We start from the raw sequence: 142,380 nt of genomic DNA, 5'->3' as shown, positions 1-142,380 counted from the left end.
TTCTTGTGCAAGAGCTCAAGCAAAGAGATATAAGGTTCAGATGGGAGATCCCAGCTGGGTTGAGCTTCATGTATGATGGCAAAAGATACTGTTTGAGTAATGTGAAGCAAGCGCATGATTTTTATAATAATGTCTTGGAAGTAACCCCATCAACACTTCTGGAAGCTGCAGAGGGATCTGGAGAAGGAGAACATCAAGAGGATGAAGATGCACAGATAGACGAGAAGGGTACAGGAGGAGTTCAAGCTGCAACTCTTTTGGATGATCTTAGAGAACAGAGGGTGACGCGTGCTGCCTTAAAACGCTCAAAAAAGAAAAAAAAAATAAGACCAGTAGAAATCTATGGAACTTCCACAAAATATTTATAGTTAAGTGGTTGTGTTTTTTAAAAAAAAAAAAAAAAAGTTTTGGGATGCTATGTATGGTAATAGATTTTTTTTTTTTTAATTTGGAATTAATGGACAACTTACTACAGAGGAAGAGGAAGAAAGTTCTGTGGGTTAATGTGGGTTAATTTGTGTAAGAACTATTTATTAATGTGCAAATGAGAATATGTTAAGGTAATAGTGAATTGTGGAAGAACATAGATGGGAATGATGCTAGTTTTTTTTATTTTAGTTTTTTATATATATTTAGTATTATTAAGGATTGGTTTACTATATACAAGCTAGAGAGTGATGGATTTTAGAGTTTATAATTGTTAGTATATGATTGTTTATGATTGCCTTTTAGATATATACCTTGTATTTTGCTCTGGGAAGTCGGGGGGGGAGGGGGGAGGAGGGGAAGTGGAGGGGGGGAGGTAGGGGAGGGAGGAGGGGGAGGGGGAGGGGGGGAGATAGGGGGGAGGTAGGGAGGGGAGGAGGGAGGGGGAAGGGTTTTTTTTTTAAAGGAAAATTGTATTTTATAAAACTTTTCAATAAAAAAAAAAAGAAAGAAAAGGAAGAGATATTTTTCAGTACGTTAAGATTTTCCTCAACGATGAAAATTCTGAAACTATATAGATAAAAACCAGATTTTTATCTCTGGGTATAAAAAACAAGGTCTTTGGTTACGCAATCAATAGCATTTTTTAAACGTTTTGCGTAATATTTATCAGTTATTTTATTTGTTAAAATGCTTTATCTAATGCCAAATATTAGATTATATTTTGGCCCTTTGGATGTAAATAAATGTATTGTAAACTCAAGTAAAAAAAATATCTTCCAGTTAGGCTTTTCCCTTCTCCCACTTTCTTTTTTGGGCAGTAGGAAGAGTAAGAAACAATGGGAACCCCCTCCCTCATGCAGATGAGTGACCTAAAGGGAAGAACAGTTAGACTTCTAACACATTTCTGCCAATGACAGAAATGAATACCATAATAATACTACCTTCAGCAAGCACAACTAGGCATTGTGCTAGCTGAGGTGGTTAAGGCTCTTACGGTGTCTAAATATCTTGCCAGGACCAGATTTGGGAAACATGAATCAAACTTTTTATTGCTACAATGCATTTACAATCAGGAATAAAATCACTGTTTTCATGGTGATGTAAACACCACAAGACAGTATGCTATCCTCAGAATTTCATTCTCCATCTGAGCAGATTTTGTGTCAGAATCATCCTACTAAAATATAACCAGATACCGCAGTCCTACTGTATTCTTCGATGGAGTTGATTAAAAAAGGGAAGGATGGCAAATGGTTATAAAAAAGCAGCTCACAACTTCTTTTATGGAACCTCTTGCGTCATCTCCAAAACCTTGACAGGCACCATGTAGGCAAACCATTTAAATGGGTGTTTTGTTTTAACTTACCTTGCCATGCTCCATCAACAGTGTTGCATTTCCCTATTTCTTCTCTGGGAAAACTTCATCCATCAGAGGAAAGTTTTTCGGTCAAAACTTAAATTTAATCCTGGGATGAAACAGGTCCAGATAATCTTTTTCATCCCATAATGTCTAAACCTGATCTATCACTCTCTTTTCCAAGACTTTATCCAAAAGAACACATTTGCACCTGGCCCACAGTTATTATAATTTGCCAAAACCATAGTTTTCCTTAAGACTATTTCAGCGGGTGGGGAACTCTAATCCTCTTAATGCTTCCAGTTAGTGTGGCTAACTAATAAGGGATAATGGGGATTATATCTCAGCAACATCTAGAGGGCCACATTTTTCCCATCCTTGGCCTAGAAAATATCATAAGTCTGGTTTCAGCAGAAATTACCGTATTTTCCGGCGTATAAGACGACTTTTTAACCCATGAAAATCATCTCAAAAGTTGGGGGGTCGTCTTATATGCCCAGTCGTCTTATACGCTGGAAAATCAGCGAGCCCGGGAAGGCACGCCCTCCCCTCTCACTGTGGAGGAAGCAGGGCAGGCTGGCGTCTGGCGGGAGCCGGCAGGGCAGTCCTGTGCACGTGCATGCTCCCCAGCTGTTAAGGAGCACTCCTTAGCAGCCGGGGAGTGCGCGCGTGTGCAGGACTGCCCTGCCGGCTCCCGCCCGACGCTCTTCCCTCTTGAGGCAGCATCCCTGAGGACTCCTTAGGAGCCGGGGAGTGATGCTGCCTCAAGAGGGAAGAGCGTTGGGCGGGAGCCGGCAGGGCAGTCCTGCACACGCGCGCACTCCCCGGCTGCTAAGGAGTGCTCCTTAACAGCTGGGGAGCGCGCACGTCCGCAGGACTGCCCTGCCGGCTCCCACCAGACGCCAGCCTGCCCTGCTTCCTCCACAGTGAGAGGGGAGGGCGTGAATTCCCGGGCTCGCTGATTTTCCGGCGTATAAGACGAAAAATCTTGAAAATCATCTCAAAAGTTGGGGGGTCGTCTTATACGCCCAGTCGTCGTATACGCCGGAAAATACGGTAAATGAACTCAGAACATCTCTGGTTAATACAGAGAGAAAAGACCAGAGATTTACTGCCTCTAGCATTCAAGTATGTTGGGAAATCAAAAGACAAAAGTCCTGTTTATCTTTGAGTGTAAATGCAAATAAAGTTCATGTATCTATTTTTGAAAAGACTATTTTTCCCAGTTCAGGAAGATGTCCATGAACTGCCAATTTTTCCTAATTTACTAGACACTTCTATATTCCTTATCCAGGAACTTTGTTGTTGATTCTGGCTATAATTCAGTGCTAAGCTTCACATTCAGAAAACAAGTCCTCCTGTGCCTCTTCTGGAAATAACAGATTAGTCTATTAGATAAAATTAGAATGAAAAAAAAAATATTTTAAGTAGAATTTTTTTCCCCTAGTGGGGAAGCTATTACACAACCACTTGTTCTTCAAATAAGCTTTCAAGGCAGTTTTGGGGTTAAAAAAATATATTGAGTTACATTTGCATGCCCTGGGGTCTAGTCTCTCGTTTCAGCTTAGTCAGTTAAAACCTAACACAGGTAATAAGGTGTTATTGCATACATAAATCTCTGTTGCAAATCTGTTAATGCATATTGTCACTTACTTTCTCCATTCACTACACAATTCCATATACCGTATTCCTCTAAGATACAGTAGTGCATTGTGCCGTTAAGATTTTCTGAATAGCTTGCTTCCTTATACATTTTCTTTTCCAGTTAGAGGGAGACCTGGTTTATAATTTTACAATAAATTGTTTTTGCCGGTAATTTCCCCTTTGGGCCATGTCAGCACTCCTGTATTGGACTAGGAGGCACTTTACTAATTAACACTGCATGCCCTCATTTTTTGCCCCCTTTTTTTCCTTTGGGAATTGCTATTATGTGCCCACTTATGAGTTATTAGGTGTAGGAAAGAATGACCACATGCATCATTGATCAATGTGTATTCAAACCAAACCCTCACAGGAATGCTTGAACAAGCTGGGTATGTTTAGCCTACAGGTTAAGGAGACACATGATAGAGGCAAAGTACTATCCTGTAGAAAAGAGATAAGATGCTCAGTGTGAAATTCCAAGTCCTCATGTTCCTTCCCAAAGCCTGGAAGCCTATCCAAATGTTATTGCTGATTTAAAAAAAGAATGAGAGAAGATAAAAATAATTGAATGCCTAAGGAGAAATTGTTAATTGTATTAATTTAATGGGTTTGACCTCACCCAACTTTTTTTTGTCTTAGTCCTAACTTGCTTAAACGTGTATGTGACAATCAAGGTGGCAAAGATGATGGCTTTCTGCAGAAAGTTGTGAAATGCAGCAGAGATGTTCCCCAGAATACAGTGTATTTATTATTATTTTTTTCACGATAGCCAGGCTGCGTTGTCAACTCATGAAAGGAAACCAAGTTCTTTCGTAAGACATTCAGTCCAGAGAGTGAAGAAAAAGTCTAAGAGGCAAATGATTGACTTCTCCATCCAAACATTTAGCTGCTTTTATGGGGGAGAAGATGGCCAGATCTCCATTGGGCAGTGCCAATTTGTTTATCACTCTGCCGATCTAAAGGGAAGAATCATCAGAAAGAAGACAATCTGAGCAAGCTGAAATCAGAGATGACAGATTTTATGAGGTGTTTGCTGTGAAGTTCAGACTAAATATCTAGCAGCTAATAATGAATGGGAGGCAACTTTAAAAAGTAGCAGTTATGAAGTTTTACAAAATACATCTTTCTTTAGTTATCAGTCATTCTTTCAGACACTTGTTACCAAAGAGATGCATTTCACTTGTCAAATAATAACACAAAGACTGCGAAAAGGTTTGAGTATCATCGCCCAGGAGATGAAATATCATCTGTGTTCAAAATTTCGTGTAGATCTGATAAAATCTGCTTCAGACTGATTGGCAGGACATTAAAAGAAAACTCCACGACTCAGGGCCCAACCTGTCCTGATGAAAAGACATTAAAGATAAGAGGTGACAAACCAACACTAATCTGATGCTTATGTGGAGGGGAAATAAGCCCCTTGGTTTGATGTTGCTCCAAATAAAATAATTCCGTTAAAAGGTTCTTCTTTTTCTTTCTGAGTTTTAAACCCTAGTCTTTAGGGTTACCCTAAAGCAGGGAGGGCTCCAGACAGTCTCATGCCGGGATTGTTGTACCTTGAATTGACACCATCCGTAATTTCCAAATACACAGATGTTTAACTTTCAGAAAAGGCCCTCTGATATTTATGGATGGTTTTGAACCCAACTGCATATTTCTAGTGCAACTCCTGTCATTCTGATTCTCTCCACTCTCGTTGCATAGATGTAAAATACAGGTGGCTCTGGGAGAAAGGTAGTATTAGGGCAGCTTACCTTGCCACAATGGTGAAGTGCAACTCTCAAATATCATAACCAGTGATAAAGGTTGTGATGGCGAACCTTTTAGAGACCAAACTACAACACAAAACCCACTTATTTATCGCCAGGTGCTGGGTGGGATATGGTCCACTGGGTGGGTGTGGCTGTGGTGGTCATGGAAGACTGGGTGGGTGTGGCCAAAGTGGGTGTGGTCACCTCGATGTTGCTCGTGGGGAGAGATGCCTGTGGGGGCCAGGCAGGGTTGGGGGAGATCCAGGGGGTCACTGGCAGGTGGATTCCTGTTGGGTGAAGCGAGGCGAAGCAGGGCAGGGGCGCCATTGCCGCAGGGCAAGGTGAGGCAGGGGCTGGGCAGTTGCTGCCTGATACCATCAGCCCTCGCACATAGCCGTCAGTGAGCACATGAGGGCCAACAGTGTCCGTCAGCAGCCACAGCCTGCTGGCTCCTCGAATGGCCTGGGGCTCCGCAGGCCACCACCAGGAATTCAGAGAAGCCACCTCTGAGCTGGACAGCTGGCTGACAGCTGAGGAGGCGATGCAGTGGGTCATGCCCGGGAAAAGGAGAGCATGTGAGGCCAGGAGGGATGGGAAGGGACCGGGGGGGAGGGAAACCAGCTCTGCCAGGATGCATCCGGCCACGTGGGACCTCGGGCGGATGGTTGAAAAGGGATGGTTGCCATCTCCGGGACACGGCACATGTGCCCACAAAGAAGGCTTTGAGTGCCGCCTCTGGTTCGCCACCACTGTATGACATTGTATTTTGGCAACTTCTGTAAGCACATTCTCATTATAGATGAAAGAAAGGTGAACACAGGTATCGTGGACTAGGAAGATCATAATTTGTTAAATTTGTGCACTGCCTGATCCCCCTGTATTTAAATCCACCTCAGCCAAGAAAGCTCACTGGATGAATTTTGGCCAGTCATCATCCCTCAGTCCAACTTACTCCACACAGTTAATTGTAAAGAAATGTTTAAGAAGTGAATAAATGTCACTTTTTGCTCCTGGAGGAAAAGTTGAGCATGATATCTGACAAATCAATAAACATTGCAGAAAAACAAAAATTGGAAAGTAGCACCTTCAGGCATTTTTTTTTACAGATGAGAAATGATCTTGGAAATATTTTTTAAAAAATGCTTATGGGGATGCATGGATATGGTTCTATGGTTAGAACAAGAATGCTGGCCTAACGTGGCACATTCTGGTTGCAGTTCCCTGCATTTCAATGTATTCTCAGCATGCTGGAGCAATTAGGAGAATCTGTACATATCCCATTCATTCCTTTTGCCACATACTATGCATTACTTCTTTCCATTTTATTGACAGCTATTTTGTTATCTTTACCTCGCAATGAAAGGGTCTAATAAATCAGACCTGGTCACAAGATGGTATTGCAAACCTGTTCTAAGTGATGACAAGGATTTTACTTTTGAAAATGGGCGAATATTTTCCTCTCTGCTCTAATTTGAAGAAGCACATGTATGTACATATAACCTGGGTGCAGTTGCAGCTAATAGCAGACTTGGAAGTACCCCACTACACCTCTGGTTTACACCTGCATTCAAGCATCTGCAAGACACTAGCAAAATTAGCTTTATATTGTATGCCTACATATATTTTAAATGTTTTCCGTTGTCCTCATGAACATTTTAGGAACAGAAAAATAAATTGTGCTGATTAACATTTGGTGGTGCAGGTTTGCTTATAAAACACTTCGAAGATAATATGACTCAGAAAGAAGTAGACAACAAGAGTAAAAATTAAAAGACAGGATATAATCCTTAGAATAAATTTGACTTGGGAATTATTTTATAGTTTAAAAGATATAATACCTAGCACTCTGGAGTGCAAGTTCACAAAGGGAAAATTTATGCTTATTAATTTAGGAAAGCTTTCCCTTACTCAGTCTTTCTAGGCCTCTGGAAACAGATTTTTAGAAGATCATATGTTCAACAGTAGAAGTTCAAAGAACTTTATAGCTGCAGAGGGAGGGATATAAATTGAAGAAAGTGGAAGATGGTAATAATACTGTTCATTCTGCTAGCACTGCAGATCAATTTATTTTCATGTGCACAGAGTAATTGCATTTGGTTTTTATTTTAGTAGCCCTTCCTGTAGCATGGATTCTTGTTATTCTGCAGGTACACTTTTAACACAGTTTAATCCTAAACTGCAGTCAGGTATGCCTTCCTGTAATCATCCCCCTATATATTTCTTTTGTCTCCATACTATTGTTCCATTGTTTACCCTTTCTTCCATCTGTCTTTTTAAAAATCTGTTTGCAGAGACAAGGTTCTATTTTAATTTCATATAGTTGTTGCTTTCTGATATTTTGCTTGGTGAACATAATATAATAAAGTATCACTTTCATACAAAAATAGTAATCATTTGCCATATAAATATTGAGAGGACTGAGTGCCTCAAAGCCAGAAAAAAAACCCAGCCAAATACCTGTTGATTCAAAAAGTCAGGAGAAAAAGGCTGTGAATCAAAATTCTAATGTATGTTTGCATGCCCGTGTTTTTCCTGTATACTGAAATAGACATATCTCAGTGTAAATGTCCTCATTTTTGTTTGCAATTAAATGGAAGGGGGAGGAGGGAGGGAGGGAGGGAGGGAGGGAGGGAGAGAGAGAGAGAGAGAGAGAGAGAGAGAGAGAGAGAGAGAGAGAGAGAGAGAGAGAGAGAGAGAGAGAGAGATTGTCACACTGTTGTGTGGAGAACTAGGAATTTCAGCTGTGCCAGTGTGTCTGGATATGTAGTACAGGGGTCCCTACCCCCGGGTTGTGGCCTAGGATCGGGCAGGGCCCCATTCAGAATTATACCATGGAAGCAGTGGGTAAGTGCGTTGTGAGGTGTTCTCACAATGAACCGTTAAAGGTGCTTCCAAGCAAAGGCATCACACAGAGATGCAATCATATTAGCTTTATTCATGATAGATCAAAAAGAAAGAAATACTTGGCATGAAAGCATTCATGCCTGCATGTGAGAGAGAAATAAAATAAAAGAAAACAAGCTAGCATTACATGGCTAAACTAGAGGTTAGGAGTAGAGGTAGAACTAAGAACTGGAGAATAGAAACTAGAACAAAGAGCAGCCCCTCGTGCAGAGGTATTTATGGGGGGTCTTGGTCCCTCCCTGACCATAAAACACTCTCACCAATGGGGCTGTGGGTCCGAGACCCTTGGCTCATCAGTGGAAGCAAAGAAGCCTCTTTGCCTCCATCTGATGACCCTTTTGGGGAACTGCCAATGGCTGGCACTAATCATCTAACAATTCCCCTTCTTGCCAGCCAATGACAGGGACCAGTGAATGTATGTAAGGGGTGAGCAGGTGTCATAGACATGCATGAAAACATTCAGAAGGCCAAACACAAACGCTTACACAGAAGGTTGTGCCGGTCAATGGGAACAGGCTTGGTAAACAGATCAGCTATCTGGTCAGCTGTATTACAGTGCTCAACATGTATAAAACCCTTTTTGGTAAGCTGCCTGACATTTTTATAGCGTATGTCTATATGGCGAGATCTGGAGCCTACTGCATAAGCCTCCGAGATTGCAATTGCGGCAGTGTTGTCCTCTAGAATTTGGATGGGCAGAGGGGGAGATGCCCAGATGCTTGTTATCAGCTCATTGAACCAAGTCAAATCATTGGCCGTGTCTGACAGGCTGGCATATTCAGCCTCGGCCGTGGAGCAAGAAATAAATTTTTGCTGCCTAACATGCCAATGTATTGGGCAGCCATTTAGCAATATGAGGAAACCGGAAGTGCTCCGGCTAGTTTTAGTGTCGCCAGCCCAGTCTGCATCTGAGTAAGCGGAGAGCTGGGCCGTCTTCCCCTTCTCTGGTTCTAGCATAAGGAGAGCATCAGCTGTGCCCTTAAGGTATCTAAGCACCCTTTTAACAGCAGTCCAGTGGAATTCCTTTGGGTGTTCCACATGCCTGGACAATAGATTCACAGCTAAAGCTATGTCAGGTCTGCTCCAATTGCTGATGTATAGCAAGGAGCCAATCACAGATCTGTAAAGCGTGTTATCTGTGAACTCAGGACCGTCCTTATGGGTGTGGTTGTAAAAGTCGCTTTGCATTGGGCTATGCGTAGGATTAGATTCTGTCATTTTGCATTTGGCCAGTAATTCCTCTATCTTTTCTTTTTGAGATAGAGCGAACCCCCCTTTAGTGGCCAAAATATGCACACCCAAGTACTTGTCAATCCGCCCCAAAGACTTCAGAGTAAATTTTTCTTCCAGGGCCTTGGCAAATTCATCACACCCTTTCTTGTTAGGCCCTACATATAATAGGTCGTCCACATAAACTAACACCCGTTCTGTGATTCCCTTGGAATTGCGTGTGAAAACACTTTGATCTGCATGAGTTGTGGTGAAACCAACTTGTTCTAAACTCTTTCTAAGACAGTCATACCATAATTTCCCTGACTGCTTGAGTCCATATAACCCTTTGTGGAGCAACCATGTATTTCCCCCTTCTTGCTGGTAGCCAGGTGGGGCCCTCACTTAGATCTGCCGGTCCAAGTTGGCGTGGAGGTAAGCCGTCTGGATGTCGAATTGGAAGACTTCTTCTCCCAGAGTGGCTGCAGTCACAAGGGCGGCCTTGACGCTCTCTGCCCGGACGGTTGGAGAGTAAGTCTCCGAGTAGTCCTCCATGTAACGCTGAGCGAAGCCCTGGGCTACCAAACGGGCCTTATATAGGTAGAGGCCATTGGCAAGTGGTTTGGCTTTGTAAACCCACCTTGTGCCAATGACTTTCCTCTCCTTTGGTGGTTGCTGGGGGGTGAAGACTTTAAGTTGTTTTAAGCTCTGCATTTCCTTCTCCATCGCGAGCTGCCATTTCTCTTGCTCTTCGATGGGTAGCTCCTGGATGTCAGAGAAGGATTTTGGGGTGACCACAACGCTGTTGACAGACGCGATGTGGCCAATGTCAATTCTCTTTGGCGGGACCCCTTTGTTGGACCGCTTTGACCTCCTTACCTTCTGCCACTCACCGCTCTTTTCTTCCGCGGGTCTCTGAGGTGTCGCAGGGGGTGAAGACGGCGTGTCTTCCTCCATGGGACTGGACGCATCTTTGTCTTGTTCCTCACTTTCGTCGGTGGCAGGGTACGAGGTTGCCTCTGGTGATGTCACGGTCGGTGTGTCCTTGCTGGGTCGGTTGGCGTATGGGCTCAGATCATTTGAGTGGATCTGAGTCCAATTGGAGTCCTCTTCGAAAGAGGCAGATTGGGAAGTCACAGGCCTGCCCCCTTCTCCCAGGAAACGATAGGCCTTGGAGCCAGGAGCATAGCCCAAGAACCTTAGTCTCTGAGAAACAGATTTCCCCTTCTTCCACAGCTGCTTGGGGATGTGTACCGATGCATAGGAACCAAACATGCGCAAATGTCCCAGGTTTGGTTTCCTACCGTGAACCAGGAAATATGGGGTCTGGTTCACAACATTGCTCCAGGTGCGGTTTAAGGTGTAATTGGCATAATGGACCGCCTCTCCCCAGTATGATTCTGCGACACCCGCGTCTGCAATCAGACTACGCATCATGGTTTGCAGGATTCCATTCCTTTTCTCAGCTACACCATTCTGCGAAGGGGTGAACGGTGCAGTTAGAAAATGGCGGATGCCCTTACGCCTTACCCAGTCCTGGAACTTCTGAGACATGAACTCAGCCCCGCGATCGCTCTGCAATTGTGCGATCTTGGTCTTGTACTGGGTCTCTACGAAGTTGTACAGTGACTTTATGGCGTCAAAGGCTTCAGATTTTTCTGCGAGAGTATACACGTGACCATAATGTGAAAAATCATCAACGGCAGTGAGAAAATACCTTTTCTTTCCTAGGGATGGAGTAAAAGGCCCAACCAAATCAACATGTACTAGTTGGTATGGGTATTGAGTCTTACGGGATGACACCTTTGGTATAGGGGCAGCCTTCCTCTTTGTTTTCTTGCAAATGGCACAGTCCAGAAACACGTCACAGTCCTTGAGATGGACTCCCTCAGCAAATTCTCCCATCTTTTTAACTACAGGGAAGCTTGCATGTCCTAGCCTTCTGTGCATGAGGTGGACGCACTTATTGTGAATTGGCTTCCCCATTGACACTCTCTTGGCTCTGGTTGCCTTGAGTGGTGCTGTAGCTGCCTGCTGAGATTCAGGCTCCTTGCCCACACTGCCCTTGGAAAGCCTTGGGGCAGGCTGTGGTGGCTTGGGAGAAAAATATGGTAAGCCGTTTAGGATTGTAATATTTCCAATGACCCTCTGGTCCCGGGTGACATGACCTCCCCCCTTGCGAAATAAGACTTCCACTTTGTCATCGTCACACAATTTGGTAATGCTTAAAAGGTTGTTGGCTATGGAAGGGGCGTGCAAGACACCTTCTACTTTTCCAAGTCCAGGTACAGAAACAAACCCCTCCCCAACAACTGAAGCAGTATCACCGTTTGCAACCTTGACAGATGAGTTAATTTTCTTTAACCTTTTAAAACCTTGACTCATATTAGTAATGTGAGAAGAAGCTCCAGAGTCCAGTAACCATAAGTCAGTGGAGCTATCAGCCTTTGTTGTGGGGGTGAGGGAACAAGTATGCAGTGAATTTCCCTTGCCCCTGCCACGCCCCCTTCCTTGCCCCTTGCCCCTTACTTGATTGGGACCACGTTTAGGGGGTTGATGTTGATGGGGGCAGTCTTTCTTGAGGTGCTCCTCAGAGCCACAGATGAAACACTTAAGTAGAGCATTAATTTGCTCTGAGTTGTGGCGCCCCCTTCTGGCTTGCTGAGTGGTGACTCTGGCGTATTCTCCAGCATCCCGTCTCCTTCTATCTTCTTCGATCAGTCTCCCTGTGAGGTAGGACAGATTTAAGTCTTCCCTCTTGACCGCTTCGAGTGAAACAATGAAATTTCTCCAACTCCTGTCTAGAGAAGTAAAGATTATGGAGAGCATGTTCACATCAGTTACGGGAAAATCTCGGGAAATCAATTCTGCCCTGAGTGCCTTTAATTTTGCAAGATGTTCAGGCATGCTGGCACCAAACTTCAGTTTGGTTGTATAAAGCTCAGTTGTATATCTGGTGATGGAACCAATGGTATCGCTGTTGAATAAATTGTATAATAATTTCCAGACCTGAGCAGCTCTGAGACCGTCTGGGATGCTGGGGAACAAGTTATTGTCCAGCGAACTGAGTAGAGCAGAATAAGCCTGCAAGTGTAGCTGCTCTTCTTGACGTCCCCATGGGGGAGGGGGTGGTTTTCGAACCATTTGTAGAATCCCATTCTTTAAGAGATATAGCTGTATATCTTTACTCCAACTGCTGTAATTTTCTCCCCCCAGTTGTAGTTTTTTAAAATCTCTAGGAAGATCTGTGGCTAGAAACTCAGACCCATATTCAAAAAAATCTGAGACGTCCATTGATGTAAACGGGAGCGGAAAAGTGGTGGTTCCTTCAGTGAAAGGGGTCCCTCTAGTGGTCGAGGAGGGAATCCTTTCTTGATTATTTAGTAACTCCAGATGGGCGTGCCCGGAAACCATGTGATCCGGGGGAGGGCGTTGTTCAGGGTTTCTCCCTTCTTCCCATGAGGCATTGGGGGGGCGGAGCCCAGATTTACCAGCCCGGAGTTGCTTCAATGAATCCTCCCGAGAATTAAAGCCACATGGATTTTCATCATTGCCTGTTTTGCCCTGAGGAGCCCATTGCTGGTCCTGAAGACCTGAAGAGAAGGTGGGAGGCCGCGGGGGTTGATTGTTGGGAGGCTGCAGGCTGGATTCCCCCCGGCAGTTGGGCCCTGGGGAGAGGATGGGAGGCCTAGGGGGGGTGGGCACCCCCAATGTCTGTTTGGCCGCTGTCTTGCTGGCCTCTGAGGCAGTGGCCAGAGCTTGCATGGCTGTCTGGAGAGCCGTTGTAACAGTTTTGGTTGGACAGACATCATTGTCATCATAACACTTTAGGCTTTGTGGTGGGGAGAACTCAGGATTTTGCATGCTGTTGTGGCCGGAAGCCAGGGATTGCATGTCATTTCTGCTGTATGCCAGGGACTGCTGGCTATTTTGGTTGGATGCCAGGGACTGCTGGCTTTCCAGACTTAAAAAAATCAAGTCTTTGTTAGATTTAGTGGGGGCCGCCATCTTGTTTCCTGTGCCAGACCACGTGGGCAGAGCCATCTTGTTTCCACTTGCCCCAGGAAGCTGTAGCTCACGGCTGGGCGGGGGGGGTTCGCGCCAAAAGCCCTGGGGTCCCGGGGTCACTAAGGATGGCGGGCGCCATATTTGGAGGCCTCGTGGCCGTTAGGGAAAGACTCACCAGGGTTTCTGAGGCTTCCTGCGGGGTTTCCCGGGCCGCCCCCCCTTTCTCCTGCATTGCAAAGATCTCTTTAAGCAGCTCTTCACGTTCCTGTGCAGTCAGCTTACTCACGCGGCGTTTGGTTTCAGCCAGGTCCGTCTCTGCAGCATCTGAGCAGTCTTGGACAGTCTGCAAACCTTGTATGCTCTCCTCTGTGGCATTCAGTTGTAGAGAGGCATGTGAAGGAGTCCTAGACGCTCTGCTGGATCCTCTGATGGGATGAAGGCCATCCGCGGTTTCATCTGCAGCTGAGGTTGCATCAGGGGCTGTTGATCTTGATTGAAGACTTCTGGTCACAATCTGGGACCTCCGGCCATCCATTTCAGTTTCAGATCTAGGCGTCTTACTGCTATCTGCAAGCTTGGAAGCTTTTCTTTAAACCATCCTCTGCTACCAACTTGTGAGGTGTTCTCACAATGAATCGTTAAAGGTGCTTCCAAGCAAAGGCATCACACAGAGATGCAATCATATTAGCTTTATTCATGATAGATCAAAAAGAAAGAAATACTTGGCATGAAAGCATTCATGCCTGCATGTGAGAGAGAAATAAAATAAAAGAAAACAAGCTAGCATTACATGGCTAAACTAGAGGTTAGGAGTAGAGGTAGAACTAAGAACTGGAGAATAGAAACTAGAACAAAGAGCAGCCCCTCGTGCAGAGGTATTTATGGGGGGTCTTGGTCCCTCCCTGACCATAAAACATTCTCACCAATGGGGCTGTGGGTCCGAGACCCTTGGCTCATCAGTGGAAGCAAAGAAGCCTCTTTGCCTCCATCTGATGACCCTTTTGGGGAACTGCTAATCATCTAACAATTGTGAATGTAGTTTCTGTTGTGATTCAGTGTGAGCCTGTGCTCCCAGCAGCTGAGTCCAATGAATCTGAGGAGGAGGAGGAGGGGTTTGGAGAGTCTTTGGTGTCAGAGGGAGGCTCTGATGCACTGCAGGACTCTCAGCCTGGCCCCTCCAGTCATGTTCCTCATGAGGCTCAGCTGTGTGAGTACGAGGTGTCGGACTCAGAAGAGTCACAGCTGAATCTGTTCAGAGATGGTAGAAGCAGAAGGCAATCCAGCAGAGCAAAGCAGAGAAAATCAATGAGGCAACTCAGTGAGAGGAGGAGAAGGCAGTGAGAAGACACGCCTTGGGACTGACAATAAAAGGAGAAGGTGTGGGTGGGGCTGGTTGCTGAAGGCAACTGTTTGGAGACATTCTAAGGGAATCCTGGTCTGTTCTTGATACTTGTGTTTAACTCTTGTTTGTTGACTCGTTTGATATTTTGATTCATTTATTGAAAGAAATATTCTGTTGCTTTTTTGTTTGAACTGTAAATAAATTTGGGTTGGGTTTTTCCAGCCTATTGACTGTAAAAAGGAAAATGGGGATGTCCCTGACACAAAAACAGGGCCGGTCGTAGGCTGGAACAGAACAGTTTCATTTGTGCAAGTGGCAGGTGTGGGTGCCCTCCACTTGCACAAATAGAGCTGTATGTGTACCTCACCTACCACTCACACAGAACAATCTGCTCCCCACCCCCACTGGTCTGCAAAGCCGGGAAGATTGGGGACCACTGATGTAGTGGAACCCAGTGAAGACATAAATGCTACTAAAAATTGCCCAATCTGATTTTTGTCCTGCTGTTCATTTGGCATTCCCAAGCAATGCTATGCCTTGAAAGAATCAAATAAAAGGGTATTTAAACCTCTTCTACACTCTTTAAGACCCTTTCCTGTAGATACCCCTAACTAGGAATCCTGAGGATATCCTTCTAAAGAATACCATAGAATTGTGTTGCTTCAGTTGGTGGGTCTTGCCCAGATATAGTGCCAAATTCGTATTATAGGGATTCTACAAAGCATAATGGGACTATGTTGCATAATAAAGAACTGATTTAAAGGAGGTAAGAGGATGATGTGGCATAATAAAAAAAACAAATGATAATATAAATGAAGACAAAGGCTATCTCTCCTGTGTCTCAAAAGAGGATACAGAAACATTATGTTTCTAGAATGTGCATCAAGAAGACCAATGTGATGTTTTAAATTTATTCTTATCAGTTGTGCTGCCTTTTTCAGTGTTATACAATTGATTTTTTAAAAAATTTAAATGGTATTAAAATGTTTTCAAAATAATGTAACTATGGTCACTCCCAGTCAGTATGACTTAGAAAGGCGTTTTTATAAGCAACAGATGTGACAGAGGGTGGAGATCTAAAATTTATAATATCTTGGTGCCAGCAGCCAGCTGATTTCATCTGACCTAGAAACCTAAGCTGGTGGGGCCTGTTAAGTATCTAGACAGGAGAAAACCAGTAAATCCCAAGGCTATAAATTAGGCCAGGGATAGGCAACCTTGGCTCTTTTATGACTTGTGGACCTCAACACCCAGAATTCCTCAGCCAGCTATGTTGACTCAGGAATTCTGGGAGTTGAAGTCCACAAGTCATAAAAGAGCCAAGGTTGCCCACCCCTGGGTTAGACTAAGAAGTCAAAACAGACTTCCCACAAGACTTCCCAATGACAAACCTCTTCTGCTTTATTGCTAAGAACTCAACATGGATGTTGAACTTGACTTGAAAGACATTACTTTCCTCAATACACAAGTAAGAGATGACTCTACAGATGTGCATCACCAGAGGGACAACACTGAAATCAAACTGATTTTCTCTGCAAGCAAAGATTGTTGTTGTTAGCTGCGAAGTCGTGTCCGACCCATCGCGACCCTATGGACAACATTCCTCCAGGCCTTCCTGTCCTCTACCATCTTCTGGAATCCATTTAAGCTCACGCCTACTGCTTCAGTGACTCCATCCAGCCACCTCATTCTCTGTTGTCCCCTTCTTCTATTGCCCTCGATCTTTCCCAGCATTAGGCTCTTCTCCAGTGAGTCATTCCTTCTCATTAGGTGGCCAAAGTATTTGAGTTTTAGCTTCAGGATCTGGCCTTCGAAAGAGCAGTCAGGATTGATCTCCTCTAGGACTGACCAGTTTGATCGCCTTGCAGTCCAAGGGACTCGCAGGAGTCTTCTCCAGCACCATAGTTCAAAGGCCTCAATTCTTTGGCGCTCAGCCTTTCTTATGGTCCAACTTTCACTGCCATACATTGCAACTGGGAAGACCATAGCCTTGACTATACGCAAGCAAAGATACCTAATCTTTTTTTCAATCAGCAAAAACAAAGCAAGATACTGATTCTTTCTTGCAAAATAGACAAAGTAGACCACAACCTATTTCTTGGTAAACTAAAAAAATGTGGAATAGACAGCATTAACCCCAGATGGATTTGTAACTGCCTGACCAACCGTACTCAATAAGTAGTCCTTAATGTTATTATATCTACATGGAGGGAAGTTAGCAGTGGGGTACCACAATGTTCCATCTTAGGCCCCGTACTCTTCAATATCTTCAAAAATGACAGATTAGGGAATAGAAGGGGAACTCAATGAATTTACAGAAGACACTAAGCTGGCAGAAATAGCCAACACCCTTGAAAACAAGCTGAGGATCCATTGACCAACTTGAACAATGGACCCTTTCCAACAACATGAAATTTAATGTGGAGGAAAGCAAGGTTTTACAACTAGCCAGGAAAAATCAAAGATACAAGTACAGATTAGGTGAAACCTGGCTCAAAAACAGTAACTGTGTGAGAGAACTTGGAGTCCTAGTGGACAATCACTTAAACATGAGCCAGCAGTGTGCGTCAGCAGCCAAAAAAGCTGATACAATCATTGGTTGTATAAACAGAGGCATAGAATCAAAATCACGTGAAGTATTAGTACCACTTTATAAATACTTAGTAGGACCACACTTGGAATATTGCACCCAGTTTTGGTCACCACATTACAAAAAAGATGTTGAGACTTTGGCAAAAGTGCAAAGGGGAACAACTAAGATAATTAAGGGCCTGGAGACAAAAACATATGAAGAATGGTTTCAGGAATTGGGGATGGCCAGTCCAGAGAAAAGAAGGACTAGAGGTGGTATAATAGGAGTATTTCTATATTTAAGGGGCTGCCACAAAGAAGAGGGGGGTCAACTTATTTTCCAAAGCACCAGAAGGCAAGACAAGAAACAATGGATGAAAACTAATCAAGGAGAGAAGCAATTTGGAATTAAAGAGAAACTTCCTAACAGTGAGAACAATTAACCAGTGGAACAGCTTGCCTTCAGAAGTTGTGGGTGCTTCAACACTGGAGGTTTTAAAGAAAAGACTGAATAACCACCTATCTGAAATGGTATAGGGTCTTTTGCTTGAGCAGAGGGTTGGACTAGAAGATCTCCAAGGTCCCTTCCAGCTCTATTCTGATTGAAAATTATAACATCAAATAAGAACATAAATGAAACTAGCAGACTAACAGGACACGACCTCATTTTATAATTCTGTGAAGGTAAAGAACAGAATTAATGGATCAGATCTGATAAACAGCATGCCTAAAGAACTCTGGACTGAAACATGGACATGATAAAAGACCAAGAAGGCAAAGTTCTAATGGGGAGAGAAGATAGACATGGTGCGAATATAAAGGACATGGCCATTTGTTTGGGGATTCTTTAATTAGGGTTCCTCTACTGAGCTTCTCATATGAGGAAATGGTGAACTGACATTGCACAGATCAGCAAGAAACAATGGCAGAAAATGGCAGCTAGATGTTGGATCTAGATTGCTGAAATCTCTCTGGAGAAAGGAGAGAACTTCAAGATTGCCTACACATATTCCGTATATATTTTATGTGAATAGATGGCAGGGTTTTTGTGGCTTATAGCAATCAGCTGGAAGTTGTAGGATTTCATCATGCATTATTAACATAGCCTTCATGGATCCAAGGTTCAACCAAACCTCACTTCTTAATCACTTTGGATTTTACTTTTCTTTACTTTTCAATTTCTTTTTAAAGATTGAGAACCTTCAGTACTGCAAGCTTTATCATATTCATTGGTTGTGCTTTTTCTTTAATCCTTTAAGAAAGAAAAAAAATTACAAGTTTAAGTTTTTTTGTTTTTTTACAAAATCTTTTTAGGAATATATAGCAAAAAATGTTTCCAATGTTAATTTTAGAAAGTTTTAAATGTATTAAGGGTTTAGATGGATTTGAATTAAAACTCTGAAGTTAGTTAAAATTCTTCTCATGAGATACTTTCTATGTTTACATCTGAATAACTGACAAAGTAACTTTGAAAGTTCATCACTAGAGGGCACCAGAAAAAAATAAATGCATCAATGGACCGACAGAGATTTATCTATGGTTTTGGGGCACAAAAAATAATTAGAAAGTTATCTGCTATGATACTGGATGGTGTTGTGGAAGAGAAACAACATTTTACCAAATAAAACTGAAATTGATCTAAATGTGAATTTAAAAATAAATAACCAGATTGAAAAAGATGACAGACTGGATGCACAAAAAGATGAACTGTAGGATATACAAGTCAAATTGGGTGATGTTTTAAGAATTTAAAGGGATATACAAATTCTAAACCACAAGATTGATGAGAATAACTTTCTATTTGCAAAGGGATTTGATAAAGCTGTCAATGATTTGGGGGAAAAAGACCATGAAAACAGGAAAAGTGATGTGGATAACCTCTTCATACTGGATCTACAAAAGGGGCTTGTTAAAGTTGCCAAAGATTTTTTGAGAGGAAACAAAGACAGCATAAAAAGAAAAGTTTGGATACTATCTGAGGAAACTAGATTGTTCTGAGAAAGGGGAAAAATACAGAATTAGTTCACTTGATCAAGATTAAAACAGATGGATTGCTATTTCTGAAAATGCTTAATGGCTATATGTGGACTAGGCCTAAATGATGAAGTGTCAAGATTGAATTGGTACAATGCCTGTTAGCTTCATCATTTTGTCAAAGAAAATGGCGGAGGGAATGGAATGCCAAGAAGCCGTTCATGACCGTAAGAGCCTGCAACACGCCAAGGTCATTGCTGCAGGTGCTCGATGGAGAAGTGAACTGTTCCCGTAACAAACCTAAATATTACTATTGGACAATGTGAACACCTGGTGGGTGGGTAGCGGGAATCTTATGTTTAACTAAGTAAGTCACACGGGAAACCTCAGAGTTGTTTTCACTTCTTCAGGTCTGAGATGTTGTACCCAAATAAAGTTATGCCTGCTGGGCCTTGTCTTGGGGATTCCTTTTGTTGGGTTCACTAGTCTGATTGTTGACATGAAGTTTTAAAGGTTTTGTTTATTTCAAGAATAAGATGGGAATTTGTTGAATGTAAAAGGTAAGATTACAAGTTTGTTTAGTGAATGTTCAAAGTTACAACATCACTGAAAAAAGTGACTTATGACTGTTTTTCAGACTTACAAGCTTTGCAGCATCTCCATGGTCATGTGATCAAAATTCAGACACTTGGCAAATGATTCATATTTATGACAGTTGTAGTGTCCCGGGATCATGTGATCACCTGTTGTGACCTTCTGACAGGCAAAGTCAATGAGGAAACCAGATTAACTTAACAAACATGTTATTAACTGAGCAACTGCAGTGATTCATTTAACAGCTGTGGCAAGAAAAGTTGTAAAATTGGGCAAAACTCATTAACAAATGTCTCACTTTGCAACAGAAATTTTGGGCTCAATTGTGGCCATAAGTCAAGGACTATGTGTAGCTGTTAGTATCTTCAGCTGGCTAATCCTTTCAATCCAGAAATATCCAAAGCATAGCAAGATGCTGACTTCCATTGTTTGAAGTTACAGTGTTACTAAAAAAGGTTTGTTATAACCAGTCCTTGCAAATGGTCATATAATCAAAATTTGGGTGCTTGGCAACCGGAAATTCTAGTCCCTTCCAGATCAGTGTGAAGTGAGTGGTAGGTTATTTCAAAGCATCATGTTTGTGAAACTCCATCTTATGATACTTATCCATAATCAGCATTAACCAATTATTAGCTTTGGGCTTGCTGCCATTTGATTTAAAATGTCATATCAAATCCTCTGTTGACACAATTGAAATTATGTTATAATAAAAATAAAATGAAGCAAAATGAGGTTCTTACTGCATTGGGAATTCAATCACTGTTCGCAATATGTCCTTGTTTAATAGCAAGAGCCTACTTTTAAGAAACATAAAATTCAAAAGGAATCCACATCGTTTCATTGTGGCTGGTAGGGTTATTTCAAACTCAAAACAAACTGGTTTGAATGCAGAACACCTCACTTGGTATATAAAACAGCTGTTTTGAGTGCATTATGGATATTCAACTCTTGACACAGAATGTTCTGAATTCCAATTGTTTTGAAAGACTACATACACCCATTATCTGTATTTTATGCTGACAACCTGCTTTGAGTTGTAGAGCTTCACAGCGATCACATGGAAATAAATGAAGGTGTTCAAAAGTACATTGGGACCAATCCTCAATGCAAGAAGTCAGAGACTGAAAGTGATAGATAACTGTCTGACAACATCATTATTTCACAAGTTAAATTGTGTACTATACTCAGTGCTTTTTTTGTAAAAGAAAAAGGTGCCGGAACTCACACATGTCATACAACCCGCCTTGCCTACCCTACAAGGTTCCATCCCAAAAAAGTGCCGGAACTCCGTTCTGAGTGTTCTATGAGAAAAAAAAGCCCTGACTATACTTATTTGACAGATTTCAATACACACTATCTATACTTTATAATAGGCACACTTTTACAGCCAGTGACTGTACTTTTAAAGAGTATTATTATTTTACCTACTGAGGGCCAAGCTACGATTGTTTCACTTTGAAGGTTGAATAGGATTTTTTTTTATTTATACATAACATAGTGCAGACAGATGTTTACATTACATTTGTGAGAAAAGATTCTCATGAAGACATCAAATTCAGGAATGTCTCCAAAATGGGCTTCATTGTAAACAGTGACTTAAGACTTACTAGCAGCAATTTAGGCCAGCTTACATACTAATTTCTGGGCCATAAAAGTATGAAACGGATTTATAGGAACTGCATAACTGCCTACATCATAAAGGTTTTCTTAATAAAGGTTGTTAAATCTACGTACCTTGTTTCCTTTGGTAGTAAAAAAAAATGAGAGTGATTTTATTCTTTATGGAATAGACTTTCCTTTAGGGTTTTCAAAGTGTATAATTTTTTTTTACTAATTGTGGCCCTGCGAAGCAAAGTCATGAAAATATGTACTGCAAACATCTCCTTGAAGTGCAGGTCTCTGAAGTCAAACCTGTACCATACAAATGAATTCTCAAGAAAAATCAGACCATATTATAGAATGTCATGCAAAATGAATAAAATGTATTTTCAGTGTCACCCCCCCCTTTTTTTAATTACTCAAAATAAATTATTTCCTACATTCTATCTACAGCGTTCCGTGCGCCTTTGGCGTCTAGTCATGCCGGCCACATGACCACGGAGACGTCCTCGGACAAGCTCTGGCTCTTCGGCTTTGAAACGGAGATGAGCACCGGCCCCTAGAGTCGGAAACGACTAGCACGCATGTGCAGGGGAACCTTTACCTTTACCTATCTACAGTTTAAAATGTCTTCCGAAACAGAAGACCACTTGAGAGTTTTCTGGCAGACCTGGCCCAACAATAAGTTCCTGGATCTTGTCTCAGAATTGTTATTGGATTTCCCAAATCGTTTATTTCTGGGTGACTTCAATTTAGTAGCGGAAGATTCTTCTTCCTTAGTTGAGGAGTTTATGACTCCTATGGTGACACATGCATTTGTCGTAGGTAATTTAGTCCCAATAAATGGGGGAGGGTACAGACTTGAACTGGCTTTTATTTTACAGCAGATGAAATGCGATCTGAAGGTAGAGGAATTAACTTTTATCTTTGGCCATGGTCAGTTCTGTTTTCTCATCAGATTATGGATCTCAGTAGCCTTGACCTCCTTCAAGGGCAGTGGATCGATTAGATTGGCCTCGAGTGTCTAACAAATCCAAGTGACAATTTAGCAGAATGTTCTGGCTCATATCTGGTTAATCTGTAGAATATGAAGGTGGTCAATGTGCTGGACTTAATTGCGCCACTGAGGTAGGGGTCTGCTGTGCCTGGATCCCATGAGGCCTCTTGATTGTCTAAGAAGTTGGAGAGCAATGAAACTGCTGAAAGAGCATCTAGGGCAAGAGGAGAGAAGGAAAAAAGTAGATGCGGCCAATTCATGTCTGAGATTATATGGTGGGGACACCAGTGACAAAGCATAAATTTTGTCCTTGCACATTTTGTCTTCAGATGCCCACCAGGTGGCATTATTTAGAGTAATCTGAACCTTTTAAGGAAGCAAGAATAAAATGCCTACATTTTCTTGGGATGAATTTGCAATTTTAAAAAACATAAGACTCACTTGTATGTCCCAGAACTGAACAGCAGCTGGACAGAGTGAATTGGGGGAACTTACAAGATGGACAATGACATATATAGTATATACAAAACCAATAAGGAAATAGGGAACGAAATCGAATGTTTCTGGATACAAGAAATATTGTGATGGGGATGAGAGACATCTTTCCTTGGCAGCTTATGCACAAATGTCCAATCCTTAAAGGTCAGTATTAAATGGATTTCCCCCCCCCAATAACTCGGAAAGGAAGAAAGATAAGGAGTCATAGGAACACCTCTTCATTAGTGCTCTCCAGCTGCATTTACTCAGTGAGTTTCTTAGTTCTCCTATTGCTGAGGACTCAGACTATTGTTTAGTGGGTCCGACGCAAGGAAGAGACACCAGCCGGTGTGTGAGTTCAGCTTTTTATTGGAAGGGGGGTAGTGAAACTGGGGACTGAGGGTTACCTGGCCTCCTTAAATGCCTAGCCAGGTAAGCTGCCAGCCAATGGGGTTGGCCCTAGGTTTCCCGCCGAAACTGGGTTTCCCGCCAAAACCGTTGAGGCCAACGCCCCCTAGTGGCTGTTGCTATGCAGGTGCCTGCATACATAACGCAGACTACTTCAATGGGTGAGTATTAAACAAACTGCTCCTTTGTCTGATTCTGGATTAAACTATTCAGGTGAAGTTAGCTGGCTCTTCCAACCTATAAAACCCAAATCAGCAGAGCTGCTTCAAGAATCATGAAAAACTGGGCTTCTAAAGTCCAAGAAGCCAATGCACCTCATGGATTTCATTCATTTGTGGAAAGCCCAGCAAGTTACTTGGGGTTATATTACATATCCATCTCAATGGGGGACTCTGAGAGGCTGTTTCCTACATGAGATCACTCTGGCTGGGCTCAAGTCCAGTGGGGAGGGGAGGAGCAGCCTGACTTTATGAAGCTTAAAGAAGTTTCTTTCTAAGAAAAACCCAAAATACTGGCAAGAGAGAAAGAAGGCTCTCTGGATTCCTGTTGATTGACTCTCATTATGGATAGTGATGAGAAAGTGGCCTGGGGGAGACCAAGAGCAAGCTCAAGTTAAGAGATTTTCCTTCTCATCTGCTAAAAGGTTTCTGCCCTGAAATAACAGTCTTATTAGTTCAGGTAATTATATCTTGGGGAAAAATATAAAATAAATAAAAAGGCAAGGAAGGTTATTTCCTTTTGATTGACAAAGAAGTTTCTAGCAAGAGTAGATGAATCACTGACGAGCTGGTGCTAATTGCTCTGATTAACAAAAGCAACTGGCTCTGGAAGAATTTATGGCTCCGAGAATGTTATCTTGATAAATCTTGTATAAATTCACCAGGAGCCAGCATTTAATTGTACAAATGGAAGGGGGTGGGTGGGTAGCGGATGTTTACACAAGTTTAGTTTAGGAAGGTCATGCTTGGGTCCCTTTTAATATAATCTCTAATTACTACAGTTGCCCCTAGACAGAGTGGCACTGAAAAGACTCCCGAAAAGTATCTTGTTTTCTTCAAAGTGGAATAATTTTTTTGCAACTAGACTTTGCTAGCTAAATTAGGGGTACAACGGAGAAAAGAAGGAACAAATTGTTATGTCGGGTTCGCGGATCGATGAGACGCAGGCGTGGGCGTGTGTAATAATCTTTATTGGGGTAGCGTAGTCAGAACTGAAGGAACAATGGTTACCTGGGCATGCTTTATACCTGCCCAGGTGAATGCCTGACCAATAGGTTTGAACCCTGGTTTCCCGCCGGCCAGACAGCCAATCCCTTTAAATCCGGCTTTCCCGCCACACGTAGTTCCTGCGCAGAGCTTTCCAGCTCCGCCCCGCCTGATGCGGCAGCTACACATGTATGCAAGCCAGCATACACTACACAAATAGTATAATACTCAGTGGTTACATTTGTATGTATATTAAAGTACAGCTTAATTTTACAAGAATGGATCTAGAAACCCCCCTAGACTCTGTGACCTACCTTAGAGTAGATTTGAGAAGATGGAAAAAAAACTGTTTTCTCTTTAGATTAAGCAGTTTAGCTGAGTAATTTTAACTGTAATTGTTAAGTCCGGAATGACGAGCGTAGACAGCGAGGTTGGACAAGAGAACGTTTATTGAATGCACATGGGTCAACTGGCTAGCAGCCATTGGGCCCCAGCTTATATACTAAGGTGCCTTTAAACATAACCAATCCCCGGCCCGGAATCTCCTGCCGGGAATGTAACAACCAATAACTGCACCAGGTTTTCCCGCCTAGAGAAACCACTCCCATTAACTATGGACACAACAGTAATAAGGAAAAAAAAGCTAGCTTTATAAAGTATGGTTTGTTTTTATCAACTATAGCTAAAATAATTAACACTCTTACACAGATACTGAAGCTGATAGGATGAAACACAATATTGGCATTGCGTGGGGTATTTGTTACGGGAAAAGGAGAACCTGAAGATTCATACTAGTCCCTTTTTGCAAACCAGTTGTTTCATGTGGAGTAAGTAAATACAATACAAGCTATCACTGTGCAAAAGTCATGAGAGAGAGAGAGAGAGAGAGAGAGAGAGAGAGAGAGAGAGAGAGAGAGAGAGAGAATACAACAGGAACTGCATCACAGGAACAATAGATATGACTCATAAGAGTAGCAATGTAACACAGGAAACAAATACAATAGAGATGAATGATAGAGCTGCATATAAGGTAAACATAACACCCCTAACACCAGTTGTCCCAATTCTTAGCCTGGGTAGCAAAATCACTGGGTGTCTTAGTGGTGGAAAATCTAGAAGTACAAAACACAACACTGAGGAGAAAGAAGCACATCAGTTGCAAGATCCTTCGTTGTCCACAAGAAAGAGAAACCCTGAACAATGGGGAAGCAAAGGTTTTTTTGTAGCTGTTGAGACAGCAAGAAGGAAAATCTTAGGCATCTGATTGGCTAGTGAGTTTGGGGAAGCTTGGGCAGATCCTTGTTCTTGCACCTGGGGTTATTTTTCTATGGCTAGGCAAAACTCTGCTTTCAGGAGCAGCAGCAGAACTGGGGAAGTCTCATCGCTAAGGAGAAGGAATCTTGAGGCAATCTGGTTGATTGAGGATGGAATATTGGAGTTTTAAACCTGCTCTTTTTCCCCCCTCTGTGTGTGTGTGTGTGTATTCACACCTTTGAGTCAGTTTTGACTCCTGGTGAAGAGCTGGGACAAGTCCCTGCAGTCTTCTTCTATTTAGAAGTGGTTTGTTGTTGCCTGCTTCCTAAGGTTGAGAGTGAGGGACTGCCCACTGAACCAAAGTTTATCTCCTCTGGTACTGTTTTACTAGTACCCTGTAGCATTCTGTAGATTCACCAACTAAACACACAACAATGAGGATAGCTGTAGTTGCTATATCACCAAAAAAAGAGATAAACTTAACCTTTCTATAGGAAGTTACTATAGTCGCCTAAATATCTAGTGCCACAGAAAAGGCAAACTTTTTTTGCCTCATCAGGGGAAAAAAAAGGTGTGCTGCTGAGGTGTTGATCTATGACAAGTATCTTCAAACTTGGCCCTTTTATGAGTTGTGGACTTCAACTCCCAGAATGCCTCAGCCAGGCACACTGGCTGAGGAATTCTGGGCATTGAAGTCCACAAGTCATAAAAAGACCAAGTTTGAAGACCCCTGATCTATGACATACAATACATATTAATTCAGAGCAGGAAAATAGTTTTCAGTTTCTAACCTGTCATAGTAGAGGTAGAGGCTGATGGGACCCACTTCATCAACATAGGAGAAATGTCTGCCCTATTGCTTTCCCTTTAAAGGAAAAATGGAGATTGGGTAATGTAGTTCTTGAGAGTGATCCAATGAGGAAATGAATAAGAAGCCTAAAGCCTTCTCTTTCCCCCAAATCATTGAATCAGCCACCAGCTGTTCTAAGGGTCGTTGAACAGCACAGTAAAGCAGAGGAAAGAAATTCTGAAATTTGAGTGACAGGGTGTACAGTGGTGGTCCAACATCCTGATCAGGATAGAGGCAGCTAAGCAGATGGTTAACTCTAGTGTAAGTTTTCTCAAGAGTAAGGCCATCTGCAAATGTAGCTGCCACACATGCTATACCCAAATGTGTCTCAAAGGGAACTGATGCTGGTATCTTATGACATTTATGTCGTTGTACATTTGGAATCTATGCACTCTGCTTGCATCCTTTTTTCTGTAATAAACACAGCTGCTGACAGTTTTCTGAACTTTGCAAATTGTGTACATTCCAAACCTCTGACGGTCAGGCCAAGATTGTAAAAAGCTGGTCTTGAATTTCAAGACACTGCCTATGAAACTCCCATGGGTTATCTGTCATAAACTCGGGATAACTTTTGAAGTGAATAGGGTATCTTTATTAGAATCAGTGTTACAAAAATGCTGAAGTGAAAAGCACAAATAATCTATTTTGATTTAAAAAAATTGCCAATCCTCAAATTCCTTTAGTTTAATGACAAGTAAATAATGGCTGCAAAGTTTGAGGTAAACCAGTCCAAGTGTAACTCTGTTTCATTAACATTGAATATTATTGCAGATAACTTCTATTCCAAATGACACAGCAATAGCAGTAATTGCCAACCTATAAATTGTAGTTTGAAGATCATAGTGCAAGAAATATAGAGAATTAACAGTTTCCCTGTCCGGTTGTGATCAACTCAAAGGGGTGGTGCTCATCTCTGATTCATAGCCAAGGGAGCCTGTGTTGTCTGAAAGACATTTCCATCATCATATGGCCAGCATGAAAACCTCGAACGCAGTAACCGTTCCCACCAAAGAATCTACTCGCATTTGCATGCTTTCAAACTGCTAAGTTTGAACTGCTAGGGGAGAATGAAATCTCATCTGATTGTACGATGCTTGGATCTCAAACCCAGGCTGTCGACTTTCCAGCTGACAAAGCATCTTAACTGCTGAGCCACTGCGCCACCCGCTAAGAAATAGGAGTACAAAACCTGATTTTTAATTCAACCATGAATACATTGCACAGGAGTTAAATTTAGCCTATGTAAGATTTCTATTGGCGGCCCCCAGGGGGAGGGCGTTCTCTGTGGGCGCGCCAGACCTATGGAACCACTTGCCGGTTGAGCTCCGGATGGCCCCCGACCTTCGCTCCTTCCGGCGCGATTTAAAAACTTATTTATTTGAACAATCTGGCCTGGTTTGATGGGTTTAGGGTTGGATCTAATTTTAACATAGTTTTAAGCATTGTATTATATTGGGCTTGATTTATTTAATTCTTTTAACTTCTTTTAACTTTTGTATTTATATTTTGATATTTATTGCCCTGTACACCGCCCTGAGTCCTTCGGGAGAAGGGCGGTATAAAAATTTAATAAATAAATAAATAAATATTTCTTGTGCATGCAGTTCACTACAGAAGCACTTCATAGCAGCCTCCTGAATCATGGCATTGCGGTTACCGTACAAAGGGTATTGGGAATACTTCTACTTGGGTTCTGTAGTCAGGAGACAGAATCCAGAGTTAGCATGAGCTGTTCATGATAACTGGCTGCAAGCAGGAGGAAGGATGCAACAGGACAGCTTATTTTATTGGCTTACTTATGGTCAAGCATCTTATTTTCTCTTCCTTCCTTTTAATTCCAGGTGGCAGAGAAACATGTCTTCGTTAATTTAGTTTGGCTCTCTATCTCTCACTGAAGGGTGCTCAATCAATGATTCAGCCAAGGTCTAATCCTTGTAGTTACATCTTGTGCTTATTTTCTCCCCATTCTTTCCCCATTTCTCTTCAATGGCAATGCGCTCGGAAGAGTCTACTTCTGCTTATGCCTGCCGAGACAATATCAGAGCCTGAGTGGTTCCACCAAAATTTTAAGTAGATGTAGCTCCCTGATGCCTCCAGAGTGTGCAGACAAGCAATTTAATAGCTTCCTGAAATTTATCTCCAAAAGTTTTACAAAGCCATAAACTTGAGAGTGTGGAGGGTATACGGGTGAGCATGCACAAAGATTTTAATGATTTTTTTTCTTTTGAGAACAATATAAAAATGTCTAGCTATAGAATTACTTTGGGAAAAGGAAAAAAAATAAAAGAACAAGGAAAGGCAACAATTAAACCCATAATTCAAAATGAAACAAATGTTACCCGCTTGACTAAATCCTTGGTTTTCAGAACAAATAGAGTTATATAATTGCAGGGGTGGGGGGAAGAGAGCCGGTTTGGCACCAGGCTTGAACCCAGGAGATGAGTTCTAATCTCACCTTAAGCATGAAAGCTGGCTGGGTGACTTTGGGCCAGTCAATCTCTCTCAGGCCAACCCTGTAAAAAAAATAGTAAAGCAGGATAAAATAAAAAATAAAAAAAATTGTTAGGACAGATCCTCTTGCTTTCCTGCTCTAATGCCAAGTGGACCTGCCCTCTTCTGGCTGCTTTTCCTTTTCAGAGCATTAAAAAAAATATTTAAGGGACAGCTCAGTGATTTGACTAAATATTTAGAAGCTGGATAGGATTGGATAGGATCGTGTGAAAGCAGCTGATGTCTGATACCTACACAGTGGTACCTTGGTACTCAACTGCTTTGAAACTCATCAAATTTGGTACTCGATACATTTTAAGGCAAAAAAATTGTCCCAGTACTCATTTTTGGTACTCAGTGCACAAGCTAGAACTTGGTGATGTGACTCACTATATTATTCCTTATGAGAAAAATCTGTTTGGTACTCATCGTTTTTTGGTACTCATTACACCTCCTGCAATCAATTAACGATGAGAGTTCTGCGAGTCCCTTGGACTGCAAGGCGATCAAACCGGTCAGTCCTAGAGGAGATCAACCCTGACTGCTCTTTAGAAGGCCAGATCCTGAAGCTAAAACTCAAATACTTTGGCCACCTAATGAGAAGGAAGGACTCACTGGAGAAGAGCCTAATGCTGGGAAAGATCGAGGGCAATAGAAGAAAGGGACGACAGAGAATGAGGTGGCTGGATGGAGTCATTGAAACAGTAGGCGTGAGCTTAGATGGACTCCAGAAGATGGTAGAGGACAGGAAGGCCTGGAGGAATATTGTCCAGAGGGTCGCGATGGGTCGGACACGACTTCGCAGCTAACAACTGTATTCGGAAAGAAGAGTTTGATTTATTCAGTCTTTTTAGCCTATTGCCCTAGGGGACGCTGTAGAGCCACATCAACACACAACTTTCTCTTTGCAGAGTTGGGAAAGTGCAGCGGCTGGAAGAAGATAGAAAAAAAAAAGTCTTCTATGGGTAAAATGCTTGGACATTAGTCTTCTGATGGCTCACACTTAAAACAGGTCCACGTTATAAAATGATCTGCACCCTTAAACATAACCCCCAGTTTCCAATAACGTTTTAGTTTTTGCAGGAATAGCAACTTAATGCCAGATGAAAAAGACATGGAAAAGAGAAACTTAATCATATTTTTTAAATAAGAGTTTGGGGTAATTTGTCCAGCTTCCGGAAGCACTGATTCGATTATATCAATCAAATAAAATCAATCAAATAGCATGATTTCCGGTAGCGTTCTTGCTGCGTCACCAGAGAAAGGTTAGCGTAACCACATGGCAGCAATTCCTAGATCGCCCGGAAGCTGAGATCTGGTAGCCCTAAGTTATAGACAAGCCAAAAGCAACGGCTTGAGTCAAGCCCAGACCACAAACGTGGAAGCTGTGGAGAGGCTCATCACGCAGACCATAAAGCAGCGTATCCTCCAGCCACATCCCAGGACCAGATCGCCCTATAGCAGGGGTCGGCAACCTCGGCTCTTTTATGACTCGTGGACTTCAACTCCCAGAATTCCTGAGACAGCATAGCTGGCTCAGGAATTCTGGGAGTTGAAGTCCACGAGTCATAAAAGAGCCGAGGTTGCCGACCCCTGCCCTATAGCTACGGATGAAGCACAGTGGGGGGGGGACTAAACAGATGGATGCTTTTTCATTGGCTGGCTACGGCGACAATAATCTTTTGTCCCGCCTTGCAAGTTGCGAGGGAACTTTTCTCCCCCCCCCCGCCGCCTCGTGCTTCCTTCTGCGTCGATTGATTGGTTAGAATTTCTGTGAGACGCAGGCGCCGACGCGGCCCTCGCGCTAACTGCGGAGGGGGAAAATCGTCTCATTCGGCGTTCAGTTGGAAGAGGAAGAGGAAGAGGTTTCGCCGCCGCCGCCCCTCCCAATAGAGCAATGACGTTCAAGCGGAGCCGAGATCGTTTCTACAGTACTCGCTGCTGTGGTTGTTGTCATGTCCGCACCGGTACTATCATTTTGGGGACCTGGTATATGGTAAGAGTAATATAACAGGAGAGGTTAGGGAGGGGAGGGGAGGGGGGAGTGTTTGGGGTTTTTTACGCATGCGCGGCTAAAATGAGGCTAAAGAGGGAAGAGGGGTGAGTCGCTGAGCTGCGTTTCCTATGACGCATGCGCTTCCTCCGGTTTTTTTTTTATTTTGGGGTGTTTTTTCCCCCGCACTTTTAGGGAGAAATTCCAGGCTTTCTATCAATAAGTTGGTAGAAATAGAGGGAGGCGGTTTTTTCTTAAAGTTGATGCTGAAGTGTTACCGTGTCAATTTTCAGTAGCCTGTTAAATATGTTTTAATTTTTAACTAGTTAATTTATTTTGGGGCTGTTATTTAATTCGTTTTTAATTTTTGTATTGTTGTTTTTTATTGTTGTAAGCCGCCCTGAGTCCTTTGGGAGATAGGGCGGCATATAAGTCCCAAAAATAAATAAATAAATAAATAAATAAATAAATAAACTTCCAGTATTACATTCAGCCCGGGAGGAGACACGAGGCTGGTTCCAGGCAGTAATAACTGCTTCCTTGAAGGATACCCATCTTCCCCGCTGCCTTGAAGGAGGCGGTGGTGAGACCCTTCCTCAAGAAGCCTGCCCTGGGCCGGCTGTTTTAATTAACTATCGTCTGGTTTCCAACCTCCGCTTTCTTGCGAAGGTGGTTGAGAGCATAGTGGCGCATCAGCTTCCTCTGTTCCTGGAGGAAACTGATTATCTGGATCCGTACCAATTGGGTTTCAGACCCGGGTACAGCATGGAGACGGCATTGGTCGCGCTGATGAATGATCTCTGGCGGGCTCGGGACAGGGGTTGTTCCTCTGTCCTAGTCCTATTAGATCTCTCAGCGGCTTTTGATACCATCGACCATGGTATCCTACTGCGGCGTCTCAGGGGGTTGGGAGTGGGAGGCACCGTTTTACGGTGGTTCTCCTATCTCCTGGGCTGCCCGCAGTCGGTGTTGACAGGGCAGAGATCCGCCCCGAGGCCTCTCGTTTATGGAGTTCCTCAGGGGTCGGTTCTCTCTCCCCTCCTGTTCAACATCTATATGAAGCTGCTGGGCGAGATCATTCGTGGTTTCGGGGTGGGGTGTCATCAATATGCTGATGATACCCAACTTTTTTTCTCCACCCCGAACCAACTTAGTGATGCCCTGCCATTATGTCCCATTGCCTGGAGGCGGTCCAGGTCTGGATGGGGAGAAACAAGCTTCGTCTCAATCCTGCCAAGACTATTGGCTGTGCATAATGGCATCTCGGATTAACCAGACTATTCCATCTTTAACGATGGGGAGTGAGGTGTTACCCCCCCCGTTGATAGGGCTCGCAAGTTGGGCGGCGTCCTGGATTCACGGCTCAATTTTGAAGATCACATAGTATCCGTGACCAGAGGGGCTTTTGCCCAGATTCACCTGGTGCGCCAGTTGCGACCCTATCTGGACTGAGATTCCCTATGCACAGTCACCCATGCACTCGTGACCTCCTGGTTGGACTACTGCAACGCTCTCTATATGGGGCTGCCCTCGAGGACCACTCAGAGGCTTCAGCTGGTGCAGAATGCTGCTGCACGAGTTGTGATGGGGGTTTCCCGATACTCCCATGTAACACCTCTACTCCGCAAGCTACATTGGCTTTCGGTTGCCTTCCAGGTGAGATTCAAGGTGCTGGTGATGACCTATAAAGCCCTAAATGGCTTGGGTCCGGGATATTTGAGGGAACACCTACTGCTGGCATCAAGTTCCCTTCGTCCTGTGCACTCCCACTTGGAGGGCCTTCTCAGGGTGCCGCCTGTAAAAGACTGCTGGCGGATAACACCCAGGGGGAGGGCCTTCTCAGTGGGTGCACCTGCCCTTTGGAACCAGCTGCCCGTGGAGCTTAGGACTGCCCCCAACCTTCGGTCATTCCGCCAGGACCTGAAGACCTGGCTCTTTGAGCTTTCTGGCCTAGGCTGAGAGGTTTTTTTTTCCCCCCTCAGGGATCAAATTTAATTATTTTAACTGTTTTTAACTCTTGTATTGTTTTAAAATACTTTATAAACTGCCCTGACTCCTACAAGAAAAGGGCGGTATATAAATTCAATAAACTTAAACATTCAGATGCTGCAAGTACTTCGGAGAAGGACACGGGATTACAGACTAACTGGACAGTGACTGTAAAGTTTTAACTCTGCTCTTGTATGAAAAGGGGAAGGTGAATTGTATGTGTGTGACTTGCAGGGAGATGCAGCAAGAATTGTGTATTTTGGGGAGTGGATTTTGAATTCAGTGAACTCCAGATGCCATTTCTTGCTTCTTGAACCACCTGTTCACCAATTTTGGAGTCTCTCTTGCCCCTGTCTTAATGCTGCTTACTTTCAAGTGCTGGATGATATAAAATGCTGTGATGAAAGCTTTATGTAGTTCAATATTCTGTTTCCCAGACAGGTTAATTAAATGCTTCTAGAAAACCTGTAGGTAGGAAGTGAACAGCCATCCTTCTCTGATGCTTCTCAACAACTCATATTTAGTGGCATGCTATCTCTGAATCTTAATATTCCAGGTGGTTTTTAGTATACGCTTACAAAAACTTGTTTGCCTCTCTTTAACATTTGGCTTATTGCTCCTTGCCACTTCTTGCTGCAAAAATTACCTACTTGGGAATATATTAAAAGGGGGGGTGCTTTAGTTAATGAAAATATACACGAAAAGAAACCATACAGGCAGTCCTTGCTTACCAGTGGTAATTGAGACCAGGAACTCCTCCACTAAGGCCCAGTGTCATGTGATTGCACCAGATTATGGCAGCAGTTCTGGCAGTCCCAGTTGGCATTACCATTGGCAATCTCCTGACATCTTCCCTATTGACTTTGTAGTGCCAATGGTGTTTTTTTTCTAAAGGCAATTTGACTTTGTTTTTCCTTAAAGACACTTCGCTTCTCATCCAAGAAGCTTCTTCAGTTCTGACTTCAGAAGTGAAGAAGCTTCTTGGATGAGAAACAAAATGTCTTCAAGGAAAAACAAAGTTCAGTTGCCTTTTGAAAAAGCATCTTTGGGACAACTATGATCTGGATGGGTGAGAATCTCCATAGATATTGACTTTGTATTGCTACTTATTGGTGTGTAGTTAACATTTAGGTTTATATTTAGGTATATACTGGGATGCTTTTTGTAAACAAAAATTAAGAGCTTATAAATAATGAGGCAAATCAATATAAGAATAAAACATTTCAAAAGATTGCTTTTTAAAATGGGCCTGAAATAAAGGAAAACAAATTGGCAACATATTTGCTAACCTAATATACTTCAGGACTGAAGTAGCAAGTCTAATTCTGGTTTATGAAATTCTAGGTGGGAGCACCTGGCTGATCATATTTGCGTTCAAGTTAACCAGGGTCAGGTTTGCTTAATACTTGGATGAGAGGTTATTGATAAGTACAAAATGGTAGGCTAGAATGGGAAGTTAAAAAAAATAAGTAGCAGAAAACCTAGAGTTTAGTTAAGAAAACTTCATGGATATTATTCATGAGGTCACCAGGACTCAAGCTCAACTGAAATTAGCTTTAATCTATGACCCTGCATGTGGTATATTTACATAAATTTGCATTGATTTTATTCCAGTTTATATGAGGAAAAGTTGATTTTAAGTTTTTTAAAAAGTATATATGGCAAAGTGATAATGAAATATAATTTTATAATAAGTTTTGCACATAATTAAGTTTATAAATTATATCATGATTTATAATTCTGTGGACTCACAACAGACTGACAGTTCTTGGAGGAAGTTGAATGAAAGGAAGCTGAATCAATTTTCAGTATAACTACTTTTCCTTCATAAGAACAATTTAAAAGCTTTGTTTAGAAGTTAGTGTTGGCCTGTATTCAGCTTAATACCTTATGTTCCCTTTTCTTTAGTAGGGGTTTGGATTTACATACTGACTAGGAGGAGCTATTTAGGCAGTGGAACAATTCCCATGCAGCAGATTTCTGAATTGCTTTTGTATTCCCCTAGTTAGTATGTCTGAAAGATAAAATCTTACTACAGCAGCTAATCATCTATGAATTCCTAAATGTTTAATCCATTGACTAGTACTAGTTCCTGTGAGATCCACATAGTCCATCTTGCTACTCTTCCAAATTTAGTGCAACAGAGACCAAGAGACCCTAAACAGGGGTCTTCAAACCTGGCCCTTTTATGACTTGTGGGCTTCAACTCCCAGAATTCCTCAGCCAGCGTGCCTGTCTGAGGAATTCTGGGAGTTGAAGTCCACAAGTCATAAAAGGGCCAAGTTTGAAGACCCCTGTCCTAGAAATTTGTGCTGCTTCAGAGATCTTCATTAGCTGTTCCATTTCAGTCCTATTGATAATAGAATCTGAAGAGAGTTCATCCTTGCAATAGTTCTTACAGACTAGAAGAAAAGTAAAAAACAGCTCTATAGATTAAACAGATGCATAAAGAACTATATTATTTTAAAATGAGTAGTCCTTATGGTATCAAAATGGATATATTGAACACATCTGAATGAGTTATCTGTGATACTTTCAGTGATTAAGCTGACAGCTTCCCACAAGGATGAAAATAGCTGTAGGAAAGTTTGAAATCAATTTTTGTTCTCATTCTTTGTTTTAGTTTGGTGATCACTTTTACATCAGGAGAAGAATTTATAATTGTCCAAATTTGAATCTGTGGTCTGTGTAGATCAGGGGTGTCAAACTGTCGGCCCTTGGGCTGGATGCGTCACACGGAAACCACACCTACCCTATTGCCGGCAATGGCAAAACTTGTCATGTGATGTCACGACATGTCTGGTGTAGATAAAGCTTTGTATTCTCTTTAATACAAAGACTAAAATACTGGTATTATGTGCCATTCTTGTAGATTACTAAATTAACTAAAGGTAAAACATTTAATTGCTATGAATACAAACTTTAGATAGTATTCTGTCTAGAATTTCATTCCTGAGCAATAGATTTTCCTATTTATAGAAAAACCTCTATATAGTACATGGAAAGGCAGTTCTAAAATACTGCAGTATCAAAAATTTTAAATGTAATTAAATTTTAAATCTTTTCTCTAAACTCTGTTTCAGAAAACTCTAGTCTGCTTTTGTATTTGTTATAGTTTGAATCACTGCAAGTAAGGTTATACTAAATGGAAATTTTGTAATACAAAATTTTTATTTAGATTTCTTTTCCATGTGGAGATTCAATACTTCTGTATTATGTGGTAGTGTTGGCTACGAAGATTGTTGCAGGTCTTATGTAATTGGGTTTAATTACAGTATTTTAAACAAATGTTTTAGTACTTGACAATTTTTGAACATTTCCTGAATATATTTAATGTCTTTGCTTACAATCCTAATGTAATAAATTCAGTGATGTTTATATAATAATGAAGAAAGAGAATGAGCATTTTAAAGCTATTAGCTTTCCATCCCTCAGGACAAAATAGTCTTTAAGTAGCTTTATAGTGGCAGCTGAAAAATGAAAAAAAAATTAATCTATGATCTTTTGTCTTGATCTGGGAAGTTGTAATAACAAATGAGAGATATCTCTGATAGATAAAATGTGGAGAGAAGAGTTCATTGGTTGCTGGTAATACACATCACATAATACTTTCATGAGGCATTTTTGTTTGTGTTACAGATTATAATAAAATCTTTAAGCTTAAATTAAGCTAACTAAATCTTAATTAAATGCTGTAAAAGAATCCTGTAGACTATTATAAAACCATGTGTCATGTCTTTATGCAATCACTTCTCAATTATATGTTCTGAAAAATTTGGCTTTATCATTTCTAGAATATATTGTATTCTGTACGTGTGGACTAAACTAAATCCTTTGAATTTTCTATGGAATATGTTTAAAAAATTATCCATATTGACTTTTGAAAGCTTACCTTTAATTTTAAAACAATTGAAATTTACAGGAAGGGAGAGAAGTTAACAATGACAATTTTTTCAAAATTTTAAATGTTGGGTATGTTACTATTTTTGCATGGATTGCAAGAACGAGAAAATTTTGCTCTTTTTTAAAGCTGTTGATGTAAATATTACTTTATCATATTTGGTTTGAAAATACAATTCAAATAACTCCTATTGCAAGAGTTACCTGCAAATCTCTTTTTGCTTAGTGTATTACTTTTAATTTTCTTTACCTTAAACAGCATAAATGCAAATTTATAGCTATGATGGGTTGCATTTTTATGATTGCTAGCTGCTTTGAGCCCTTCATGAAACAAGGGCTGCAGGACCAAGGCACTGATAAAAAGTTAAGAAGGTCGTTCCCACGGATTGGCAATGACTTCTTTTTTCTTTTCTTTTTTCATCCTGTGTTTACGGAATTAATTTTTAGGGTTTTTTTATTTTTAAAGTATATTTAGGATTATTGAGGGATTCCTCTACAGTTTCCATGAATTTCTTTTCTCAGGATTGTAAATAATTGTGCTACTTGATTTGCAGCCATTCTAATCTGATCTTTGCCAAAGCCACAGTGGAATTTAGGCACAACATATTAATCACAGTCCAATTTTATTTATATTTAATACAGTAAAAGGGGTATGATGTTATTTTAAATATGCATGTATTATACATAGGATGGCATGGTAATTTAAAATCTCAGTAAATCCCCTCTTCTAAGTGATCCCCAATAAAAGATAATTAGACCATATGATTTTCATTGTTGTTGATACTGGAGTGTTTTATGAGGGGGCTGTGGCTGGCTGAATCCCAGCAGAATCCTTTTCCCTCCATCAGCTTGATTGAAATAGTAACTGGGAAAAAAGGGTAGATGATCTTAATTGATTTAATGAGGCGGGGCAAGTGAACACAGGAAGAACACATGATTTGGAAAAGAGACTCCCTGTCTTTTCCATATTATACAGGTAATACACATTAATATGTTAAGTCATCAGTCCTGATATTACCTTTTGTTGTTTTGGGTGCCTTTGAGTCATTGTTGACTTTGGACAACTGTTCCACTGTAGTTTTTTTTTGATAAGGTTCTTCAGAAGTGGTTTGCCATTGCCTGCTCCCTAGGGCTGTCAAAGAGTGATTGGCCTAAGGCAGGGGTGTCAAACTCAATTTCATTGAGGGCCGCATCAGCATTGCGGTTGCCCTCAAGGGGCCGGGTGGGTATGGCCACGGTGGGCGTGGCCTACTGGGTGGGCATGGCTAGAGTACGTATGGCCTACTGGGTGGGCATGGCCAGCTCTACATCCTTCGCATCAAGGGTGCCTATGGGGGCCTGGGCAGCAGTGGGACAGATCTGAGGGTCTCTGGCAGAAGGAGGGTCTCTGGGCCAGGGCCAAGGCAGTGGGGGCCATTCCCTCACTGTTTCCAGGATGGCTTCGTGGGCCACATGAAACCACTTCACGGGCCGGATCTGGCCCCCCGGGCCTTGTGTTTGACATGTCTGGCCTAAGGTGACCTAACTAGCTTTATGCCTAAGGCAGGACTAGAAATGTCTCCTAGTTTCTACCCTTATCCCTTAACTGCTGCACCAGACAGGCTCTGAGTTGATATTGCCTTAGCCTTTCCTTCCTTCCCTCTCTCCCTCCCTTTGAATAAACAAGTCCACTAAGGAATAAGGTTTTTTCCATCTTCAGCAAAAGCTATGTTTACTGTGGTCTCTGAAAAGGGGCCTGTATGGTCTCTACTGCAGTCTCTGTGTATGTATAGAAAAGTTAGTAAATGCATCATTTGACAATGCACATTTACAACTATTCTTGCAATCAACAGAATCTTAAAGCTTGAACTATGTTATAAGAGGAAATATGCCGGCTGGAATTCTGAACTTTTTTAACTTAAACATTGAACTGTCTTAAACTAACAATAGTTTGTTTTATTTATAAATAAATCTAAAGGATTTATATGTATATGTATATTTTGCAGGTGGTGAATTTGTTGATGGGTATTTTACTGACAGTTGAAGTGACTCATCCCAATACTGTGTCATCTGTAGATATCCAGTATGAGGTTATTGGAAACTATTATTCCTCTGAGAGGGTTGCTGGTAGGTATACGTTTTAAAGGAGTAACATTTGACTATTTCAAGATATATGTATTAGGAAAAAGTACTTAAAATAGTCCAGCAATTTTTACATTTGTGAGGTAAAACCAAGGAAACATCTTGGTTGTGGTTTGGCTTACTGGTAAAACCATAATTTGAGTATGTCATTTAACCATTGCTTGCTAGTAGAAAGGGTCATTTCCAGTGCCAGATAACAATGCAAAAATTGAAATAATTTCTATAATGCCAACTCCTGCCTGTACAACTGCGATACAGGTGGTCCTCACTTAATGACTATTTGTTCAATGACTTTATGAAGTTACAATGGCACTGAATGAATGGCAGTTACGACTGGTCCCTGAAGTGAAGACCGTTGCAGCAAAATTCAGTTTTTTTAACGACATCCCAATACTAACCAGTGCACCAAATCCTTACAATCGCTAGTTCTTATTCTAGTTCATTTAATTGCTGAATTAGATGTATCATTGCATTCCGCTAGCATGCAATGCAGGTGGTTTTCAATTTGTTTTTATTGCTAAAGGAATTTTTAATATTTTTCCCCCCACCAGAAAATGCCTGCGTTCTCTTTGCCATCTCGCTCCTCATGTTTACAATCAGTGCTATGTTGGTGTATGGAGCAATTACTGTAAGTTTTACTTGAATGATTCTAATTTCTCATTATTGGTTTTCCTCTTCAAAGAGTAAGATGTTATTCTCGTTTTGCATTTTTAGCATCGTGTCAGTTGGCTGATTCCATTCTTTTGTTACCAACTCTTTGACTTTGTTCTCGGCTGTCTCATGGCTATAAGTTCTCTGACTTATTTGCCAAGGATAAAAGAGTACCTGGATCAACTAGTAAGTGTCCATGACAATAATTTTAACTGAGTGATAGGAGGCATTGTAGTGAGTTATGCACAATTCATAAGCTTAACAAGATCACATGTACTGGATGAGATAAAGGATATGTGGCATTCTTAGCTCTTAATCCCACTACATCTTACATTTTTAGAATTTCTTCTCTTTGAAACTAGCCAGGAGAATTAGTTGTCCTAACTCCAGGCTGGCAGAGATGGCAGACCCAGTCTGTACTCCTTGGGGAAGTAGAGACCTCCATAGAAAGTTTTTCTCTAGATGCAGGTGACATCTATTCCTGGCAGAAATACCAGTTATGGTAAATATGCACCCACAGAATGTTCTACTGGTATGCCTGAGATTTCTGGGAAATATGAGGTCTTTAAAATGGAGGATCTTGCTGTTGTAGAGGCAGTTGTGCTGCATAATTGAAACTTTAAAGAATATCTCTGTCTGTATAAGTTGTGTCTTGAAATCTGAGAGAAATATCCGTTTCTTTAACTGGAACAAACATTTTTTTGGGATCCTCATAGTTCACGGCCTCTGCTTCACTGCTGCTTCTTCTTTCCAGATGAGGTTATGCCATATTGAGCTCTGTGACCTCAGTTAAATCTGCCTCCTGGGGTTTAAAGATGAGGAATTCTTGTAACAGTTGCAAGCTGTGATGATAGTGTGCAGAAATGTTCCTCTGCCTCCATCTGCTTTGCTTCACAACAAAATAGCGTTTTTTGTTTTGGACTGATTTTCACAGGTTTTTCTGGATATCCAAGAACCTGATAGTGATATCTTTTTGTAATACTTTATTACTGTTCCTTTTTTCTAGCCAGAATTCCCGTACAAAGATGACCTCCTTGCTCTTGATTCAAGCTGTCTTCTGTTCTTTGTCCTATTGTTCTTTGTTTGGATCATTATTGTAAAGGTCAGTTTGGGGATGTTTTAAAGTGAACCTCTTTTAAAGGGATATGAATTTCTTATCCATGTCTTAGTAATTAAAATTAAAGCATATGATTTGAGTTTCTTGGCTATTCTTCCTGTTCACTTGTCGGAGTGGTTGTTTAGTTCTCTTCCCTGTAGTTCTTTAACTCTACTGTGAGTTCAGTTATGATTGGTTAAATGTTTCTGTTCACTCTTTCACATATTTATTTTATTTATAGCCACTGTTTTGTCTTCCACATAGACATTATGCCAGTGGTGGCATTTTTTCCCCCAGCTAAGCTGAAGGTATTAAGATATTTTCTGATGTATTTGGAGGATCTTGAACTGCTACCAATTTAGGGTGGCACTGATTTGAATAGAGTAGAAAAAGGTTATTTATATTGTCAAATAGTTATATATTTTGTGCCTCTGAAGATGCTGTAATTCACAAATCTTCTGCTCTTTTTTTCCCCTTGCAGGCCTATCTAATTAATTGTGTCTGGAACTGTTATAAATATATTTGCAATAGAAATGTGCCTGAAATAGCTGTCTACCCAGCATTTGAAGCACCCCCACAGGTAAATGATTTATGAAATTAAACTAAGCTAATTTCTAATTTTAATCATTAGGACTATGATTATGGATATGTATTTCATCTGAACCAGCTTCATTTCTAATATACATTTTAATATATACTGCTCAAAAATGAACACTTAAACAACACAATGTACTGTATTTAATAGTAGGATGTCTTATTTTCTGTTCCCTTTATTTTTTTGAGCAGTATACATTCATTTCTAATATATACTTTAATATACATTCATTTCTAATACACACTCAAAGAGTTGCGTACATGAGATGGGCAATCATAATACATTTATCCATGTTATGCAATTATACAATTATCCTTTAATGGATAAATGCAAATTTATCCTTTAAAGCTTCCAGTTGGACATTTTAACCCAGATTTCCTTAGTTTGAATTTCAATCTTGGGTGACTTTGACATATTTTATTGGACATATAAAGGTGGTTTACAATTGTCTGGGGGTTTTTAATCTGTATCCTGAGTATTTCCTAGTTGTCTTCCATCCAAATCCTAATCAAGCTCAGTAATTTAGCATCTGTCCTCTATTTTGAGCTTTACATACAATTAACCAGAACAGGATTATTAATTCAAATTTAGTAGAATGGCTCAGCCTGTAAGATGGCAGGTTAAAAGGTGTTCAACCACGTCTCCCAGAATTGCTGTGAATTTTCACATCTTGGCCTCTTGCTTGGTGGGGAAGCAGCTTGGTGGTTTGCACTGCCATTGTCTGTCTTCCTCATCTGACATCCTCATTGCTCATATCAATATGTCCGTGAGAGAGGATTTTCGCATGTTCTGATGATAAAAAAAAGTTCAAAAAGTGTAGTAATTTCAATCATGTGTATTCCTAGTTATATAGCTTAGCCTCTGTGTGACCAGAAGAATCGGTCTTTCCTTCCCTCCTTGGGAGATAGACCAATCTTGCTGCAAATAAACAAAAACTTTAGTTTAAAATAAAGATGAAATATAAAGATCATTTTAAAACCTTTAAGTAGAAAAAAAGAGAATAAATTCTAGACCAGTTCAGTGCTGCAAAAAAGCTTCTTGAGAGAACCATGCCAAAAAATGTGATCTGGGCAAATCACAAAGTGTCAGAAGTATGCTACAAATGGCCTGTCTGGTCAAAATGAGACTGGATAGATATTTCAAATTGATATTTAAAGCTTACAGGAAAATGTGATTTTCAAATGGATAAAAAGCTGTAAGGGGTTTTTTTCCCCCCCAAAGAAAATAAAAGGGTTGGGTTAACAATAAAGATGAATTGGGAAACTTATGCAAATTTCTGGATTAAATCTTTTATCTCTTTTTAATGAAACTAAAGAAAAAACAGTTTTCTGCTTCAAGATTCCTGGGTTGCTTCTGCTTCTTGGGAGCTCCTGAATTGCTTTCCTCAGAAGCTCTTGGGGAGATGGAAGCCCCTGTCCCCTTCCTCTGTCTTTTTTTTTCCTCCTCCTCCAGTTTCCCATGCTTTTAAAATGACCGTCGTTTTTTCCCCCGCTATAGCTTCAGCAGAAGAAGGTTGCTCTGCATGTGAGGCAGAGGCATATCTCACTCAAGGGTATATGTGTTCTGTCTAAGCCTGTAATCAGCATAGAGGGAGTGTCTGCTGTGAATGTTTGAGCTTGTTAACTGGCGAGGAAGCTACATTTGCCACAAGAGAGAGACATCAAGGCATCTCTTTTAAAAAAAAGAAAATGTTTAGAAGTGCAACTGAAATACACATATGCTCCAGAGCAATGCATTTATTTGAAATTCACCAATGAGATGAAGTTCTTTCAATTCTGTACAGTTTTGGGAGCTATTTCAATTGTAATCTGTGCTTACCACTACTCAAGACGGTTGTTGGCAATAGAAAAACACTTGGGTTCTAACTCATACTGCGTATACATAAAAGCACCGATTTGGAATAACAAAGCAATTCATTCAGTAGTTTAATATTAGTTTTAATTTAATTTCTGGAGGCAATTTGCTGCTGAGAAAAGACTGTTACTGAAACATTTTATGAGATACCATGAAAATGGTTTATTACTATTACAAATATTTTAGTTAATGGTATATTGGGTCAATCAATAAAATAACTAATAATCTGTTTTTTTTCTCTTACAGTATGTTTTGCCATCTTATGAAATGGCGGTGAAAATGCCAGAAAAGGAACCGCCACCTCCTTACATTCCTGCCTGAAGCAGCCAAATTTCTAGCAAAATAACACTATACCTTCATTTTTTATATTGTACGATTGCTTAAATATTCAGGGTTTTAGGAGCAACCGTGTGAGGTTAAGAGGCATTTGATATAATCTTAGTAAACAAAGTTCATAAGGAGTGATTTTTCTTCCCTGTTGCTAGCTTTAATTTTATTGATCTTCTTAATTCTTGCTGTTTGGCTTTATTTTTCAATTTCTGCTTCTGGATACAACTCCAATTCTGTGGATTTGTAATTTCGTTTTGCTTCAAGAAACGTTTATTAAGTTAAGCAAGTTCTGGATATTACACATTTAGAAAATCAAGCATCTTGCAAGTATAGATTAGTTCTGAAGAACAATCATATCAATAGCAAGATTTTTTTTCTTTTTTTTAGTGTGGGAAAATTAGTTCCTGTGTGGTGCACTATTGCATATATGTATTTACCTGTATTATGTTAGTTTTTACTGTGTTATCCCTATGCCTTGAAACAATATTTTGGAAGTTGGAATTTTAATAGTTTGACATTTTTTGTCATATTGGTATGAATGCCAGAAAAGGACACTACTTTTGTCATTTGCTTGCTTCAAATCTGTATGTATTTTCATCTTTGTTTATAAAAGATGCTTTAATAAATCTTTAAGAAAATAATTTGAGGGATTGTTTATGGTACATACTATAGTCATCTGGGTTAATTACTTTTTACATTTTTGTTGAAGTAACAGTTCAGTCAAGACCTGAAATACAATTATAAAACTTAGTGAACTGACCTTTCTGTTGCGATGAGCGACTGATCAGGGTTCTGGCCTCAACTCTTAGAGCCCCGTAACAGGGGTGAGAATTTAGAGGGACCCTCGCAAGGGTGAACACCTTGAATATGGAAGGATCTTGCCCTTTGTCACCGACCCAGTGTGCCGGAAGTTCCGACGGTCACACTTGGGAACTGCGATGATTTAAAGGCAGAGTCCTAGGGCAAACTGAGGCACCAACACAAGTTTGCTCAAGGTGAGGGAGCACGGAAGTGCCCGGGGTGGATGGTGTGCCCCCTGAACAGCTCCACAAACCCTCCTTTTATTAGGCTGTTTCATTTGGGAGGGGGAAAGTACACATGAGGAATTAACATAAAGGAAAACATAACTCATTGCATACATCTGCTAATGAACATATGTGAGGTCAAAGGAAAACATAACTCATTGCATACATCTGCTAATGAACATATGTGAGGTCAAAGGAAACAATAAAACATAGTTTATGCTAACAGAGAACTGATAATGAAGGTAAAGGCCATTACAGGAAACAATAATGCATAGCTATTTTATACAAATGTTGACAAGGGTTGTAAAGCAAGGACAAATACAGGAGACAGGTCTTGTTATAAATGAAGCAGGGGGCATAGGTTTATCACAGGAATGCAGACTTCATAATTATAATTGGGGAAAGGCAGAGGTATTATCTTGAAGCAAGGACAATTACAGGAGACAGGAAGCCATATCATAAAACAAGTCTTAGTGTAAAGAGATTTATCACTACAACTCAAGAATGCAAAACTGTATAACTTTTAATATAGAAATTAAAAGGGTCTTTTGTAGGTAGAGGAAAGCAGATTTTACACTTGCAGAAATATTATCACTGGAGACAGGAAGGGAGAACCTTGTAATTTTTAATATAGGAATAAAAAAGGTCTTTTGTAGGTCTGGGATATCTACAACTCCTCTTTTTCTGTTTTTAAAGCCAATTACTGAGAAGGCCCCTCAAAATCCAGAACTTTCTCTTCTAGGATACTTGCGCTGGAAAAAGAGAAATCCTCCGATACCTCCTGAGCCTGCGTCAATGTTCTTTTCAAAGAGTGTTGGTGTGAGGGTGCATCAGTCTCTGGGTCAGAAGTGAATTCTAAAAGAGGATGTTTGTATTCACTGTCAACAGTGTTTTTCATCAACAGAATGTCATCGCTAATGCTGCTCAACCTTCGTTGTAGAAAATTTAAAAGTTTACCCATGATACATGGGCCAATTGCACATGCAAGTAGTAATAAAATTAAAGGACCAGCTATAGCTGAGAAAAGGGTGGTCAGCCAGGGAGAAAAGTTAAACATTCCTTGATACCAAGTATGATGCTGGGAGCGTTCCCCTTCTCTGTCTTTCAATCGTTTGTTTAATTCTGCCATGGAGTCAAGCACAATCAAAGAAATACTGTTAGTAATACTTCTGATAAAAATAGGCAAGACACAAGGTAAAATAATACATCCTAATACAATCATACTAATAAAAGCTACAATAGCTTGTAAACCAGATAATTTGGGAAACCAGGAGCTAAGTAATTCCTGAAAGTTGAAACCATTTCAAGTTTGGACAGGAACATGAGCTACAGAGTTCACATAGATGATGATGGTAGACTCGTTGTTAACACCAGGTTGTTCCTTCTGGGTCCATGCGATGGGCAAAAACAGTGTGAAAAGAGTCATTTTTGACTGGAACCAATGTCAAAGGTGTGAGAGAACAGGATGGGATAGCTGGTGAAGTGGAGTTGACGTCTGGGGTAAGCTTTCAGATGGAATTGTGTTTTAGTGGCAACAGTCAGTGGTGTTAAAGCTGAAAAAAGTCACAAACCATGCTGTCATCTTTAATGGGTTCTGCAGTTGTGTTTGTGGAGGCATGATACGGATGAACATGGCGACCAGGGATCCACAGCACTTTGTCTGGCAGTTGAGCAGCTGCGTAGCCTCTTCCCCAAGTGAGAAGGTCTGTAGGGCCTTTCCAAGTTAGGTCTGGAAGTTGGCGATACCACACCTGTGGCTTAGGGAGATCTGAAGAAGAAGAAGAAGAAAAATGCTGCTCTGCAGCTGTGGTTAAGAGATGGCCAGTGAAGTTTGAAAAGTTCAGAGTGTAGAGGCAAAGATTAAGACTTTCTTGCATTGCTGGGAGGTTGGGGTTTCGTTTTCCCCTGTTCTGATTTTTATAGTGATCTAAAGCATGTTTCAAGGTTTGGTTAACCCTTTCCACCAAGGCTTGGCCTTGGCTATTATATGGAATTCCGAATTTGTGTGTTATTTGCCAATGATGACAAAATTTTGCCATGGCTTGACTGCTGTAGGCAGGGCCATTATCTGGTTTGAGTTCTTTTGGACATCCCAGCACTGCAAAGGTCCGAATACAATGATTGATTACATGTTTGGTGGCTTCTCCCCTTAGGGGGGTGGCCATGATGAGCCAAACTGCTTTTGCAAAGCTTTGGAATTTTGATGAAAATATGAATGACTTTCCCAGGGGGTGAGGGGTTGCAAAGAACAGGCTGAAGGTCCGGAGGCAGCCTGATCTGGAACATTGTTTCCCTCTTGCAAAAAACCTGGAAAAGGCTGATGACTACGAATGTGAGCAACAAAAATAGGATGTTGGCGTTCAAAAAGCAAATTTTGCAAGGTTAAAAAAAGTTGTAACAAATCTGGTTGAATGGAGGGGGATAAATAAGATCCATAAATCACTTGAATTGTGTGATAAACATAAAAGCTATCCACAATAAGATTCAAAGGTTGAAAGGAAAAAAGTTGACAAGCAAAAATTGAAGCAGCCAGTTCAGCTTTTTGAGCTGACCGCTGGCGTGTTGTTTGCTTGGTTAGTGCGAACAATTTGCATTGCAAACGATAATCGGGTGGTGGGTGGCAAGAAACCTTGCCATGCCAATCAGCTAAGGAAAATTGCAATTCACTCGAGGTTTGAAAAAATGAGTCCCAAATTTGCAAAGACATAGGCACAAAAAGAGTGTCTATCTCCAGCCCAATCAAGGCTTTCGTTCGGTGACAGATTTTAAAAATCAATTGAGCTAATTGTGCTTCTCTGGTTAAAATAGAAACTTTGGGCGTGTGGGATAAATGAATCCACTCAAAATTTTCAATTGGTTAGCACGTTGAACAATAGCAACAATAAATAGTCCAGGCGTGTTTAAAATAATAGCAGCAAAAGGAACATCTGACTCCCATCATGCAACATCCACCTCTCACTTTCTTGTACTTCCCATGTTTCTCCCTATCCATATTTCTATAGTACATTCTTGTTCCTTCAGCATTCTAAGGGTTGTGTTAAGGCATACAATTCATGCATGCAATTCACAAATCTGTGCAAACCAACTTAAAAACCACTTTTCTGTTTCTCCCTTCTATTATCTATTCATTCACTGCCCTTCTGCCATTCTGGCCTAACTTCTGTCTTTTCTGCTTCCAGCTTCTATCAACTTTTGCATGAGCCAACTGTTTCCCTTAGCTATTAATCAATCCTCTACATTAATCATATTTGGAGTCAGTGTATATGTTCCTCCTTTCCTGTATTAACAATCTCAGAGCCTGTTGTAAGGTATAAAATCCACAGGCTAGTGCTGATTAAGGGAGGGAAATTCTCCCAGATATCACCTTCTATCAATGTGTCCTGCACACAAAAACATCAAAAACAAGAAAACAAAAACAAAAAACAACTCCACAAAAAGACCAGAGTAATGTCTTTTGGGTGATGTTTAACTAAAACTCAAAGAATTCAAAAAACTTGTCCAACAAAGAATCTCTCCTCTTTCGAGTAAAAAAAATTGCAAGCTGAAACTGCAAGAGTGGGCATCAAGTTTCACATCCACCCCCCTTTCTCAGACTGGAATTCTAAGCAGAGAAAAAAAAATGGTTAAAAGGACCAGCCACCCCCCCTCCTTCTGGCTGTCTCTCCCTTTCTCATTCTTAAAGTAACAGAGCGAGGTTGGGGGGGAGTAAAAGAAACTTTTCAAAAATCTCACCACCAAAAAAATAAAAAATAAAAATAGTTTGCTCTCCTTTACATGCATTTTCTCTCACACATCATCCATGGCTTTTACAACAATAAAATCTGTAGTTTACTGTTCCTTTCACAGCTTGGGACGGGGTGGGGGGTGGTAGCTGGGCTTTACATATCAGCAAATTAACTCATTCACTTCCATTCTGACTGCTTGCATAAACAATTTCACATACAAAAATTTCATTTCATACTTTCTCCAGACAAACCATACATTACAAAAATTCCATTTCATACTTTCTCCAGACAAACCATACATTATTAAATAAGGCCTTTTTGTTTGGTGTTATCAGAGAGGATTTTGACCCTCTTCCAAGTCTTGGAAATAACACAGAACAACACAGACAGACATATATACACAGATACTATTAAAACAACATTTATTTAGACATATGGCTTGTCCTACGAGAGGTGAGAAAAATCATGAGTTGATTCCAACCGAACATGGTTTCTATAGGGCCCTTTAACCATCTCCTATTTTTCCCACCATTCCAAGTCCAAGCTTAATGTTCCAAATGTCCATATATATATACATATATATATATATACATACACATAAAACAAAACAAAACACACATATCAATTTGGGGTTTAAGGCCAAAACAATAGTCCAAAAAGCTAGATTAAAAGAAAAAGATAGAAGAAAAACTTGATTTTATTTCTTTGATTTTTCTTTTCTTTAGGTTTACAACAACAACTACTTTCCTATTCTTTGATTTGGTAGACCAGAATTGTCAAATTAGTTTGGCTGGGAGCCTACAATGGGAAGCTAGACCCCAGAAAACTCCAGGCAGTTGAATTCAACAGGCGCGCCCCTGGACTTTACTGAGAACAGCTCGCCCCAAGAGGCTCTTTCAAGCCCCACATAAGCCAATTTTAACAGGAGTTCATTTTGGGCATATTCATTGTCTATTTGCCTTGTTTTTTCTTCCTGCAATCTATCCACAAAGTCTGAATAAGCCTGATTGGGATCTTGATAAAATTTGCAAAAGACATTTCAGCTTTTCCGTGAGGATATCTTGTGGAAAGCTGCTAAAGCCCCTTCAAATTAAAAGCCTCCCTTGGGCTTTGAGCCTGTTGGTCATTAGTAATGAATTGTCCTGTGCCAAATAATTGATCCCTATTTACTCCTTGAGGTAATCCAGCAAGAATTTTTCTCTATTTCTTTTTTATTTATATTCAGATTCCCAAACAAGATATTGTGATAGAGTAGCTTACCTATACTCATTAAAAATCCTTGCACATAGTTGATGAAGTCATGATGCAAGGGTGGATTGGTGAACCTCCGGCTGCTGGTGGCGGCAAAAAATTAACAGGAGAACAAGATGACAAATCTTCCTCATAAGGAGGGGGAGGCGGAGAAACTGAAAAGGCTTAATGAAAAAGAGAATCATTAAGAGGAAAAGAAATGTCCCGAAGGCATGAGCTGTAAGCATAGAGTGAACAAAAGGTGCTCCTTGAGTGAGGAGAGAGATTTGGAGAAGGAGGAGGAGGGAAGGGGGGAGGGGGGGTTTAGAAATGGCAAGAAGCTCAGAGGCTTTTTCCTCTTTGTCAGAAGGAGAGACAGGCACAGCAGGGCAAAGAGTAGAAGGAAGATTCTCCGGAGACAGAGCAGAGGGCGGGACATGCACAGCAATAGGAGGAAGTTTCTCTGATTTTTCATAGGGTGGGGGCGGCATGGATGAAGGCAGAAGATCAGAAGAGTGATCAAGAGGTTTAGAGATAGAAGATGTTAGATCTAAAGGAGATGGCAAGAGTTTTAATGCTGCCATCACGGCTTGCCATGCAGACAGAATGTCAGCATGCACCCTGGGATGATTGTGAAAATATTTACCTAGCTTTTCCCAGGTTATAACAGACAAAGTGCCTGACTCTGGATAAGCCAGACAATTTTTGTTAATATATCGTAAAAGTTTTGTTAAAAGTCTCTTTCCTACAGGATGGACCATGGTGCCATTGTGTTTTTGAACAAAATTAGCCTTCTGCATTATATTAAAAAGTTCGTCCCTATGACCTGACAAAACTTTGAAAGGTGATGAGCCCGTTACTCACGAGTAAAGCCTTCTCCGAGGTGCATGAGAACAGGAATGCAGGTAGCACACCCCTAGACAGGAGTCGTACTATGGAGTTGAAGCTGAGCGATCCAACGGACGAGCCCCCAGTTGTTGCGATGAGCGACTGATCAGGGTTCTGGCCTCAACTCTTAGAGCCCCGTAACAGGGGTGAGAATTTAGAGGGACCCTCGCAAGGGTGAACACCTTGAATATGGAAGGATCTTGCCCTTTGTCACCGACCCAGTGTGCCGGAAGTTCCGACGGTCACACTTGGGAACTGCGATGATTTAAAGGCAGAGTCCTAGGGCAAACTGAGGCACCAACACAAGTTTGCTCAAGGTGAGGGAGCACGGAAGTGCCCGGGGTGGATGGTGTGCCCCCTGAACAGCTCCACAAACCCTCCTTTTATTAGGCTGTTTCATTTGGGAGGGGGAAAGTACACATGAGGAATTAACATAAAGGAAAACATAACTCATTGCATACATCTGCTAATGAACATATGTGAGGTCAAAGGAAACAATAAAACATAGTTTATGCTAACAGAGAACTGATAATGAAGAGGGTAAAGGCCATTACAGGAAACAATAATGCATAGCTATTTTATACAAATGTTGACAAGGGTTGTAAAGCAAGGACAAATACAGGAGACAGGTCTTGTTATAAATGAAGCAGGGGGCATAGGTTTATCACAGGAATGCAGACTTCATAATTATAATTGGGGAAAGGCAGAGGTATTATCTTGAAGCAAGGACAATTACAGGAGACAGGAAGCCATATCATAAAACAAGTCTTCTTAGTGTAAAGAGATTTATCACTACAACTCAAGAATGCAAAACTGTATAACTTTTAATATAGAAATTAAAAGGGTCTTTTGTAGGTAGAGGAAAGCAGATTTTACACTTGCAGAAATATTATCACTGGAGACAGGAAGGGAGAACCTTGTAATTTTTAATATAGGAATAAAAAAGGTCTTTTGTAGGTCTGGGATATCTACACCTTTCTTTTTTTCCTCTTCCCGCAATTTCAGTTTAATTAAACTGCAGTAACATTAACGATGGCGGCACTTTAAGGGTAGGATAAGAAGATAACAAAACAGGCTAAATACCTATCAAATATTGAAGCAACAAGTTGCTAAGGAAAAACTATTCTCAGAAAATATTAAACAAGGAATTGCTCTTATATTATTAAGGTTGTATTAAGTTTTTCAAGAAAAGACTGGACAATTACTTGAGCCTTGGTGGAGCAGTGGGCTAATGCCTCCTTAAGTAACACCAGCTGTCTGCAATTAGTGCAGGTTCGCATCCCACCAGGCTCAAGGTTGACTCAGCCTTCCATCCTTCCGAGGTAGGTAAAATGAGGACCCAGATTGTTGGGGGCAATAAGCTGACTTTGTAATAATGCCCCTTGGGGGGGCGCGAAAGCCCTAATAAGCAGGCATTAACATAGAATGAAGGCTATTGCTAAGCACATTGGTTTGTGCTTAAAAATTGTAAGCCGCCCTGAGTCTTCGGAGAAGGACGGGATATAAATGGGATTTAAAAAAAATTATTTGTCCAGGATGGTTTGAGAATGGGTAGATACATTAGAAGACCTCTGAAGATTCGAACCCTATGGTTCTATGATAACAATATATTTTAACTAGAGGTCATTGTCACCAGGGGGGTAATCTAGAGATGGCTCCAACTTTAGTAATTCAGTGTTTACTTACTTGAAATCATGAATTTGGTTGGATTGTTATTTTAGTACGTAGGATTTTAAGGATATGGTTGGGGTGCTTCAGATTTTAATGCAAAAAGTTGTTGATTGTTTATGGTACAGATATAAGTCTTCTGTAAGTTAAATGACAATTATCTTTTTTTATCAGTTGAAGCCAGCTGGGTGATTTGGGTCCATTTACCTACCTCACAAGGGATGCAGTGGCTCAGTGGGTTAGGACACTGAGCTTGTCGATCAGAAGGTCGGCAGTTTGGCGGGTCAAATCCCGAGTGCCGCGTAACAGAGTGAGCGCCTGTTACTCGTCCCAGCTTCTGCCAACCTAGCAGTTCTAAAGCACGTAAAAATGCAAGTAGAAAAATAGGGACCACTACGGTGGGAAGGTAACAGCGTTCCGTGCGCCTTTGGCATTAGTCATGCCGGCCACATGACCACAGAGACGTCCTTGGAGAATTGCTGGCCCTTTGGCTTTGAAACGGAGATGAGCACCGGCCCATAGAGTTGTAAACGACTAGCACGCATGTACCTTTACCTTTACCTACCTCACAGAGTTGTTCTGGGAAAATTAGGAGGTGAGAGCATTTTGTTTAGGACCTTCTGTTGTACAAAAATGAAGGCTAGTAATAAAGAAAAATCATTGTGTAATATTAGGAATTTTAAACAAAATCTTGTTGACAAGAGGGTAAAGGAAATGTCAGACATATTTGTAGAAAAAGATATCACTGATGCTTAGTGATGGATCTATAAGCCCAGGAAAACATGAACTGCCACTTCTGTTATTTTCTATAGTTCTGAAGTCCAAGAATAAGGATGTACTGGCCCATACTGACACACTGAGCAAAACATTTTTACTGCTTAGAAGTTTACTAAGACGAAGTAATGGACATCAAAACAGGGTTTTCTCAATTCTTATAAAAACGGAAAATTGAATTCATTAACAAATACAGTTTGGTAAGACTTGGTTAGTCTTGGTATACATGATTTCAGAGTTTTAAAAAAGCTGCTTCCTTTGACAAAATCTCTGGTTTTTATCTACATTATATATCAAATGCAATCATTTCCAAAGTTGTCATGGCATGCTATGAAATACTATATTTTGGGGATAATAACAATTAAAAATAGAATTCAAACTCTTATATGCAATTCCTGTATCATCTATCTGAGTCTTTGACATACAGGTAGTCCTTGACTTAACATTCATTTAGTGACCGTTGAAAGTTAGTGGCACTGAAAAAAAGTGACATGACCGTTTTTCACATGAACAATGCAGCACCCCATGATCACGTGATCAAAATTTGGATGCTTGGCAACTGGTTCATATTTATGACAGTTGCTGTGTCCCAGGATCAAGGGATCCCCTTTTGCAACCTCACAAGCAAAGTCAATAGGGAAGCCAGATTCACTTAACAACCATGTTACTAATTTAACAACTGCAGTGATTCACTTAACAACTATGTCAAGAAAGGCATAAAATGGGGAAAATGTATTTAACTGTCTCACTTAGCAACAAAAATTTTGAGCTCAATTGTAATTTGAGGAATACCCGTATATATGATATTACATAGCCCCAGGTTTTGTCATAACACAACAATATCGCTTCAATACAATTGTTTTTAGTACTTAAGCACAAATATTGGACCAATGGTTCTTGGGAACCTATGCTCAGCAGCTAATAATGTTTGATTTATTTTCCAGACCCAGGACAGCACATAAGAGAAGAATTTGTGTTTTTTTCACAAAATAACAGTCGCCCTGGGTTTCCACATATCTTTGTATAAGCAATCCTGGCTTAACAGTGGTAATTAGGACTGGCTAGAACAGGGGTCTTCAAACTTGGCCCTTTTATGACCTGTGGACTTCTACTCCCATAATTCCTCAGCCAGCGTGCCTGGCTGAGGAATTCTGGGAGTTGAAGTCCACAAGTCATAAAAGGGCCAAGTTTGAAGACCCCTGGGCTAGAATGTCACTAAGTGTCACTGTCACGTGCTGATTTCTGACAGCAGTTGCAGCAACCCAGTAACCATTGTTAGGGGAATCCTGTGAAGTGTCTCATGGTCATGATTGTCATTTGTGACCTGCTGGCTTTCCCACTGACTCTGCTTGTTAGAAGTCAGTAATGAAGATCACAAATGGTTTTCATGTGTCTTATGAGATACAGTGCAAATGCAGTCAGGTTGCCAAACGCGTAAATGGTACATTGAGGTACTGTAATGCAGTACAGGTAGTCCTTGACTTACAGTAATTCGTTTAATGATCATTCAAAGTTACAACAGCATTGAAAATGTGACTTATGACCATTTTTCAGTTACGGTCTTTGCAGTATCCCCATGATCATATGATCAAAATTCAGATGCTTGGCAACTGGTTCATATTTATGACCACTGCTGTGTCTCAAGGTCATGTGATCACCTTTTGTGATCTGACAAGCAAAGTCAATGGGGAAGCCAGATTCATTTAACAACTTTACTAACTTAACTGCAGTGATTCACTTAACAACTGTGGCAAGAAAGGTAAAATGGGGCAAAACTCACTTAACAAATGTCTTACTTAAGAACATAAATTTTTAACAAATTGTCTTAAATTGAAGACTACCTATATAAAGTAATTTCATTTTTTATTGTTAGCTGCCAAAAAATCTGCAAGGCTGTGTCCAGGAAGTCACCAGGAATTGAATTACTCAAGAAAAACTCTGTGTCTGTGTCCCTATGTATAATTCAGAAATCATGGAATATTGAAATTAGTGCTTTTTGTACTAATAAAAAAGTTCTTTACATTTTATCCATTATTTGATTTTATGTCACATACGCTGCTTTATAATTAACTCAAGGTAGTGAACATACATAATACAGGTTGTCCTCAACTTACCACAATTGAGCCCAGAATTTCTGTTGCTGAGACATTTGTTAAATAGGTTTTGCCTGATTTTATGAACTTTCTTAAGTGAATCACTGCAGTTAAGTTAATAACCCGGTTGTTAAGTGAATTTGGCTTCCCCATTGACTTTGCTTATCAGAAAGTAGCAAAAGGTGATCAGATGACCTTGGGACACTGCAACGGTCATAAATATAAACCAATGCCAAGTGTCCGAATTTTGATCCCCTGATCAAGGGTATATGATAACCTTTATTGTCATTTTTTTACTGTGGGCACAACGGCACACATCAAAAATGAAATTTAGTTGCCCGCTCTCCAAGTGAAACATACATGACATACACCTAAACATACTATATACAACATATGTATAGACCCATGCCCCTACATACATATAACAAATATTAAATACTGTCCCATCTTGAATATATAATGGAAAGAGGAAGCTTGAGAAGTTCACAAGGATAAATGCTGTATGGAGTGAACCTATGGCTGAATCTGGATGTTCTGCTGCGGATACCACGAAGCCTTCTCCTCCCAGAAGGTAGCAAGGAAAACAGGTCACATAGAGGATGTGTAGTGTCCCAGATAATCTTACGGTATGCTGCAAAAGTCGTAACTCTGAAAAACTCCAGTCACTTTTGAGTGCTGTTGTAACTTTGAACGGCCATTAAACCAACTGTTGTAAGTTGAGGACTACCTGTACACCTTGCTCCTGTTGTAAGTTGAGGACTACCTGTACACAAGCCTGTGAAGTGGGTTAGGCTGAGAGAGACTGGTCTGAAATCACCCAGCCAGCTTTCCTACTTAAAGTCAGTCTTCTGGTCCCCAGGTCAGCACCTTAATGATTGAATCAAACTGGTTCTCATATTAATATTTTAATTTAATAATTTTAATAATGAATTATTCTTTTATTATACTTTCAATGGAAACACCCTTTTAACAACAGCCGGCTGAAGCTTTTTTTTTGTTTTTGTTTACATAGTATCAACGCAAATAAAACAACGGATTTTTGCACGTTACAACATACGTTTGTAAACTCGGGGCGGGGGTTAAGCATCTTGCGTGGACATGGTATCCATCACAAGCAGGATGATTAACCCTTTCCTGGCAAACCAGAGTCATTCCCAATTTCTTTTCAGGAACACGGGTGGCAGTCAAGAGCTTTTGGACTCAATCTTTGAAAAAGCCGCTAACCTTTCTCCAATTTAGGCATACCACAAGTCACACTTCATCTGCAAAGTGACTAGAATGAAGGCCTCCAATCATACTAATTTTTTTTTAAAAAACATATATTCACATAGCCAGGGGTAGGCAACCTTGGCTCTTATTATGACTCATGCATGGACTTCAACTCCCAGAAGGCTCAGGAATTCTGGGAGTTGAAGTCCACGAGTCATACAAGAGCCGAAGCTGCCTACCCCTCTGTCCTTTTTCTCCTCAAATCACGGCAGTCCGTTCTCGGTTCGGTTTTCCTCCACGCACAAATAACCCAGATGGAGTTTCAGTTGCTGCTCTCAAGCCGCCTCGTGCCTGGCCGGAGGCAGCCGCCTTTCCCAGCTTCCAGCCCGACCTGGCTCGTCTGAAAACCTCCGAGGACCTTTCCTCTGAATAAATCTATCAACCGGAGCTTGCGGGCGTCACGTGTCGTCCTTACGGTTATTAGGCAGGGCTGCCCAAGCCAGTAGGAGGGAGGCTCCGATGTCTCTATGACTCGTGGACTTCAACTCCCAGAATTCCTCAGCCAGGCACGCTGTCTGAGGAACTCTGGGAGTTGAAGTCCACGAGTCATAAAAGGGCCAAGTTTGAAGACCCCCCTGCTCTAAAGTCTCGCTTTGGACGGAAGCGGAGGCGCAGGACGGGCAGCTGAGGAGCTTCCCGGTCGTCCTCTAGGAAGAAGCATGGCTGGAGATGCGAGGATCGAAACCGCCGCGGACTTGCTAGCGGCAGCCCACGAGCACTTCCAAGGGCTGCGGCACGAGAGGGCGGAGGAGCTCTACAGCCAATACGTTCAGCACTGCGCGTGCTCCGACACGAGGTGATTCAGTGCAGGGATACGACGCGGATCCCAATCTGAAAGAGCGGCGAATATCTGTAGCTCGGGTGTAGGATGCGGGGTGGGGGGGTGGGAAGGCTCGTTCTCCGAGCTTGTGGATTCGTTTCCGGAACGTTTCGTTACCAGGCTAGGTAAAATCTTCAGCGGAGTTTACGGCGCCTTAAAATTTTTTTTATTTTTTTTTATTTTATTTTAATTCCATTTATATCCCGCCCTTCTCCGAAGACTCAGGGCGGCTTACAAGCTTAGCAGTAGCCTTCATTCTATGCATATGCCTGCTTATTAGGGCTTTCACACACACCCCCAAGCGGCATTATTACAAAGTCAGCTTAATTGCCCCCAACAATCTGGGTCCTCATTTTACCTACCTCGGAAGGATGGAAGGCTGAGTCAACCTTGAGCCTGGTGGGACGCGAACCTGCGCTAATTGCAGGCAGCTGGTGTTACTGTGTTATTCCGCTGAAGATGTTACCTAGCCTGGTTAGAAACGTTTCGGGAACCAACCTACAAGTTCCGGAGAACGAACCTTCGCCCTCCTTCCAGTCTTGAGCTCATCGTGGCGGTGGAGTTCTTGCCGAGTTGCTTTGAGCTCCATTGCTTGTCGGAGTGATTGGTCGATTATATGCCCTCGAGGCGTTCTCGACTCCCAGCGACCACACAGATAGATCTTCTCCAGGGCGATCCCTCATTGCCTGACCTGTTCTTTCGGGTCTGCCAAAGGTGCGCTCGGCGTTGAGTGCAATAATTGAGTCCATCCAGCTTGTTGGCTGGCTCCTCTTCTTCACTTTCCTTCCATCATTCCCGTCATTGGAGCCTTTTCCAGAGAGCTGGGTCTGAAGCAGGATGATGGGAGCCCTGGTCCTTTTGCCAGAATGGCAGGGGTTTTTATAACACAGCTGAGAAAGCGAAACAGCAATATATTAAAAGATGAAGATGTATGAGTTTCTGTATTCTGAAAGGGGAATCCTCATAAGTGGAGATGGATAGAGATTTGGGGGTGTGTGGGGGTGAACCAAACAGCAACCAGGTGCTCAGTGTAATGTTTTACAACAGGTGTGTCCAATCCTTGGGCTGCTTGTGGCCTTGGCCAGCTAGTAACTTGGTCCCACAAGATTCTAAACTTTTAACATTAAGTGATTTTATATTATGAAACTATATTACATGTTTTATATGCAGCCCAAGACAATTCCTCTTCACTCAGTGTGGCCCAAGCCAGCCAAAAGGTTGGACATCCATGCTTTACAGCATTTTACCAACCTCTGTCCCCCAGGCCTCCCCATGGCCCCCTTGCTGCCTGAAGAATTGTAGAAGGCTAGCCTGTGAGTGTAGGTTATCCCAAACGAGGAATCCTGTGGTAGTACAGTATCTTTTCAGAGTAACAAAATGTTCTTTCTTGAATAATAATAATAATAATAATAATAATAATAATAATAATAATAATAATAATGTTGGAAGGGACCTTGGAGGTCATCTAGCCCAACCCCCTGCTCAGGCAGGAAACCCTATACCATTTCGGACAAATGGCTGTCCAGTCTCTTCTTAAAAACTTCCAGTGTTGGAGCATTCACCACTTCTGGAGGCAGGTTGTTCCACTGGTTAATTGTTCTAACTGTCAGGAAGTTTCTCCTTAGTTCTAGGTTGCTTCTCTCCTTGATTAGTTTCCATCCATTGCTTTTTGTCCTGCCTTTGGGCGCTTTGGAGAATAGCTTGAGTCCCTCCTCTTTGTGGTGCTAACTTTAATTCCAATTGCAATAGCACTTAGACTTATATACCCCCTGATAGTACTTTACAGTTTTCTCTAAGCAGTTTATAGAGTCAGCATATTGCCCCAACCATCTGGGTCCTCATGTTACCAACGTGGGAAGGATGGAAGGCTGAGTCAACCTTGAGCCGGTGAGAATCGAACTGCTGGCAGTCAGCAGAGTTAGCCTACAATACTGTATTCTAACGACTGCGCTATTACTTTCATGCAAAGATTTTTGGTAGGATAAAGAGTAGTGGTAATGTGATGACTGTATTGTGCTATATGCGGCATGCTAATGTTAGGGACAATATCTCTTTTACCGGTCTACTATAGACAGCGTCCTCTCGTATGGTATTGTGGTTTGGTATGCTGGTCTGACAGCCGCGGATAGGAAAGTATTACAGAGGGTGGTGAGCACAGCACAAGACATTGTGGGCTATCCCCTGACACCACTGGATGACATCGCCAGGGCTTGCTGCCTTGGAAGAGAGAGGAAGATTCTCAGGGACAACTCACACCCTGGTCAGTACCTGTTTACTCTCTTACCATCGGGTAGGAGATATAGGAGTATAGCCAGCCGTACCAACAGGCTGAAGAACAGCTTTTATCCATGGGCTGTCAGGCTTTTGAATTGGAAATAATTTTATAAACTTTATGCATAATTGACTTGCGAGGCCGGTGCATTGTGCAATTAGCTCACATGGTGTAATAAGATGGAGGGTTTGTGTCACTGTAAGTTGGGGGTGGGGGCACAAAGGGAGGCTCAGTCAATCTCAGTGTATACATGGTTGTGCTTTGACAGTAAAGGTTCATTCATGACTACCTGCACTTTTTGGCTAGAATGCCATGCACACAACCAAAGCTCAGTTTTATCCCAAGCATGCTCATATTATTCTGTACAACCTAGGATTTCGAATTTAGAGGCCACTTTGCAAACCCAAATCCTACTAAGTTGCGTGAATTGTACTGAGCCGTCCCTGAGAAATTATTTGATTTTATCTCAAAGAGCATTCCATATTATACTATGCTTATTATGGTAATGAAAAAAAAATGTAAATGAGAAGATTACAGGTAGTCATTGACTTAAGATCACAATTGAACCCAAAATTTCTGTTGCTAAGCAAGACAACTGTTAAGTGAGTTTTGCTCCAATTTATGATCTTTCTTGCCACAATTAAGTGAATCACTGCAGTTGCTAAGTTAGTAAATTAAGTAAAGCAGGCTTCCCCATAGACTTTGCTTGTCAGATGGTCGCAAAAGATGATCATGTGACCCTGGGACACTGCAGCTGTCATAAATATGTGCCAGTTCCAAGTGTCCAAGTTTTGATCACCTGACTGTGGGGATGCTGCAATGGTCATGTGAAAAACAGTTAAGTCATTTTTTCCCCAGTTCTGTAGTAACTGTACAGTCACTAAACAAATGGTTGTACTGTAGGTCAAGGACTACCAGTATAATAATCTTTTTTCTTTTTCCTTTAAGCAAACATCTTCACCATGATCTGGCAACAGCACTTAACAACAGAGGACAAATTAAATATTTCAGAGTTGAATTCTATGAAGCTATGGATGATTATACGTCAGCTATACAAGCACAACCAGATTTTGAAATCCCTTATTATAACAGAGGATTAATATTGTATAGGCTAGGTATGTACATAACCTTTTCTTTGATATTTATAATCATTATAGTTGTTTTGTAATTGCTTTGACTATTTTCTCTTTAATAGAGCTTTGTAAATGTATTCCTTTCAGAAAACCTATTTCTTTCTCTTTTTGTTTTTTTTTTGAGAGAGAGAGAGAGAGAGAGAGAGAGAGAGAGAGAGAGAGAGAGAGAGAGAGAGAGAGAGAGAGAGATCCGTATTAAGATTACTGGGAAGTTCTTGAGAAATTGTATAAGTGTTTTATTTACTATATATATATTAAAACATTTTATGTTTATGCTTCCCACAAAATATCTCAAGTTTGCAAGACATAAAAATAACAAAACCTTTTAAGTTAAAACCATTAACAAAAATGTGTACATTAAAAGTTGATGGAAAGGCCTACATTCATCATCATCATCATCATCATCATCATCATCATCATAGTTGGAAGGGACCTTGGAGGTCATCTAGTCCAACCCTCTGCTCAGGCAGGAAACCCTATACCATTTCAGACAAATGGCTGCCCAGTCTCTTCTTAAAAACTTCCAGTGTTGGAGCATTCACAGCTTCTGGAGGCAGGTTGTTCCACTGGTTAATTGTTCTAACTGTCAGGAAGTTTCTCCTTAGTTCTAGGTTGCTCCTCTCCTTGATTAGTTTCCATCCGTTGCTTCTTGTCCTGCCTTCAGGCACTTTGGAGAATAGCTTGACTCCCTCCTCTTTGTGGCAGCCCCTGAGATATTGGAACACTGCTATCATGAAAAGGCCTAGGTGAAAATACAGGTTTCCAGGAGTGCCTAATTACTAGGATAGGGAGAGCAACCTTTCAAAAGAAGGAAGTTCATCTGTGCATAGTCCATGATGATAATTTGCAAATAGTGATACTCAGTGCTTTTTTTGTAAAAGAAAAAGTTGCGGGAACTCACACATGTCATACAACCCACCTTGCGTACCCTACAAGGTTCCCTTCAAAAATGGTGCCAGAATACTGTTGTTGGTATTCCCTAGATGATTTTAATCATAGTATAGGTGAATAACACTGAACGTGATCTATAGTACTGTAGATATCCATTGTCTTCAAGCTTAATGTTTGACTTATGTGAATGCACATTGATACTGACCAACTCCTGTTCTATGAATGTACATTCAGAGTATTGAGTAATGAATCTTGTTGCTATTACCTGTCCTTTCTTTAAGTATCAGAGTTCCACAGAATATAGTACAGTAAGTAGCAAAACTTGCCATAGCATCATAAAAAAGAGAGGATGTGCCCCCTATTTTCGAGATGCTGTTTTCAAAATATATAAATTTAATGTAAACATAAAAGCCCAAGATCTAAAACAATGTTTGCAAATTAAATATTTATTCCTCTGATGAGTGATTATAGCAATAAATTTAAAAATAAATGGGTAGAAATTTCCTAATGGAAAGATTTAATACTATTATACTGCAATCATGATTAACATTATTTACTTCCTTTTCTTTCATAAGTACAATATTTTATAGAAATTACATCGTTGGGTTATTAGCCTAATCCTAAAATTCTTATTTCATATTCATTCCATGGAATCGCCTTAGATTTTAGAGGTGGTAGAGGAACTGTTGTTTGGAAAACAAGTTCATGATGAGCAAAGAAATTGTTTAGTTGTTTGTATTACAGGAAAGTTGCATACAAGTTAGTGAGCAGTTAAATATTGCTTTGGAAATAAAAAATACTACTATGTTAGAAAAATAAAAGATGTCTATAAGAATTTTTATGTTTATTCTTTGACGTGCACATATAAAACCTCTTCCAAGCATGCACAGTCATGAAGAGATTAAGATAATAATCTATGTTAAAAGAAATGTGAAATATAGATTTCACAATTCTTTTAAGTGTTAGAAAAGCATACACACCTTTGTGCTTTGCTCTTTCAATAATCTGATCCACTTTTCAGGAAAACTGCTGGAGGCCGAAAAATTAGGACTTAGTTCATTGCTATGTTTAATCAAAAATTGTGCTCTGCTCAATTGGGCCTACTTCTTAGTAAATCTAAAATGTGTTAGCCTGAATAATGTAATAATACAGTTTGTTTTACTCTTTTTATGTATAAAATAACGTAAAACCATCCCTTGTTTCCCTTTCATATGCAGGATTCTTTGATGAGGCCTTGAAGGATTTCAGGAAGGTGTTAGAGCTAAATCCCAAATTTGAAGATGCTTCTTTGAGTTTAAGGCAGACTCTCCTTGACAAAGAAAGCAAGTTAAGAAGAGGTTATTGAAGTCCAGTGTGTAGACAAAACAGGTTGTGAGATTGGAATATTTGGTAAAGATGTAAATTTCCTGGGGTGAGGGGTAAGGATGTTAACCTCAGTTTTGAATAGATCAATTTCCATGCAAAGTAATCCTCAAGATGTCAAACATTTGGCACGACTACTTACAGCACTTGTATTAAAGCTGATTTTAATTACATGAAGATTTATTCTGTAGTTTGGTGTTTTGTATATTGGCATGTTATATAAAACAAATTTCCTTGATAACCGGCTACTTCCTCATTAGAATATTACACTCCATTAATAAGCAATATCAACGATATGAATTAGTGCAGAACTTCTACATATTAACATTGGTAATTCCCCATAATACCTAATCATATTGATTGGTTTCAAAAATATATCATTTTTATAAGCAATTAGATTTGTATGTAATATATTAAGCTTTCTGCTCTCACAGCATTATGGACTGGTGTTCTCACTGTATTCTCATTATTGAAATTAGGCTGAGAGATGATGGATTATGTAATATGTGCACACTCAACTCTAAATGTGAGATCTTATCATATCTGGTGTGATGAAATAAATTTGTGTAACCTCAATAGTTCAATGAAAAATTAAACTTTTTTTGAAAGGCACATACTTGTGTGAAAACCTTGTAGTAGCAGATTTTAAATCTCATATATGACCAACTTAAAAAATTGTATCTTCTGTTTTTAATTCATGAAGCTTTTATTATTAGGAAGTTAGCATGAAACATATTTTAACAATCCCAAGTAAAGCTGGCCATGGTAAGTAGAATTCCATGGTTATACCTGTAGGAAAGAAAAAAATATATAGTTAGTTTATTATAGATGCCAGTGCTTGTAAGGTAAACAAATGGATGCCCTACACCAGGGGTGTCAAACTCACAATGTCAGATGACATGTCGTGACATATTGCAACTTTTTTTCCATTGCCAACAATGGGGTGGGTATGGTTTTGCTGTGACACATCCGGCCTGTGGGCCGGCAGTTTGACATCTGTGCCCTACACTTTTGTCCTTGTGCAAGATCTATTCTCCCAAACTCGGTGATTAACGTATAGCTATTGTTATTAGTTGCAAAGTCGTGTCCGACCCATCGTGACCCCATGGACAATGTTCCTCCAGGCCTCCCTGTCCTCTACCATCTTCTGGAGTCCATTTAGGCTCACACCTACTGCTTCAGTGACTCCATCCAGCCATCTCATTCTCTGTCGTCTCCTTCTTCTATTGCCCTTAATCTTTCCCAGCATTAGGCTCTTCTCCAGTGAGTCCTTCCTTCTCATTAGGTGGCCAAAGTATTTGAGTTTTAGCTTCAGGATCTGGCCTTCTAAAGAGCAGTCAGGGTTGATCTCCTCTAGGACTGACTGGTTTCATCGCCTTGCAGTCCAAGGGACTCGCAGGAGTCTTCTCCAGCACCATATAGATTGCTTAATCAACACTTTGCAACTCTTAACTCAGATTTCTGTTTCAAGGTAAGTACTGACGTTCAAATGTTCCTTGTAAACCAGTGGCTTAAAAACTTTGCTAGAGCTAGCAATCGTTTTAAAGGAAGCTGTAAGAAAGATATCCCCTATCTCCCTATTTCCTCAGGGGACTTCCTTGGGTAATAGTAAGAAGTACAAGGCTAACTGAGCAGTCATCTGGGGATGTGCTACCACATCAAGTAAGAGCTGCACAGAATGCCAAATCATTTGCAGGAGTGGCCTTTGATTAGGTTACTCCCTGATATTTCAGTTTTCTGATACTGCAAACTAAAGTATGGGGTACCAACAGTATTACAATTTCATGCTATCCTCCTGTGAAGTTTAGTCCTTTGTTTGCTAAGGATTTAAGTAGATCTTTAAGTTTTCAGTGAATGAATCCTTTGGCTGAATATTATTTTAATAAATAGTGGCTTGTTCCTGTATTAAAAGGGATTTACTTACATCACTGTCTTTGTGTGGGAACTTATTAAAGCAGAGATGTCAAACTTGTGACGTCGCGCGACGTATCGGAACTTTTTCCCCATTGCCAGCAATGGGGTAGGCACGGTTTCTTTGTGACGCGTCCGGCTCGTGGGCCGGCAGTTTGACACCCCTGTATTAAAGCATTTCCTAATCTAAAATCATATTATTGCATTGTTTCATATAAAAATAAACAATAATTGAGAAGTTGTATTTGTAGAGGAGAAAGTTGAAGACTATTTTTATGCACTCCACTAATTTCCTCCCTGACATTATTCTGTGGATTCTATTAAACATGTATTTAATAAACTTGAAACTTCCAACACTGATTTTTTTTTAAAAAAAACTAGAAAACAATTATACATTATACAGTGTGAAACATATTTTAACACTCCCAATACACATACACCTATTACATATTACTATAAGAAAATGATACTGGGAAATGCAAAAATTATATAATAGCAGTTTTTTACAAACAAAAGATAAGGGGTTTTTTTTAGGACCACGGGAGTTATACTAAATTTATCAACAGGTTACATTACTAATTTTATATAACTTATTGCTTGATGAAATTGTTGCCTTATAAAAGCAAGGAAGACACCTGACTCTGATGATTTTTTTAGTGCATTGGTGTAAAAAGTACCCTGGTTTGTTATCTCTTGCTTTACTAGAAGTACATTATAAAACTGTTTCAGATAAATCCTTTCCTTTTGGTTTTAGTTTAATTTAGTCTACTTTTAATGGGGCAATATTGCACTTATTCCTGAAGAGGATAAGGATTCCTAATTATTTTACCTATTTCTTTGATAAATGTGGAAGCTATGATTTTAAAAATTGCATTGGTCCTAGACTGCAGGATGTTCTTCCATCTAAGAATCCTGAGTTTTCTGACAATATCTGATTTTTAACTGATGTTATTGCTCAAACTCAGATCGAATGTATCAACTTTCATTTCTTGGGACATAGGGAAAGAGTGATATGGTTTCTTGAAAGTTTTTGAGGTGGGATTGTAACATATTTTGGATTCCCTTGAAACTATTAATTTTGTACTGAATTTATTCAGCCCCTAAATCATGGTTTATTATTGATGGCATACCTCTTCTCAGGAATAACATTGCTGTTATGTGTTGAACTAAGAATACTTAAATGCATCTATGATCACTGCAATATTATTCTACACAATTACATCAGTGATGAGAGTCTAGTCCAGCAGTCTTGATTCCACTAGCATTCACTTCAGTTTTTATAATCATTTTCAGCCCCCAAACCTACCTTATTTCTTGTGATGTCCAGTTCTTTAAATTGCTCAGGCTGAAGGAGAAAGACTGGTCCAACTACTACATAACCATGATGGTTAGGGTAAATTTCAGAATGCTGATCTAAAGCATTGTAAGAAGTATTGGTTAAGTATCCATTGAATAAACAGGTAGCAAGTAGGAACTTGCAGTATACAATGAACTCGCAATGTATTAGTAACCACTCTATTAATGGAGTGGTTTTCATTGGAAAACTTACCAATTATTGTTCCAGGAGGGCATAGTTTACAGGGAAGTCCGCTACTAGGCACATGGAGGCAAGTGCCAATATTTGCTGTGCAGTGCAAATATATCTAAATAGGGATTAAAAAGATATATAAGGAACAGAACCTTTATTAGAAGTCCTATAAGATTATGTGAATAAAATTTAGCAAGCTGAACTCCAATTGTTCTTATATTCTATGTAACTGATTCATGAAAAAATACCTTCAAGAAGAAAAGTTAGAATAGCTTGGATTTTAAACTCACTTTCCAATAAATATTTAGAGTAGCAATATATGAAATGCCAGCATTTTACCACTTAAAAGCAAAAGAGGTGGTGACATCCTTGAGCACATAGATGATCAGAGAAAGATGTTGTACTTAGAAATTTGCACATGGTGTTAAACTAGGACTTTGTACTTGGCTTCGCTGTATGAATCTGTAGTGATCTTTTCTATTTTAACTCAACATTAGTAATTTATTTGCACTATACATAATCATTTTCACTTGTTTTTAACGTTTAAGATTGCTTAGTGTCTATAAATGGAAGCAGTTTGATTTCCATAGATATTTAACACAATGACCACTGCAAACTGATTCATGTGATTTGGTCCGTGTTTTTTTTTTTTTTTTATTATTATTATTATTATTATTATTATTATTATTATTATTATTATTATTTTAATCCCATTTATATCCCGCCCTTCTCCGAAGACTCAGGGCGGCTTACAATTTAAGCACAAACCAATGTGCTTAGCAATAGCCTTCATTCTATGTATATGCCTGCTTATTAGGGCTTTTGGCCCTCCCCCAAGCGGCATTATTACAAAGTCAGCTTATTGCCCCCAACAGTCTGGGTCCTCATTTTACCTACCTCGGAAGGATGGAAGGCTGAGTCAACCTTGAGCCTGGTGGGATGCGAACCTGCACTAATTGCAGACAGCTGGTGTTACTTAAGGAGGCATTAGCCCACTTAGCTGATAACCAGGGGCAAACTTTTGCTACTGACACCTGTGCGATGTCTGATTGTGCACTTATGTCCTTATATCTCTGTGCAATCCAAGATCGAATCTGCCTAAGATCATGCTGCTGCCAGTTTAACGGAATACCAAAACTAGATATCTGCTTCAGAACTCTTGATAACCAATTATTTTTGTTACTTGAAATAATCTGATCCATTAGTGCTAGCTTAGGTAACCTCCCTTCTTCCATCTCGAATATTCTTAGCTAATAATAAATGGTCTGACAATTAATGTAGAGAAATCAAAGGTAATGATATTTAGCAGGCAACAAAAGATGAGGAGATGGGTTTTAAATGGCAGAAGAATAGAACAAGTTCAGTCATTTACCTATTTAGGGTTAGTATTCCAGACAAATGGTAAATGGGTTAGATCAGTAATACCTCTGTCAGAGGAAGAGTCAGATTCTGTATCCTCACTCTTTTGAAGTGATTGGGATATTTTATTCGATTGCTTGCAGTTACCGGAGAAAAGATCACAGATCCATGGCTTTTGGTTTCACATCTATTTGGTAGGATGAGAAAATCCCCGTTGTTATATAGATTTAACCAAAATAATTACAGATAATTCTGGAGTGTTACTTGCCCATCTGCAATAAAGTTCCAGTGAGGAATGCTGATTTCTTCAGATTGTGTCATCCAGCAGTTTTCCAAAAATAGCTCAACATTAGGAGCTTCGTCTTTTAATTCTACTTCAAAAAATAGAGGTTCCCACAAACCCTTGAAAACTAGTGAATGAGACTTATAGGCTTCTGTGAAGGTTTCATCTAGGTTGAGGAAAAAAAAGGGAGGGTAATGATAGATTTTTGAAACAATACATAATTTTAAACTTACGATTTTCACATTTAGAAGAGTCTTACCTTTGAACATATTTGCCTGGATATTTAGAACTTGTCTTGTCCTTGTAAGGCCTGTGGGAAAAAATTATAATGGCTCTCGTAACAGCAGACAGATATTCGTAAGTTGTACATTTAAGAAAATTACCTACCTTTGCTATTAGGCCAAGACATCATTGTGCCAGAACCAAAAGGTAAGGTTCTAGATGAGGAACCGTAGAACATAGCACTTTGCATCAAGGTCTCTTTAATCGGATAGTAGCACAAGACAGTCAGTCTGCAATAAAATATATATTTTAAATTCCTGCACTTAAACTGAAATCAGCTGCGATTGAGTTATTTTTTTACCTGTATTCTGGATCTCTTGTGATAATTGGTCGATTTTGTACTGGAAGAGTTTCTTTTTCAAAGGATATTTCATTTTCATAAATAAGGTGTTCATCATTAAACTGTATCAAGAGAAGAAGTGGTATCAAAACTTAATATACTTGATGAAAAAGTCACCTCTTGTTTCTTTCTGGGCAGCCTTTTCTCAGTTCCTTACCATTAAGGAAGTGCCACAAGTAGAAACTTGAAATTGAAATAAAGCTTGGTTCTTCGTATACTCTCGAGGTTTACAAATGTTGTTCTTCAATCTTGTTTTGCCCATGTCAATGGATGGAACGGTCTTCATGTGAGCCAGTACGATTATGGTTCCATTAGGATAGCACACTGAAAAAAATAGAAGACAATGAATTAGATCACAAAACACCTTGCTTAAAAGAGGCTATTCTCAACTAAGAACAGACCTTACCTATGAATTCTGAGGACTTAAAATTACACCTAACGGAAAAGGTATTCAAGGTCTCTAGAGTGGCCATTTTCTTCAAGTCCAGATCAAATCTAGCTTGGATTCTCTCAAAGGACACTTCCTTAAAAAAAAATAAAAAATAAACAGAAGCATATTTTAAGGATAATGTTTGTTTTGAAATAGCTTAATTGAAATGGCTGTGTTTTGAAATTACTAAATGACAACGTATTTTAGAAAGATGTGGGCAATCTGAGGGCTGCATTTCTTTTCATTCATTTCCCTTTAGGGGAAAACAAGGTACTTATCCAGCAATGCAGTGTTGTTATTGAGAGTTGGGCGGCATAAAATTTGAAAATAAATAAATAATGTAACTGGCCAGATGGGACAGACTCTATTTGGCTTTGGAGTGTGTGTGTGTGTGTGTGGGGGGGGAATGGCCAGAGGATTTGCTTTGTAGTGGCTTAACGTATCTGTTTCCACTCTTCTTTTTTGCTAAAGTGGCCTCTGCTCTTGTCTAAAGGTCCCCCTTTCCTGAATTCAGCTATTTCTATGGAAAATGAATGGTCATTTTCTGCATTATTTTAGCTTGTACGATCAATTTGTGTTAAGGTTTTAAAGAATTCATTCAATTCTTGGCTGCTAATTGTGAGGACACTTCCATTAATGGGAAAGAATGCTTTAAATGCCGACCCCTGTGGATGCGCATGGTGCAAATCTTTTCCACTCAAGTTTATTAAAATGCAAATTAATATAACTAACTGAAACCTTATAATCAGTTCATTTTTCTACAATTGTGTAACGTTAGAAGTATCATACTGTCAGTACTGTATCTTGGCACAGGTGTTTACTTAAAGAAACCATGTTTCACTACGAGGAGGGGTAAAAAATGAAAGAGTGACTTACTACGCACACACACACACACACACACACACACACACAGAGAGAGAGAGAGAGAGAGAGAGAGAGAGAGAGAGGTAGCCCTCGACTTATGACCACAATTGAGTCCAGAATCTATGTTCCTAAATGAAAAATTTGTTAAGTGAGTTTTGCCCCATTTTACAACTTTTCTTACTGCATTTCTTAACTGAATCACTGCAGTTATTAAATTAATAATACTGTTGTTAAGTGAATCTGGCTTTCCTATTGACTTTTCTTGTTACAAAGTCACAAAAGATGATCACATGACCCCGAGACACTGCAACCGTCATGAACCAGTTGTCAAGCATCCAAATGTAAATCATGTGACCATGGGGATGCTGCAACAATCGTAAGTGTGAAAAATGATCATCAGCCACTTTTTTCAATGCCGTTGTAACTTCAAATGGTCATTAAATGAACTGTTGTAAGTCGAGGACTATATCTATATCTATATCTATCTATCTATCTATCTATCTATCTATCTATCTATATGTGGATCTTTGGTCATTCGGGTTTTTTCCCGCGTAGAATTGAAGGTGTAAGAGCAACGTTTCGACGGAATCACATCTGGCCAGGTGCCACTACTTGTAATATATACCTCATAGATTATTCCAGGAGCAAAAAGAGGCACTTGCAATAGTAGATGAGTATCATTTTTAGTGATAAAATATCCATTTGTATGGGCAGTGATATCATTCAAAAGTGCATTGCCTACATACAGAACCCAGTATTGAAATAGGCCTGCAGTGGTAACATCTAAATATATATTCTCTTTGTCACAGTATCCAATGCCTTGTGGTAATTCTGTAGAAAATAAAATAAAATTAAATCACATTAAAATAACCCTACAAAAATATTCCTTTAACAGGTTTTTTTTTAAAAAAGACTTAAAAACATGGTTGTACTACAATTCCATAACTGGTAAGCTGATAAAATTTTGGAATACTTTGGTCTTTAGCTAATAGTTTAGATCATGATCAAACTCCAGTGTACTGGAACAAGAGACCACCATGCTTGTTAAAGAACCAGAGCCAAAATGAAGATACTCACACAGCAAAAAATTTAGAAGTAGGCTGAACGTTGTAGTTCTGAGTTTGATAGAAGATCATAGTATTTGTAACCATTATTATATAGTTTGAACATTTTGCCTAAACATTGCAATTAAATTGTTATTTCAAAACAAACCTTAGGCATTTTTTTTCATGTTCTCATTTAGATAGTCTCCATACAGACTTCATTGCTCCCAATGGTTCAATTCTTGAAATAGCCTTCTGTCCACTGTGGCTAAAAGTTAAGCCAGCTATCTAAAAAGTCACTGATAGGCCAATACTGTCAGTCAACTTACGGACATCTGCCATTATGCATTCGACGTCTGCAGGATGATGATACAGCCTCTCTTCAGGACCCACGGTCAGAGTGTAGATTACTTGGAGGTGATATCTAGTTTCATTTATGTTCATATACTTAAAACAACAAATTAAAACCATGAAATCTAACAGCATTTGGCAGCATTCTTTTAACGGAAACTATGTTTAGGACGAAACCTATTACCCAGGCTTGTCTTCTAATCTTTACACAGGCTTCTATCATAACTAGGGTTATGTTGGTTAATGGGATAAAATACAGGATTTGTTCTTCCTAAACGTATTATTTTTACTCGGGAATGGAATGTCTATCTCATAGCAGGCCTGTATTTGATGTGATTATAAGGTTGATATTCTCGTGTCCAAGCCCCCTCCCAAAGGGAAAACAAGAGGCTGCACCAGGAGCTATTTGGCTTCCCGAAAAGCCAGTACAAAAATGGCCATCAAGGCAGAGACCTCCAGTTAGAGGGAAAGTGGTGATCTTGCAGCAAACGAACTCGAGCCCTGCAGGTTGCCAGTCTCCTAAAAGCTCCTTTTCCATGCACGTGAGAACCTCTGCCAAAATAAGCTGGGGAAACACTACTTTCAAGCCAAGACATCTTAGTTCAGTTTCAGTTGCCCTCAGCAAAGGGCTAATATCAATTATGGAGGTTACAGAGTGAGGTCATGTCCTCAGCAAACTATATGGGGCATCTTTATGCCCCATAGTAACTAGGAGGTGTAAACGGGATATTAAACAGAATGTTTTTTAATATATATTTTTTCCACAGAAGTATCTTACTTCTTTTAGGACGTTGGGATCATCAAAAGGCACTTCCAGTTCAAAGCCTCTTGTTCCATTCAGAAAGGGAACAGCAGAGATCCTGTAGCCATTTTGCTCTGCTTCCTTGAGAGAGAAAGTCACATCTCCTATTTTAAGAGTCACCAGGTTGACATCAGGAAGGAAGACACCCAGGAATATATCAAATATCCGTGTTTCTGGAACTGTATCTATGTAACCAGGAGGGAAATTGTTATTGGCAAACTTAGAAACACAAGAACTTGGTTATTCCCTGGAAATGATGCTTTTATAATTTACCCTTTGAAAGTAAAGCTGAATAAATGGTTTGCTACTAATGTTCCTTTTTTGGGGGGGGGAATGGATTGAAAAAAGCACCTCTCAACCTATTTGTTTGCAGTTCTGAAACTCAAAGGCTATAAGCTCTCTGTAAACTTTGTTTAAAGCCAAGGTTAGACCTGCATATTTAACTAACAGGACACAATGACTTGGTGGTTAAAGATGCTAAATTTGTCAGCTGGAAAGTTGACAGCTGGAGTTCGAGACCCAAGCACCACACAAAAGGGTGAGCTCCCATCCTTAATGCAGCTCCTGCCCACCTAACGGTTCGAAAGCATGCAAATGCGAGTAGATAAATAGGCACCACTTCAGTGAGAAGGTAACAGTTTTCTGTGGGCCTCAGTTATAGAGTGCCACATGATTACAGAAATCTGTTTGGCAACACTGGCTCCCTCAGCTTAGGAAACAGAGATGAGCACTGCTCCTTTGAGTTGGACGCAACTGGAAAGGAGAAACCTTTCCTTTATCTTTATTTATTCAAGCCCTTTAATTATTTTAATGGCTTTGCTAAATTTCTAAAAGGAAACACAAAATCTATTCCTAATTGGGCAACAAACTGTATACGTTCATTACAGTAACAACATCAGCACCTCTTCTTTAGACTGACAAGCAGGCTCCTGCTGTCTGATTTTATATGCAACCACACACACTTACTATTGATTACTATTGGTATTCGAGGCAGGAAGGGTATAGTAATTGGTTTAATCACTAGGTACTTGGTGAGCTGCCAATCTCTATCTGTCCAAGAATGTTCCATCAATAGATCAATACTATAGGTCACTCCATAGACACTATTAGACACTGTGCTCTGAGAAAAAGACAGATTAGAACTATTAAGTGATGTTATATATAAACAACTTTAATAAGTTCATACTGTGTTCCAATATGTTACCTTTCATATCACACACTTTCCCTGATATTCCCCTCTAAACCATATCTATAAAATAGAGCTTCTATTTACCTGAAGTCTGCCTCTAGGGGCTCCAATTGGGATAGTTATTCCAATGTGTGTAATGTTATGTTCCAATGTGTAGTTGAAGTTCTCAGGGTACTCTATTTTTTCTCCGTTAATTCCCATTGATACTTTAAGGGATCTGAAAGTGGATTCTTGAAGGACCAGTCTATGGTTAATCATTGGTATAGTCCATATCAGAGAAGTATCTGTGAAGCTGGTACCATCTGTTGATTTACAGCACTTGTAAGTTTCAGATCATTGCTAAACAAAGATCAAGACTGCATATTACTGTCATCAGGCAATATTATAACATTTATGAGCCACCTGGCTAGACTCCTTGTACACAAGCTGCCAAGTTCTCATTTTAAGATTTATTATTTCAATGTACAAATTCTTTTTTGTGCACTTGCAGGTATAATTGGCAGAAAACATTGCTTGCTAGAAGGTCTGGATTGCATGAACATCCAATACCTTCCCTCCCCAAATAAGCCATGAATTTTCATGGTAAGAGGAGAAAAATACTTGCCAACTGGGCATGATACAGTTGTGTCGATCAGCAGAAGTAGCCATCTTTGCCTGTACCTGGACATGGAACTTATTGTGCTCATTGTGACCCCATTAACCTGTGAAAAATTCATGGTGAAAGTTTTACTTGACCAGCTGAAGAATGAGATACCTTATAACATCTCTCTTTTGGCTGGAGGGGGGAACAAATTACCACTGTATTTTGAGTTTCATTTGTAGAGTATGGGGAGCGAAGGAACACTCTCGCCAGTGTGTTATTGAAGCTGTAGCCTAATTTGTCAGCATCTCTTACTCCTGTTGTTTTTATGCCTGATGAAGAATAGAACATCAAACTCCACATCTGATACATAACCTTTTGTGCCTAGAAGAGAAGAAAAAAAAATCAAAGACAGTAAGAATTTTTAAACTGCAGAATGGCAAAAAAAAGATTATTTGACAAGCATGCAAAATTCTGCAGTTTCCTTCCATAAGGGTTAGAAGTTGTCAGTTTTGTGAGGTAGTCTAGACAAGATGCCCACCCAGAAATACTAGCTCTAACTTTATTGTAAGGTTGCATTAACAGAATCTTGCTCGTCTGAAAGTACCTCTCTTCCCCCCTTTCCTTTACAGTTCAAGAAACTAAGGGGGGGCGGGTTCCCTTCTGAGATGTTTGCTATGCCCTATTGCTTCTGCAGAAGGGACGCGGTGGCTCAGTGGGTTAGGACGCTGAGCCTGTCGATCAGAAGGTCGGCAGTTTGGTGGGTCAAATCCCGAGTGCCGCGTAACAGAGTGAGAGCCTGTTACTCGTCCCAACTTCTGCCAACCTAGCAGTTCGAAAGTACATAAAAATGCAAGTAGAAAAATAGGGATCACTACGGTGGGAAGGTAACAGCGTTCCGTGCGCCTTTGGCATCTAGTCATGCCGGCCACATGACCATGGAGACGTCCTCGGACAAGCGCTGGCTCTTCGGCTTTGAAACGGAGATGAGCACCGGCCCCTAGAGTCAGAAATGACTAGCATGCATGTGCGGGGGAACCTTTACCTTTACCTATTGCTTCTGCAAGCTAAGCCACCTCTTTATCTGATTGTCTAGTCCAGGGGTCCTCAACCTTGGCATCTTTAAGACTTGTGGACTTCAACTTCCAGAATTCCTCAGCCAGCAAAGTCCACAAGTCTTAAAGTTGCCAAGGTTGAGGACCCCTGGTCTAGTATGTGGCTCTTCCTCCTGCCTCTCAAAGTCATCCCTACATAACATTATAGAAGTTAAAAGGAGTCAGCAGATTCTTTCTTTTAGCCCTAATATTTTGGATGAGGTCAGCCTTTGACCAATTGGTGACTTAATGCATTAGTACTGAAATCCCTGGAAGTTACAGCTAACGCGGTCAATTTAGAAGTTTAATTTCCAAATCTTCCTGTCTTTGTTCTCCAACTGTTTTACGGTATCTAAAAGACGAAATCTTCTAAAACTTCCTGTAGTCTGGGCTGAGCCTCTCTTATCTTCTGCACATTTCCTTTAATGGCCAGTTGGCCAGATTCTTGTAGATAGCTTAAGTCTGCAGTAAATCCGTATACTCATTTGAACTGCTTGAATCTCCTTTTCCTGGGCACTTGACACTTCCTCTTTGGAAAGACAAGAGCTATCTGATGGCTTTAGTATCTTCAGATTAACAGTATAATTTTAAAAGAATTATAAAGAGAAGGAGAACACTGGGAGACTTGACTGGATTTCCAAAAAATTGTAGCACAAAATCGGAAGCATTTCGTAGGCTTTATTTATAAACAATTGATAAAATGTGACTTAAAAACTGGTAAAGTTAAAGATCAGAACGTTAAACTGGGGCAGAATTTAGATATAATTAATGTCACAACGAGAATTTCAGTGCAATAATTAATATTAAATCGCATTAAATATTTTATTAAGAGAAAATTGGTATAAAAATGTTTTTCTACAGATACTTTACTCCAAATATTGATTGCTAAAATGGACAGTATGTTTTCTAGAAATCATTGCAAATGTAATGAGCAGATTCAATCATTTTCCATATTTGGCAGCAATGGTGTAAAAGTCAACAATTTTGGAAAATGATGTATTATGAAATGAAACGAATTCTAAAAGCTTTTCATTCTAATTTTTTTTAAAAAAACCACACAAATATTACTAAATTTTATACTTCCACAAGGCATACCAAAGAAGCTTTGAACATTGTATAAATGTGAAGCTTTTTTGGAAAGTATGTAAAGTTGATTTTGCAGAAGAATGGATAAGTTGTGGGATTATATTGTGATGTCCACAATAAATTTGCACTTCAAAAATAAATCTAACAATAGAATTTAAATCAAATTGTAAGCCATTTTGGAATAATTCTGTATATGAGCTTGTATCATATACAAAATTTGGGTTTCTCTCAACTTCCCTCCGCCCAGTACGCTCCCACAGAGAGGGCCTCCTCAGGGTGCCACCGGTCAAAGAATGCCGACTGGTGGCCCCCAGGGGGAGGGCATTCTCTGTGGGCACACCGGATTTATGGAACCATCTTCCGGTCGAGCTCCGGACGGCGCCTGATCTCCGCTCCTTCCGGCGCGATCTTAAAACCCACCTTTTTGAACAAGCCGGCCTGACCTGATGGGATGGGGTTGGGTTTTATAAATTGGCTTTAACTTTTAATCTGTACTAATTTATTATGGGCATCACTGTTTAATTACTTTTTTAATAATTTTTAATTTTTGTATCTTGTTTTTATTATGTATTGCCCTGTTCACCGCCCTGAGTCCTTCGGGAGAAGGGCGGTATACAAATTAAATTAATAAATAAATAATAAATAAATAAATAAATATTTTAACTTTAAATAATCTACTAAATAAATAAGACCCTTCACTTTGTACAGACAGTACTGCAGTTCCCAACTGTATTTTATGATTTATACTATAATTATTACTGTTGACATTTGTATATTACTCAGTTTTTAACCAGAGCCTACAGCATTTAAAACAATGTAATGTATTTAGTTCTGCAAAACCAATGAAATATTGAACATTCTTATTTAACAAATGTAGCCCTATTTAGTTTTTATGATGCTTGTGAATTCTTTCTGGTTTCTTTTTTGTTGTTGTTGTTCAGCTTGCCCCCCCCCACTTTATTTAAAAATAATTGAGAAAAATAAAATTTAAGAAACAAGAAAAAGTAGAAATGCTTACAGTACCAGGGAAAATAACTAGTACTGGGCAGTATAAAGTATGGGCAGCATAGATTTTTCTATGCAATCCTGATAGTAAACTGCTAGACTTCTAATCCACAACTGGGAGGGGGATACTATTTAGAAGCCTTTTAAATATAATTTAAAAGAATCAGTTTGTTTCTGTTTATAAATTACCTACTGATTGAGGAAGGTATTTAATTAAATAATATTCCTACTATACCTCTGGTAGCGCTGACATCCGTTCTGCTGTGTCAGCGTCTGAAATCCCTGGGACTTCAGTCTTTACTGATACCTTGAAATGGAATGAAGCATTTTTCAATAGAGAATCCAGCAGGGTTATTAGAAAATCCAAACTTGTTCTAATTCTTGTTGTTTTAGAGAATTCAAATTATGAATGTTTTTCTATTCTCTTTTAAAGTAGAAAGGAAAAAAAACCTATCTGCCCAACCATTAGATGTAAGACGATCACTAGTAAAAACAGAGCCAGTGAATCGTTGTCCTGGGGACATTTTGTTTTCAACAGATTGCCTATATTCTTAATGGGCATACTGCATTTTGACCCATGTCTTACCTCCATGTAATTCTCTTCACACAAAATTTCCCTCGGAGCCCATGAGAAGTAGGAGCAATGCATGGGATGCTGGTAAACTGTAGCTGTCCGCAGGTCTTCAAATAATGATACTTTGACGTGTACAGTGAGAGAGAACCTTTCATCTTTCTGCAATCATTGAAAAAGCATCTGTAATGTCACTGGGGGGAGCGCCATATTTAGCAATGGGGAATGCTTCCTGCCACAAAGTTCTTGAGAAAGTCAGCATTTAAATCAGGGGTGTCCAACATTGGCGACTTTATGACTTGTGGACTTCAACTCCCAGAATTCCCCAGCTAGCCTACCCCCAGCCATTCTGGGAGTTGAAGTCCACAGTTCTTAAAGTTGCCAAGGTTGAATACCCCCAATTTAGATACTTAAAGGCTTGTTAGCTTGTACCTAATGGTATCTAATTATCTTATTAATAAATGCATTGGTGGGAGGAGAGAGATGTCATTCCCATTGTAGCCTCCCCTCCACCTTCAAATCTATAGGACTGCTCAAAAAAAATTCTGGGACTGAGAAACATAAAGGAGAAGTTCTGTGGTAGAAATAGTAGTTTACTCTAGCTATTTGGATTGAACCCATTGCATTTTAGATTGCTTTGGTTACTGTAACATGCCTTTTCATGCATGAGGGGGCTGATATGCAACCTTTACACAAATCTGTCATAATCAGCAGATACTGATCCTCCACTGTAGCACAATGCTCTGTGTTCTCTTGTAAAACAGGTCAAATAATTGCTTTTTTCAAGCATGTTTTCAAGCCTGTGTTTTCAGCTTTCCCCATCACCACCACTAGTGACCAAAGCTGAGTTAGCACAAAAAATTAAAACACAACATAAATTAAAATCTTTTCATAAAAACAAATTCCCAACAGACCCTAATTTCATTAGCCCAAAAATCATTCTATGCAGTCCTGCATAAATAATACACTGGCACCCTTGATTCTTTTCCTGTGTATATATCTGCTGTAGATCAGCAAATTGATCTCTAGAATGTACTATATTTACTGTAGGATTATTTTTTTTTGCTGTTGTTCAGTTGTGTCCGATTCTCAGAGAGTGCCTGAGCAAATCTTTGCAGGTTTCTTGGCAAGTTTTTCCCCCCAGAAATGATTTACCCTTGCCTCCTTCCTGAGAGAAAGTGACTGGTTCAAGGTCACCCAACTGGCTTTGTTCCTAAGGTGGGACTCAAATTCATGGTGTCCTGGATTCTAACCTGATGCCTTAACCCGGGGGTGTCAAACTCGCCACATCACGTGATGGGCGCAGCTTCAGTATGATGAAACTGGCAAGCAGGCCAGCAGTTTGACATCTCTGCCTTAACCACTACATCCAACTGACTCTTGCCTTTGGGATAGGAATTCACAAAAATAATAAAGTTGTCAATCACATCCATTAATTTAATTTTCCTATCTACATGTCTGTGTGGGGCTCTGATACAACAAAAACTGCCTCTCTGCAGCATACTTGCTGTTTAATGATCCAAGGGGGCCTCATATTCTTAAAATAGCAGGAGGTAAGAAAGCCAAAAATAAAAACCACAGATGCTATGTCTCATCATTAGTTGCAGATAACTAGTTTGGATCTCAGCTCTGTTTAACTGTATTCAATCTAATAAATTCAGCCTTTGTATTCCCTTTTCTAGCTCCCTTCAGTGCTAGAGATCCTGACATTGTCCAAATGTCACCTCAGCAGACACCTCAGTTTAAAGTAAGAGATTGTAAAACAATTTTGTATAAAAACAATCCAAAGAATCTCTATTCTCTGACTGTTTTATGTGTTTATCTGTCATGCAGACTATTGCTTTATTTATGCTTACCAATGCTTAGAAGGTGTTAGGTTTTTCTCTTCTGGGGATGACACCTAACAGAATATTACTTGGGCTCACCTCATTTATAACATGACAGCCAAGGAAAGAAGCCCGGAAGATAGGATTTCCCCACACATCCTTCGACAGAGTATAGCCACAACGAGCTCCCAACATCTGGTCCACTAAGAATGGAACACCGGATGGGTCTAGAAGCATAGAAAAGAGTTATCTTATGGATAAGCTACCATGGTAGCCAGCCTAACCAACAAGATGAGAAACAGCATGTTTTTCAATGGATAGGAGAAAAAAATGTGGTTCTCCAGGTGGTACAGAATGATAAGTCTCAATATCTTCCACCATCGATTATTATGATTCATTGGGAGTTATGGTTCAGGAACACCTGAGATTCATAGACTTCTTATACTTGCTTCATGGAATTTGATTAGCTACCTATTCGTTAGTGCAGGGGTGTGCCCATGCCATTGCCGGCAATGGAAAAACCATCCTGATACGTTGCGCAACATCATGTGATGTCAAGAGTTTAACATGTCTGCCTTAATGTTTCAAGACATTCTTTAAATACTGACTTAAAATACTACACTGATTTTTTTCTCGCTTAAAATATTATAGGTAGTCCTTGTTTAACGACCACTCATTCAGCAAATGTCAAAATTACAACAAGTCCTTGTAGTTCCAGCCGTTGCATCATCCTCAGTCATGTGATCACGATTTGTGTGCTTGGGAACCAGCTTGCAATTACAGGATCCTGCTGTCATGTGACCATTTGCAACATTCACTGTGGCCTTCTAACAAGCAAAACCAGTGGGAAAGCTGGCAGGAGGTTACAAATGGCAATCACATGATATTGTGTTAACTGCATGGAATTCACTTAACAACCAGGAACCAACCAGAACTGAGGCAACTGCCATTGTAGGTCAGCACAGTCAGGTGATATTTTGTTTGGCAATGGAGATGCTGGTCCCAGTTATTAATGGTAAGTGGGGATTTACTTTAAACACCCTTAGTTCCTGTTTTATTGCTGTTTGGTCACTACATAAGGCAAGCCATTTCCCAAAAATAAATCTATGTTTTAAGATCATAGATTATATTTCTATGTGTTTCACTATTCACTACCAGTTTAGAGTTTGACCGTGTTAATTCCAGAGCTCTGTACCCCCATGGCATAACTAATAATTCCTGCAGTGGCCTCAGCAAATGGAGAATGACAATAGGCATGCAGTGATGTCAATATACAAATCCCAGGTTTAGACTAGTGTCCCAGCATCTGATCCAAGGAGATAAGTCACAATACTTATGTTAAGTCTTTTCCACATTTATGACCAAAGACGCTCCTCAAATTAGCATGATCTATCTAAACAGTTTCACACTAACCTTCATTTCAATAAAACTTTAATTTGAAAATATCAAGTTCTTGTTAAGTTGCAAGTACAGGCAGTATTTTGTTTAACATCTCAGATAGCTCACCAATGACTTCTATCTTGAAAAATTTCTTCTGAAGAAAGGACTTGTTTAGCTTCATCCAAAATATGCTGGAGAAGCAGGTACTTTCTATAAAATCTAGAAAGGGGTTGAGAAAAATTAGTTATAAAAGTCATAATCTGGTCACAACGTGTTAATTCTCCAGTTTCTAAAGTTCTAAAAAGTTGGCTGAAAGCTGAAAGATACGGTTGCGTAAGGCCACATCCCAGAGTTGAATGTGGTTACAACTGGAAACAGAGTAGAGTGGTCTTCCCTGATTCTAAGGGCTGCAGACTGTTCAGGGACATAAATGGTGTACCTATGCAGCTCACAGTTCTCTCCTCTAGCAAGGGAGAATAATTGGGGCAGGTCTCAGAAATTTTTATTTTAATTTTTAATCCCATTTACCGGTATACCATTTATTTATTTGTCAATTAGCTTTTGTGTCCCCTGAATATTGTCAAGTGCCTCATGTTGACTAGTAGTAGCCCTGCTCCCGATTTAAGTTAGGAAACTGTAGACACTACTTGGAGTTCACCAACCTGGAGAACTTACTGCTTCTTGCATCCAACCTATTTCACACTGCAGTAAAAGAAGCATCAGCAAAATTCTGCACGAGAGAGAAAGAATGCATGTTTGTGTGTGCATACACATGTATAGCTATATCCCCACATCATGTACAGACACAGATACATAGGTCTACAATCAAATAAAAGAAAAAGAAAAATGTCCTGCTAAAACCACTTTACCTGCAAAATGGCTTCTCTACTGTCCCCATGCTTTTACCAGATCCTAGTCAAGCAAAGAACAGTACACTCAATACTCTAAATTCCTTTAGCAGCACAGCTCCTTCCTACCACAAAACAGACAATGGAAAAGAGACAACCTGGAGGAAAATAAAGAAAGCGTCCTCTTTTATCACAAAGAAGGGGAAAAAATGTTATATCTGTAAATTAGGGGCAGGTGTTCTTGCAGCCATTTGCTAATGATTAGAAAGACGTTGCTTGTTTGAATCGCCTGTGGGCTTTTTAGACCAAAATTCTTGGTATACTTCCTCATGTGAAAACCCCATTGATAATCTACTCCACAACTGTAGTTTGGATCACAGATTTATTATCTTAATACAATTATTCTCTTTTCTAGCATCTGTAAAGATAATTATTTTTCCTATGCCTTTAACCCTCCAACAAACAAAATTAAACATTAAATATCCTCTCAACCCCCAAAAGTTAATAAGTTAAATGGTTTACTCCAAAGCTATTTTACAGGAACAGAAGCAGCTGAAGAAGCTATTGCAAGTGGTTCCACTGAGCCTTAAAGAAAGGCTGTGGTCAGACTCAATGAAGAGATGTATAAGAGCTAAACATGAGTGGATCATGTGACCAGGTAAGGCAGTCCCTCTTGGCCTACCCTACACATTAGCAGTTTGATAATATTGAGAGGAACAATGTGAGTTACAAGGGTTTAGTCCCTGATAAATATATAAAGGATTAGGTTTTAGTACAGCCAGCCATTACAGCCTTTTCTAAGAAGATTTATTCTGAAACAATCTTAGTCTAAGGAAGCATGTTCTCTGGTTGGGATTGAAATTTTATTTTCCATTTAATGATGTTCAGGTTTGAATAAATAAGCTCCACCGGAATTCTGCAAACCTAAATGCACATATTAGGAGGTAAGTCTCCTGTGAAATGCCTTGTAATCTGCATCATAGTATTAAAACTGGGATGTAAATACCTATACCTTCTGCCTTTCTTCATCCAGATCTGCCTGGTGGAATTTTATTTTCTCTTTAGCGAAGCATGACTTGGGATGGTAACACGTGGCAATGAGGTAACGTGTGGCACAGACCTTTGGCCTGATGGAGAAGATGCAATTTACAGGCTTCTGTTTGAGGACTGAGGGAAAAGAAGACATAGATAAATAAAGTAATGCAATTCTGGATATATATATATATATATATATATATATATATATATATATATATATATATATATATATATATATATATATATATATATATAGAGAGAGAGAGAGAGAGAGAGAGAGAGAGAGAGAGAGAGAGAGAGAGATAGAGATATATATAGATATATAGAGATATATATAGATATATATATGTGTGTGTGTGTGTGTGTGTGTGTGAATTTTTTTTTAGATTGCTAACAAAGAATTAAATTGTTAGCAATCTAAAAAAAAATTACACAAATATGAGCTGTCACTGTTGTGACTACTGCCTGTCGATGAATGTGCCCTTATTTGCTTGGAACTTTAATGCTTATAATTATTTTACTGAACAATGATTTTCCCTAAATATATGCTTTATATGATAATGAATTTTTTTAATGATTTATTTTCTTACCATACAATTTTCATTAATCCATTTTCAAACATTTTTTTTAAAAAAAATGGAGAATTGCTTCATTAAAAAATAAACTGGCCTGTTTGCTGAACTGCCAGTGCTAGCTACATAATAAATAACTCATAAAATATGGGAAAGGCTTTCTTTAATCTGGAACAATATCAAATAAGTAGCATGATGATGCATTTAATTGCCTAGAAGCAGCAAATAAAAATATCAGATTTATAAAAACAATATTCATCATGCAAATGATATCCACATAGAAATATCTGGACTACCTAAAAGTTATCTTGGAGTTAAAATTAAACATTAAGTTTAGGGCTTTTTTAAATCGCTTTGCTCTTTGGTTTTGATAGGTTGTTAGAATTACAATATAAATACTGTTTCTAAAAACAGCTACAAGAAACCAGATTGGCTGTACATATGACCTGGGGCTAATTCACCCTTTTACAGTTGATCAATAACTTTGGGTAAGTCATTTAGGCAACATTTTAAAATTCTGAGGAAATAATCCTTCAAATGTATTTTAACAGGGACAAAGAGAGCAAGATTTTTTTGGCTGGTGCACTTTCTATCCCACTAGCTGTGTTTGCTCAACATAACAAACTTAGACCAACCAATTTACTTAGCCTTCTATAATGTACAAATCCACCCAATTAACTGCTACAGATAGTAGTCCTTCTATAGAAGTACAAAATATCCTCCCAAAGTGAAGGTCAACTATGTATGATATAAATTCAGATGAAGAACTTTATTAGTCTGGGGTTTAAAAAGTGGAACTCACTCCATTTACCTCTCCTGGAAGTACTGTAACTATTACAAGACTTTATGCATTTGCAAGGGTGGTCTTAGTCATGGGGCCTAACTTTCTGCTCAGAGTAGGAAGCATTTCTAGCAGATGGCTGTCTGGCCTCTATTTCCACACATTCTGTGAATAGCAAGCAATTGTTTTTCTGGGAACTACTTCTACCATTAAAATGTCCTTATTAGAAGAAAAAAGTCCTAGCATTTAAGTGGAATTTGGGTTAGGACGCTGAGCTTGTCGATCAGAAGGTCGGCAGTTTGGCGGGTCAAATCCCAAGCGCCGCGTAACAGAGTGAGCGCCTGTTACTCGTCCCAGCTTCTGCCAACCTAGCAGTTCGAAAGCATGTAAAAATGCAAGTAGAAAAATAGGGACCACTCCGGTGGGAAGGTAACAGTGCTCCGTGCGCCTTTGGCGTCTGGTCATGCCGGCCACATGACCACGGAGAGGTCCTCGGACAAGCGCTGGCTCTTCGGCTTTGAAACAGAGATGAGCACCGGCCCCTAAAGTTGGAAATGACTAGCACGCATGTGCGGGGGAACCTTTACCTTTACATTTTATATTAAATCTGCAGTCCTGTATTTTGCATTCTGGAACAAGATGGAAGAGGATTTGATCTTCAATGTGTCTTCCTTCCAGATATTAAAAGTGCTATCATATGCTTAGTCTTCTGAAGGCCCTAACTGTTGCAGTGTTCCCAGTTGGGCAACTAAATTTGGGCCTCAGTGAAGAAAAGTGTTTTCTGTTGCGTGGACGGACCCAAAAAACAAGCAATGCAAAGGTCCTGCAAGAACTGCCCAAGTTGGTAAGGTCTGTGTCCAGCGTAAGTAGCCATGTCCAAATGATTATCAGTTGCTCCTGAATGCTTTAAGGGCTTTCAGCAGAATAGCAGAGCTAGTGTGGTGCATGTTGGGGAGAGGTGAGGAGGAAATATTTATCCATCCTACAAGCTGAGATTTATGACAATATGTTTATAAACCAGTGTATAGTCCTCTTGAAGCTGGGGACTAGGAGGACACTCGTGTCTTCTAAAGGAATGTGCTAAAAAGCTTGTGGAGCTTGGACAGGTAGTTCTTGAAACTTCACAAATGTTTGCTTTTCCCCCCTCTAAGGTAGATGTGGGTAAAGGAGAAGTAACCCTATAAAGTTACTAAGTTATCTGGAAAGGTTTCATCACCATGGAGCTTTGAGAGGGCAAGGTCTACACCTCTGTGAATCACAGCCATTCCTGCATGACCACCTTGGAGTATCACATAAATCAAAGGAAAGGAGAGAGAGAGGGAGGAAGAAAGGAAGGAGAGTTCATCAGAAGTGAGAAATGAACATTTTCCAGAAGTTCTCCTTTGGATTCTTTGGTCCTAATGCTAGAGGACAAGACAGGATTTCTTGCATTCCAAACAAGCTTTCCTTCCACGAAGGCCCTAAGCAAACCCTTTGAAGAACCTAAAGCGATGGTCCCCAACTTTTCTAGCTTGGCGGTCCAGCCCACCACAAGGGTGTGTGTGTAAGTGGCAGGTGTGTGCATGCACAGCTCCATTTGTGTGAGCAGCGTCCTCCCTCCGCTCGCGCGAATGGAGCTTCGCACCAGAGCATACGGTGCTTAACGCTCATGTGCAAAGCTCCACTTGTGCGAGTGGCAGGCACTTCCGCTCATGCATGAAGCTCAACTCACGCAAGAGGAGGATTTGCACTTGTGGAGTTTTGCATTCATGTGCACGCTTGTCTGCCATTTACTTGCAGACAATGCAGCTTCCCGTTTTCCTGCAGCCTGGTTTCAAACAGGCCACAGCTCAGTAGTGGCCATGGCCTGGGGGTTGGGGATCCTTGACCTAAAGTGTCTGTGGTTAAGCAAAGCATTAGTGGAATATCCCAGTGTCCCAGATCATTCTGTCTAGGACATCTGCTGGGATGAAGCAGTTTCAAAGAAAGTCAAAGGCTTTCATTGTATAGTTATAACTGTCTTACTGAATTTTTTTATCCTGCTGTAAATGCCCCACATGCTGTTCCAGCCTTCCACTACACTTTAGCTAAAATGCAGAGTCAGCAGATAACCCTACAGGGATATTTAAGCCAGAATCCACACTTCTAGGTCAAATCCTCCATCTCCCTGATAGATGAGGGGTTTTGCTTCATGGCAAAAATCCAGGATGGAATTTGATTGTATCACAGTGCAGGTGACCTGTAACTAGCACTGGAACAGAAAGAGAGACCCATATTTGGGTCTATAGAAGATCATTAATAGAAGGACTGATCTTGCTACAGGCGGAGATGGTTCAGCCTATGACTGAGGAAGGTCTTCTATGCTAATAGAGACGTGTCTACTTGTAGTTCTTATGCTGAAAAGCAAGAATTAGGAATTCTTGTTATTAGCCTAATGACCACCATTTTTGCTTCTGTGCACTGTGCTTGCATTAGAGACGTCATTTTGTGAGGGCAGGAAGATCACGTACACAGACCCAGAGATGGGAAAAGAGCGGGAAAGTAATGAAAGATGATTGGTTAATATTCTGTGTGCCAACAAGTGTCACCTTGTGATTGGTTGTTACCTGTATATAAACAGAAGTGCCTAACTGACCACTGAGTGGCACTTCTGAGCACAGCTGCCTGTATTTCAGACAGTGTTCCACCCAGCAACTTCACTTGGCCAAATAAAATTCTGTTTGTTTGGAACGTGGCTCAATATTCCAAAACAAACAAACTCACTTGGAATTCCAGTAACAAAGTTTTTATTTAAAAAGAAGTGTTTGCAAAGGCTTGGTGAGCTGAAACCCACACAGGAGTTCAGTCACCCCTTAAACAGCTGTTTTACACATTTTTATATCCTGCTCCCGACACAGATTCCCCCCTCCCCTATCGCACTCAGCGCCCCTTCCCTAATCATCCGATAAACTATCTGGACCACTTAAAAACCACTGTCCCTCCCATGTTCCAAGAAGCCCCTTTGTACACATCCTATCTATCACCATCTAATTTTCTGTTAACAAAGCTTGGCTCCTATAGTTATTTCTGTATTTCCTTTACTTGTGGTTTAGGTTAGCTAGCGTATTCAGCTTGTCACATTTGTACTTGTCAACTTTTAGATGAGATAGACAGACAACCATTATTACTTAGGATTTTCAGGTGGCTTCTTCTAATGTCCTTTAGACTCATTAGAAATTTCTGAATAATATTTTATTCCTTTCTGCCTCACCCCAACTGACTTGGAAGCCTGTGCTTGAATCTCCTGATTTGCCCTCTTGGAACCTCCGGTTCTTCAGGTAGTTGCTGATCTTTACAACCTTATGGATAGGTCCTGTCATTTTTTATTACACTCAGGGCTTTTTTTGTCATAGAACGCCCAGAACGGAGTTCCGGCACCTTTTTTGGATGGAACCTTGTAGGATAGGCAAGGCGGGTTGTATGACGTGTGAGTTCCAGCACTTTTTTTTTTTACAAAAAAGCAGTGTTTACGCTAATCTAGGTTCCTCAGAAATATGCAACTCGGGAACATGCAAATTAGAATATGCAAAACTCATGAACTAGAACATGAGTTATACTTGGTTTTGATCTAGCAACCCCAGCTCATAGATAATTGTTAACAAAAATGCAGTGTCCCCTAAGAAAGAATCTGGAGGTGAGATTTTAGAGCACAGGTAGGGCAGTTTGTCTTTAAAATCAGTTCTGCCTCACCTCAACTGAGACAGAGAACAGCTGCATTTATATTTCCCCAGGACTGTAAAACCGTCATATGCAAAACCTTGTCTTAAAGCTCATCACTGCAAAGGTAGTGGATAGGCCTGTCAACAGAAAAAGAACAGTGCATGAAGGAGAGCAGCAAATGGGAGATCCTGGGGAGGCCTAGGTCACGGGGGCAATCGCACATTTCCCTAATGGTGCCAAGCTGCCCTTTGCATGGCAGCAGTGGTGCTAGGGCTGAAGTCGAGGCTGCTATTTCAGGCCTAGCCTCAGAGCTGCTGTCTAGTGCCACAGTTCAGGGTGACCTAGTTGGGGAATGAGGAGATGGAGAATTGTTTCTATTTTGTTGCTGGGGGAGGTGAGGGTGTGACATGCCAGCAGAATCAAGTTAAGCATTTTCCCATTGTTTGAGACATCAAGCCCAAAAGGTTTACCATCAGTGGGTTAGGGCCTGGGGCAAAGTTTCCTTTAGGTGAGATCCACAAGAAGGGGTGTATTTGGTCTTTAATTAAACCCTGGAGCTCTTGGCCACTTCTAAAAGACTGGCATCCAGGAATTCTGGCATCCAGGAGCAAAGCTAGATCCTGAAGATACCAAAAATGGGATTTTTTTAAAAAAAAATTTCTTTCAAGAAGCTGTCTTCCATTTAACGTTCTTGAATACCACTTCTGATTCTGGGTTCCCTTTCCTCCTTTGAAAGTGAGACAGGGTGAGGTGTGGACTTAATAATGTTTAGAAAAAGTATCTCATCCTTGAAAAGGGCTACTATTGCCTCAAAAGGCAGTCCCTAAACTGAATGGAATCTGTTTGGTAGTTTCCCCCCAAGTGCCTCACATCTAGGCCCAGAGACTTGAAAGTCATCACACTCCTTGGAGAATATTTCTCAGCCTTAAGAACTCTAAAATGGTTGGCTGGGGAATTTGGGGAATTGAGCTCTGCACATCTTAGAGTTGCTGAGGTTGTGAAACACTGTCTAGAAAAAATTCAGTAGTGCCAGAAAATAAGACATATTTGCTGCTATCACTATTAAACACAGATTTTTTGCCCTCCTGAGGTCTTTTGTGTGACAATGTCATGATATGCATCTTTGTGGTTCACCGTAGAATTATAGAGAGAGCCAGCTTAGAAATTCTGGGAGCTGAAGTCTCAAAACCAACAAGGTTGAGAAACATTGGCCTAGATACAAGCCAATCATTTAACCATTCCATGATCTAAATTCTATTTTCCTGTAATGCATCTCAAGATAGTATTTGGGCTTTTAACAACTGCCTCACACTGCTGGCTCATATTTAACTCTAGATCTGATGTCAAAGCAAAGAGGGCCAAGCCTGGCTCCTGGGGGATGGGTGGAAGACCACAAGACCCCAAGGGTACAAGTTTGACTATGAAATCAAAGAAACTCTGTCCAGGAAAATGACTCAGCTGTGCAAGGATGGTGTTATGGGATGTGGATAGAATGATGCAGTGCATACATTCCTGTTGGAAGAGCCCTTTCATTATCACAATTTCATCATCATTCTCCAGACATCTTTTAAACTTGGAACTGAAAATGGAGGCCTAGCATTAGGATCTTTTTTTTATTGAAAAGTTTTTCAATACATTTTATCTTTGACAATCCCTCCCCCCCACCCCCCAACCAACCCTCCCTAGCCCTCCCTAGCCCTCCCCCCTCCCCTTCCCCCCTCCAAGGTATAAAAGTAAAAAGCATAAACAACCAAATGCTAACAACAATAAGCTATTATGTCTATCGCATTAGGATCTTTTTAAGTACTAATTTAAGCAAGTTAGAGTCCTTTGTTGTTGTTAGCTGCGAAGTCGTGTCCGACCCATCGTGACCCCATGGACAACATTCCTCCAGGCCTTCCTGTCCTCTACCATCTTCTGTAGTCCATTTAAGCTCACGCCTACTGCTTCAGTGACTCCATTCAGCCACCTCATTCTTTGTCGTCCCCTTCTTCTATTGCCCTTAATCTTTCCCAGCATTAGGCTCTTCTCCAGTGAGTCCTTCCTTCTCATTAGGTGCCAAAGTATTTGAGTTTCAACTTCAGGATCTGGCCTTCTAAAGAGCAGTCAGGATTGATCTCCTCTAGGACTGACCAGTTTGATCGCCTTGCAGTCCAAGGGACTCGCAGGAGTCTTCTCCAGCACCATAGTTCAAAGGCCTCAATTCTTTGGCGCTCAGCCTTTCTTATGGTCCAACTTTCACTGGCATACATTGCAACTGGGAAGACCATAGCCTTGACTACACGCACTTTTGTTGACAGGGTGATGTCTCTGCTTTTTAGTGTGCTGTCTAGATTTGCCATTGCTTTCCTCCCCAGGAGCAAGCTTCTTTTAATTTTTTGGCTACAGTCCCCATCTGCAGTGATCTTGGAGCCCAGGAAAATAAAATCTGTCACTACCTCCATTTTTCCCCCATCTATTTGCCAGGAATTGAGAGGGCCAGATGCCATGATCTTGGTTTTCTTAATGTTACGTTTCAGCCCAACTTTTGCACTCTCCTTCTTTACCCGCAACAAGAGGCTCTTTAGTTCTTCTTCACTTTCTGCCATTAGAGTGGTATCATCTGCATATCTTAGGTTGTTGATATTTCTCCCGGCAATCTTAATTCCAACTTTTGATTCCTCTAACCCTGCCTTTCTCATGCTGTGCTCTGCATTTAAGTTAAATAGGCAGGGCGACAGTATACAGCCTTGCCGGACTCCTTTCCCAATTTTGAACCAATCAGTGGTTCCATGTCCAGTTCTCACTGTTGCTTCTTATAGGTTTCTCAAGAGACAAATAAGATGGTCTGGTACGCCCATCTCTTTAAGAACTTGCCACAGTTTGTTATGATCCACACAATCAAAGGTTTTAGCATAGTCAGTGAAGCAGAAGTAGATGTTTTTCTGGAACTCCCTAGCTTTCTCCATGATCCAGCGTATGTTGGCAATTTGATCTCTAGTTCCTCTGCCTCTTCGAAATCCTGCCTGTACTTCTGGTAGTTCTCGATCCACATACTGCTGAAGTCTAGCTTGTAGGATTTTAAGCATAACTTTACTAGCATGTGAAATGAGTGCAATAGTGTGATAGTTTGAACATTCTTTGGCACTGCCTTTCTTTGGAATTGGAATGTAAACTGATCTTTTCCAATCCTGTGGCCACTGTTGAGTTTTCCAAATTTGCTGGCAAATTGAGTTTAGCACTTTTACTGCATCATCTTTTAAGATTTTGAACAGCTCAGCTAGAATACTGTAAACTTCACTAGCTTTGTTGTTGCTCAGTTTTTCTAAGGCCAACTTCATTTCACATTCTAGGATGTCTGGCTCGAGGTCAGTGACCACCTCATTGTGGTTATCAGGGATGTTAAGCTCGTTCTTGTATAGTTCTTCTGTATAATTTTGCCACCTCTTAATCACTTCTGCCTCTGTTAGGTCCCTGCCATTTTGGTCCTTTATCATGCCCATTTTTGCATAAAACGTTCCCTTCATCTCTCCAATTTTCTTGAAGAGATCTCTGGTTCTCATTATTCTATTGTTTTCTTCTATTTCTTTGCAGTGTTCATTTAAGAAGGCATTCTTATCTCTTCTACCTATTCTCTGGAATTCTGCATTCAATCTCAATGTATACATGGTTGTACTTTGGCAATAAAGGTTCATTCATTCAATTGGGCATATCTTTCTTTTTCTCTCTTGCCTTTTGCTTCCATCCTTTCCTCAGCTATTTTTTTCTTTGGGACGGTTTTAGTTGCTACCTCTTCTACAATGTTACGAACCTCGGTCCATAGTTCTTCAGGCACTCTGTCTATCAGATCTAATTTCTTAAATCAGTTTGTCACCTCTATTGTATATTCAACAGGGATATGATTTAATTCATACCTGAGTGGCCTAGTGCTTTTCCCTACTTTCTTCAGTTTAAGCCTAAACTTTGCAACGAGAAGCTCATGGTCTGAGCCACAGTCAGCTCATGGTCTTGTTTTTACTGACTGTATAGAGCTTCTCCATCTTTGGCTGCAGAGCACATAGTAAATCTGATTTCTGTGTTGACCGTCTGGTGATGTCCATGTGTAGAGCCGTCTCTTGGGTTGTTGGAAAAGAGTGCTTGCTATGACCATCGTATTCTCTTGACAAAATTCTATCAGCCTGTGCCCTGCTTCATTTTGTACTCCAAGGCCAAACTTGCCTGTTATTCCGGTTATCTTTTGGCTTCCTACTTTAGCATTCCAATCCCCCATGATGATAAGGACATCATTTTTTGGTGTTAGTTCTATAAGGTGCTGTAGGGCTTCATAGAACTGGTCAATTTCATCCTCTTCAGCACCGGTGGTTTGGGCGTAGACTTGGACTACTGTGATATTGAATGGTTTACCTTGGATTTGAACTGAGATCATTCTGTCATTTTGGGGATGGTATCCCAGTATTGCTTTTCCTACTCTTTTATTGACTATGAAGGCTACTCCATTTCTTCTGAGGGATTCTTGCCCACAGATGTCGATGTTCAGTCTTGTCATCTCTTGTTTGACCATGTGCAGGTTGCCTTGATTCATGGATCTTACATTCCAGGTTCCTATGGAGAAAAAATCTTTACAGCATCGGACTTTCCTTTCACCACCAGACGCATCCACAGCTGAGCGTCCTTTTGGCTTTGGCCCAGTCGCTTCATTCTTTCTGGCGCTACTAGTACTAGCCCTCTGCTCTTCCCCAGTAGCATATTGGACGCCTTCCGACCTGAGGGGCTCATCTTCTAGCATCATATCATTTTGCCTTTTGGTACTGTCCATAGGGTTTTCATGGCAAAGATACTGGAGTGGGTTGCCATTTCCTTCTCCAGTGGATCACGTTTTGTCAGAACTCTCTGCTATGACCTGTCCATCTTGGGTGGCCCTGCACGGCATTGCTCACAGCTTCACTGAATTACGCTAGCCCCTTCGCCACGACATGGCAGTAATCCATGAAGGGGGTTAGAGTCCTAAAAACAGACATAAAAGAGATGTGCTTGAGATTTAAAGGCTGCATGAATTTTCTTGCCTCTTTGCCTGGTTGCATTGCAAACCCTGGGCATTTTTGCTAACTGCTAAACCCAGCTGTCACAAATCAAAATTTTTGTACATCAGTGTCTTGGCCAACTGAAGTCCTTTTTTTCCAAATAATTGTTTAGCCACAAACTGTACCGAATGTATAGACTTCACAGATTGGATCGGCTTGCTGCTAAGGTCTAAGCAGAATTTATGCTGTTTGTAGCACTCTTTATTGGTCCTGACCTGTGCATTCAGCTGCCAAAATTCAAAGGATGCTTTAGTACACTCAATCACAAGAGAAAGCAGGAAGAGAAATGATTTTCTAGCTCCCTCTTCTGGTCAGACATTGCAACATTGACAGCTTCTGTATTTTTCTTAATATTTGTAAAGTCTCTCTTCCCAAGAAGGCTTTATTAAAAAATATACTCATGAGACCTAAGGCAGGGGCTCTTAGGAGAGATGGGGTTCAAAAATGTCAAATTGGTGGCTGCAATGGCAGAATAGAAAGCCATCTTTTTTTTTACATGCAGGTTGAAATTTACTTGCAGTTGGTGGACAATCTGTATATAAAAATGTATAACATGCAATCTGCATGCATATGTCTTCAAACCCATGTTGCCTTTTTTCATCCCCAGCCTGACATCACCCCCCCCCATGGGTGCCTCATATTCAAAGAGAATTCCACAGTTCATTTGCATGTAAAAAAAGTACAAAATCCTAAAGGGGAAAACAATTTGAATTTGAATTTGAATTTTATTGAATTTATATACCGCCCTTTCCCGAAGGACTCAGGGTGGCTTACAGGGTACTTAAAACATCGATACAAAAATTAAAAACGATTTAAAAAGATTAAATTAAATCCCTGAAGAAATATAAAAACCCCAATTAAAACTCTCAGCCGGGTCCGGAAAGCTCAAAGAGCCAGGTCTTCAGGTCCCGGCGAAATGAACGAAGGTCGGGGGCAGTCTTAAGCTCCACGGGCAGCTGGTTCCAGAGGGCAGGCGCACCCGCAGAGAAGGCCCACCCCCTGGGTGTTATCCCCCGGCAATTTTTTTACCGGCGGCACCCTGAGAAGGCCCTCCGTGTGGGAGCGCACAGGACGAAGGGAACTTGATGCCGGCAGCAGGTGTTCCCTCAGATATCCCGGACCCAAGCCATTTAGGGCTTTATAGGCCATCACCAGCACCTTGAATCTCACCCAGAGGGCAACCGGAAGCCAATGCAGCTCGTGGAGTAGAAGTGTTACATGGGAGTATTGGGAAACCCCCATCACAACTCGTGCGACCACATTCTGCACCAGCTGAAGCCTCCGAGTGGTCCTTAAGGGCAGCCCCATATAGAGAGTGTTGCAGTAGTCTAAATGGGAGGTCACGAGCGCATGAGTGACTGTGCGTAGGGCATCTCGGTCCAAGTAGGGTCACAACTGGCGCACCAGGCGACCCTACCTGGACAACCCAAGAAGCATGGGAAACTCCAAAAAATGCGATCATAAAAGCCCAAACCAGCACAATACCACTTAAAAAAGAAAAACAAGAAATTCAAGAGACCAGCAATAGCTGCACAAAATCTGACAAACTGAAAGATAAAAAGGACAAATACAAAAAATGGAAAGAGGGGCACATAACTAAGGCTGATTATCAGTAGACAGCCAGAACATGCAAAGATGAAGTCAGGAAAGCAAAGGCTCAGAAGGAACAAAGACTTGCAACAGAAATCAAGGATAATAAAAGTTTCTTCCAACATATTAACAACAAGAAAAAAGTTAAGGAAACTATAGGTCCACTAAAGAGAGAGGATGGCAAGGAAATAACAGGCAACAGGGAGAAAGCAGAGCTGCTTAACTCATTGTTTGTATCAGTCTTCACACAAAAAGAAACTATAGCCCAACATACCAAAAAAACCACTGCAAAAGACAAACTAGAAACAAAAATTAAAATAAGGAAGATGGTAAGAGAACACCTATCCAACCTTGACGAATATAAATCACCAGGACCCCACTGCACTATATCTTTCAAAAATCCATCAGGGAAATACCTGAGGATTGGAACAGGGTTGATGTGGTTCCCATCTTCAAGGAAGGGGGGAAAAACAGACCCAGGAAACTACAGACCAATCAATTTAACATCAAGAGCCTTGATGGAGCAGTGGGCTAATGCCTCCTTAAGTAACACCAGCTGCCTGCAATTATTACAGGTTCGCATCCCACCAGGCTCAAGGTTGACTCAGCCTTCCATCCTTCCGAGGTAGGTAAAATGAGGACCCAGATTGTTGGGGGCAATAAGCTGACTTTGTAATAATGCCGCTTGGAGGGGGGGGCTGAAAGCCCTAATAAGCAGGCATATACATAGAATGAAGGCTATTGCTAAGCACATTTGATTTGTGCTTAGATTGTAAGCCGCCCTGAGTCTTCGGAGAAGGGCGGGATATAAATGGGATTAAAAAAAAACCTGGGAAGATCCTAGAAAAGATAATCAAAAAACAGTTCTGCGAACAACTAGAAAGAAAATTATAACTAGTAGCCAGCACGGGTTTGTTAGAACAGATCATGCCAAACGAATCTTATTTCATTGTTTGATAAAGTGACTAAACTAGTAGACCAGCGAAATGCTGTGGACGTAGTATACTTAGATTTAGTAAGGCATTTGATAAGTAGACCAAAACCTACTCCTTGGTAAGCTAGAAAAAGGACAAGAAACATTGGTTGGAAACTGATCAAAGAGGACCTGGAATTAAGGAGAAACTTCCTGACAGTGAGGACAATTAACCAGTGGAACAGCTTACCCCCAGAAATCGTGGGCACTCCATCACTGGAGATTTTTAAGAAGAGGCTAGGCAGTTACATGTCTGAGATGGTATATGGTCTCCTGCTTGAGCAGGGGGCTGGACTAGAAGACCTCCAAGGTCCCTTGCAGCTCTATTCTATTCTAAATTCTATTCAAACAGAACTACATACTGGATAGGTTGAACTCCAGCTTGGATTACCAGGTTGCCCTTTATGGATATGAAGAACCTTTGGATAAGCAACCAGTAGAAGCCATGATGAGGTCACAGGTGTCCTGACATCGCCATGGGAATGATACAAATGATAGAAGTCACATGATTTGGGAAATGACATGAGGTACATGATATCTTCACCCTTCCCCCCATCAACAAATAAGTAAATTGTTAAGTGAACACTAACTTTTTCATCAGTACCAACATTGCTGTTAAAATTTGGATTAGGGTTACTTTGTGGGTTATGCTTACTTACCTGATAGATAAACTAGTGATCCAATTTATACCTTCAGACTATTCAAGATAGCAGTTCATATTGGAAGCTTTCAAAGGGTTCAAAACATCTAAAGGTCTCAAACTTCATGCAAAGCAGTGTTTTTCAAACTTGGCAACTTTGTACTGTGTGGAACTCCCTAGAATTCCCCAGCCCACATCTTCTGGGACTTGAAATCCACACATCCTAAAGTTGTCAAGTTTGAAAAATACTGATCTAAAAACGTCTGTTGCTCCTGCTCCCTTCTGAATCCACTTAGTGCCTCCTAGTGAGAGGGCCTTCGGTGGTTCAATCTGACGATTGTATATCATAGTTCTTCCACTTTGGCATTTGCACAATGTGTGCAGTCAACCATTGCAGTTGGGAACAATGGTTTTGGGTTTATTGTGTTGCAGGAACCCAGATACATACATAGATACATTCAGTCAATATGTGAAATGTCCTTCAGTGGCTTCCATCCACATTCCAGTGAATACTTCTCTTTTCCGCAATATTTCACCAGTTCAGGGTTTAAATCCACCTTTTCCAATCTAACAGGAAATATGGGAATTTTAGCGAAAGGCAGAAGACTGGAAAGATTCACAAACTATTTTAAACAAAAGGGGGCATTGAAGGAAACATATAGGTAGTTATAGAAAAATCAAAACCTACTTAAAACTAGTGAACAAATTGCTAATGATTTTGTATTAAATATGAGTACAGGAATATACTTCACTAGCTTGGATGCAGCAATAGATATATGAGAGTTCTCAGTTAATACAACATGATTTTACTTTATAACGGGGAGAAACTGAAAACTTGATTTGGATCAGAAAGTGAGGCATTGCAGAAGCTTCCATGGGATGTCAGCAGGAGTGAAATAAGTCAAGATGGCAGGTGCAACTATGAAATGACTCATTGGTGCACTAAAATAGAAATTGAAATAGGCTACTCAGATTGATTTTTATCTCTGATGTTTAATTGATCCAGTTTCTCTCAATGTTGCTAAAATCTTTTAGATTGAAATTGAAAGGAATTATTTGGTCACTAGCACTTTTGTTGCATCTGAGCACAAATAGTTGTTTTAACATATTAGGACTACAGATCCCTTAGGTTTAATGTCATAGATGAGTTGTATAGATTTTAATGATTTAATGCTCATAATACCATATTATATTCTATTAACATATTCAGGGTTATATGGCTGTCATGTTGTATCTTCCTCTATTTTATGCCCCATGCTGTCCATAGTAAAAAAAAAAAAGAACGAGATGTACACAGAAATAGTAGGCAAAGCCACTGCATTTTGACAGAGTTAGAGGCACTGAAGTCGATGCCAGATACCCTTTTGGGCAGAAACAAACTTCAGCTATTAATCATTGGATAATCCTTCCCTGGGGATGTGGTGGCTCAGTGGGTTAGGACGCTGAGCTTGTCGATCATAAGGTCGGCAGTTTGGCGGATCGAATCCTGAGCGCCTGTTACTCGTCCCAGCTTCTGCCAACCTAGCAGTTCGAAAGCACGTAAAAATGCAAGTAGAAAAATAGGGACCACTACGGTGGGAAGGTAACAGCGTTCCGTGCGCCTTTGGTGTCTAGTCATGCCAGCCACATGACCACGGAGACGTCCTCGGACAAGCGCTGGCTCTTTGGCTTTGAAATGGAGATGAGCACCAGCCCCTAGAGTCGGAAACAACTAGCACGCATGTGCGGGGGAACCTTTACCTTTACCTAATTCTTCCCTGAGATCCTGCAAATTTTCTGTTACTCTATGAGTTGGACTTGGATTTTCCATGGGATCCAAGGGAAGATAAGCAGCATTTTCACTGTTTTTCTCCTTTGGTAATTCCGGTTTCTTGATGTCCGGTTTTAAAGTAGCAGAGTTCCAATGCTCTGTCAGAAGAGCAGATGACTAGGTCCAGAAACACCACCAGTCCCCTAACCTGTGGATTTGGGCCATTGGCTAAAGCAGATGTCTTAAGCATCTTCTTACACTCGGCCATCTTTCCTCACCACACATTAGTTCAGTATTTCTCAAACTTGCCAACATTAAAACATGAGGACTTCAACTCCAAGAATTCTCCTCAGGGATAAAAACCTCAGGAATTCCTCATTATGTTTAATGAAGACCTTCGAATCTGAAAAGAGTCAGATGAGTCTTGAGGAGGAGGAGGAGAAGAAAACTAAATGTAATGTCCTCTGAGACTCAGGCAAAAGAGCAGCTTCTCCAAAAGAGAGGTGAACATTGGAAAACTTATCTGCGCAAAGGTAGCAGCAGATGCCTCTGGAATGAAAATCATCCCTTGTGTCTGATTCTTCTCAGATTCTAAAGTCTTTCCACCTGCAGATGAAGTAGTTTGCATACATGACTCTTCAAGTTTGTTTTGGACCTTGGGGCTGAGGACTCTTCTTAAGTTAAACTGGTTTTCCTTTTGTCTTTCCCTTTAGATAATTTAGGGTCCATTGTTAAATGCCAAGATAAGAGATGGATGACTTGACCATTGTGCCCTGTCATCACACTTATCTTGGATCTTTTATGTAAAAGTGGGGATCCTGGACTGATAGCTTTTCTTTTAAGTGCCTTCTGGGGGTTGTTTTGGTGACATATTGAAACAAGACCTTTTCCTGTTATTATATCCTTCAGTCCTTAGTTCTGCTCCTTGGATTTGTGTCAAGCTTTTTTATTGTATGAAGTTCCTACAGCACATGGAACTCATTCATGAAGTCTGCCAAGAGAGTTCCTTTATCTTCTGCCCAGAAAGGTGCTGACTGACGGTATTTCTTCTGCCCAATATGAGCACCAATCACTGAAAGAAATCAGAAATGGAACCCATGATCGGAAGACATCCACTAGTTTGCTAAGACAAAAGGTGAACCACTTTTAGGGTCCCATACCTCTCCCACCTCCACATTTACCCCTATTCCCCTATGAGAAAAAGAAAGGGAAAGGAAAAAGGACTGTCTTCAACCTCTGCAGACAATTTTTCAAGTAACAACTTCCTTCCTGGTAATACTAGTACCAAGTGTGTTTAGCACCCACCTTGCAAACCAGGAAGGGTATGAGAAATGCTGTCTAAATCATATTCTAAAAATGAAGAAAAGAAGCCAAAGACGACCTCCATTAAGCAAATGGAGGCTACTTGACTTATGTTCTCATCTGGGCTTAGCAGGAACTCCATGAAGAAGGCATGTCTGGGCTTTGTGATGTTCTCCAACTGGGGCGCTGACCACTGAAAGAGTTAAAAAAGAGAAACTGACCAAGAGATGTGGACTCTATCCTAATAAAGCTGATACTGCCTTGGAGGGTCAATCAGTCTGAAACTCCTATAAAATTTTCCTACACAACTCCATGGAAGTGGGTGAAGATGCAGAAGATGCTGGAGATATCTCTTCCCTGAGTCTTGTGCTTGCCAAGCAGCTTATGGCTTCATAAATTAACTTTATAATTGACCTCATGGGTCAAATTAAAATCCTTTCAGCTAATAACAATAGGCTGAATAGATATTTAAAAGGATGTTTTAAAGTTAAAACGGAAAATACACCTTTTATGTCTTCAAGAAACATCTGTCACTCTAACTCTTGAACAAAGAAGTGAGGGCTTCTTCAACAATTTTGTGAAGACTTCCAGGATTGGTGGCACAGGCTTCCTACATATGGGGCTAAGCTAATGCCTGATTGTATTCGGAAAGGAAGACCAACATAAACCTTTCTGGTCAGCCTGTGAAGCTTTCATATTGCTGGAACCAAAGTTTCAAAGATATGGAATTCAACTTCTTTGAGGATAAAACCACTTGGCTGGTTGAAGCTAGCAACACTGGGATAGACCTGCCTGTCTGTGGAGTTGGAGTTCTCTCTCCTAAAAGGATGAGAGCCAGAGCTCTAGGGCTGTACAAGCAACTCTCATCCTATAAAGAGGCTGGCTAGCTGGGTCTGTTCCAAGTGGCTGCCTCTATAAACATTGGAGGTGGGAATGCCTATATATCAACTCCATGGGAGTGGTGGTGGGCAGTTTTGCATACTGAGGTGGTAGTAATATACAGAAAGACTGCCAAGTAGGGAAACTGCAATTGTTCCTCATGGATATTTTGGAGGTATGAAACTCCTGGAGGTAGGTAGCTTTGGATGCTAGCATTGCCTGAAGTCAAATGGGCAGGCAATAGGCATTTAACCTGGAGTCAAATGAGCAGATAATAGGAGGCTGGATCCAAATATTGCTTAGAATTGGTGTTCCATAGATGTTATGAGGGCAACTTGAAATCTGAAGGTTCAGATTTTCTGGTGACTGTGTGTTATGCACATGATCTGTAAGATACACATGCAAAAAAGCAAGGCCATTAATGATTTATCTCCTGATCAGCCCTATTAAAGTACTTAGTTAATGTTATTTGCATTCAGAATCACAATACACCATGCAGCAATCCTGTACAGAAAACCAAGACAACTTTTTGGAAGCTGAAAGACAGTGGTAGAGATTCAGACAGGTATTTTTTTACTTTATTCAAGATCTCTGCTGGAATGTTCCCATGCTGAAGTGTGACCAAATCTCCCTTTCTTCCTCAATTTCTCACTAGGGATGATTTTGCTTCTTCCCCAAATCTGATTATACTCTAGAAGATTGTTCACCTTGAGGATCTCGACAGGATTGTGGAGGCTCCAACAGCTTGTTCTCATCTTCTGTCTGGAGGTCTTCCTGCTAATGCAGTCCCTCTTCAGTTATTAATTTTAAAACTTTGTCCCTCTTTCATGTTAAAGCATTTGATTATAACTTTTAGAGGGTTCAGGTTGTGCACATCTCTAGATGAAGAGATTTAAGAAGGCAAATACTGCATTGGATCTAGGTCCTAATCATGAAATGTCCACGGGAGAGGCTAAACATCTATTACTCCACCAGGCAAAAAGCTATTCTCCCCAGTATACATGTCCCAGAATGAAAGGGAAAGAAAAATTGGTTGGTAAAGAGCATTTTCCTTCTTTTTACCATCTCCTTGGAAGTAGATGGGGGAAGGGGCTGAGTGTATCATGTAATTTAGCCCTCAGTCACATCACAAGAAGCTTGAGATATATACCTGTCCCCACACCCTATTATTTGGGGGCTTCCTCCAAATAATAATTGGGTAAGAGTAAAGGCCTCAAGGACTTGATATTCCTCGTAAAATCTTTTCTCTCTGCCACAGAGAAATAAACCAAGGCAGTTCAGCAGGATATTTGTTTTCCTGCTTTGCGACTCTTATTTCTTTTCACCCCTCTGTCCTATCCCTCTCCTTGCTAAATATTTGATTTGCTGAGGGGAAAAGAATTGAAAATCTATTTCTATAAAGAATTCTTTGAGAACTATCTATTGGCAGCAGATATAAAACTTCAGTGCATAAAATACCAAAATTATGAACACATCCAACCATTAGACGAATTTCCCAAAATTGGGTTTAGAATTGGCTCAACCCCTTTGGTTTTTGCTTTTTTTCCTGACATACTTTCTATCATTTCCATTTCCTTCTTTTTTTATAGCCCATCTCCAAACTTTATCCTTTCCACAACTATACCTCTGTAATGCACCAATCTGCCTCTGAATGAGTATTCTGGAGGAACAAGGGATTCCTTCAAAGAGCAATCCCTATCTGCCATGATAGAGAAGAATATATATTTCAAATGGTGGGAGAAACTGATGCTAGCCTCCTAATTAGGTGAGCGACCATTAAAGAGTGGCCAGTAAAGATTGAATCATTTGAAAGTGTTTATCCCTGTTCCTGTGGTAACCCAGAGATTCGGAGGGAAGGGCAGAGAATTTTCAGAGCAGATGCTGATGATCAAAAGTGATGTCACTGCAGAAGGCAAGCAGTGCATTCAGTGATGGATATCAAGAGTTAAGTTTGGAAGGAAAGAAAACATCCAGTCCTTCTCTTGATCGTTCACATTTTCTGCTACCCAAACTTCACTTTCACCTAAGCAGGAAAAAAAAATTTCCTTTGGGAAATAGATCACTTCTTTATTTTTATTTATTAAATTTCAGTGCTGCCCATCTCACTAATACAGCGACTGTGGCTGGCTTACAATATAACAAACAGTTTAAAAAGTGCCAAAAATATAAAATTAAAATTAAATAAAATTAAAATAATTGAATCCCTGAGGGTTTTTTTTACATCTCTGGGAATTGAAGTCCTCACATCTTAATGTTACCAAGGTTGAGAAACATTGTTATTAATGTGTGGTGAAGGTCTGGTTTAACCAGTGGCCCAAATCTGCAGGTTACGGGCATGTTGGTATTTCTGGACATGGGAATCAGCTTTTCTGAAAGGGCACTAGAGCTCTGCTACTTTAAAGCCTGACATCCAGAAACCAGAATTACTGAAGAAGAAAAACAGTGAAAATCCTGCTTGTCTCTCCCTTGAATCCCACTGGTCCAAGTCTTGGTGTAACAGAAAATCTGCAGAATCTCTGGGCAGGATTGTCCAATTATTAATAGCTGAAGTTTGTTTCTCCCTAAGAGAGTGGCATTAACCTCTGTGCCTCCAACACTGTCAAAATGCAGTGGTTTTGCCTAATATTTCTATGTATATCTTTCTTTTTTCTTTTCTTTTTTTACTATGAACAGTATAGGGCATAGAATAGAATAAAATACAAGGCAGCCATATAACTCTGAATACAGTAATAGGATATATTCTATATAATATGTAAAATATACCATAACATTATGAGCATTAAATCTATCAAATCTGTAAAACTCATCTACGTCATTAAACCTAAAAGGGATCTGCAGTATCTAATACAGTATGTTAAAAGAATCATTTATGCTCAGATGCAACAAAAGTGCTAATAAAATATGAATGTTACACTTAAAGGCCCAAAAAACCCTCTTTCAATTTCAATCTAAAAGATTTTAGCAACATTGAGAGAGATGTATTAATTAAACATCAGAGATAAAATGAATCTGAGTAGCCTACCTCTGTGTCTGTTTCAATGCCCCAGGGTGAGCTTGGATTTGATAATTGCACCTTCTCAACTTGAGTCCTGCTGATATCTCATGGTACCTGCTGAAATGTCTCACTTTCTGATCCAACTCTTGTTTTGTAAAGTAAAATCATGATGCATTAACTGAGAAACTCTCAGATATCCATTGCTTCAGCCAAGCTAGTGAAGTATATTCCTGTATTTGTATTTAATATAAAACCATCAGCAACTTTTTCACTGTTTTTTCTATAACTATATGTTTCTGTCAACAGCCCTTTTGTTTCAAATAATATGTAACTCTTTCTAATCTTCCGCCTTTCACTAAAACTCCCATTATATTTCCTGCTAAATTGGAGAAAGTGGATTTAAAACCTGAACTGGTGAAATATTGTGGAAAAGAGAAGTATTGTCTGGAATGCAGATGGGAGCATTGGTGGGATTTAGCCATTTCACACCACTTTGGCAGAACCGGTAGCTAATTTTTTGTTGCCCAGGCTGAGAATGGACTTCCGGAAGCAGCATCCACACAGAGAACCGGTTGTTCACATATTTGAATCCCACCACTAGATGGAAGCCACTGAAGGAAGTTCCACATATTGACTGAATCCATAGACTAACCTATGTTATTACAGTATGGAAGAACTATCTGAGTTTCCACAGCACAATAAACCCCAAACCATTGTTCCCAACTGCAATGGTTGGCTGCACACATTGTGGAACTGTGGAGGAACTGTGATATATGATCCTCAGAATGAGTATTGTCCACCAAAGGCCCTCTCACTGTGAGGCACTAACTGGGTTCAGAAAGCAGCAGGAGCAAATGTTTAGATCAGTGTTTTTTTTTAAACTTGGCAACTTTAGGATGTCAAGTCTCAGAATATGTGGGCTGGGAAATTCTGGGAGTTAAGAGTCCCAGTAAAGTTGCCAGTAGTTTATATGATCTTGGAGAGCTTTCAATGTTTTGAAGGAAGTATAAATCCTTTGAAAGTTTTCAACATCAACTGCTATTTTGAATAATCTGGAGAAATAAAATATATTATTTTAGCTCATCCTACCAGATAGGTAAGCATAACCCACAAAGTAACCCCAATCCAAATTTTAACAGCAATATTTGGCACTAATTTAAAGTTAGTCTGTGTTCACTTAATTGGGTGAATCAAAGGGTTTGTATGTTATGGAAACACTAAAGCAGACATGTCAAACACAAGGTCCAGGGGCCGGATGCGGCCCGCGAAGTGGTTTCATGTGGCCCGCGAAGCCATCCTGGAAACAGTGAGGGAACGGCCCCCACTGCCTTGGCCCTGGCCCAGAGACCCTCCTTCTGCCAGAGACCCTCAGATCTGTCCCACTCCTGCCCGGGCCCCCATAGGCACCCTTGATGTGAACGATGTAGAGTTAGCCACACACACCCAGTAGGCCATACGCACTCTAGCCACGCCCACCCAGTAGGCCACGCCCACCCTGGCCATACCCACTCGGCCCCCTGAGGGTAACCGCAATGCTGATGTGGCCCTCAATGAAATTGAGTTTGACACCCCTGCACTAAAGGGAAGTTAACTGATCCAGTGAACCAGTTCCTAGTCAGTCTGAAATAGATCCAGTCCTGCACAAAGTTAACTTAATTCCATCCAGTCACTCTTCTCATGGCAAAACCTAAACCCAGTTAAATGGCTCACTTTGCATACAATATCTAACTCTCCAAGAAATAAGAGCTGCAGATTAAGAGAACTTCTTTGTTGTAGAACATTCACCTCAACACCTGTTCCATAACAAGGAAGGCCCACCAGCGTCTTTACTTTCTGAGGAAACTGAGGAAGGCACAGCTTCCACCACACATCCTCACAATCTTCTACAGAGGGACTATTGAGAGCACCCTGAGCAGTTGCATTACTGCCTTGTTTGGAAACTGCACCGTTTCGGATCGCAAAACCCTACAGCGAATAGTGAGGATGGCAGAGAAGATCATTGGGGTTGCTCTCCCCTCTGTCATGGATATTTACATCACATGTTGCATCCGTAAAGCCAGAAACATTGTGGCTGATTATACACACCCCTCATATACACTCTTCACTCTTTTACCATCTGGACAGAGGTACAGGAGCATTCGGGCTCAGACATCCAGATTGTGTAACAGTTTCTTCCTACAAGCCATTAGAATTCTCAGCCTTGGTGGAGCAGTGGGCTAATGCCTCCTTAAGTAACACCAGCTGCCTGCAATTATTGCAGGTTCGCCTCCCACCAGGCTCAAGGTTGACTCAGCCTTCCATCCTTCCGAGGTAGGTAAAATGAGGACCCAGATTGTTGGGGGCAATTAAGCTGACTTTGTAATAATGCCGCTTGGGGTGTGTGTGAAAGCCCTAATAAGCAGGCATATACGTAGAATGAAGGCTACTGCTAAGCTTGTAAGCCGCCCTGAGTCTTCGGAGAAGGGCGGGATATAAATGGAATTAAAATAAAAAATAAATAAATAAACACGAAGAAACTGGAACTATAAATACTTGTATTTGTAGTTTTTAAGTTTTTAGTTTAGAGTTATGTGTAGTTTGTTGTTCTGTTCTTCTTTTGATTTGTGTCGTCTGATGTAGCACCTTGGTCCTGGGGAAACGTTTTGTTTCACTGTGTACTGTACTGTATATTGTTGAAATGACAACAAAGTATACTACTACTACTACTATTACTACTAAGGCAGGGGTGTCAAACTTGCAACGTCACATGATGTGTTGCAACGTATCGCAACTTTTTTTCCATTGTCAGCAAGGGGGTGGGCGCAGTTTTGCCATGATGCTTCTGGCCCATGGGCCGGCAGTTTGACACCTCTGAATTAAGGGGTGCAGCACAGAATATTCCTCCTAAAAACTGTGATTGGTTGCAGTGCCAAATATGCACCCACTACTCCCTGGATGGACAGTGATGAAAGATATAAAGTTGTCATGGAGCCTTACCACTACAGTCCCTGGATAAGATCTTATGGGATATGAAGAACTTTTGGAAGAACATGAAGAATCCCAATTGAAAGAGGCTTTTTGTTGTTGTAGTTTAATTCCTTATTTCCAGACCTATAAGAATGTTGGACTTCATCGTGGCTGACTAAGAGTTGTAGGAAAAATACTATAAAGTTGCCCCTCCCCCAGTCTAATGCTGTTTGGATATCTTATCCTAGGAATTACAGCACTGTCGTACGGAACAGTTGCCGGGGACACTAGGTTGGGAAAATTTGTCATAAATAATTTTGCTACAGTAAAGTAAAGCTACATTACATTTTATTTCTTAACAGCTGGAGATACTACTCACATTTTTGTAATTAGCAAGCATTGTCATGAATCTCCACTAGATGGCACTCTTCTCCACTTCTGAAGAAAATCTTCTCAGGGACACTTATATGAAGGGAATACTTAAAGAAATAGGAAGGTTGATGACTGAAGTCTAATTTTCTGAAGTAAGTTTTTGAAGCAGTATGAATGTCTAACTTTTTAAGGTAAAAGCAGACCTTTTAAAAGTGATTCTTAGCAAATTTAGGATAGGTTAACTTTCTTGGATTGTTTTCACCTACTAAGCTAGAATTTGTCATTGAAGCTAAAACCTGATTGTAAAATAAACCATGTTTTATACTGAAAGTTTAGGGGGGGGAAGTGACAACCTTAAACAATAATTTAATAATCCAAGTATTGTGATGTCTTAAAATGGTAATACTGTGGTCTTCCAGTTATTGTTCAGTAATTTCAGCCAGCATGGCCAGCACAGTCTTCCTTGAAAACCTTCCACTCCTAGAAGCAAGAAAATTTGACATTGTGAATTATTGCTTTGTTAAGACATGGCCCCTAAATAAAGCTCCAAGTGGAATTATATAAAAATGTCCTCAGGTATTTTGTGGAATTTATTCCTCAGCAAGCCTGCATAAGCCTGCATGGCCTGGGTCCGGGATATTTGAGGGAACACCTGCTGCCGGCATCAAACGCCCTTCGCCCAGTGCGCTCCCACAGGGAGGGTCTGCTCAGGGTCCCGCCGGTAAGAGATTGCCGGAGGGTGATACCCAGGGATAGCGCCTTCTCAGTGGGAGCGCCTGCCCTCTGGAACCAGCTGCCGGTGGAGCTGAGAACTGCCCCCAACCTCCGATCATTCCGCCGGGGCCTGAAGACCTGGCTCTTCGAGCTCTCGGGCCCAGGCTGAGGAGAAATTTTTAATTGGGGTTTTTTAATCGAGTACAGGGTCAATTTAATATTTTTTTAACTTGGTTTTTAACTTTTGTACGTCGGATTTTTTAATTCCCTGTAAACCGCCCTGAGTCCTCAGGGAAAGGGCGGTATATAAATGTAACTAAATAAAATAAATAAGCATTTGATTCTGCACAGCAACCTAAGCTGTTTGTCTCTATACTGCTCCCAGCTATTTCTTAAGCCAACTTCAGATATTCTGTTCAGCAGGTTGACAGCTAGGCAGATATTGATTCTGGACTACAGTCACTGCAAAACCTGGTTGGTCATTCTCCTGCATCTTGCCCTTCCTATCTTGCAGAGAAGATAAGACTTGCTCCCTTCTGTGTGGACCAGTCCAGCTGTCTTTTCCTTTTAGGAACTATTCCCTTCTTACTTCACTCTGTACATTACCTTTCCTTTGCTTTTCCAAATTTTAACACAAATAAGTGCCTTCATCCCCTTTCCACCTGTCTCCTTTGACACTAACATGATGTCTGCTCCACCAGATAGAGCACACCAAGAATCAACTCCTTGGGAAGATTAGAACTACTATTGAAAGTGGCTATAATAAAAGCATCTTGCTACTCTGGTTGTGCTGTACCTCCCCCTATTCTTATACCTATTGAATTAGAGAGCCATCTGAACTACTCAGCACAATTTCTGCTTGCTTTGGACTTAATCTATTTTTTCTTCTAGTTGTTTTGGTATCAGATCTGCCCTGTCTATCAAAGCCATCTTCCTTACACTCTGCACATGGACCCTTCCCTTCCCCCTTTTTCTTATGGTACCATTGTAGTTGTAATGCTACAATAATCCAACTAATACGGAACAAGTTGTTCTTTCCTTTCTGTTTCTGTATAGGTTCACGGAATGTTTGCAGTTAGGAAGAACTGACAGTTCAGCTTCATAGAAATAAAGTGGCTTCATTCCTAGGCTGCATCTTAAATATGTGAAAAACAATGAGGGGATGAGGAACTTTGTAGTACTGTGGGCAGGCAATGGGAAACAAGGAGTGCATGCTTCATCTAGCCTGGGCAGAAACTGAAAGGGAGACCACTAGCAGATGAAAGGATTGAGTGAAACCTGACTTTCTAGGCTTGAGGATAATTCCTTGACTTAATGGGCAACTTGCTGCTTGGGTTCTGCAATAAGGGACCTTACAGAATTGATTTAACTCTGTCAATCAGATATAAGCTGTCTTTTTAAATAAGTGCAAGAGGTCTACTTTTCTTTGTATTTGGCCACCGTGGGCATGGCAGAGAGCCCATTTCTGATTTTCTATTGATCTTAGTGCCTCCGATTTGTGACTTAATGGGAAACAGAATTTTTTTTTGGGGGGGAGGGGAGCAATAAATACAAGTGTATCCTTTGTACACCTCTCCCTCCTGGGTCACTGTGTACGTCATATTGAAGGAAAGAGTGAGGCAAGGCCTGCTTAAGAAATTATTGTGGGAACAGATCATTGTATTTTGGTCAATCTGGCTCCTGGCATGGGAACTTGAGCTGACTAAAACAGTCTGTATTGTTTTCCAAGTGTGCACCTTTCAGAATCACTACATCCATCACAAAAGTGAAACCTCTGAGAGAAAAACTGAAGTCGGCTTGTGCTCGAGTGCAGAGACAAAACCCCCTCTGTTCTCGGAGACAGAAACTTCTCGCCACTGTGAATCTTTGGCATGAAGCTGCACATGAAAGGAAACGTAAAGTGGATTAAGCATGATGGCAAATAGCTTGCAGGGCTCTGTTAGGAAACCTGCCTGTCATTTTCTGTTTTGAGTAGAATAATGATCCAAGCTGCAGAGAGAGGCCGGAAAGAGTTCCAAAACTTTGAAGCATTTTAAGCTGCTCTCTTCCATTTCTTGCCGTGATTACAGAGAAAATGTAACAGGATCTCGTCCAGCTAACTTAGAAAGAGAAATTGCAAGCTGTCCAAACCGAAAGATAGTGATCTTGAGTCACCTTTATGTCTGCCAGATCTTCCCTTTGCCAAGTTTAGCTCTTCACTCCTTCATCCTCTTTCCATTCTTCCCCCATTACTGTGGCGAGATAAGGATCATGTTGGATCATTTTTATCTGTTGATAACAGGTCTCCAATTAGGGGAGTGAGAGTTGGTCATGGTTCTTAAAATAAAGGTGGAGATTTTGTGTTTTGGCTGACATAAGTGGGTTTAGACAGGAATGTAGAGCTGGTGATTTCATAGATGCTTTTGTCTTTTTCCTCATTTAAAAAACTTTAAAGGTAAAGACCCTATTAAGTAGAGTTCAACTCCTGGTAACATTATAGTACTCTTAGTTTTCTTGGCAGAGGATGGAAGTGGTTGGACATTGCTTTCTTCCTATGGGTGGACTTGGCCTTAGCTCAGATTTTGTAATTCTACTGTCAAAGTACCACAGGTCTGATGCTGTGATGGGGGAAAAAAAAGTCATTCCCTGAACTATCCGAAATAAAAGTGGTCTTTGGGACCTCATGGATATTGTGAGATACAAATTAAATTCCCTGTCTATCTTGGCCTTTTTATAAAGTATTTGGGCAGGGTACCTAATATTAATATTTTTCTATTAGAGGCATCAGTGTAATTTTCATTTACGACATGTTCATTTATGTAGCCAATGCATTCATGCATAGTTGTGAGAGATGGTGCCCACGGAAAGGGAGCTGGTGTGATGGACCACAGTGAAGCAGCCATTTCCCAGGAAGGAGGGAGCACATTCCAGAAGGGAGGGCAGATAAACACAGCCCAGAGATGGATGGGAGACAGAAGAAGAGAGCAAAGATAGCTACTCCCTAAAACCTCCAAGGGTAAATCTGTTAGGCTGAAAGTAATGTAGATTTGGTCTGGCAAGATTCTGTCTATTGAGCGTAAGCAAATTAAGAATTGAACTCTGGCTGAATTGCTTTTCCGTGTCTTTAGGCTTATGACAAGAGTACACAATTTAAACCAGTGATTTTGTGTGTGTGTGCATTACTGGGGAGAAAGATGCATGATGCATATTAAAGCTATGTGCTATTCTGGGAGACTTGTCTTAGAGTCCTTTCCATACCTCAATGTTTTTAAGAATAAATCTTCCGCAGCATAGATGTGGGCTACAATTTTTCCTCTCCTTCCTGCTAACTTCTGGATAACCATGGATCCTTATGGCGGTTTTGGAACATTCTGTTTTTAGCCTAGATTTTGCATGTGGGAGATTTTAAGGTGCAAAATAGATACAAGTCTTGCAAACTATAACATAGACTCTTACCCCTTCTTATATGCAACTGAAAGAATGAAGACAACCTGTCATGCTTTGGGTAGTTTTATGAAACAAAATGGCTGCCTCATGCTTTTGTACCTATTTTATTCCTTCAATCTCTCTTAACACTTCCACCTTTGGATAGAAATGTAGAAGTGCCATTACCATCATTCATGTGCTGCTTGGTTGATGATGATGTGATTGTGGCTTCTAATGGATGCCTAGGGTTTCACAATTTCTGAAAATATTCACTGCAAGGATATGACAGTGTTATAAGCCACATTCAGGGAGCCCCTGAAAATTTAAAAGCAAATCCTAGCTGGATAAATTTTCCTCACAAATTTAATTTCTCTATGGAGAGCTGGTTTGGAGAAATACTCTCACATGCCTTACTGACCTTAGGTGGATATTGCTGTTTGTACTCTTGTGATACCATTAGTCAAAACAACTAGTCATAACACCCATATCTAGGACTGTCTGTATTCAGCTCTGACATTAAAGTAGTTTAAATTACATATTTATCTGGCCAAGAAAAGTTGCTACTTTTCTTCTTAGTTAAATCATTCTCTTGGGCAAATGTTTGCATTTTCTTCATTGCCTATGATTTATTTTGGTTTGCTATTATTATGAGATATTATGACAAAAATCAATGCAGCAAATTAAAATTGTTTTTTGAATCTGGAAAAATACAATCTAGTGTGATATGAGCTAGTCTCAAATTGTTGCATGTTATTCATCTATGGCCTGGCTGCCAGAAACAGAAGTTTTTAATTTTTGTAGTTTGTTATATGTTTGTCTGGTGGTTTGTCTGAATAAGCTATTTCACACTGCAATCTCTAATCTTGGATTGTTCAGATCAATATTTTGTTTATTTCAGAGGAAAGAAATCCCACTTCTCTCAAAATACACTGCAACAAAGATTAGTGAAACACAGATACAGTTTCAACACTGTTTCAACTTCTTCCCTCAAGATGACACTATAGGGCAGGGGTCAGCAACCTGAAACAGTGAAAGAGCCACTCGGAACTGGTTCCCTCACAAAAGGAAAAACTGGGAGCCACAAAAAATGTGTGCGCATGCGCGTACATGCGCGCATGCGCAGAACAGGGTTTGACTGAAGAGTGGAGCCAAGGCGAGATATGCACCTACCCTGCATATTTGAATTGATTGGTTGAACTTTTTTACTCCCACTTGTTTTTTGGGGGGGACTGCACATGGCAGAGGACTGGGAGCCGCAGGAGACGGCTGAAAGAGCCACATGCGGCTCCGGAGCCGCGGGTTGCAGACCTGTGCTATAGGGCATTGCACACTAGAACAACTAGACATAAGGACAGGTTTTTCCCCCATGCTGTCACTGCTTAACAACGAATTCCTACAACACGGTCAAACTACTTAGTAAATCTGTATTACTATTATTTTCCTCATCTTTCCTATTACCTATCCTTATCTTCTTATGACTATAACTTTGTTGCTTGTATCTTACAATTTATATTGTTTTATTTACTATCCTAGTATGATTTATGTTGTTTGCTTAGCTAGTATCCTATGACTATCACTAAGACAAATTCCTTGTATTTCCAACCACACTTGGCCAATAAAGAATTCTATAATTTACGCTAAAGCTACTCAAAAGTAAAGAAAAAAAATCAAATCCCCTCCCCTCAAAAAAAATCATAAAAATGAAATTACTCCAATGACCTCAACTATATATATTGAAATTATACACTAATTGTTTAGTGTCATCAAGCCAGTGTCAATCATTAACCAACATAGGGATAGATTCATTCCAGAATTATTTGCCTTTAACTTGGATTTTTAGATTTTTTTTAGATTCTTGTGGATTCTTTGCTGTTGTAATCAAATCCATCCACCTTGGCACAGGCTATCCTTTTCCTCATTTTCCTTTACCTTTTCCAAATATTATGGACTTATCAAGGAACTGGATCTCTACATGATGTATCCATAATATACTTGCTCTCTAGTCATGGGTGTTTTGATTCAAAATTATGGTTTAATTTATTTTATCTATTCTGATCCATTTGTTTATTTTCCTGCCTATCTATGGTTTCCTTAAAAGTCTTTTCCTGCACCAATGTTCAGTTGTGTTGAGATTCTTTCTGTCCTGCTTCTTTCATGTACAGCTTTCCATCCATCCATAGATTGTTACTGGAAAAACCATGGCACTTACACATACTGGATCTTAAGTCCTACAAATAAATTGCATTTATAGAAGTGAAGTTCATAATCAAAGCTTACCTACAGATAATCCATATAATAGAGAGTCTATGATTAGCTGAAAAATGAAATAGATAGTCTGAACTTTTATTGGGAACGTAATCGTGCAGATTCTGCCATATATGGATTCATATTACATCTGAATCAGGTTTGATAGAGAGCACTGCTTGAACAGTGGAATACTAATCTGAATTTATAACAACAACAACAACGTTGGAAGTGACCTTGGAGGTAATCTATTTCAACATTAATGACTATGGTACCTGGTAGCATATTTGATCCTAAATCTTATATCAAGTGAGGGTGTAGATTAGGTATAGTTTCTCAGGGCTAAGTAATCTCTGCCTCCCAAAATATTTCTATTCCTAATCAAGATTAGGCAAACTTTAGACTCCTGAGATCTAGACTGTTTTCCTATAGAATGCCAAGTTTCACTGATTGAAGTAGTGGTTCTTCAATTCGGAATAATTATACCCAAGGAATTATACCTGTGGGAAATGGAGCAATTTTTAATTTCTTTGTGAGTCAAAGATCCAGTTAAGTCATTAGGAGGATATAAGGTGGGGCGGGGCCAGCACTGCGGCGGGACAACACATCCTTTGGAAGCTCCCGAAGGATTGTCACTTTTCAGCTGTTTGGGGGGTTCTGTCTGAGTTTCAGACAGATCAGAGCCATCCTGTAGGGATGGTGAAGAAGGGAGGCACAGTTTTGGCAGCACAGGAGGGATCGCAACCTCCTGGAGAACCAACGGAACCTTCCCGGACCAGCAGCTGTCAGACAGCCATTGCGAGCTGTCACAAGCCAGGGCGGCCACTTGGAAGATCTTGAAAGTAAGTTTGGAAGACTGCCTGGGTGAGACGATTGAGAAACCTTAAATGCTGGAAACTGTGTGTGCATGTGGGGGGTAATAAAAATTTGAAGCCGTGGAGAAGTGTGGGGGGGAAAGTGGATTTTTAAACAGCTCCTCTTCCAGAACTGCAGCGGCAGATAACAATGGAAGGCAAAAGAAGGCAATGAATCAAGTATCTTGGCTGAGAATACTCTTGAAGCTTAGGAAAAAAATAAGGGAGAATAAGTGACCTTGAATGACAGCTGCTGGACTCACTGATAAGAAGTTTACAGAGTCTGTTTTTTAGTTTGCGGAATGGTGGATTGTTGTTTTTTTACTTTGGAGATCATATTAGAGCCTTGGTGGAGCAGTGGGCTAATGCCTCCTTAAGTAACACCAGCTGCCTGCAATTAGTGCAGGTTCGCATCCCACCAGGCTCAAGGTTGACTCAGCCTTCCATCCTTCTGAGGTAGGTAAAATGAGGACCCAGATTGTTGGGGGCAATTAAGCTGACTTTGTAATAATGCCGCTTGGGTGTGTGTGTGTGAAAGCCCTAATAAGCAGGCATATACATAGAATGAAGGCTACTGCTAAGCTTGTAAGCCTCCCTGAGTCTTCGGAGAAGGGCGGGATATAAATGGAATTAAAAAATTTTTTTTTTGATTTTCTCTTCTTTTGGACTAAGGTACGAAGATTCTGAAATGAACAAAGAGCATAACCTGTATGGATTAATTAATTTATTTCTTTTTTTTTAAGATATAAGGATATTTGGTTTTTTCCTTCTCTTTTTTTTCCTTTTCCCTTTGTTCTCACCTTTTCTTGTTGCTGAAATTTTTCGTACTCTTTTTTTTTTGGAGCACATTTGGATTATAATACCCCATCGACATTTGGATTACAAACTACTGGAGAAAATGAAGAAGACTACAACACACCCAGCAACAGCTGCCCTAATATCACAAAGTCCGGTGGCACAGAAATGACTGGACAATACAATGCAGCAAGATAGATCTAACACGGAATTGAAAAATATGATTCTGGCTCTACACTCAGACTTCAAGGAAGGGATAGGCAAACTAGAAGAGGACCTAAAAGAGGTCAAAGAACTGATGGAGAAAAATGAACAAAGACTGCAACAAGCTGAAGAAAGAATTGAATTAACAGACTAAGATTAATTAAGAGACTAGAGGAGATTGATAACTGACTTACATTAACAGACAGGAATCAGGAAAAAATGATCATCGCTTTAGAGATGGATAGAGCTGATTATTATTTAAGATTCCAAAATGTTGAAGAAGAAAAGGGAGAGAACCTAGCAGATATAATGGCGGGAATATTAGCAGAAGCATTGGAGGAAAGCAAGGAAAAGATAATCAATGATATAGATGAAATATTTAGAATACATACTAGATATGCAAGAGAAATACTCTCTCCAGACAGGTGCATATAAGATTTACTAAAAAAGCATTAAGGGTAGATATACTACAGAAGCTGAGAAATGTTAAAATAAAATACAAAGGAAGAGAGATAGTGATGTTAAAACAGATCCCAAGAAGAGTGAGAGACCTGAGAAAGGAGTATCAATTTCTGACAAAATGTTTAATTAAGAAAGGGATAAATTTTAGATGGTTAATACCAGAAGGAGTAATGATAAATTGGCAAGAACAGAGACATAGACTGGACACATTAGAGAAAGCAGAACTTTTCTATGATCAATACTTTGGGCAGCAAGAAGAAGAAAGGCTGAGAGGGGAAAGAGTAATCAGACAGCAAGGAGACAAGACAGAGAAGCAACACAGTAAGTATAGCATAGAACAGGAGGAAAGGGTGTTGAGAGACGGGACAAGAGCAAAAGAGGCAAAAGAGCAAAGAGATGAGAATAACAAGAGCAACTAAAACTTCAAATAAATAATCATGGAAGAAGAGATAAAAGCAATTTCGATAAATGTAAATGGACTAAATTCATCTATAAAAAGAAAAAGAACACTAAATAAATTGGGAAATTAAAAATGGACATAATTTGCTTACAGGAAGTTCATATTAGGAAAGAACATAAAAATCTATTAGAATATCCAAAATTGGGAGAATTATATACCTCACTTGCAGATCAGAGTAAAAGAGGTGTGGTATTATATATTCAAAAAGCAATACAAACTACATTGATATATTCAGATGAAGAAGGGCGAATTTTAATGGTGGAAGTAATTATGAATTGTAAAAAAAACTTTATTGGTAGCGATTTACGCCCCAAATGAAAACCAAGAAAATTTCTATTCAAAATTACACCAGAAAATAATAGAATTGGAATTTGAAAGCATATGTATGATTGGAGATTTCAATGCTATCGTAAAGGCTGGGCTGGATTATAATATGACAAAAAAAATAAGACCCCAAGGAGAACACTTCCAAAATCTTTTCATAATATGGACGAATTAAATATACTAAATGTTTGGAGAGAAAAATATCCAGAAAAGAAGCAATATACATTCTATTCTAACAGACACCTTTCCTGGTCGAGAATAGATATGATATGGACATCAATAGACTTATTTTGTTGTTAGCTGCGAAGTCGTGTCCAACCCATCGCAAGCCCATGGACAACATTTCTCCAGGCCTTCCTGTCCACTACCATCTTCTGGAGTCCATCTAGGCTCACGGCTACTGCTTCAGTGACTCCATCCAGCCACCTCATTCTCTGTCTTCCTCTTCTTCTCTTGCCCTCAATCTTTCCCAGCATTAGGCTCTTCTCCAGTGAGTCCTTCTTTACAAGTACACAAAATATAAACATAGAAACAAGCACATGGGCGGACCACAACCCAGTCACAATTACATGGAAAGGACAAAAAAAGAAAGAAAGAAAAAGATGGACATTAAATCAAACTGTATTGAATGAAAAAGACTTCCAGCAATATATGAAAAAAGAAATGACTTTCTTCAAGGAAAACAAAACAGAAGATACCTCAGTCAAAATATCTGGGATACGGTGAAAGCGTACATGAGAGGACTTGCTATATCTTACATGGGGAAAAAGAATAAACAGAAAAGACAAATTAGGGAAAAACTGGAGGAAGAATATAAGACTCTTGAGAAAGAATTACAGAAAAATACACAAAACAAAAAGATAAAAAATTTAATGGAGTTGAACAAGCATAAAATGAACTTAATAGAAAATGAAGAAGTGGCAATGAAAATAAAGGCAGCTAAACAAACCTTTTTTGAACATGCAAACAAACCAGGGAGATGGTTGACATATAAAATTAAAAAGGAGAAAGAGAAGAGATGGATTAAACAACTGGAAGATGTCGAGGGGACTTTACAACACTGGAATAAAGAAAAGAAAAAAATAGCTTGGGAATATTAAGAGAATTTCTATAAGCAACAAGCAGTTTCAGATTATGGGATAAAACAATTCTTGGAAAAAACAGAGATACCTAAAGTACCAGAGAAATTTAAAAAGCTACTAGAAGAGAAAATAACAATGATGGAATTAACAGAAGCAATTACAAAACAAAAGAATGGCAAAACACCAGGACCAGATGGGCTACCAGTGGAATTATATAAAATATTGCAGGAACTGTTAGGCAATGTAATGCTGGAACTCTATAATGAACTCCTCTCTGAAGATAAGATACCAGATTCGTGATTGGAAGCACTTATTACCCTGATACCAAAGGAAGAAACGGAAATACAGAAAATAAAGAACTATAGACTGATTTCCTTGCTGAATGTGGACTATAAAATATTCGCATCAATCATGGCCGAAAGACTTAAAAAGTTCCTAAACGAATTTATACATTTGGATCAAAATGGGTTTCTGCCCAAAAGACAGATTAGAGACAATATGCGAATTATATTAAACACATTAGAATACTATGAAACACATCCCGAAAAAGAGATGGCATTGATGTTTTTGGATGCGCAGAAAACATTCGATAATGTGAATTGGCAATTCATGATAAGACAACTACAGATTATGGATTTTGGGGAGAAATTTATAAATGTAATTAAAGCAATCTACAATAAGCAAATATCCAAAATAATGATTAATGGAGATACGACTGAAAAGATTAATATTATGAAGGGAACAAGGCAGGGATGCCCTTTATCCCCATTATTGTTTGTATTGATACTAGAGATACTAAATAGAACTATAAGACAGAATAAGGATATAAATGGTATGAAAGTTAAGAGAAAAGAATATAAGCTACAAGCTTTCGCAGATGATCTAGTATTTATCTTGGAGGAGCCACTAGAGACAGGACCTGTATTAATAGAACAAATAGAAAAATATGGTAAGGTAGCAGGTTTGAAGATTAATAAAAATCAAACAAAAATGTTAGTGAAAAATATTACTGAAAAACAAAAAAAAGACGAGAAAGTTAGATATACAGATTGTAAAGAAGGTAAAATATCTGTTCTGTACCAGCCTACTACCGGCCCTGCAGAAAAGGCAGGGACAACCCCTTTACAAAAAGGTAACTTTACAACTAAGCCTGCCAAATTTATTGACACAAAACAGAGCAAACAGAGCAAAACCAAAACATGAACCATGAAACAGGAGCTATCCAAACAGTTGCCTTCAGCAAACCAGCCCTCCCACACATTCCCCTTTTAAACAGTTCAAGGCGTGGCTTCTCTCTGCCTCCTTCCGAGGTGCCCCATTGCCTTCCTCTGTTTACTCCTGATTGACTGCCTCCTGCATCGGGCATCCTTGAACAGGACCAGATGTGGGTCATCTTCATCCACGCTGTCAAGTTCACACAGCTGGGTTTGCGTAGTAACCAGATGAGAGGGGCCTGGCTGAGAGCTCTGCGAAGCCTCAGAACTGTCCTCTGCAGGCTCTCCAACACCCTCCTCCTCCTCAGAATCGTCCGACCCAACTGCCAAACCCACAGGCTGACCCTGAATCACAACAATATCTGGGGATTCACCTGATAGCAATATGTATAACAATTAAAGAAGATAACTATTATAAGTTGAAAAGACAAATCGAAGTAGATTTGGATAAATGGAAAAAGGTACAACTATCATTAATGGGTAGGATTGCAATAATCAAAATGAATATATTACCATGATTGCTGTTTTTGTTTTCAACAATACCAATAAGATTGGAAAAGAAATATTTTGAGGGGCTAAATAAAATAATTTTGAAATATATTTGGCAGGGGAAAAAGGCAAGGATTAATTTAAAAATGTTACAGGATGCAAGACTCAGAGGTGGGTTTAGCTTACCTAATTGGGAATTATATTACCAGGCTGCAGCAATGTCATGGATGAGAGAATGGATTTTACTGAGGAATACTAGATTATTGACATTAGAGGGACATGATTTACAGTTGGGATGGCATGCGTTCATATGGTATGGGAAAAATAGAATACACAGCTATTTCCAGAGACATCATATCAGGAATTCTTTATTGATGGTTTGGGAGAAAATAAAGAGGAAGCATTACTTGAGGATTCCAGATTGGCTCTCAACTATGGAAGCATTAATACACCCCAATATGTTTAACATGGGAAACATTGTAAGATATAAAGGCCTTCTAACAGACACGGGGAAGCTGAAAACCAAACCACAATTAGAGGAACAAGGAATAAAGATGGATTGGTACATGAGAACGCAAATACAATCTAGATATGAAAAAGATGCTAAAATAGATGGTTTTAATTTGGGGAGAACAGAGTTAGAAATGGTCAAGAAATTTTGGATATACGATTGAATTAGATAGATGGCAGTAATTATGGGAAAGAAACTATAAACTGACAATGGCAACAGCATATAAAGAAAATATGTACAAAATGTTCTGCAGATGGCATATGTCTCCAGAAAGACTAGCTAAGATGTTTAAGGACAGATCTATGAAATGTTGGAAATGCCATCAAGTACCAGGCTCTTTCTATCATATGTGGTGGGCGTGTGCAGAATCCAAAACCTATTGGAACATAATCAGATCATGGATAGAAAAGATGATACAACAACGTATAGAATTAAGACCAGAAATATTCCTGTTGGGTATTTTACCAGAGAAATATAGTAAAGAGAACACATATTTGATTATTCATATAACTACTGCAACTAGGATTGTGTTTGCACAAAACTGGAAGGCACTGAAAGCTCCTCCAGAAGAAGAGGTGATCAGGAAAATCATGGAATGTGCGGAAATGAATAGATTAACAATGATAATTAAAGATAAGACAGAGTCAGAGTATTATGAAATTTGGGGAAAACTTTACAAGTGGGTGAAAAAGAGAATATGCTTAAAAGATGGCTTACGCTAATTTAGATGGAATAAAAATGAGGAGATAAGGAGGGAGACCCAGGCAACACAGTATTGCATAACTGGAGGTAGTATAAAAATTTATAGAAGTATATACCGAGAAGGTCAGATTTATAGAAATATTGATGGAATAGAAAATTAATGTTATCATGCCTAATATAGATATTGAAAATCTAAGGAGAAGAGCTGCTCGGACATTACACCTGAATTGTATCGGAAGAGGAATGGGAGGGAAGAAAGGAGAGGAGAGAGGGAAGAGAGTAGAGGAGGGGGAAGTAAGTAGGAAGGTTAGAGGAAAAGAGGAGGAGAAGTGGGGAAAAACGGGAGGGGAGTGGTGAGGGAAAGAGGAGAGGAGAGGAAGAAGAGAGAAGTAGGAAAGAAAGGAGGAAGGGAGAAAGAAAATAGAGAAGAGGAAAGAGAGAGAAGGAAGGTGGATACAGTGAAAGGGGAAATGGACGAGCAGCACCCAAATTTACGTGTATGTATCTATGTATTGTATAGGGATGCGGTGGCTCAGTGGGTTAGGATGCTGAGCTTGTCAATCAGAAGATCAGCAGTTTGGTGGGTCGAATCCCGAGTGCCACATAACAGAGTGAGCGCCTGTTATTCATCCCAGCTTCTGCCAACCTAGCAGTTTGAAAGCACGTAAAAATGCAAGTAGAAAAATAGGGACCACTGCGGTGGGAAGGTAACAGCATTCCATGCGCCTTTGGCATCTAGTCATGCCGGCCACATGACCACAGAGACGTCCTCGGACAAGCGCTGGCTCTTCGGCTTTGAAACGGAGATGAGCACCAGCCCCTAGAGTCAGAAACGACTAGCACGCATGTGTGGGGGAACCTGTACCTTTACCTTTATATATGTATTGTGCTATATTTGTTGACTTGTTTGTGGAAGAAATGGAAAGAAATGAATATAAAACAAATAATAAAAAAGGAGGGTATAAGGGAAATCTTCTAGGGCAAAGTTCCACAGCTTACAGTATATATAGCAAAAAATGAGGCTTTTTTCCCTGTATCCTGTCAGGCCTGAAAGATCAGGTCCATACCTGAAGGTCCAATTAAACTGGTTGATTGCTACTCATGCCTATGCACAGGAATATCCTCAGCTGAGGTTGGTACCTGCTTGAAATTAGATAAATGTCCACAGAAGTCAAGTTAGACTTAGTTCACTTATGATTATGTAGTGATTCGAGGCTGATCTCTCTTTTAATTTAATTTAATTTAATTTTTATTTTTTTATTTTAATCCCATTTATATCCCGCCCTTCTCCGAAGACTCAGGGCGGCTTACAATCTAAGCACAAATCAAATGTTGCTTAGCAATAGCCTTCATTCTATGTATATGCCTGCTTATTAGGGCTTTCACCCCCCCAAGCGGCATTATTACAAAGTCAGCTTATTGCCCCCAACAATCTGGGTCCTCATTTTACCTACCTCGGAAGGATGGAAGGCTGAGTCAACCTTGAGCCTGGTGGGATGCGAACCTGCACTAATTGCAGGTAGCTGGTGTTACTTAAGGAGGCATTAGCCCACTGCTCCACCAAGGCTCTTTTACTCTGCCACTCTTTTATGTATCCCACCGATTGTTTTTCAAATGCACATTGGATATGCAAGGGTTTCTCTCTCTGCTTTATATACTAGTAGAGATAGAACACTGTGGTTGGATATCATAGGTTATATTCCTTATATCAATATCAGTAGACCAGTCATCCATGTGACTATTCTTACCATCTCCATTAAAATCTATGAAATAAATAATTTGTCCTAGGCATAATGATATCAGATTGAGGTATATCTGTAGATCAAAAGGTTATAAAGATTTCCAATCGCCACACCCAGAACAATGCACAACTTTAATTCTTTGGCATGTTTTTTTCTTCTACTATATATCCCTTCTGGCAGCATATAATACTTAGATAACATTTGTACTAATAATACATCTGTTATTCTGCTGGAGCCATGGAATTTCTGCCAAATCATATAGCCCCCCTCAATTGGTGAGTCTCAAGTATAGTATTGCATCATTAATCCTTCCACTTTTAACGGATGCAAAAACAATATACAAAGAACAAGCATTCAGTGGAATTGGGGGGAAAATCCCCTTTGAATGACATGGCTACAAATGTTCTTTGGATGCATAGCAGATGTATAATAAGAACTGAATTTCAGAAAAAGCTAAGCATTTGTATCTTTCAGTGATTTCAGTTGAACAGATCTTCCACTGAAACAATGGGAAACTGTTTCATTTTTGTCTAGGATGTATCCTTCATTAATCTTTTTAAGGCTGCTGAACATATCTCAAGTCTACTGTAAATAAACAATTAACAATAATACATTGATTGTTGTTAGATGTATTAATGTGTTTAAACAGAATAATTAAATCCTTTCTTAACATCCATTTTTTTTTAACTTAGTTGAGTTTTGTCCTAAAACCCTGTCTAAGATCTGGAAATACTTCACAAACCACTTCTTTAACAAACCACAGTATCTGTCATTCTCAGCCTCTTACATTTAAGCAGAACTGAAATGGGAATTTAAAGCAAAATATAAAGGACAGTGAAACAGAAGCTTATTCAATCTGTTATCCATTTTGTCAATGAAAAAAAGTGCAATTGAAACACTAATGCCATTGTTGATTTTTAGCTTTTTAGCTGGGGTAATTTTCTATACCTGTTTGAATGTAGATTGAAGGAAAAAATTATCTAATTATCTTGACAGGTAGACCTATCAAGGCAATTCATTGAAAATGTCCATTAACAAAGCCAGGATTCTGGAAGTAACACATTTTCATTTTATTTTCTTCAAATAAGTTGCTATCAATGGTTAAGAAAATGGATAACTGGAGCCTATTTTCCCATTTTTTTCCTTTCTGGAAAAAGGATATTTTGATAATGCCATCAATTTTCAAAAATATATACTTGGGATGACCATGTTATGTTAAATAATTACATGCTGCAAAGTGGTTTTTCTACTTGATTTTTTCTTAAAGCTAAAGATTACAGTGAAACTTGGGTGAATGCACATGAGAAGTTATGGCTGCAATGCCTGTTTTCAAAAGATTTGAAAGAGGTGCATTACAGTGATAAGTTATTAAAGCATTGAAAACATTTTTGAATGATTTATATTATCCTGATTTATGTTCTTCCTGGAATCAGAGGGCGATATAGATGTACTAATCAAGAAATCAAAGATTACTATCTAGTACTTTCTGGATTTCAGATGGGGTACCGCATTATAATTTTTCAAAGTGCATCTGTGAAGGTACAGCAGAGTGATTCTTCCTTAGTCATGCTATGGTATGCATCTTCAATACAAAGGTACTTTTCCAAAAGGTAACTGGACGTTCTTAGTTTCTTCTTTGAAAAGGTTTAGTTACTCATCCAAGAGGGGTGACATGATAGCAGTGTTCCAATATCTCAGGGGCCGCCACAAAGAAGAGGGAGCCAAGCTATTCTCCAAAGCACCTGAAAGCAGGACAAGAAGCAACAGATGGAAACTAGTCAAGGAGAGAAGCAACCTAGAACTAAGGAGAAACTTCCTGACAGTTAGAACAACTAACCAGTGGAACAACCTGCCTCCAGAAGTGGTGAATGCTCCAACACTGGAAGTGTTTAAGAAGAGACTGGACAGCCATTTGTCTGAAATGGTATAGGGTTTCCTGCCTGAGCAGGGGGTTGGACTAGATGACCTCCAAGATCCCTTCCATCATCTTCTTCTTCTTCTTCTTCTTCTTCTTCTTCTTCTTCTTCTTCTTCTTCTTCTTCTTCTTCTTCTTCTTCTTATTATTATTATTATTATTATTATTATTATTATTATTGTTTCTTCAGTTCTATCTGACTGGTGGGGAATGGAAGGATTTATATTCTTTGTTGTATGTCTCTGTCCAGAAAATGAACTTTGCTGTCTTCAACATTCTGGACAGAGAGGACCACTGGTTTGAAAGAGGAGTCAAAGAGGCCATCTATGTTAAAATTGAACAACCCTCCCTCAACAGAGGGAAAGGGATATAACACCACTTACCTCCTGTTTACAAAGTGGTCCTTTCAGCAGTCCCCAAAAGCAGTCCCCATTTGCATTTTGATTCAGGTGACTTTGAGGATAGAAACCCCCCCAAGTGGCCTCAATGAGTCTCAGAGTGTTAACCACTGACCCTCAGAATGCTAACAACCAGATGACTGCAAAATCCTTCCAATCCTCACCAGTCAGTCAAGAACTGAAGAAGCTTTTTGGATAAGAAGCAAACATTTTCAGAGCAGAAACAAAAAAAAAAAGTCCATTTGCCTTTTGGAAAAACACCTTTGGGACAACCATGACCTGGATGACTGAGAATCTCCATGGATATTTATGATCTTCAACAATTATATGGTGCCAATTGCCATGCAAGTCTAATATATTCCCACATTTGAATAAAAATACGGGGACCGTGCTTCTATGGAGAGCACTTTTGTTTCTTTTCTTTGTGAAGGTATAGCAAATACCCCTTAAAATTGCTTATCATTTTTAAAATGGTGCAAAGGAGGCAATGACTCTTCAATCAAGGCGTTCTAGGATTCTGTGTGGGACTGTAAAGGCTGAAATAGCCAACTTTGATTCAGAGAAAGTGAGTGGTGATTAGATGATGCTCAGCAATGATAGGCTGAAGATGCTGTTCGAGAGCTATAGATTTGCAAGCATATAGGCAAGATCACGTTGAATGCATTTGCAATCTGCAGAGGACAGCATGAAGAAGTGTGCATTTTTCAAATGTATTGAAATTATTGTATTGGAAATGATTAGCAAATGGAACAGTTGCTGGGGTGGGAGAACTCCATGCTAATTCAGTTGAACATTGATTTCACTTTTTTTTCTTTTAGGTCAACAAATAGCTCTTGATTAGAAATGGGAAGTGGTCCCCTGACATTTCATTTGTAATGCAGAGCTTGCTTTGGCTTCAAACCGAAAGAATACTTGCAATCATGGAGAAAGAATGCAACAGTTACAATTTGGCCACTTTTTAAAATATAATTTCCCTAGTCTTAGCAAAGGCATGTTTGTGTCAGTTATCATATTATTGCTTTATCTTATGCACCTGTAGTTCTCCATAACACGTTTCTTAGTCGCCCGGCTGAAGACAACGCCTATTTTGATTGTGCTCTGGTTTGGATTATACTAGATGCTGCTACCTGAATCTCATTTGCCAACAACTTTTCACAGCTTCCATTCATTTCATTTGTGTATGTGTGCCTTCAAATCAGTGTTGACTCCTGGCGCTTGCATGTTTTTCTGCCAAGATTTCAGAAGTGGTTTGCTATTGCCTCCTTAGGGCTCAGTGACTGGTCCAAGATCATCCAATTGGCCTTGTACCTAAGGCAGGACTTGAACTCGCCATCTGCCAGTTTCTAATCTGGTGCCTTAACCACTATACCAGACTGGCTCTCTTGATATCATTTGATATGGACCTTAATTCCATTTTTCTTCTCTTCTACTCAGATTACAGCAATTTTGTTGCTATCACGAGATGTGTACATCTCAGTAATTCAGGAAAGATGAAAAACTCCTTAGCTAATCTGAAAGATTTGGGGAAAAATGATGGTTACATTGACTCCTTAACATACTGAGGTCTTATAAGCAAGGCCCTATATAAATCTTTTTAATAAGTTTCTCAAGACACACTGATTTATTTGATTACTTCATTTATTAATAATTACATTTCTATACTGCTCATCTCACCCGACTCTGGGTGGTTTACACCACCATAATAAAACCATATAAACACTAATATTTTACCATTGCCCAAGTCTACAATGATTGGCGTTTCCCTAAACATCACAAAAAGCCTCCACAAGTGGGAATAATTTTGATTTATAGAAATATTGGACAAGCTTATCTCTCTTTTATTTCCCATGCCAGAATATTCTGTTTTGCCTCAGACAGAGGCAGCTTTCCCCATATTGTGATTTGTTAAGAGATGCATATCTGAACATAATGAAAAGAGTACACTACTTCAGCAATAGGCACAACAACAAAACCCCACACATAAACATTGTAGCTGCATGACCAATATTATAAATATACTTCAAAATACAGATATAAAAATTAAGAAAAGATCATGGGCATTGGGGAATATGCTCTTTGGAAGTTATTGCCTAACTGTTCTAACAAAGTGCTTGTTAAATATATATTTTAGATCAATTTATTTCTCAGCATAATATCTCTTCAAGAGAAATGTATGAAGATTTAGTCTAATGTACAATTTTTTCAACAGGAACAAAGAGCTATAAATTGAAAAGGCCTGAGCCTTAATTTGGATGTGCAAGACCCTGCAAATGAGGCATAGGAGATATATGGAGACTACCAAATTGGGCTGTACAGGTAAATTCTTTAGATAAATACCATAATCATGAAGTCATACTGGACTGCTTTAAATTAGCAGAACATTTTTCTTGTAGTTGCATTTCATTACATTTAATAATTCCATACAAAGTTATGTATATCATGAAGAACATTAGGATTGTGATGATTATGACGATCTAGCATTTTAGGGGTTAAAGATTTCAGTAGTTGAGGATTAAGCATGCATTTAAATTTCATAAAAAAGTAAAGGCTCATCTCTGCTTTCTAGCTGAGGAAGCCAGCGTTGTCTGAAGATACTTCCGTGGTCATGTGGCTGGCACAGAATGCTTTTACCTTCTATATAGTATTGAAATTGTTGTTTTCATTCATTTGCTTCTGACTCTGTATCCTAATGGATACCATTTCAGTAGATAATCTAATAGTAATTGCTTATTTGAGTTCTTATAATTAGTTTCTGCTAATGTCCTGGTGATTATAGTTAGCCACCTTATTGTCTGTCAGCTTCTTTCAATTGTCTTCAATATTTCCATATATTACAGTTTCTTCCAGTGACATTTGCTCTGCAAATAATTAAGATTTATGTTCATTGCTAGTACCTCCAGTGAACAATTTGGTTTTGCTACATCTAGTGTTGAAGGATGGTTCTTGTAGTTCAAGATATTCTCTACATTATTCTCAGGCACTGTAATCCCAAAATATCAAATGTTCTTTATTCAGTCTTCTGTTCCTCCATCTTTCTAAGCCATATTTTACAAGTGGGAAAATTATAGCCTTGACAATGTGTATATATGTTGTCTTTGGTTCTTAATATTTTGTATAGATCTGTCTAGTCTTTCAAAAAACTATTGTCTTTTTTATTTCAACAATCACCTCCCTTGTACAGATAACAGATAAGACCTGATTTTACTCCAACTTATAATGGAGAATATTTGTAGTTCAGGATTGAAATAAGGGGTCCTTGGTGGTCTGTTAGCTTGGTTGTTTTCTTGCAGATTTTCATTACCCAAACTAGGTAATATCTAGTTATATGCTAGCACTGATGATGTTACCTACTTTGGGTAATGAAAAGTCTGCAAGAAAACAACCAAGCTAACAGACCACCAAGGGCCTCTTAGTCTAACCACTCTGCCTATTTGCATTTAAGATTCCATATCTGTTTCTCACCCAAAATGGTATAATCAGTATTTTTAAGGTTGTTCATGATTCTCCCAATAATTTTAATTCCTACTTATTTATTTATTTATTTATTTATTTATTTATTTATTTATTTATTTATTATTTAAATTTATATACCGCTCTATTCCCGTAGGACTCAGGGTGGTTTACAGGGGAAATTAAAAAACATAGCATACAAAAATCAAAATCAGTTAAAACTATTAATTAAATTCCAGTCCCTGAAATTAAAACTAAAATCCAATTAAATTAAATTAAATTAAATTAAATTAAATTAAAACCCCTCAGTCTGGGCCAAACAGCTCGAAGAGCCAAGTTTTCAAATCCCAGCGAAATGAGCGAAGGTCAGGGGCAGTCCTGAGTTCCGTGGGAAGTTGGTTCCATAGGGCCGGCGCGCCCACAGAGAACGCCCTTTCCCTGGGAATAACCTGCCGGCATTCCTTAACTGGCGGTACCCTGAGAAGGCCCTCCCTGTGGGAGTGCACAGGATGATGGGAAGTTGATGCGGGCAGCAGGTGTTCCCTTAGATAATCCGGACCCAAGCCATTTAGGGCTTTATAGGTCATTACCAGCACCTTGAATCTCATCCGGAGGGCAACCGGAAGCCAATGCAGCTCACGGAGAAGAGGTGTTACACGGGAGTATCGGAAACTCCCATAACAACTCGCGCAGCTGCATTCTGCACCAGTTGAAGCCTCCGAGTGGTCCTCAAGGGCAGACCCATCTAAAGAGCGTTGCAGTAGTCTACTCGGGAGGTCACGAGCGCATGGGTGACTGTGCGTAGGGCATCTCGGTCCAGATAGGGCCGCAACTGGCGCACCAGGCGAAGCTGGGCAAAAGCCCCCTTGGTTACGGCTCCTATATGGTGTTCAAAGTTGAGCCGTGAATCCAAGAGGATGCCCAAGTTGCGAGCCCTATCGATGGGGGGGTAACACCTCACCCCCCTCATTAATGATGGAACGGCCTGGCTAACCCGAGATGCCGGTATGCACAGCCACTCAGTCTTGGCAGGATTGAGACGAAGCCTGTTTCTCCCCATCCAAACCCGGACCGCCTCCTTTTTGCAGATAAATTAATGGAATAGGATGGCAGTACATAATCATAGTATCCTCCTTTCTCAGTTTTCAACTATTTAGCTGCTCCAATTTCACTAACTTTTGTTTCCTGGTCATCATGGTAAGTTGTGTATAGGCATCAATAGATAGATGAAGTATAGCTATGTTTTTAAGAGCTATCCACAGTTTATTATAGTTTACACAGTCAAGAGCCTTTGTATAATTAATAAAGCATAAATAGACATATTTTTGGAATTTCTTTGCTTTTTCCATTAACCACCAGATGTTACCAATGTGATTCTTGGTGCCTGTGCCTCTTGTGAATCCAGTTTGTACATCTGGCAGTTCTTATTCCCCCTATTATTGAACTCTGGACTGTAAAAATTGAGCCATATCTTAACTAACATGTTGGATAAACACAATTTTCAGTAGTTTAAGCATTCCCTTAGTACTGCTGTTTTGGCAATGGAAAATAAATTGATCTGCAGTTCACCAAAATGCTGCTTTATTTTCCAGACCTGCTTACAAACCACTTGTAGCATTTGAGCTGCATCATTTGTAAGATTTTAATAATTCTCCAGTTTTATCATTAGCAATATTTTCTAGGCTTCATTTTATTTGTTATTGTCTTTCCTTCTCTGACTCTGCTCTTCTTTGGAACTCAGTGTTTAGTTAGGCAACTTTACTTCTTTCCCTCTGTGCTATTTTGGTTACTTTCAACTTAAAAGCATGATCTTTTTTTGGGGGGCGGTTTACTTCTTCTTTAATAATGTCATGAATTTCAGCCAAGAGTTCCTCAGGCACTCTTTATCAAATCTAATCTAGTAGATTAAATCTAATTTATTAAATATTTTCTTTCCCTTTACCAAATCCTCATATGAAATATTGCTGAGATTGTGGGTCTGATAACAATTTTCTTTAGCTTAAGTTATAACTTGGCAAATCGGAATTGTGGTATGAGGCCCAGTCCCTTGTTTTTGCTGTCTGAATAGAGCATCTCCATCTTTGCCTGAATATAAAAAAGCATTTTTTCTTTCATTCAGAGTTTGGGGCTCAGCAATGCCTATACACAACTTACCTTGGGAAGCCCAGCCTTATCTACCTATGATACATTCCAACTTCCTGGAAATCTTAACGTGCCAGGAACAGGCATTCTCTGCCTCATAATTCCCCATTTATTTTCACCAGTGATTCCTACACTTATGTTAGTGAGTGTAGTAGCAAGACTACCTGCCATTTCTAACCATAAAAAAGAGAAACATAAGATTACATTAAGAAAACCAAGATCATGGCATCTGGCCCTCTCAATTCCTGGCAAATAGATGGGGAAGAAATGGAGGTAGCGACAGATTTTATTTTCCTGGGCTCCAAGATCACTGCAGATGGGGACTGTAGCCAAGAAATTAAAAGACGCTTGCTCCTTGGGAGGAAAGCCATGGCAAATCTAGACAGCACACTAAAAAGTAGAGACATCACTCTGCCAACAAAAGTGCGTATAGTCAAGGCTATGGTCTTCCCAGTTGCAATGTATAGCTGTGAAAGTTTGACCATAAGAAAGGCTGAGCGCCAAAGATTTGAAGCCTTTGAGCTATGGTGCTGGAGAAGACTCCTGCGAATCCCTTGGACTGCAAGGCGATCAAACTGGTCATTCCTAGAGGAGATCAACCCTGACTGCTCTTTAGAAGGCCAGATCCTGAAATTGAAACTCAAATACTTTGGCCACCTAATGAGAAGGAAGGACTCACTGGAGAAGAGCCTAATGCTGGGAAAGATTGAGGGCAAGAGAAGAAGGTGACGACAGAGAATGAGGTGGCTGGATGGAGTCACTGAAGCAGTAGGCGTGAGCCTAAATGGACTCCAGAAGATGGTAGAGGATAGGAAGGCCTGGAGGAATGTTTTGCATGGGGACGCGATGGGTCGGACACGACTTTGCAAGTAACAACAACAAAAGATTACTATATCAAACTTATTTCACCAAAGCAACACAAGTTGTTCTGATTTCCTAAATCCTACATAAAATTCCAGCAGATAAAGCAGAATATTTGTAGTTTAGGGTTGAAATGAGGGGTCCTTGATGCTCTTTGAGCTTAGTTGTTTTGTTGCAGACATTTCATTACCCAAACTTGGTACCATCATCAGTGAAGAATTCCAGCCGTTTGCACTGATGACATTTACCATTTTACAGCTCTGACCTAATGTAGCCCACTCCATCCCCCAAAGCACAACAATGTTAAAATTAATAGTGAAGTTTATAATGCAGTGTGTATAAATCCTTTTTTTTTCTTTTTACAATGGTGCAACTTCTCCCTGCGTTGTGTAGAGAAGAGGATTTTTATAAGAAAACGGAAGGATCCTTCCCTCTAGCTGCAGTGGGAGCTTGGAGAGGAGTCAGAGAATGTGGAGGGATCAAGCATGCTGAATGGAACAAGCATGCTGTCTAGAACACACATATGTATGTCTGTTCCATGGGAATAGCACCAAAAATACCTTTTAAATGAAGTATGCCTCCCATTAGGGATTACAGCATCACTTGATCAAAGTCCATTGGAAATAGCTTTTGGCAAGACATTTCTTCTCTGTAAGTCTTCAGTGGGGAAGCTGGAGAAAATTACAAAGATTTTGAGGGCATTCTAGAAAAAAAAAAGGGGGGGAAGGGCTTTACCATTGCAATAATGTTTGGGAAAGGGTAGGGTAGGCAACATTTTATAAAATGAGATGGATTTGGGCACAGTCAACATTTTGGCACTGGCAGACCTATTTCTCAGCAAACCTTTTCTTTCTCCCCTCCCCACTCCTACCTCCCCCCCCAAAAAAAACCAGTTTGTGTACAGCAAATTGGCTCTGTATGAAGAAAGAAAATAATGCAATACAGGCATTGCATAAATTTAAACATGCTTTTTGGCATCCCCCCCCCCGGATAGATAGATTGTCATCAGCTGCAATGCGCTGACATATTTGATAGAATTAAATAATGTTTAGGAGTCCTGTCCCCCTCTTTTTTTTTCTGGTTGAGTTTCTTTTCTTAATGAAATTCTGGGCAATTGTCAAGTCTACCTGGCAGCCATTTTGACAGGGGGGGAGAAAGACATTTTGTATGCACTTATTTTTAACTTAAACTGTCTGTTTGACTCTAGAGACAAACTGCAAATCCATATGCATTTCATATGGTCTATTTCCCTTATAATAGGCCTTTCAATTAGGCAAAAGCTTACTTGGCATATACATGGGTCTCTCTCTTCTTCTTGCGACCCTTCATTCTAAATGTGGTAGTATTAAAGAATCCTAGTGCCAGGAACGGAGAAATACTAAAGAGCTGCTTAAGCAGGATGTGCAAATGGGTGTCATTTTATAACAAGGCTCAAAAATGGCACCAAAGATATTCTAAGCACCTGCCTGAAAGTAAGGTTAGAAGATTTTGAGTTTTTTTTTTAAAGTAGGCTTTTGCTAAGGATGAATTTGGAGATGTAGAAAAAAGTGCCAGCAGAAACGGAATAAATACCCTCTCTACTCCTGTCTCCTACTTTATTTATTTATTTAGTTTGTTCAAATAGGATGTGTTTTCAGGGTTTTTTGGCATTGCCATAGTCTCACCGTTTTCCATTTTTTCCCTGGGGAAAAAAAGATATCAGGAAGGAGGAGCAAGAATTTTTCTATGCAGAAATCCATAGCCCTAAACAAATAAAAACAAATAAACAAAAAAAGCAAACAAATAAAACCTTGCTGCTTCTCCTCACACTACAAAGTGCCTTTGATAAAGCTTCAGAGAAAACATTAAAAATACAACTGTCTCTCCTCCATACAATCTGAAATGATTCATTCCATTAACTCATTTTAGCACTACAATCACTAAATATAGAATAACAATAGTTTGAAGGGACCTTGGAGGTCTTCTAGTCCAACCCCCTATCATCTGTTTGACTCCTGATGACTGTGTCCTGGTTATTTCTTGTTTATTAAAAAGGATTTGCCATTAGGATATTTTTTTTACCTCTGAAACAACAAGTATTAGATTTTCTCATGAGGCAGAATACTTAGTCTTAGGTTTCCAGACTAGAATGATTGTTGTGTTCATTGGAGTCACTAAATCAGTATCTTGAAATACTAATACTAATAATACTAATACTAAATACTACTACTACTACTACTACTACTACTACTAATAATAATAATAATAATAATAAAAGTTGGAAGGGACCTTGGAGGTCATCTAGTCCAACCCCCTGCTCAGGCAGGAAACCCTATACCATTTCAGACAAATGGCTGTCCAGTCTCTTCTTAAAAACTTCCAGTGTTGGAGCATTCACCACTTCTGGAGGCAGGTTGTTCCACTGGTTAATTGTTTTAACTGTCAGGAAGTTTCTCCTTAGTTCTATTGCTTCTCTCCTTGACTAGTTTCCATCTGTTGCTTCTGCCTTCAGGTGCTTTGGAGAATAGGTTGACTCCCTCTTCTTTGTGGCAGCCCCTGAGATATTGGAACACTGCTATCATGTCCCCCCTTGTTCTTCTCTTCATTAAACTAGACATACCCAATTCCAGCAACCATTCCTTATATGTTTTAGTCTCATACTATGAATTAAATGTATGTATATATGTATGTATGTATATATGTTTGTATATATGTATGTATGTATTATTTTTTATTTTATTTATATTCTGTCTATTTTTTTTATAAACAACTCAAGGAAGCAAACATATCTAACACTCCTTACTCCTCCTATTTTGCCCACAACAGCCCTGTTAGGTGGGCTGGGTTAAGTGAGAGCAGCTGTCCCAAAATGACCCACCCACTTCATATCTAAGGTGGAACTAGAATTCATAGTTTCCTTGCTTCTAGACCAGCCCTTTAACCACTATACCAAACCAGCATGTCAGGTAATAACATTTTCATCTTTTTTTTACCTCAGAATTCGAAGACCTGATTTTCTTCACTTCTAGCCTGACACTGTAAAGTCATCATGTTGTAATAATAAAACTGAATTTTTGTGGAATTATGGTGGAATAGCAGATTATGACAGTTTAGTGATACAGATCGGTTGAAAATATTTTTTCTGCATAGTAGCCTAGAGGCAAAGGTATGTGAAGTCTTGTTTAAAAACAGAACTTATAATTTGTACAATTGTTGTCTTGTCTCATTCCTAACTAGTTGCAAACACTCCTTGAAACACAGTGTTATGACGCTCTTGCCATTTTTTGTCCTGAAGCGTTTGATGATTATGATAATGATTACTTTAAAATCAAACTGTCAGCTACTTGCCTCAGGACAATTGGAATATCTGTGAGAAATAAAATTCTGGAGAATAAATAAACAAGATGTGGATATGTAGCTTGGTCTCTTATTTGCTATCATATCATATCATATCATATCATATTATATCATCATTTCATATCATATCATATATCATATATCATATATCATTTCATATGAAGGGTTCTGTCTAACTGTTTAAGAGTTTAGTCTAACTGTTGCTTTCTTGCTTTTTGTAATCAACTTTTGCACCAGAGAAATTTCATGCAAACCTGGGAAACATGTACATGGATGGGATATACTGAAGGAGGGAATAAGGAGGGAATAAGGGAATGATTGGTGTCTTTCTTATGATGTAATAGCTCTGTTGTCTGATTTTCATTGGCTAACAAAGTTTATAAAACAATGCTACCAATTTTCTAATGCATGGCACTTCTGGATGTAACTCTGCCAGTGTTCCAGATTGTTGGCCACCCACCTGCTTAATTTGATCAAATAAAGTGCTGCTTGGGTTATCTGATTAGACTGACATAGTATCTCAAGTTTAAGTAAGGGACTGGGACCTTACAATATCATATCATGACAAATAACCAACTAATCCTTTTTTATGGTTACTGACCAGAATAAAACAATAAATGAAACAGTAAAACTGTCTGTGATTAGTGTGTCTGATTTTACTAATACAGCAAAATTTAGCCATATTAATAGACAATAAAATTGAGTCATATTGGTCTGATAACAGAATAAGCACCCAAAAATTGCTTGGGTGCTTAAAAAACAAATGATAAAAGTATTTTCCTGTATCCTTACAAAAATGCAATATAACAGAACATGGACTATGGATTTATAAGGAATTAGTTTTACATCTGCCATCAAGAACTGCTATAAAGGGGACATAACTATTTATAAAATTGCTGTTGGAAAGCTACAAGCTTCTTTTTTTATCTGGAGGGGGCTTTCTTGTTACCCTAAATATAAATAAATCCTGTGGCTTTCATCTTAATCATGCAAGAAGCCAACTAGTTCATTGAGCTGAAGGAGAAAGAATTACGCTCAGATAAAAGAATTTGCACCACAATTTACTTATTTAAAACATTATTTCCAGTGGATACTAAAATATTTTAGTCCAGACTTTGCAGAACTTACAAACTGTAACAATACTTCCAGGAATGAAAATTCTAGTATGGTATTTCCTGCTTGAATGTTAATCTATTTCATTGGGCATGGGGGAAGTGCCAGAATTAAGGCATAAAAAAATCTGTTTCTTGATGTGAGGCAGTCAAGCAAACACAAATCAGAATTATGGTGCTTGTTTCCCTCAAGTTATCTATCATGAAAAGTGATGATAATTGTAAAAAAGACAAGAACAAGCTTTGTTTGAAATGAATAGATTGTAGGCAGCTAAGGAGTAGATTGATGGAGTGCAGCCAAATCTTTAATATGGAAGATTAAGGTCACTAAATGCATGCTTTGATACATGTCACAGTAGTATCATAACTGAATTGTTCCTCTTTTAGACAACTTTAGATCCAAGGCTGCTGAAAGTGATGACTTTTCAACATAGCATAAGCTAGGAGCCTTAAAATATCAAGGGAATACAGAATCTACAATTCTCCAGATGTTCAATATTTGTTTCGTTCCCCTTCCCTATACAAGAAGCTCCCAAAGCTTACAAAGTGGCAAGCAGTGAAATATACAAGCATAAACAATCATTTAGAAGCAAACCGGGTCCTGGAATTTGAATGCAACTTGGATTAAACAGCCTTCATGCAATTTGAAGTGGATGGAGCAAGGGTGCAAACAATTTATTTTTCTTTTATGTGTAGAGGGGCTGCTATTAGGGAAAGTTTATAAAATCAATGATAGCTGGGCTAGGGTAATTCCAAAAGTTGCTTTTTGTTCTTAAGTGTTTGAGTTTAATGGAAGGAAAGATGATCACAAATCCAAATGCTTTTAAGGATTATGGAATGGAAATAATGGCAACATGGAATTGCCTTGAATGCTTTGCTTATATGGGATGAATTAGATCCAATGGCCATATTTTATGAAGCTAGAAGAGGCAGATAAATCAAGGAACAAGCATTGATATGGAAGATGTTATTCAGAAATTATTTTTTTTATGTGAAGTCAACCTAAAAAATTGGGAATTGGCTGCCTATTATGAGAGCTGATTTAACATAACCTCTATTTAATACCAGTATAGTTTTCACAAAGCATAACTAAACATTAATAATTATTAGTAAGTTGGAGACACTGTTGAAGAAGTTTGGTGAGATCATTTTATTTATTTGATTTTTATCCCACCTTTATTACTTTATAAGTAACTCAAGGTGGCAAACATTATCTAATTCTCCTCCTATTTTCCCTGACAACAACCCTGTGAGGTAAGTTTGGTTGAGAGAGAGCGAGTAGCCTAAAGTCATTCAGCTGGCTTTGATGCCTAAGATTGGACTAGAATTTTTAAAAACTTCTTTACTTGTTACTTTACTTTACTTCTTTACTTTTTACTAATTTTAAATAAAATTAAATAAAAACATATTTCAGAAGCTGCAGAAAACACTTCTACCTTTGAAAATACTTCCTGATCCTAATTTTTCTGCACTTTCCTCTTACACCAGTAAGCTCTTTTTCTGTCTAGATCCTATTCATCTCTGGCTTCTACATGGTTCTAAACTGTTGTTTAATTGACTTTATTGAATAAGCCATAATTGGTTGGGTTCACATACTTTCAAAGCAATAAATCAGTTTAAAAACTACAACAGCTCTTCTCACACAATACATTAAGCCAAAAACAAACAATATAATTTATAATTTATAATTTGTAAGCCACCGAGAGTCGCCTTGTAAGGGAGATGGGCAGCAGGAGAAATTAAACAAACAAATAAACAAATGATGTGTCTACTTTTAGTCACAGGACTAGATGAATCAGATTCAAATGAAGTGATATTTTCTCCTTCACTGGATGCCTTCAAACAGAGACTGGATAATTAACTGTCCAAAATGTTTTAGCAGGTCCTGTCCTAAGCAGGGCTGGGGCTAGATGACTTTTAAAGTTTCTTCCAACACTATAAAAGTATGAAATATTTTCAGGAAAGCTTTTCCATATTTTATCTTTCTCTGAGGACAAAAAAGATATAGCATTTCATTTTTTTTCTATCATTTGTACTCCAAAGAGGTTCAAACTTTTTAAAACCTCAGTAATATTCTGGATTGCTTTGTAACTATATTCCCATTCCAGTCACCCAAGCTTGCTTGCTTTTCCCCCTTGTGTGAAGTTTGTTACTTGTGAATATGGTTAATGCAGGGGAAAAAAAAGTAAAGAGGACTTATTTCAATGAAATATATATTCTGTCTGATCATTTGAATTACATGTGTAGGTTGCACAAAATTAAAAAAAAATACATGAAAATACCTATTTTTCCTTTTTCAAATTTTATAGATTAAATGATCATTTATATATCTATAATGCCAATGCCATCAGTGTTAAGTATAATTAAGTGTGTGGAACAAATTGTCAACTATACTCAAACAATGTTAGGTAACCCTGAGAGGCCAAGTTGTACTTGACAGAACTTTTAGCCCCCAAAAACGGAATGAAGAATCTAAATAATGTGAATGGAAAACACTGGGTAAATTCTACCCTTGGAAAGATCTCTAGGGCTTGGAAAGAGGAGGAAGGCACTAATTCTCCATGGATGCTGTATTTCAACATTTTGTAACTGGGTTTCCCCTTTACTACAGCCATCTGTGGGTTCTTGAAGTGAATCATGCATAGAATGGTATTTTTCATGTTCTCTAAGAAAGAAAGAACATGTAATAATTGTTTAAAAATAAACACCAGAAGGGCACAACCTTGTGTTTTTTGGCTTTGCATAGTAACTGGATGAAATCATTGTTCTGAATTGGGCGGCCAATATCTGGTTTCAAAAACCTGAAGTCTGGAAAAGGTTTGCATACATCCAGCAAGTGTGTCAGCACTAGGCAGCCACAAACCACAGCCAACCATCCATCAGGGATAGAGCTTTGAGAGAAAGTAAAATATATATGGGCTTTAAAGAGAATCTTGTGGGATAAACTATCAGAGTCATTAAGATTCTACAGTATATATATGGTTGTCAATAAACTTGTGTTTGTGTTCACAACCCAAAGGGCATGTTTAGGGCAGCCATTAAAATAGTCTAAGACAGTGATAAGTGATATTTTACAACTAAATGCCCATCTAGCTAAAAATACACATACAGTGAAGAGCAACGCTAGATATATACTCACTATAAACCTATGCAGATTTCATTTTCACACACACAAAGAAAACCCAAACACAAACACATTTTTCCTCTTATGCATACACAACTTTATTTATTCCCACCATCCCATATGCACACATGTGGGATTTGAGGTTTGGCGGTTTTGTTTTTTATATAGCAAGTCATGGCAGCATTAGCTATCCTGATATTAACCCTTTTAAATTTATAGTGGCATTTGCCAAGATATGTATGTATCAATATGAGAAACTTTGTTGATTTAGACAAAGCATGTGATAAAATAAATATGCTTGAATTATGGAATGTTTTACATTAATACAGAGTTGAAGGCTGGTTGCTGAATGCAGTGACAGTGGTGTAGGATGGAAGTGAAGCATGTCTGAGAATGTTTCTATATTGAACAGAAAGTAAGACAAAGATGTGTACATATCCCCTTTGTTTTTTAAAATATAAGTGGATAACATACAGTATAAAGAATGCTTATAGTGGATAGAGGTATTATTTCAGAATGTAAATATACATGTATTTTTGTGTTCAGATGATACTGCGTTGTTGGTTGAGAACCAAATGATTTGCCATCTCATCTCATATCAGAAATGTAGGAACTAGAAAGGAGAAAATTATTAATTTGAATTTTAAAAAATTAAAATGCTAATAAAAATATAAATTTATATAGTTCTTTATCCATGCTGGGCCACATTGATGGCAGAGATATTTCTGACCAGCAAATCACTTTGTGAACAGGTTGGTCCCAGGCGGCATTGTAAAAGATGGATAATTGTCTGAATAGTGCCACATTTGCAGTAAATATCCTTCCATGTGGTCTTTAGTTCTAGCCAACCAGTGTGCAGTCTGTTTAAACATCTTCAAGCCATCCTTCTCTCCTCCAAACCTCCACTAACCCTGATTTGTGGTAATGTAATGAAGATTATGGATCTGAAAATTAATGCATCTAAGTCCAAGATAATTGCATGTGCCAGGGAAAATTGAATGAATACCCTAGAGCAAAGACTGAATTTCTGCATCCTGAAGAAAATTTAGCACATGCAAATGCTTCTGGAATTTTGGTTGCAATATTGTTGTGAAAAGCAAATATTGAAAGAATAAAAATGGCTGTGCATAAGAACATCTGCTCATTGTATTTTATGGAAGCAAGTATTGGGAATGATTAAGAGAAGCATAGGTTGAATGCTGTGAGAATGAGGGCCTATGAGAAGTACAGAAGATAAAAAAAGAAGAGATGGGATTAGGAGCGAATGAGTGCTGTATGAATGTTGACTGAATGCAAAAATGAAGACCAGCATAAAGATAAAACACATCAAAGAAGAATGTCTGGGTCAAGAAAAAAAGAGAAAGGCTGCTGGAGATGGAGAGAGATTCAAAAAGAGAAAAGTGAAAACTGAGAAAGGCAGTGTTAGAAGCAGTATATGGCCTTGGTGAGAACAAGGATAGTTTTTAAAGATAGAAATATGGTTATAGAAAGATATAGTGAAAGTTGTTGGGATAAACTAGATTTATCTATATTTCCTTTCCTTGTGTTCTGCCTTTAATTTCTTTGGTTTTAGCATCTTCATCCTTTTCTGCACTATGCATAATATTGCTCTCCCTAAAACGGAACAATGTGATGGCTAAGTTATGTTTTTAAGTATGCTGGCAAAAGAAAGAAAAAAGCTTGTAAGCTTGTCTCAAGGCTCAGCCATTTGTCTTATCAGCTTCTTATTGAAGGTGCAAATCCAACTGTCTCTCATGATCTACTCACCACCTCATGATTTACGAACCACAAGGTGCAGTAGAGGGCAGTGGAGTGCAGATAGCTAAAGATTTACTTCATGTTCCCTCTTTGCCAATCTGTCTGCCTGCTCTTCATCTAAGAGATTGCTAATCCGAAGTCATTTCTTCCTGCTGTTTTTCCAGCCACAAATGTATGGAGCACATGCTCTTTTGATTCTCTTCCTGGTAGGATGTAGCTAAAGGGGTACTAGGCCTTGTCTGTTATTACTGTATAATGTATTTTCTGCAAATAATATAGGGTACTTTTTTGTTATAACACTCACTTTACTAATCATCACTCAGCTCAGATTTACACTTTCAGGAACACTCACATACACGCTCACTGCCTTAGCATCGTGCACACTCCTTGGAGGCAACTAATCCAAATTTCTCTCTTATTTATTCTCCAGTCCACATCTCTCATGTACCACCTCGTATTGTTGCACACCCTCCCACACACACCTGTTCATCACCTTGCTTTCTCTCCCCCCCCCCCCCAGTAGCAGCCACTTACCTGTCTGAGGGCCTGGGATTATTTGCAACTTCTTGACTTTGGTTGTGGGAAGCCAGCAGGAAGTTGCTTCGCCTAACAACTGGGATTCAATTAACAGAGTCAACAGGGATGGCAGAGATTGCTGAAATTAAGTGATGTGACTGCACTTTATGACCAACTACATCACTTAGTAACAAAAATTCCAGGCCTAATTGCTGTCATGAGTCGAGAAGTATCTATTGCTTATCTTTTACTTGCCTCAGTGAACCAGTGGGATGGATGGGGGATGAAATTCACAATTTGATTCTGTTCAAACATGCCAGAATAGGATTTGCTTGATTGTGTGAATCCAGCAATCATGTAAATCGAGATGTATAGCCTATTTCTGTGTAAACTTCGCCGGTTATAGTCTATTCAAAAGAGCATGATTAAACAAATAGGGCTTTGCATGACGTGCAAATTATGCTTATACGGATAGTTCTTGAGAAGCGACGGTCCACTTATTGATGGTTCAAAGTTACAACTGACACTCCAAAACTATATATGGTCCTTTTTCAAAGTTATGACAGCTGTAGTGTCATTCACTCTTATGACAGACCATGGGGCTTCTTCAACACACACCCCCGCCTCTCTTTCACCCCTTCCTGCCCCGATGGGACACGCAGCACTCAGGCCTGCTCCCCTGCCTTCTGGAAGCAGCTACCATTTTCATGGCCCTGACACTTCTTAAAATGGCGGCTCCTTTCAGAGCTTTCTCTGCTAATCAGTTGCCCCCTATCAGCTGGCTAGCAGGAGGCTGCAAAGCAATCCTTCCTGTTTCCTGCCTTTGGGAAGCCTTAAAGCCAGTTTCAGGACAAGCTACTCAAACCCTTCCCCCTTTCTCAACCCCCTCCTTCCTTCCCCCAGAAAGCCACATTCTTCAATTAAAAAACAGCTGGGAGGGAAAGGCTTGTTAATCTTCCCTCCTCCCACCACCCCCAAAAGGTGCTACAAACAAAACTCCTCCTTTGCTCTTCAATCTCTATCCCTATGAAAAACCTTACATTAACTCCAGGCTGAAGATTAGAGGACCCAAGCGAGCAAGGAGAGAAAATCTCCCTACTGCTTTCTCCCTAGAATAGTTGTGGGGTGGGGGTGGGGTGGGGGGGAAACTTCGCCTCCAACTTCTGCCAGAAAATGCAGGATGCAGGGGTCTTTGCAAGCTTTAGCTGTCCATCCATTACCTGTAGAAGATAATCTATGGCAGGGGTGTCAAACTGGCGGCCTGCGGGCCGGATGCGTCATGCGCAGGCCACGCCCACCCCAGCTGCGCAAAGGCAAAAAAAGTACCGATACAATAAGTCATGGGATGCGATCGGGTTTGACACCCATTATCTATAGTCTACCTTTCCTAGCAGGTGGTCCTGTTGCCCCAGAAAGGCAGGGCATCTTGGGAGGATGGGCAGGGGCAGAATTAAGAAAGGCAGGCATGCCCAGAGTTTTCCTTCCCCGTTGTTTCTTCCTGGCAAGGCTTTCATGCAAGGTTGGGGAGGACTTGAGAGGCCTGAAGCAGCTGGTTTGTGCCTGCACTGGACTTCTCAGAACGTCCCCCACCCCTGAGCTCCACTTAAGGACTCCTGCATTCATTTAATGAATGCACTGGGGAGAACAGGATGGCTGGTGGTTACCTGAGGCAGTTCATTTAACATTATTCTGACATTCAACCCTAATAGCTGGGCTCCATTATGGTCATAACTCAAGAACTAGCTGTATGGTCTGCACAAGAGGGGACTTCTCTATTGTACAAAAGAATAACTCAGACATTGTCCTGCTGTGGATTTTACAGAAATATTTTACAAGTACATAATAATAATAATAATAATAATAATAATAATAATAATAATAATAATAATAATAATAATAAGTTGGAAGGGACCTTGGAGGTCATCTAGTCCAACCCCCTGCTCAGGCAGGAAACCTTATACCATTTCAGGCAGATGGCTGTCCAGTCTCTTCTTAAAAACCTCCAGTGTTGGAGCATTCACCACCTCTGGAGGCAGGTTGTTCCACTGATTAATTGTTCTAACTGTCAGGAAGCTTCTCCTTAGTTCTAGGTTGCTTCTCTCCTTGACTAGTTTCCATCCGTTGCTTCTTGTCCTGCTTTCAGGTGCTTTGGAGAATAGCTTGACTCCCTCTTCTTTGTGGTAGCCCCTGAGATATTGGAACACTGCTATCATGTCACCCCTCACTCTTCTCTTCGTTAAACTACACATACCCAATTCCAGCAACCGTTCCCTATATGTTTTGGCCTCCAGCCCCCTAATCATCTTTGTTGGTCTTCTCTGTACCCTTTCTAGAGTCTCGACATCCTTTTTACATCGTGGTGACCAAAACTGGTTGCAGTATTCCAGGTGTGGCCTTACCAAAGCATTGTAAAGTGGTATTAGTACTTCACTTGATCTTGATTCTATCCCTCTGTTAATGCAGCCTAGCACTGTGT

At 39.8% G+C, this 142,380-nt stretch overlaps 2 protein-coding genes across 2 annotated transcripts; both read left to right on the top strand.

Annotated features, from left to right (window-relative positions):
• Positions 1 to 30,809: 30,809 nt before the first annotated feature.
• LAPTM4A (lysosomal protein transmembrane 4 alpha) lies at positions 30,810 to 44,228 on the top strand. The gene is made up of 7 exons (XM_083348942.1): positions 30,810 to 31,059; positions 38,931 to 39,051; positions 39,618 to 39,694; positions 39,781 to 39,903; positions 40,724 to 40,819; positions 41,295 to 41,393; positions 43,509 to 44,228. The coding sequence occupies exons 1-7, from the start codon at positions 30,961 to 30,963 to the stop codon at positions 43,581 to 43,583; spliced, it is 690 nt and encodes a 229-aa protein (XP_083205068.1). The 5' UTR covers positions 30,810 to 30,960; the 3' UTR covers positions 43,584 to 44,228.
• A 12,636-nt stretch (positions 44,229 to 56,864) lies between these two features.
• Positions 56,865 to 62,983, top strand: TTC32 (tetratricopeptide repeat domain 32). Its single transcript, XM_083354107.1, has 3 exons — positions 56,865 to 57,060; positions 60,305 to 60,471; positions 62,598 to 62,983. Exons 1-3 carry the CDS (start codon positions 56,924 to 56,926, stop codon positions 62,723 to 62,725), a joined length of 432 nt encoding a protein of 143 aa, XP_083210233.1. The 5' UTR covers positions 56,865 to 56,923; the 3' UTR covers positions 62,726 to 62,983.
• The last annotated feature ends 79,397 nt before the right edge of the window (positions 62,984 to 142,380 follow it).

This window comes from Vipera ursinii (genome assembly GCF_947247035.1).
Source record: "Vipera ursinii genome assembly, chromosome: 1".
Classification (NCBI taxonomy): Eukaryota; Metazoa; Chordata; class Lepidosauria; order Squamata; family Viperidae; genus Vipera; species Vipera ursinii.
The sequence above is the reverse complement of the archived record's forward strand: the minus strand, read 5'-3'. Positions and strand labels throughout refer to the sequence as shown.

Bases quoted from the DNA above. Each gene is read 5' to 3' on its own strand.
- LAPTM4A (XM_083348942.1), top strand. From the start codon at position 30,961: ATGACGTTCAAGCGGAGCCGAGATCGTTTCTACAGTACTCGCTGCTGT. The intron at 31,060-38,930 runs GTAAGAGTAATA...TATATTTTGCAG, and splicing joins TTTTGGGGACCTGGTATATG to GTGGTGAATTTGTTGATGGG. The intron at 39,695-39,780 runs GTAAGTTTTACT...TTGCATTTTTAG, and splicing joins TGGTGTATGGAGCAATTACT to CATCGTGTCAGTTGGCTGAT.
- TTC32 (XM_083354107.1), top strand. From the start codon at position 56,924: ATGGCTGGAGATGCGAGGATCGAAACCGCCGCGGACTTGCTAGCGGCA. The intron at 57,061-60,304 runs GTGATTCAGTGC...TTTTCCTTTAAG, and splicing joins TGCGCGTGCTCCGACACGAG to CAAACATCTTCACCATGATC. The intron at 60,472-62,597 runs GTATGTACATAA...TTTCATATGCAG, and splicing joins ATTAATATTGTATAGGCTAG to GATTCTTTGATGAGGCCTTG.